This window comes from Anomaloglossus baeobatrachus, chromosome 1 (assembly GCF_048569485.1).
Source record: "Anomaloglossus baeobatrachus isolate aAnoBae1 chromosome 1, aAnoBae1.hap1, whole genome shotgun sequence".
NCBI classification, from domain to species: domain Eukaryota; kingdom Metazoa; phylum Chordata; class Amphibia; order Anura; family Aromobatidae; genus Anomaloglossus; species Anomaloglossus baeobatrachus.
In genome coordinates this window covers 203,569,021-203,713,199 of record NC_134353.1, presented here as the reverse complement: position 1 = coordinate 203,713,199, position 144,179 = coordinate 203,569,021, and the positions used below count along the sequence as shown (strand labels likewise).

General features: G+C 43.6%; 2 protein-coding genes across 7 annotated transcripts in view; both read left to right on the top strand.

Annotated features, from left to right (window-relative positions):
- ARFIP1 (ARF interacting protein 1) overlaps positions 1-5,384 on the top strand; it is a 189,705-nt gene extending 184,321 nt beyond the window's left edge. For all 5 annotated transcript variants that reach the window (XM_075347794.1, XM_075347817.1, XM_075347811.1 and 2 more), the window contains one exon: positions 443-5,384. In XM_075347794.1, the coding sequence (XP_075203909.1) occupies positions 443-598 (156 nt within the window). In that variant the 3' untranslated portion in view covers positions 599-5,384. The remainder of the gene's footprint in view (positions 1-442) is intronic.
- Positions 5,385-33,702: 28,318 nt separating this feature from the next.
- On the top strand, positions 33,703-109,677 carry FHDC1 (FH2 domain containing 1). 2 transcript variants are annotated; one of them, XM_075347785.1, is made up of 12 exons: positions 33,703-33,808; positions 51,421-52,024; positions 67,662-67,723; positions 71,183-71,285; positions 81,560-81,645; positions 83,891-83,991; positions 96,140-96,210; positions 96,358-96,465; positions 99,136-99,206; positions 104,927-105,044; positions 105,180-105,344; positions 105,540-109,677. In XM_075347785.1, the coding sequence occupies exons 2-12, from the start codon at positions 51,536-51,538 to the stop codon at positions 107,544-107,546; spliced, it is 3,381 nt and encodes a 1,126-aa protein (XP_075203900.1). In that variant the 5' UTR covers positions 33,703-33,808; positions 51,421-51,535; the 3' UTR covers positions 107,547-109,677. The 2 variants fall into 2 exon arrangements, with proteins under 2 accessions (XP_075203900.1, XP_075203892.1); XM_075347777.1 differs by lacking the exon at positions 33,703-33,808 and adding an exon at positions 35,982-36,147.
- The last annotated feature ends 34,502 nt before the right edge of the window (positions 109,678-144,179 follow it).

The following is a 144,179-nucleotide window of genomic DNA, read 5'->3' as shown; positions in this document are numbered from 1 at the left end:
TATGCTTTAAGAAAGACCTTTAATCCTTTTCTTTTTACAAAGTCAAGCACAACTTAGATCATATCCAATAATCTGCCCTCTACAGTAAAAAAAAAATCGCCTGGAAGTGTAAGCGCTTTTGGCAAATTGGAAATTCTCAATGTAGACGTTACATTATTACGGTATATCTATTTCTGGGAAGTATGGGTGATCTTACATATGGTTTGGCATTTCTAGACTGGAGACTAGCAGATCCTTGTTGCGGCACAATATTTGGGAAGGGGGGTGCTGCAGTAAAGCACATATTTCTTAATAAGCTAAAAAATCTAAGCAGTTTTTCGTATGTTATCAGGAGAGAGCCTATGAATATCTTGAATAAGTTGTCATTTCTGAATGATAGTGTTATCTTTATTAATTTTTTAAGTGACCGCTTCCATCTCACACATTGTCATGTTACTTTTAGGTTAAAGTTCTTCACAACCAGCTTGTCTTATTCCACAATGCAATTGCTGCCTACTTTGCCGGAAACCAGAAGCAGCTTGAACAAACTTTGAAGCAATTCCATGTTAAATTGAAAACCCCGGGAGTGGACGCCCCATCCTGGCTCGAGGAGCAGTAAATTATCCAGAAAGGCAATCTCTGATCAGGACCAATGCATTAATTTGATGAAAAAGTGGGATGGGATTAAACAATTGTTAATGATTTCTATAAACAGACCAATGTCAATTTTTAATTCTCTGTCAGATTGTTAATGGTGATACAAGACGTTATGTAAATGTCTCTTCTGTAACTTGTGTTTCTTCCTCTACGGGGACGGAAGGCTCTTGTACTAGGATAAAATAGAAATGTATTTTTGCACTGTTGGATTGGGACTACATACCATATATTTCATTTTTTTTTTTTTTCCTCCTCCATGTGCATCTGCATTCCAGTGGAAAACGCAACGTATCAACATTTACATGGGACTGCGGCATACGTTTTTCTAATTGCACCCTAATGGGATTTTTTGCAATTTAAAGTGATAGATTTTTTTTTTTTTTGTAAGAAAACATCACTATTTCTAATAATGAATAATGTATGAAGAAAAAAAAAAAAGACACAAGTCGCATGATCTTAACAAAGTGAGACTTGTATTGACCACAACGAGCCATGGTAAGTTGTGTATACAGCCCAAGCCTTGAGGAGCGAGGCAGCACAGGTTGTGCTCGACTGAGGGGTGAATGTAGCACTTCTAAGGTGTGGTTTTCATTGTTTCTATTGATCGCCACTGATTTTATACTTCCTTCTATTAATCACCTTCAGAAGAGTCACTTTAATATAAAAATTGTTTTCAAGAGAATTACTGATGTATTACAAAGTGAGCCTTTTAACCTATGTAAAGTCTGTATAGAGCGTAACCGTTCAGGCTGCTTAGATTATTCTATTAACAGTATGTAAATAGTGAAATAAATGGAAATCACTTTGCCCGACAGAGTAGCTTCATCTCCATATCTGTATGGAATATAGTGTAATTAGGAGGATAGTCGGCTGCGTATTGACGCCATCTGCTTGAGATGTCGCCCTGTCACCGGCTGTGCAGTGGAGTATATGGATCTCTTCTCTTTTCGATGAGGAAAGGATTGTTTACATTACTTCCATATTCTAAATCTCTTCCAATGACCAATACATCCAAAAGTATCAAGTTATGTGGTCATATTAAAGGGAATCTTTTACCAGGTTTTTGACCCCGATTCTAGCGATGTCACTTACTGGGCTGCTTGCTGTCATTTTGATAAAAATCAGTTTTCTGCTGCAGATTGACCAGTTCTCTGAATGCTGATCTCTGTATAACCACGCCCACAGCACTAATTGACAGCTTTGTGTACACTGTGCATAGGCAGAAAGCTGCCAATCAATGGGTTATTCAGAGTTCATGAATATGAAGGACTACATGCCAGTATATATACTAGTCAACTAGTGATATTTTGCTGATAAAAATCAGACCCCGCTGGAATTTGAGTTTCTGCCCCTACATCATCCTGCTCTCAGGTTAGTTGGCTAAACATGAGTTTCCCTTTAAACTGTTAAGTAATTATGTCCTACAGATAAAAATACATTAATTGCATCCTATTAAAAATCTAAATATGACCCAATGCTCCTTACCTGGCCTGCCACTGGAGACCGGGAGCTCTAGACGTTACAAAATGCTATCACCGCACTGCACTGCCCACTCCATCGGCTAGATTGTGCTCACTTATTACATGCGTCAGTGCGTTTACGAGAAATGGTCTAGACCAGCACTTCTCCTATTGCCATGGCACATAAGAGCGATCTTGAAGTTAGGACATTGCTGTCTTCTATAATGCCAGGGCTGATTTGATGGAGTTGTAGATTTTCTATCTTTTCATCTATACTAGGTGCTTTTTTTTTTTTTCTCCCCTAATTCCTTCAATCTTGTAGCCAGAGACCAGAGATTTTTTGCTAGTAATCTTTCTGTCAAGATATTACTTGATCCTTTAAAGGGGTTGTCCACTAAAAGACAAAAGCCTTTGTTTTCTACTAGAGATAACATGCAATAACAAGAGAGCCCATAAGCAAAAATAATATAGTTTCTAGGGGAAAAAAAGGACCTTTTTCATCATGACAATACTCTTAAAGGGAATTTTTTTCACCAGGTTTTTTGCTCTCCCCCCCCCCCCCCCCAATCTGAGAGCAGTAAAATGTAAAGGCAGAACCCTTGATTCCAGCGATGTGTCACTTAAGGCCACTTCACACATAACGAGATCGTAAACGAGATCGTTACTACGTCACAGTTTCTGTGACGCAAGAACGACTTCAATTGCGATCTCGTCACGTTTGACACGTACCAACGATTCACCCCCTGCTGCGAAATCGCTGATCGATGCCGAACAGCTTGGGCCATTTCTGGCTCGTTGGAGTCCTGCTGGGCTGCATGAATCTGTATGTTTGACACCCTATTAACGATTTCGTTGACGACCTAGATGAGATGCACGAAGGCGTGTTGTTGCGTCCCCGTTTCCGCGCCCCTCTCTGCACCGATTGGTTAGCTCCAGGTGCAGGTGCGGCTTCGATCCGAAAAACACACCAACAAAGCGACCGGGTACAATGGACGAAGGAATCAGGGTGGAGACGCAGGTTCTATCTCAAAGCAAAGCGCAAAAGAAGTGACAAAGGGTGACGCGATCCAAAATTTAACCGCTAGATACGCCCCCAATCAGAACGCAGTATTGGCCGCCAATGAAAGCGGAGGGGGGGTATGGAAAAGGCGACGCAAATGCACGCCTACGTGACTCACTGCATTTTACTACGCCCCTAATGGGATTAGAATCGTTAACATAGTTGCTGTGTGACAGGGTCCCAGCGATTTGAAAGATCGTTATACGGGACGCATGCTCGTTCATAAACTCGTTATGTGTGACACCCAACATGCGATTTTAACAACGACTCATAAACGATCCAGAAAGTGTGACGTAGTAGCGATCTCGTTCACGATCTCGTTATGTGTGACTGGACCTTTACTGAGCTGTTTGCTGTCATTTTGATAAAATCAAGGTTTTCTCTGCTGCAGATCTAGTAGTTATACAAAGCTCATGAATATGCTGGGCTACCTGGCAGCAGGCCAAGTATTCCTCTAATGATAATCTACTGCTGATTAAATAGTGATTTTATTAAAACTACAGCCCAGTAAGTGACACATCGCTGGAATCAGGATCTCTGTCTCTACATTATGCTGCTCTCAGATTAGGTGGCAAAAACCTGGACATATTCCCTTTAACATCTTACCTAGTTTATCACATGTAGAATTGAAGGTTACTGAGCACTCCAAATTTACATAGTTACCTTTTAATTCTCGCCTGATCATGGTCAGGGCTGTAAAATCATTAGTACATAGTTGTCACAACTTGCCATACTTTTCTCTTAACGTTAATGGGGCAGTAGTGATTATTTAATGGGGACAGTTTAACCAGTCTTACAGTAAAGTTAAAAACCCACTTTCCAAGGGATCCACATACATACGCAATTCCTACTTCTGTAGATTTCCAAGGGATCAATATGCAGGTCCCAGGCCCTGTGTCTGCTGTACCCTACATCATTACTAGTCTTGGTGAACTGGGGCTTCCTCCTTAGTACTGTCACGTTTACGATAAAATTGCCTGTCTGAGCCTTGACCTAAAGATTGGAGCCACAGGTATTTTTAAATGATGACCTGTGGTGTTTCCTGAGGGTGGAGAATCGCTTAATATTCCAGGCAAAGCTGAATTTTCTTTTTGCCCTGTGTCTATCAATATTTTATAAAATGAAAGTAAACCTACACATAGTTACATAAGGTATCAGCGCATGAAATGTCATAGAATGTACGTTACAATATAGGAGACTTTGCTACAGAAAGTGATGTTAAATAAGAGGACAGTTTACTTTGTAAAACACTAATGAATCCATCCTATCAATAGAGCTTATATTGGGATGAGTCTTTAAAGGGATTATTCCTTGTCAGTAAATGAATGTCCCCGACTGCATGTTATTATATAAAACAAACCATGCTGTACCTTAGTTCCCCAGATCCTCTGGTGAGTCTACGTCAGTGCTGCCGGTTTCCGGCATTCAAAGTCTCTGCCATACAGTTGCTGTGACGTCAGCGCCGCAGCCAATGCCCGAAACTGGGAGCGCTGGTGGAGCCTCGTGGACCCAGCGAAGTACTGCGCCATGTTTGTTTCTTTATAACATGCAGCCTAGGACAATCATTTTACTGAAAGGGAACAACCACTTTAGGGCTCCAAAGAGCACTTCATTAGCACTACATACAGCAGCAACAAGAACCAGAATCTGTGCCTGACTTACAAAGATGAAGACTTGTCAGGGTTATGGGGATGTTTTCTATAAAACCATGATGGCCTTATGTCACATATATGTGCCTTTCGCAACATATGACCAGGTTGTTTCTCAACTGGATTCTTAAGATGTCTTTTTCCGCTTACTTTCCTCTTTAATTATGGAACAATCTATAAGTGCACTATTAATGCTTTTTCCAGGCCCAGATTGCTAGCTGCAAATCTTGGAGAAGACGGTCATTCACTCCTTCACGCTTGTTTGTTTTTTTTGTTTTTTTTTTTACTAGTCTTCCCTTGTACCAGCTCCATTCCTTTGTGTTATATTCTGAGTATATCTTACACAAATTTACTTTATTTACAGTATTTACTCTATTAAATATATTGTGTGATTTGTGTATCATATGTTGAATAGTCCTACAATTAATTAGTTCCAATGGTTATTAGTGCCTATTTACATCATGTATGTGTATTTTTTCATTGTCTGATACATTTTCTATTCCTGAATACTCTTCTTGAAATAATAACTATCAACCCTGAATTTGCCTCTGTGTGAACTTTATGACCGTAGCAATTGTGCCGCTATTTTCACATAGTAAACATGTTGGGTAAATGTGTCCGTTTCGCTTTTCTCACTCATTTCAAATGCAGACCTTTATTAAATGGCTGAATGTAGTTCCCTACATAGCTGGGTGACAGGAGATTGGAGAGGAAAGCCTACCAATCATACAGTGATGGCATAATTTATAGATTTGCCAGCATTTTAGAAGATAGAACATTCATTTAAGGCACAAATAGGAGTCTGGAAACCGTCAGACCTGATGTTTTTGCCATAGAAAATGATTGGAGCCCCCACATTCCATTGAAGATGGGCTCTGCAAAGCTCCGTCCTCTGGGATCGCAGGGGCTCCAGTGGTCTGATCCCCGAAATTGGCAAATTGACCTCTGCGGATGGGTAATAACTTGCTGTCTTAGATTAACCGTTTTAAATATATATTATGTATTGACTAATTCTGAGATCTTTGCTTACAGTTACATCAAACTGACTAAGCCTACCAGTCATTACATCGCAACCTCTTCAAAAGAGTTTCTACCCTAAAATGCCTATAAAAAGTATGCCTAAGCAGAGTTATAACATGCAGAAAAAGTATTCATACGCCATGAATTTTGCCACTTTTTCTTTTTTTCACATTACACCCACAAACGTAAATGCATTTTATTGGGATTTCATGTGATATACCAACACTAAGAAGAAAGTATTTGTGAAGTGTTAAGGAAATGATATATGGTTTTTAAATATTTTAAAAATATAAATCCGAAATTTGTGATGTGTATTTGTACTAAGCCCCCTTAAATCAATATGTGGTAGAATCCTCTTTCATTGCAATTACTGCTGCAAGTCTTTTTGTAGTATGTCTATCACCTTTGCAGATCTAGAGGCTGACATTATTCGCCTATTCGGCCGGGGCCACACGGGGCACTAGTGCGATGCTCACATGACACTCGGCTTGCGCTGGCAGCACAGCAGGAGCCGAGTGTCATGCTAGTATCCCTGCGTCTGAGGTCCGACTGTGCGAGCGGACCTCAGCTGCGGGGGATGGGCTGGCACTGAGGAGGGGTGGGCCGGCACGGAGGAGAGGAGGGAGGGATTTCTCTCCCTCTCTCCTCCGTAGCCGGCTATTGCAATTCTCGCTCTGCACGCGCGGTACACCATTGTACCACGAGTGCAGTGCGATTTTTTTTTTTTTTTTTTTTTTTTTTTTTTTATATATATATTTGTTTTTTTTTTTTTTTTTCTCTCTCGCCCCATTCACTTGAATGGGTGCGAGAGAAAAGTCTCGCATTGCAGTCCCAGCATGCTGCGATTGTTTTCTCGGTCCGATTAGGGCTGAGAAAATAATCGCTCATGTGCGGTAACACACAGGCTAGAATTGGTCCGAGTGGAATGTGATGTTTTATCGCACACCACTCGCACCGATTTTCTCGATGTGTGGCTTAGGCCTTCCTTGCAAAACGGCTCTAGTTCAGTGAGACTGCATGGAGGCATCTGTGAGCAGCAATTTTAAAGTCTTGCCATAGATTCTCAATGGGATATAGGTCTGGCCCATTTGCACACATGAATATGCTTTGATATAAACCATCCATATGAATGTGCTTTGATATAAACCATCCATTATAGCTCTGGAAGTATGTTTAGCGTCATTGTCCTGGTGGAAGGTGAAGCGTCTGTTGGAGGTCTTTTGCAACCTCTAAAGCCACGTTCACACTTTCAGCATTTGTAAGCCAAAACCAGTAGTGGGTAAAAAATGTAGAAGTGGTATACATGTTATTATATTTTTCCTCTGATTGTTCCACTCCTGGTTTTGGCTACAAATACTGAGGGGAAAACCACACCAAATACTAATGTGCATGCATGGCCTAACAGGTTTTTTCCATGATTACCCTGTATTTAGCCGTATGTATCTTTCCATCAACTTCCTTGTTCATGCTGAAGAAAAGCATCCCCACATCATGATGCTGCCACCGCTATGTTTGACCATCCATGTTGGGGTTGGTTTTTCAGGGTAATGTGCAATGCAAAAGTTGAACTTTGGTCTCATCTGACCTTTCTTCCAAATGCTAGATGTGTCTCCGACCATGGCTTTTTGCAAACTGAAGAACTGACTACTTATAGCTTTCTTTCAAAAATGGCATTCTTCTTGCCACACTTGCATAAAGGCCAGATTTGTGTAGTATATGACTAGGCGCAGTGATGGCGAACCTGTGGCACTCCAGCTGTTGCAAAACTACAATTCCCATCATGCCTGGCCATTCAAAGCAAAAGCTTTGGCTGTGAAGACATGATGGGAATTGTAGTTTTGCAACAGCTGGAGTGCCACAGGTTCGCCATCACTGGGGCTCAATCACAGCTTTAGAACGAGGATCACATTGCAATGATTGGACTGGGCCATCCGCTCTCCTGACTAGTGATGAATGAGCACTATCATACTCGGTTGCTTGGTGGTTCGTTAAGAGCAGTCTGATGCTTGGATGAGCGCGACTCAAGCACTTGAGTATAATGGAAGTCAATGGGAGATTCGACCATTTTTCTGCAACATTTCCTGGAAAAATGCTGATCCAGGTGTGACAGCAGGTATTTTATGCAGCTGTCATGCTTGGGCCGACGGCCAGTTCGAGATTTGCAATGCGATCCTCTGACAAGTTATACGGCCATGTGACTGTGCCCTAATAGTTGTCCTGTGGACAGATTCTCCCAGCTGAGCTGCGTATCTCTTCAGCTCCTCCAAAGTGACCATGGGTGTCTTGGTCGCTTCTCTAATTAGATCTTTCTTTGCTTGGCATGTCCGTTTAGGTGGACAGGCATGTCTTGGTAGGTTTACAATTGCGCCATAACCCTTCCATTCCTGGATGATGGGTTGAACATTGCTCTGTGATATGTTCAGAGCTTGTACAATTGTTTTTTCTATAACCTAACCCTACTTTACTAATCTCCACAACTTTTTTTTTTTCCTGACCTCTCGGGTGTGTTCCTTAGTGTTACTAATGCTGTTTGATTCCTAATGTTCTCAAGCAAAGGTCTGTGATCTGTAGTTATACTAAGAATAAATTACATATAAGTGGACTCAATTTACGAATTAGGTGACTTCTGGAGGCAATTGCTCACTGAGGCCCTTAAGGGTATCAGACTACAGAGCCTGAATACAAATTCACATCACAATGTTCCGATTTACCGTATTTTTCGGACTATAAGATGCACATTTTTCCCCCCAAATGTTGGGGGAAAGTGGGGGGTGCGTCTTATAGTCTTAATGTAAGGTATGGCTGCGGGGAATGAGCGTGCTGCGTTGGAGCAGGTCATCGGCGTCATGCGCAGGCTGTAGCAGCGCCTGCCGTGACTATGTGCGCCCGCTCATTTCATATGCATCCTCCCGCCCATCATTTCTCAGTGCTGAAGCCGGCACTGACAGGTGGATGGGATGATGGGCATGGGATGCGCACATAGTAAGGAGCCGGCCCGCGTGATCACCCCTGGAAGCTACAGCTTGGAGTGATCATGTGTGTCTGTATTCACTGCTTCCCGCGCATCATCAGCATGGGGCGCAGTGACTAAGTATACTCACCCGTCACAGTTGAATGCAGCATCGCAATGTCTTCATGTCTGCCGGCCAGCTGATGTGTGTGGAGAGCAGTGAGCACAGGGATGACGTCACCGCTCTCTACACATATCAGTGGGACAACAGACAGCAGGACATCGCGATGCTGCAGGGGAACGGCGACTGCTCCATACTGGTCAGCGGCGCTGCTGCTGGCTCACAGGAAGACGAGCGGTGCTACAGGAGTGAGGAAAGGTGAGTATAAACGTTTATTTTTTTTTTTTTGTGTGTGCCACAGGATGCAGGCCATTTACCAGGATGGGGGTATATTGCAGGATGAGGGCATATACCAGAATGGGGGTATATACCAGGATGGCGCTATGTAGCAGGGTGGGGGTATATACCAGGATGAGGGCATATACCATGATGGGGCTATATAGCAGGATGGCAGTGTATAGCAAGATGGCGGTATATAGCAGGAAGAGGGCATATACCAGTGTTAGGGTGAACCCTTAACCAGAGATCACTAGTTGCCTACTGCCTGGCCTAATTGGTGTGGATCGAGTGCATGCTTGAAAAATGAGATCAGACACACAGTAGGATATACATCTTTCCTCGACAAAAGTCGTCCCAGACTCTGCCTGATTTATTCAAGAGCATGCCTTAATATAACCTAGGAAAGGGGCATGGTCAGTGGGCATACTTGGGTGTGTCTATTGGTCAGTGGGTTGAACAATGTATTAGTCCATGAGCTGATTGGTGGGCGTCATCGTAGGCGTGTCTATGATGTCATTGGATGGATCCATGGTGATGGTGATGGGAGGGATGTCACCTGGTGGATCCATGCTGATGGTAGGGTCTGTGATGTAATCGGGGGCCATCTTGGGTTCCTCTGAAGACTGACTGGCTTATGTATAGAGAATTGACTTCATTGAACACACTTCTCACACTTCTCCAGAGGTTAATTAAGTATTTCATCTTCTGGCTCTCCTCAACACCAGGATGGCAGTATATACCACGATGGGGGTATATAGCAGAATGAGGGCATATACCAGGATGACAGTTTATAGTAGCATGGTAGTATATAGCAGGAGGAGAGCATATACCAGGATGGCGCTATATAGCAAGATGGGGGCTATACCAGGATGGCAGTATATAGCAGGATGGGTTATTTATCAGGATGAGGGACATGTATACCAGGATGGGGATTATATACAAGACAGGAGGATCATTACCAGGAATGCGGCACCTTAGTAGAGAATTTGGGGACATTACCCCCATAACAGTGTCAGCAGCAGATCCTTGCCCCACAACAATGTCATGACCACAATTTTTGCTTAAAATTTTATTTTCCATCTCTAAAACCAGGGTGCGTCTTATGATTCGAAAAATACGGTATATTTTTCCAATATCTAGAAAACCATGTATTTCCTATATACTTCACAAATACTCCGTACTTATTGTTGGTATATCGCATAAAATCCCAATCAAAAAAATGTTAGTTTGGATGTAATGAGAAAAAAAAATGTGTAAAACTTCATGGGGTGTGAATACTTTTTCAAGGCACTGTACCTAGTGATTTGCTAGAAAAAAAAAAAAACATGCCATGTTGCTGCATTTTATTTTATCATGCTTTCTTATATAGCATCAAGATATTCAGAGATTTACAGACATTGCCTCACTGTCCCCACCTATCATTATTTCTCTGCCTTTTTGCTTTCTTTTCATTTTAGGTAAATCTCCTAGACTCTTGTATCTTTAGGAATATACACTGTTCATTAAACCTTTAAATCACGATCCAAAGGTCGATTTGACTAGGACTTTCCATATTTCTTGAGGTTTTTGTCATACTGTATCAAAGCCACACCTATGTCTTCTCAGTGACTTGGTGTGCTTCACGTGCTCCGATGACAGTGCATAAACTGCCTGCTGCTGACGTATTGCACACAGAGGAGCGGGCACCATGAAGCACAGCTACAAAGCTGACATTCAACATTTGAAAGTACTTTGATACAGACTGCGCATGTTTTCAATCAACTTTTTATTTTCTTACATTGATATTGGGGATGAGTCTTAAAGGTGGTATTCCTTGTCAGTAAATGAATGTCCCCGGCTGCATGTTATTATATAAAACAAACCATGCTGTACCTTAGTTCCCCAGATCCTCTGGTGAGTCTGTTTCAGTGCTGCCGGTTTCTGGCAAAGTCGCTGCTATACAGTTGCTGTGACGTCAGCGCCGCAGCCAATTGCCGAAACTGGGAGCACTGGTGGAGCCGTTTCGCTACGTTTGTTAATGGTTATATCAATTACATGCAGCTTCTGGATCACTAGTACAATGCATGGTCATGAAAAAGAAAGATGGGGAAATGGTGGAATTTTTTTATTTTTTTTTTGTCCCCCCACTCCCCAGTAACATTTCCATTGTCATTTTACAAATGGATATTGCAATTTAAAGACCCGACTACACTCCAAATCTACTGCCCTCATTAATCCAAAGTATTTTACATCCTAGAAGCGTTTTGTCAGCAATTAACAGGCTTCTTGTAACTGGTGCTTTATAGTGGTGACAATTGCTGTCTGGTGTATATACAACACAGTACACGGTCTGCTGAAACTAGTTGTGATCGGACCGTGTCTGGAAGAGCTGCTTTCATACCTTGAGATATGCAAATAGCCTTTATGTGTGAAAATTTACATGAAATAAGCCAGTTCTAAGCTAAATGGTAATTTCTCCTACTACAACCCAGATATGGTCTTGTTAATTCAACTAGGTATGTACAAAAGCTGCATTCAGACATTGTAGTCACATTGATTATAGGAAAATCAAAGCAAAAAACAGTATTGCCATGTAAATTTATTTAGGAAAAACCAATCTAGTATTGATTACATCCAGACTGATAGCTTAAAGCCCATAGACTGGAAATTGCACCTGTATTTACCTCTCAAGAACAATAATAATGATTACAATGGGCACCACTGAATGAAAAAACCACAACAAATGGAAATAGAGGTACTGCCAGAGGCCCTTAACACTATCCCAAATGTATCCAGACCACACTGCCTAGTGGTAAAATTACTCCACTTCTTCCAACTGGCTTACACTATATTGTCCACTATAATATATAACACAATGGTTCCACCCTATTTTTTTTAGGGTTGCACCTGTTAAGTTATACCATTAAATTGTGTCATCTACTTAGGTTTATGTAAAATATTTCCACTCACATAGAAGTATTCATGCCATAGTTATTGCAATATAATATAATATTTATTCATTTATATAGCGCTATTCCACACCACTTTATAATAATAATAATCATTTATATAGCACTATTAATTCTACAGCGCTTTACATACATTGTGAGCCCCAATGGGGACAGTATTACCAATCAGTATGTTTTTGGAGTGTGGGAGGAAACCGGAGAAAACCCACGCAAACACGGGGAGAACATACAAACTCCTTTCAGATGTTGTCCTTAGTGGGACTAGAACCCAGGACCCCAGCGCTGCAAGACTGCAGTGCTAACCACTGAGCTACCGTGCCGCCCACCTTACATACATTGACAATACTGTCCCCATTGGGGCTCACAATCTAAATGACGCTCATGCAAAATTGGCAGCCATAGTGCTCATAAGCTGCATTCGTTGAATGTCTCACTGAGTTATTGGACGTCTGGTGGGGCAGATGGAAGCCAAATGAAAAGGTCTCATGAGTTGTGTGGTTCCTCAGCCATTTTGTGCCTCCCCTTGAATGTGTTATCAGGTTGAAGGTGGGGAAGGGGGGGGGGGGGTACTGTTTGGGTATATTATGTCTCATGAGTAGGGATGGGCAAACCCGGACTGTAAAGTCTGGATCAACGTAGTTTCAAAGTTGCTCAGGTGCTAGGCCTGGGATTCCGGGCGTTTGATCCGGATACAGTACTCGAGAAATTAAAAAAAAAAAAATAATAATAAAGGAAAAATAAAATAAGTGACGTGAGTGCTTCATACTTACCGAGGCTCCGGTCCATCTCCCGCACTGCTGTACACTGCTCCTGGGCCACTCATCATCGTGCATTTCATATGCACTGCTTTCCCCACCCACCAGCTTGCCTGGCCTCTGGTTGCAGTCAGACACGCCCCCAGCCTGTGTGACGGCGTCTGCCTGCAGTCATCGCTGCTAATTCATTCTCTGGAGCTCACAGCTAGCAGCTATGTTCTATGTCTACTCACTGTGAGTGAGATGTAGCAGAGCTGGAATTGTCGTGGGACCTCGTGTGGATTACGTTGGACCTGCAGGCGTGTGTTGGGGTTAATAAAGTGGTGACAGAGGGTGCTTTTTGTATTGTATTTCAAATAAAGGATTTTTTTTCGGTGTTTGAGTTTATTTACTTTCCCTAGCAGATTAGTGATGCAGGTATCTCATATACACCTTAGCCAGCATTAATCTAGGGTTTAGTAGCAGCTGTGCGCTGTTATTAACCCATTATTACCCCGATTGCCACCGCACCAGGGCAATGGGAAGAGCTTGGTAAAGCACTGTGCTTGTTACATCTAATGGATGCGACAATTCCTGGCAGCTGGAAGCTGATATTTTTAGGCTGAGTCTCTCCAGCCTGAGAATTCCTGCTGTGGGGAACCACACGTCTTTTTTTTTTTTTTTTTTAAACCTGCGGCCGTACCTGTGGATATATCCGCAGATGCGAGCTCCCATGGGCACATAGCATAAGGGCGGCTTTGCACGTTGCGATATTGCACGTGCGATGTCGATGGGGTCAAATCGAAAGTGACGCACATCTGGCGTCGCAGTCGATATCGCAACGTGTAAAACCTTTTTGATACGATGAACGAGCGCAAAAGCGTCGTTATCGTATCATCGCTGCAGCCTCCGACATTTCCATAATGCCGGTGCAGTGACAGGTACGATGTTGTTCCTCGCTCCTGCGGCAGCACACATTGCTGTGTGTGAAGCCGCAGGAGCGAGGAACTTCACCTTACCTGCCGCCGGCTGCAATGAGAAGGACGGAGGTGGGCGGGATGTTTACATCCTGCTCATCTCCGCCCCTCCGCTTCAATTGGACGCCTGCCGTGTGACGTCACTGTGACGCCGCACGACCCGCCCCCTAAGGAAGGAGGCGGGTCGCCGGCCAGAGGGACGTCGCTCGGCAGGTATGTGCGTGTAAAGCTGCCGTAGCAATAATAATCGCTACGGCAGCTTTCACTAGATATCGCACGTGCGACGGGGGCGGGACTATCGCTGCAGCATCGGTAACACATTGTTACCGATGTCGCAACGTGCAAAGCCCGCCTTAGTCTCCGGATTCTGGTCCCCATAGACTTATTTGGGTACCGGATTCTGGTTACAGATTATTTTTATTTTTTTTTTAATTTAGCAGGGACCCGCCGGTCCCGGTTTTCTGCGAGCCTGCCCAGCTCTACTCATGAGAAATTTGCAAAGGAGAATATAATGTGACCTGATCATAAATGGCCAATGCAACCTACTGATGCCTAAACCTGACTTGTATCACCTTGGAATCGTTGCTATGTTTTAGTGTGTGTGTTTGATTGGCACATTGATTTACTTCAAAGCAAGTTTTTATCACAATAACTGTAGACCTGGACGGTGTAACTGATAGCTGGTTGTGTAAGAGCCGTGTCCAGCTGCAGTCCTCATGACTTTGCTCACAGGCATTGTTGCACTGACAACCTGCGTCTGTTTACTCAATCACAGTGTACGCTTTGCATGGCGTCTTTCTATCGTAAGAAGTCAAGTACCTTTCTGGCAAAGCTGTTTGTTGAAGGTAAAAAATGATGTGTGCTAGGTGAAAAGTATATAGACAAAGTAATTAGTGTTTTTAAAATAACAAAAAGTTTTAGCAAAAATCTTTTTTCAGACCTGACAGGCGCCATAATATCAAACATTCTGGTTTATTTGATGGTCATAGAAAAATATATAATATTTAAAATAGATAAAGTTTACCTGTGAGTGGATGGAATCTCCAGAAAGTCGTCTTACAAATTATTTTCAGTGGTCTGCGAAATTCTGTATAGGGGTACGTGCACGTAATCGGTAGACACTGCATCCTAGACCTAATGTCAGCCCTACTGCGGAGACGTAAATATTCTCCACAGGAGAACTCAGTGTTCCTGCCTACAATCAGGGTTCTGGGTGCAGCAGATTTTCACTGAGAACACTCGCGTCTCCATAGGCATACATTGACATGCTACGGCTTGGGATGCCCAGCTACATGTCTGTTTACACTGCAGAAAAAAGAAGCACAGTGGGCATGGGATTTCTATAAAGTGAAAACATGCTGCATCCAAAACACTGATTCTGTGCACATACCGTTAGGCTATGTGCACACACTGCGTTTTTCGGTGCAGTTTTGCCACAGAACTGCATGCTAATCCTTATGCCAACAAAGTCAATGAGAATTCTGAAGTGTTGTGCACATGTTGCTTATTTTTCCCTTGCAGATTTGGTGCACAAAATAATTCGCAGCATGTGAATTCTTTCAGTGTTGTTGCCCATGTTTTTCCACCCCAAATGCATGAAAAACGCATGGGAAAAACACTTGTTTTGCCAGATTCTGCAGCAAATACTCAGCGCACAGATAGGCTATGTGCGCACGTTGCGTAAATACATGCTGTTACGCTGCGCTTTGTAGCGCAGCGTAACTGCATGCGTCCTGCTTCCCCTGCATAATCTATGGAGATTGTGCAGGGGCCGTGCGCACGTGGCGTTTTAGAGCGCAGCGCTTCGGCTACTGCCGAAGCGCTGCGTTCTAAGAAGTGACATGTCACTTCTTCCGTGCGCTTTGCCGGCAGCTCCTGCTCTGTCTATGGGAGGAGCTGCAGGCAGAGCGCATGGAATCGGCTTTTTTTTTTTTTTCACTACAGACATTTCTGCAGCGATTTAAAGCGCACATGTGCTCTTCAGATCGCTGCAGAAATTTCTGCAGTGACTGTACGCAACGTGCGCACATAGCCATATATGCTTAAATTGCAGTTTCGCTCAGATGCAAACACTGGATTCTCATAATATTGGGATAATAAAATGTGCATGTTATAATATGAATAAAAAGATGAGTGCTGTGTCCTGATAAAATATGTAGGAAATTGCTAAAACAATACATTCACGTGACACTGGCCTATATGTTTGGGGAATTGATGATACTTTAAAAACTTATCACTATTGAGCCTATCAAACTACACCAAATACCTGCTTAAACTGCCTCAAAGGAGTATTCTCAAGCTTAGAAGCTATCGCTTACACTGGGACCCCTCTGATATTGATAACTGGATCAGTAAAGAGCCATGTGTGCATGGAGCAGTGGCAGACCATACACACTGCCGCTCCATTCATTATTATGGAAGTGGTGAAGACCAACCGAGCACAGTCCAATCGCTGGTGGTCCCATTAAGAATAACTGGGCATGATCAACTTACACTCCATGCATAGGGGGTCCCCTATCCCTTACATAGGGAATAACTCCCAAACATGAGAATATCAATTTAATTTTTTTAAGTCCAAGGATGACAGAAGGAAGCAGCACAATATCGGATCCTGACAACTGTAAACTCTAGGCAACCTTTCTGCACTTTTAAACACTGAAACATGCCCAGAGGCTTCCATGTGGGTGTAACACTTAGGGGTACTTCTCACATAGCGAGATCGCTGCTGAGTGACAGGTTTTGTGACGCACCAGTGATCTCATCAGCGATCTCGCTGTGTGTGTGACACTAAGCAGCGACCTGGCCCCTGCTGTGAAATCGCTGATCGTTACACACTGCTCTGGCTCAATTTTTGCTCGTAGCTCTCCCACTGTGAAGCACACATCGCTGTGTTTGACAGCGAGAGAGCAACGATCTGAATGTGCAAGGAGCAGGGAGCCAGCTTCTGACAGCTGCGGACGCTGGTAACCAAGGTACACATCGGGTAACTAAGCAAAGCGCTTTGCTTGGTTACCTGATATTTACATTGGTTACTAGCGTACGCCGCTCTCAGGCTGCCAGTACTGGCTCCCTGCACACGTAGCCAGAGTACACATCGGGTAACTAAGCGAAGCGCTTTGCTTAGTAACCCAATGTGTACCCTGGCTACGAGTGCAGGGAGCCAGTACTGGTAGCCTGAGAGCGGCGTACGCTAGTAACCAAGGTAAATATCGGGTAACCAAGCAAAGCATTTTGCTTAGTTTCCCGATATTTATCTTGGTTACCAAGCGCAGCATCGTTTCCACGAGTGGCTGGTCACTGGTGTCTGGTGAGATCTGCCTGATTGACAGCTCACCAGCGACCATGTAGCGACGCACCAGCGATCCTGACCAGGTCATATCATGGTCGGAATCGCTGGTACGTCGTTTAGGGAGACTGTACCCTTAGTTGGAGAAAGGAAATGTGGGTTAAAGCCATTGGCCCGTTGTAAAATTAGTAGAGAAAATAATCAACTTTGTGTGCGTAAAATAAAAGGCACACAGAGGTATAATATGAACCCATAGATTTCCACAGGGAGATATATTGTAAATGTTCAACTAGCATTCAGGAAATAATTTTTTTTGTTGGTATTGACATTACTACTGCTTTTGTTTGTGGGGCTTTTTAATAAATGATCCTCACTGATGACACAAATGGAACAAGATCTAAACTTATTCGAATTATTCAAATATGTTCCATGTAACTTGTATTGTAATGAGACTGCTTGTAGACAGTGACTAAGCCTATCAGGGAAAGTAGATGGTAATTTGGCAGTAGTTCTGCAAATGTTCATCTAACCTGTATGGCTCGTGGCTGCTTTCACTACCTTATACCCTATAACACTGGCCTTCTCTTTCATACTATCACCAGGTCCTAATCTTGGTGAAAAGACATTTACCTTTTAGCTGGGAATAAAGCTGGGTTCACACTAAACGACAGCGACAACGACGTCGCTGTTACGTCACCATTTTCGGTGACGTAACAGCGACCTTGTAAGTCGCTGTTATGATCTCTGCTTAGCTGTCAAACACAGCAGAAGCAGCGATCATAACGTCGCTGTGCTACATGTTCAGAGAGCAGGGAACCGCGCTTAGCGCTGGCTCCTTGCTCTCCTACAGTACACATCGGGTTAATTAACCCGATGTGTGCTGCAGCTACATGTCACAGTTCAGAGAGCAGGGAGCCGCGCACACTGCTTAGCGCTGGCTCCTTGCTCTCCTTGCTACAGTATACATCGGGTTAATTACCCGATGCGTACTGCAGCCACATGTCACAGTGCAGAAGCCGGCACTGGCAGCAAGAGCGGAGGCTGGTAACCAGCGTAAACATCGGGTAACCAGGGAAAGGTCTTCCCTTGGTTACCCGATGTTTACGCTGGTTACAGCTTACCGCAGCTGCCAGACGCCGACTCCTGCTCGCTTCATTTCGTCGCTCTCTCGCTGTCACACACAGCGATGTGTGTGTCACAGCGGGAGAGTGACGACCAAAAAATGAAGCTGGACATTCAGCAACGACCGGCGACCTCACAGCAGGGGCCAGGTTGTTGCTGGATGTCACACACAGCGACAGCGACGGGACGTCGCTGCAACGTCACAGAAAATGGTGACGTAGCAGCGACGTCGTTGTCGCTGTGTGTGACACCAGCTTAAGATTTGGCACTCAGGGCAATAAAGTGGTTGATTTATTGAAAGAACTGAAGTACTAGCACAGACGTTTCAGTCATAACAGTTTAAATTTTAAGTGTAACGGTCACTTTAGAAAAGTTTTTGTTACTACAGGATACAGTTGCTGCTCTGTCGAGGTCCGGAGACCCCACCGATTGGTCAAAACACCACTGTAAGGCCCTGTCACACACAGAGATAAATCTGCGGCAGATCTGTGGTTGCAGTGAAATTGTGGACAATCAGTGCCAGGATTGTGGCTGTGTACAAATGGAACAATATGTCCATGATTTCACTGCAACCACAGATCTGCCAAAGCTTTATTTCGGTGTGTGACGGGGCCTTTAATCCGCAACTCATAAATGAGTTGCACTCACACAATGGTGTACAAGTTCAATAGCAAGTGTATGGATCCATACATTCATCGTCACATGTACAGTCTTATAGACTTACTATTAGATCCCATACACTACTGTGCGCAGCAGCTGTGTACTTCAGAGCAGTGTTTTAAGTGACCATGGGGGGGGGGGGTGTCTAAGGACTTTTATAAAATTACAGTGGCATGTTAGGTTACCTGATTTTCCTCAAATGCAAATGGAAAAATCTATCAAATAACATTACTATAGCCTTTTGATCTAATCATCCAAACTAGTAAAATATAAAAATATTTATCCCATGGTGGATGCCATATTGGAGGGAAAAAAAAAAATCACAAAACACAAGCTCTCATAGAACTCCATTAACAAAAAAAAATTGGGGCTCTCAAAACTGAAATCAATTAAAATTAAAAAAAAAAGTTTTTTTTCCAGTAGTAAAACCTATATAAATTTGGTATCCCCGTAACCGTACTGACCTGCGGAACACAGATATTGGGTCAATTTTACCGCAAAATGAATTTTCTACCAAACTTTATGTTCAATCTATTTTTATTGTAAATATATTATATTGTACAGATACAGCATGTAAAACTGAATAACTGACATGTCAAACTTTTTATAAATTGCATAGTAAAGAAATCAGGTTTTCTCAATTTGACCGAATAATGAACACTTTTCATCGATAAACCTCAATAAACCTCTTCAGATTGGATTCCAACGAGAGCCCAGGAAGTTCTACCAAACTTTAAATTTTTTTCCATAAGATTATTTGGCAAAATAAATTGTGTTATGCAAAACTACAACTTGTCCTGCAAAAAAAAAAGTTTCATAAGTCAATGATAACAGAAATATATAAGTTATAGCTCTTGGAAGATGGAAACAAAAATTAATGCTGCTTCAAGGGGTTCAGTCTCCTCAATAATTTGTTCCGCTTCTCCAAAATTATGTTAATCATAGTCTAAGTGACCAGGCTCATCTGTGGAAGCCATCAGCAGAACTGTGAATGCTGTAGGTATAATGGAGACATTGCTACCATCATCCGGCTAAACAAAACATTCTTGTTTTCATTCCAGAGGATCTCATCGCAGCCTGGCCCTGGTGGTACCCCATGTGTCTTGCTATAACATTTATTGTGCAGTGTGTCAACTTTGTTTATTGCCTAAACTACTACCTTATGAGTTCACGGCTGTTTAGAGACGATCATGGCACACAAAACAGGCCCATTGTCCTCTACATCTGTGTACGCTCCTTTGTAACACACTACAGGTCAGTAAAATATTTACAGAACAAACACAGGGATCCACAGCACCATTGAATATCAGACTAATTCTCAGGAAATCCTGTGTAGCGATACCAAATAAATCACTGATAGTGAAAAAACCTAAATCCTCCCTCCCTTATCCCCTTTCCCCATTGTCAAATGCCCTTGGTTACATCCCACAGACATATTGGAAACCATTCACTAGTCCTTACATATGTGTGTATATTAACTTGATAGTATGCAATATGAAATATTTTTTTATTAATTAACATTTGTAAACAATTTCACTGACTTTACAAATTGTCACCAGAATCCTATAAAAATCTATGGCTTATCCAAATGTATAATCCCAATAATATACATGTAGAATACACCACATAGTAGTAAGTGAATCAAATCTGCAACAAACATGACTTGTTTCACAGTTTATGCTGCTCAAAAACATATAAAAGGAGACCAATTCTCACCAGGTCCTCCATTCATAGAAGAAAAGATACACACAACGAAAACAAACCAAGGAGAGAAAACAGCATCTGCTCTGCCAAGAGACCAGGACAAATATATGTATATGTATTTATTAATACTATTTACTCAGTATTTGTAAATATTGAAGGGAGGGCATTATCCCTCGTAGTCTTCACTATTGTTGCCTGATCACCAGGATGGTTTGGATATCCTCTATGCCCGTTCCATTTTCATTTGTCAGTCCTGTGCAATGATTTATTAGCTCCAATCTTCATATCTAGTCTGTGGGTATTCATAATTGAGATATGCCATTCTTTAGGGTTCAAAACATTAATTTTCGCTAGTGCAAAAATAACATTTGGGGTAAAAATATGTATTGTGTGTAAAATACAGTTTGTAGCACTGTATGAATAAGATTTACCATAGTCCACAGTAAATCTACACAAGCCACCATATACGTTTGTGAAGAAAAAAAAAATACATTACAGCTTATTCATTAAGAGTGCTACTTATCCATTTGATTACTTTAGGCTGTAAGGCAGACACTGTGCATCACACGTACCTGTGTGACTAGCGCCCTATGCAAGTCCTAACTGTGTGCATGTTTAATAAGAAGCCACCTCCTCAATGAATTGTTAGGTTGTGAGTAGTGGTTTCTTCAGTATTTTTGCACCTGTATAATGGGGGCCTGCTGCATCTTGCTAGTGCATTGGTAATCTGACCTTGAGTTGGTAACAGCTCTTTCTATGTCTGTCAATTTTTTTTCATTTATGTCATTCCTGTGAGCCATACACATTTATGGTATATTGACTAGACTGACGAACACCCAAACTTGACCCCAAAAGAAGCTCAGAATGAGAGGACCTTGGAACACATACATATTGGTGAGCTGCTGAAAGAGGGCTGCGACAAGAGAAGAAATAAATCTTCTCACTGGCTGACTGAATACACAGGATTTTTTTCTCTAACCTCAATCCACCCTGCGCAGTCATTGAGTGCACTCTTTTCACTCTCCTTGCACCTTGACTGGCAGCGCAACGTATGTGTGCATCATATGTGTGCAGAGTAGGCTGTCAACTAAAGGGCAGGGGGCTGGTTACAGGACTCTCACTGTAGATAGCAATGGGACTGTAACAGCTTTCTGCACCTCTCTAATGAATGGAAGCAAGCGTCTGCAGAGAGCAAAAAACCCTTCATTTTCCCCATGTAGCCTAATATTATTTAAATACTATATACTGATACTTGCTGAATACTATTATATACATTAGGATGGTTTCAGACGTCCGTGCTTAATCAGGTACAAGTCACACGCATGGTTATGGTCATACGTGTGTCATGCGTGTGTCACGTGTATGTCACATGTGACATCTGTGTTTGCATACATATGACATACCGGAGAAAACACGGGTCTTTGAAATGAAAATATTTTCTATATTTACCTGTATCCAGCGCTGTTTTCTTTGGCTCTGCTGCCTCCTGCTTCTGACCACCACTCATTATATTCATTGATTATTCATTGCACTGAGGAGCTGTAAGCTGGAGCAATGCGCTGACAGCATCAGGGACAGCACCGCCGAGAATAGCATGGCCTCATTGACGGTGACAGGTGAGTATCCAGCAAGCAGTGTGTATGCCGTGTCGTCCAGGAGGTCATTGGAGTTCCCAATGAGCTCCGATGACATTCTGATAACACACCTGCAACACCCGCGCTGCAGTGGGTGTCAGGACGGTGACTTCACGGGTTCCTCAGTGTTCACTGGGAACTCTGATGACCTCCTGGACGTCACTGCACAGACACTGCTTGCTAAATACTCACCTCTCCCTGTGATGCTGTCCCCAGCGATGTGATCCCTAATGCTGTCCCCGGTGATGCTCCGGCTTCCAGCTCCTCAGTGCAGTGAATAATCAATGAGTATAATGAGTGGGGGTCAGAAGCAGGAGGCAGCATAGCCAAAGAAAACAGCGCTGGATACAGGTGAATATAGAAAATCAAAGACCCGTGTTTTCTCTCGTACGTGTCACACTGATGTCACACGGATCACATCAGTGTGCAGGCCGTGAGATACCTGTGCTGCCAGAAAAAAAACAGACGTGTGTGTGTGTGTGTGTGTGTGTGGCCATACGGGGTCACACGGTCCGTGTGAGTAACAGCATAGAATAACATAGGTACGTGTGGCATACGTGTTAAAAACAGATGTCACATGTACCTGAAACACGGACATCTGAAACCGGCCTTAAATGGAGTTTTTGTAGCTGACAGATTTCCTTTCAGGCAAGAGCAGTGCTGTTTTGAAGCAAACACATCAGTATTCCCACCTGGTTCTAGGTATTAGTGGAAGTCCCAATCATACACTGATGGTGGATATACATAAGATGCCTTCAATGTTTAATAGAGAAAATCCTCTTTAATCCATTCTTGTTAAGATAATTTGCTCCCTATCTAACAACCGTTATAATATATTTATTTTGTTTGTTTTTACAGTTAACCAGGATCTATTGTAAGGCTGTGTCCGCACTTTGCGTTTTTACCTGTGTTTCAGCTGCGTTTTGAACTGCAGCGTTTTCATGCAAAAAGGCATGTGTTTTGATTTTACAGCAAAGTCTATGGGAAATGGGGATTTCTTGTGCGCACTTTGCAGTTCAAAACGCTGCGTTTAATTTGCATAATTTTGGGCAAAAACTCAACATTCAAAGAAGCAGCATGTCAACTGTTTTTGCCATTTGGGTGCGTTTTGCTAACAATGAAGTCAATGAGAAGTTGCAAAAAGCAACAAACATCAAAATTCCAGCGTTTTACCTGCTTTTTAGGTGCAGAAAACATGCGTTTATGACATCAAAATAATGGAATGATATGTCCCTTTACACACACACATAGTCCGACAATTAAATTAATGAAAATTATTAATTTATTGATATTTTAGCCATAAATACTCTATAATTATATTTTCTTTATGATGTAAATAATTACATATGTTTTCATTTTTTTTTACCTTTTATCATAGTGTTTGTATGTTTAAACTTTATTTAGAAGTGTCTTTGTATTCAAAACGCATCTGTCTTTATGCAATGGAAAAGCATATAAAAAGCGCTAAAAACACGGCTAAAACGTGGTAAAAACGCACGCGTATTTATCGCGTTTCTGTGACCAAAAGCAACTTTGGCAAAAGCAATTTCTGCCAGAGGATGCGTTTAGAACTGCAACTACCTCAACCCAAAGTGCGGACATAGCCTTAGGGGCACTTTGCACACTACGATATCGCAAGCCGATGGTTGCGATGCCGAGCGCGATAGTCCCCGTCCCCATCGCAGCTGCAATATCTTGTGATAGCTGCCATAGCGAACATTATCGCTACGCCAGCTTCACATGCACTCACCTGCCCTGCGACGTCGCTCTGGCCGGCGACCCGCCTCCTTATTAAGGGGGCGGGTCGTGCGGCGTCATAGCGACGTCACACGGCAGGCGGCCAATAGAAGTGGAGGGGCGGAGATGAGTGGGACGTAAACATCCCGCCCACCTCCTTCCTTCCACATAGCTGGCGTGAGCCGCAGGACGCAGGTAGAAGATGTTCCTCGCTCCTGCGGCTTCACACACAGCGATGTGTGCTGCCGCTGGAACGAGGAACAACATCGTAACATCGGTCATTTCCAAATTATGGAAATGACCGACGCTATACAGATGATACGATTACGACGCTTTTGCGCTCGTTAATCGTATCAAAAAGGCTTTACACACTACAATATCGCCTGCGACGCCGAATGTGCGTCACTTTCAATTTGACCCCACCGACATCGCACCTGTGATCTCGTAGTGTTCAAAGTGCCCCTTAGAGTTGTACACTCCTATTATCCCTTTCTCAGTCAACATGTTTGCCCACGGTAAAAAAACAACACTTATACACCCCTCAGGTGTAGACACAGCAGTGTAAGCACTCCTCACATTGATACGTCACGTGAGCCCTGCGCCCAATTAGCACTGACATCACTCTCTCTGCTTTCGGGAGTATAAAACATCAACAAGAAGTGGATGGCCAGATGCAACTCAGACTTCCTCTTGAGGTTCAATTTAACTGAAGCTGGGAGAATGAAGTCAGCTCTAATTGAACCCAGGGCTCACATGACGTATTAATGTAACGTGAGCCCCAGGAGAGTGACTGCTGATCTCTGGACCGTCATCCTGAAGGGGACGTGAAACTTTTTTTACCTTGCATTTTTTGGCACAAGTAGGTGTAGGCTGATGCTTTCAGAAGTTTTTTGTATAAATAATTATCTATATAAGTTTATAGTTAGTATTAATAAAACAGATGCCAACAAATTCAAACATTTGATATTCACTCTAAGTTGGAACTATGATGTCCAGACTGGCTGTGACTCTACAGACCCAATCTTATCTTTGTTTCATAAAAAAACATACAGACCACCCACTGGCTTTAGTACTTTACCAAAGCACTTTACACTTGAAAGCTATTCTCAACCCCCAAAATGGTCTTCTCTAAATAAATGACATGACTCTATAAATCAGAGTAGCCAAAACATAGGGTAAAACCATTGTTAAATTTCATGCTGTTCATATGCAGCGTTTTTTGTTTTCGCTGCATTTCTTTATATAAATTAAAAGCTGATTCTTACAGTACCAGCAATAGCTATGATATTCAGAGATCCCATGCACACTCTTGGGTTTTTTTCTCTTTCAAACTGAATTTGAGAACTGCAGCATTTTTCTAATTTGCAGCAATGTCCATTCTGCTTTTTTTGCAGTGTTTTTCACCCATAGGAAGCAATGAGAAAATGTAACAAATGCTTAAGCGACATTTTTGGTGGATAAAACTAACTTTATTAAACAAAAAAGCACATGTAATCTGCACCCAAAAGCCTCTGCAAAAAAATGCAGAAATACAGACATTTTGAACAGTGTTTTTACGTTTTGAATTAACCTTCTGGCTGTACATAAAAAACGCAGCAAAACATTGCGTGTGAACATTGACTCACATATTGAGAGCAACCATCAAATTTAAGCCTGACCGATGACATATCTACGACTTCGGCTGTGTCCCTGCCTTTGATGTGGGCTCACACGCTTTGCCCACATCTTTCCTGGGACTTGACAGCTGATTTAATCAGCCATCAAGTGCCTCTAATGCTGGGTTCACACATAGCGACGCAGCAGCGATCACGACGGGCAACCTGACCTTATCAGAATCGCTGCTGCGTCGTTACATGGTCGCTGGTGAGCTGTCAAACAGGCAGATCTCACCAGCGACCAGTGACCAGCCGCCAGCCAGCAGCGACGCGTGGAAGCGTTGCTGCGCTTGGTAACTAAGGTAAATATCGGGTACCCAAGGGTTGGTTACCTGATATTTACATTGGTTACCAGCACACACCTTTTAGCGCTGGCTCCCTGCACACCAGAGTACACATCGGGTTAATAAGCAAACCCTTGCTTATTTACCCGATGTGTACTCTGGCGTGCAGGGAGCAGGGAGCCGGCAGCACAGGCAGCGTGAGAGCGGCGGACGCTGGTAACGAAGGTAAATATCGGGTAACCAAGGAAAAGGCTTCCCTTGGTTACCCGATGTTTACCTTTGTTACAGCTTACTGCAGGCTGCCAGACGCTGGCTCCCTGCTCGCTTCAGTTCATCGCTCTCTCACTGTCACACACAGCGATTTGTGCTTCACAGCAGGAGAGCAACGAGCAAAAAATGAAGTAGGACATTCAGCAACGAGCGGCGACCTCACAGCAGGGGCCACCTTGTTGCTGGATGTTACACACAGCGACAGCGACGGGACGTCGCTGCTACATCACAGAAAATGGTGACGTAGCAGCGACGTCGTCGTCGCCGTCGTCGCTGTGTGTGACACCACCTTAAGGGCTCATGCGCACGTAACTGCTGATTATTCTGCAGCGATTTGACAGCACATGTGCGCTTCAAATCGCTGCAGAAACACTGCATAATGAATGCAGGTTTTTTTATCAAAAAAAGCCAATTTCATGCGCTATGGCTGCTGCCCCACCATAGACAGAGTGGGAGCTGCATCCAGAACGCACAAATTAATTGACATGCTCATTTTATGAACGCACGGATTTGGGTCAAAATTTTAGCACCTAAATCGTAAATGCATGTAATTACACAACGTGCACAGGAGCCCTAACAGCAGCGGGTGGATTATAGATCCACCAACGGCTGTTAACCAGTCAAATGCCAAAGTCAATCACTGACAGCAGCATTTAACACGCTCTGACAGGGAGTGCGTCATTGGTGTGCCTGTCACATGATTGTGGGGTGCCAACGAGTTGCCATGATGGCAAGAGATCAGCTGATGACCCCCATGCCTGTCATCACTATTTTCCAGTGTACACCGGCTGCGAACCAGCATTCATGGCAGATTGCACTGCCCTGTATAGCACAAGCGATCGGACTATTTAACACAGTAAGAAGTGAAGACTTTTTTTTAAAAAAATTAAAAAAAACTTCAAATCACCCCCCTTTTGCCCCATTTAAAATAAAACAAATAAAAAAATACACATATTTGGTATCACCGCTTTCAGAAATGTCCGATTTATCAAAATATAAAACAAATTACTTTAATTGTTAAACGATGTAATGAAGAAATAACATTTTTTTTGGTTGCCATAACACTGCAATGCATGCAATAAAAGGCGATTAAAATATCATATCTACCCAAAAATAGTATGATTAAAAACATCAGCTGAGGATGCAAAAAGTAAGCCATCACAGAGTCATATATCCTGGAAAAAAAAGAGAACATTACGGGTCTCAGAAAATGCCGACTAAAGAAAAAAAAAACTTTTTACAAATTTCTGACATTTTTTTCAACACTTAAATAAGAAAAATGCATGTTTGGTATCTACCATATTTGTTGGACTATAAGACGCACCGGACCATAAGACGCACCCTGGTTTTAGAGCAGGAAAATAGGAAAACAAAATTTTAAGCAAAAAATGTGGTCATGACACACTGTTATGGGGCGAGGATCTGCTGCTGACACTGTTATGGGGGTAATGTCCCCAAATTCTCTACTAAGGTACCCCATCCTGGTAATGATCCTCCTGCCTTGTATATGATCCCCATCCTTGTATATATGTCACTCATGCTAGTATAGCCCCCATCCTGTTATATAGCCCCATCCTGATAAATACCCCCATCCTGCTATATAGCCCCATTCTGCTATATACCCCTATCCTGCTCATAATATACTCCTATCCTACTATATACCGCCATCCTGCTCATAATATACCCCCATCCTGCTCATAATATACCCCCATCCTGCTCATAATATACCCCTATCCTGGTACAGTTAGGTCCAGAAATATTTGGACAGTGACACAATTTTCGCGAGTTGGGCTCTGCATGCCACCACATTGGATTTGAAATGAAACCTCTACAACAGAATTCAAGTGCAGATTGTAACGTTTAATTTGAAGGTTTGAACAAAAATATCTGATAGAAATTGTAGGAATTGTACACATTTCTTTACAAACACTCCACATTTTAGGAGGTCAAAAGTAATTGGACAAATAAACCAAACCCAAACAAAATATTAATATTTTGTTGCGAATCCTTTGGAGGCAATCACTGCCTTAAGTCTGGAACCCATGGACATCACCAAACGCTGGGTTTCCTCCTTCTTAATGCTTTGCCAGGCCTTTACAGCCGCAGCCTTCAGGTCTTGCTTGTTTGTGGGTCTTTCCGTCTTAAGTCTGGATTTGAGCAAGTGAAATGCATGCTCAATTGGGTTAAGATCTGGTGATTGACTTGGCCATTGCAGAATGTTCCACTTTTTTGCACTCATGAACTCCTGGGTAGCTTTGGCTGTATTCTTGGGGTCATTGTCCATCTGTACTATGAAGCGCCGTCCAATCAACTTTGCGGCATTTGGCTGAATCTGGGCTGAAAGTATATCCCGGTACACTTCAGAATTCATCCGGCTACTCTTGTCTGCTGTTATGTCATCAATAAACACAAGTGACCCAGTGCCATTGAAAGCCATGCATGCCCATGCCATCACGTTGCCTCCACCATGTTTTACAGAGGATGTGGTGTGCCTTGGATCATGTGCCGTTCCCTTTCTTCTCCAAACTTTTTTCTTCCCATCATTCTGGTACAGGTTGATCTTTGTCTCATCTGTCCATAGAATACTTTTCCAGAACTGAGCTGGCTTCATGAGGTGTTTTTCAGCAAATTTAACTCTGGCCTGTCTATTTTTGGAATTGATGAATGGTTTGCATCTAGATGTGAACCCTTTGTATTTACTTTCATGGAGTCTTCTCTTTACTGTTGACTTAGAGACAGATACACCTACTTCACTGAGAGTGTTCTGGACTTCAGTTGATGTTGTGAACGGGTTCTTCTTCACCAAAGAAAGTATGCGGCGATCATCCACCACTGTTGTCATCCGTGGACGCCCAGGCCTTTTTGAGTTCCCAAGCTCACCAGTCAATTCCTTTTTTTCTCAGAATGTACCCGACTGTTGATTTTTCTACTCCAAGCATGTCTGCTATCTCTCTGATGGATTTTTTTCTTTTTTTTCAGCCTCAGGATGTTCTGCTTCACCTCAATTGAGAGTTCCTTAGACCGCATGTTGTCTGGTCACAGCAACAGCTTCCAAATGCAAAACCACACACCTGTAATCAACCCCAGACCTTTTAACTACTTCATTGATTACAGGTTAATGAGGGAGACGCCTTCAGAGTTAATTGCAGCCCTTAGAGTCCCTTGTCCAATTACTTTTGGTCCCTTGAAAAAGAGGAGGCTATGCATTACAGAGCTATGATTCCTAAACCCTTTCTCCGATTTGGATGTGAAAACTCTCATATTGCAACTGGGAGTGTGCACTTTCAGCCCATATTATATATATAATTGTATTTCTGAACATGTTTTTGTAAACAGCTAAAATAACAAAACTTGTGTCACTGTCCAAATATTTCTGGACCTAACTGTATATACCCCCATCCTGCTATATGGCCTGTATCCTATGGCACAGAAAACAATAAACGTTTATACTCCCCTTTCCTCACTCCCTGCAGCATCGATCATCTTCCTCTCTGTGTCAGCAGCAGCGCCGCTGACCTGTGTGGAGCCGTTCCCCTGTAGCATTGCGATGTCCTCCTTTCTGCCTGCCTGCCGATGTGTGTGGAGAGTGGTGCGCACAGCGATGACGTCATCCCTGTGCTCACCGTTCTCTACACAGATCAGCTGGCCGGCAGACAGGAATACATCATGATGCTGCAGGGAACAGTGACCGGTGAGTATACCTTACTTATTCACTGCCCCCCGCGCTGATGATGATGTGTGGGGGGCAGTGAATATAGCTGCTCATGATCACTCCAGGCTGTAGTTGCCAGGGGTGATCACGCGGGTCCGGTTCCCCCGCACATCCTCCCACTCACCTGTCAGCGCTGGCTTCAGCGCTGAGAGATGATGGGCAGGAGGATGCATCCATATGTAATGAGCGGGCGCACGTGGTCACAGTAGGCGCTGCTGCAGCCTGCTCGTGCTGCCGATGACCCACTCCACAGCAGCACCCTCATTCCCCGCAGCCCTACATTCAAGCTATAAAATGCACCCCCCACTTTCCCCCAACATTTGGGGGGGAAAAAGTGTGTCTTGTAGTCCGAAAAATACGGTACGTATTCGTACTGATCTGGGGAATCATATTGCCTGGTCAGTTTTACCATGTATTGAACATGGTAAATACAAAAACCATTGTTTGTACTTTCACCGTACCTAGATTTTTTCCCTTTTTTCAGTACACTATGTGAGAGAATGAATGGTCTCATTCAAAAGTACAAGTCGTCCTGCAGAAAACAAGCCCTCATATGGCTACATTGAAATTAAAATAAAAACAATTATGGCTCTTGGAAGAAGGGGAGGAAAAAACGAATAAAAAAAAAAAAAAATCACCCGGGGGTGAAGGGGTTAAAGCCATAATCTATCCTTATTCCTCATGGTGAGACGAACTGCCTGGGTAACGTATTAATACAAAAGCTGGTGATCTGTGCGTTTTTTTTTATGACTTTGAAAGTATATTTTTTGTCTATTGCGGAGTTCTTTGTAAACTTTAAGTTCCTCCAAAGGACAGGCTCAGTGGAAAAGATGATGAAGCAAAATTATACTGTATGTGCAAGTTTTGGGACTTTTTAATGTAGTTTTGTAAAAATTTTCAACCATTTTTTTTTATTTTGCTCTGATTATTTTATAATTAGAAAAGAAAGAATGCAAAAAAATGTGCCTGATGTCTTTCCACTGCTTTCTAAATATGAGCCCTAATCCTGTAATAAGCACAGATGACATGCATACCTGTGGACAGCACATCCTTAGGATCCATCACCTCTCGTGCTAAAGTTGTATCTATTAATAAGAATTGGTGACTATCTTTAGCATCGGTTGCTGTTACTAGTCATTTCCTAGTCCAGCTTTGCTCTTGACTGTCAAAATTTAGCTTTAATCCACAAGGCAAATCCTTTGAAGTTGGTGGGGTTTCTCTTGTGAATGCCGTAATAGCCGAATGTGTTGTAATTATAGTTGATGTTGGAGCTATTGTAATAGATTATATCCCAGGCCAATATAGAAGGGTTTTACCATCTCTGGTAATATAGCTGCGTCATAGAATAATCTGTCTGTGATCTACAGAAGAATAACTGTAGCAAGTAGTGATGAGCGAGCACCAGTACTCGTAACGAGCAGTCGGACGCTTGCACTGAATATAATGGAAGTCAATAGGAAACTCAAGCATTTTTCTGGAAGATCTTCCGGAAAACAGCTCGGTACACGAGTTGAGCCCATCAGACTGTCCTACCGCTCATTATGAGTACCGAACATTCGAACATGGTAGTGCTCGCTCATCACTGCTTCTCAATAAATTAGAATATTATCAAAAAGTTATTTTTTTTTCAGTAATTCAATACAAAAAGTGAAACACGTATTATATAGAGTCATTACACGCAGAGTGATCTATTTCAAGTGTTTATTTCTGTTATTGTTGATGATTATGGCCTACAGCAAATGAAAACCCAAAAGTCATTATCTCAGAAAATTAGAATAATTACCACAAAACACCTGCAAAGGCTTCCCAAATGTTTAAAATGGTCCCTTAGTCTGGTTCAATAGGCTACACAATTATGGGGAAGACTGCTGACTTGACAGATGTCCAGAAGGCAGTCATTGACACACTCCACAAGGAGTTAAGCCGCAAAAGGTCATTGCTAAAGAATCTGGCTGTTCACAGAGTGCTGGGTCCAAGCATATTAATGGAAAGTTGAGTGGAAGGAAGAAGTGTGGCAGAAAAAGGTGCACAAGCATCCGGGATAACCGTAGCCTTGATAGGATTGTTAAGAAAAGGCCATTGAAATATTTGGGTGAGATTCACAAGGAGTGGACTGCTGCTGGAGTCAGTGCTTCAAGAGCCACCACACACACCGACGTATCCAGGACATGGGCTACAACTGTCACACTCCTTGTGTCAAGCCTCATGACCAATAGACAACGCCAGAAGCATCTTACCTGGACCAAGGAGAAAAAGAACTGGACTGTTGCTCGGTGGGCCATTGTGTTGTTTTCAGATGAAAGTAAATTTTGCATTTCATTTGGAAAGCAAGATTCCAGAGTCTGGAGGAAGAGTGGAGAGGCCACAATCCAAGCTGCTTGAGGTCTAGTGTGAAGTTTCCACAATCAGTGCTGGTTTGGGGAGCCATGTCATCTGCTGGTGTAGGTCCACTGTGTTTTATCAAGACCAAAGTCAGCGCAGTCGTCTACCAGGAAATGTTAGCGCACTTCAAGCTTCCCTCTGCCGACAAGCTTTTTGGAGATGAAAATTTCATTTTCCAGCAGGATTTGGCACCTGTCCACACTGTCAAAAGTACCATTACATGGTTTAATAACCACAGTATCAATGTGCTTGATTGGCTAGCAAACTCGCCTGACCTAAACCCCATAGAGAATCTATGGGGAATTGTCAAGAGGAAGAGGAGAGACACCAGACCCCACAATGGATTCTACACGTCGGGGTGTACCAGTAAGCTGGCTGGGAAGATTACTTTTGTAGACCCAACAATGCAGACGAGCTGAAGGCTGCTATCAAAGCTACCTGGGCTTCCATAACTCCTCAGCAGTGCCACAGGCTGATCGCCTCCATGCCACGCTGCATTGATGCAGTAATTCTTGCAAAAGGAGCCGCAACCAAGTATTGAGGGCATTTACTGTACAGACTTTTCTGAGTTTAAATCATTTTCTCAGTTGGTCTTATATAATATTCTAATTTTCTGAGATAATGACTTTTGGGTTTGCATTGGCTGTAAGCCATAATCATCAATATTAACAGAAATAAACACTAGAAATAGATCCCTCTGTGTGTAATGACTCTATATAATGTGTGTTCTCCTCTTTGTATTGAATTATTGAAATAATGTAACTTTTTGGTGATAATGTAATTGATGGCTGCCCCTGTGGGTTTGGGCTGGCGGGGATGGTACCGGCCGGCAGAGGCAGATTGCCAGCTCATTTTTACCACAGATAAAGCAGCATATAAACAAAACCTAAAAGTCAATGAACTGTGTTTTCTTCACCATTTTACGTCAATTGGATTTTTTTTCCCCATTTTTCTGTACATTATATAGTAAAATATTGTGCTGAAAAACAACTTGTTACAGTAACAAACCCCCCTCATATAGTGAATGCAAAGGGGTAAATAAAAGCTGTGGCTCTTGGAGGAAAGGAAAAAATAATGCACAAATACAAACTATGGACCTGTCATTGGGGGATTAAACCTGCAATACCATCACTACCAGTAATAATAATGCGCTGGTTCCAATAGTGACACCAGAGAACAATAGCTGCTGGTTCTGTCATGGACACAGGCTGGGGGTTTGTCCCGTGTGGTACAATCAGTGCAGCCCCCGGCGCTGTCCTCATGTACAGGTAATACACCAGTCACGTGACCGGGAGCAGGTAATGTCACCGCCGACCCTGCCAGTTCTGGAGGGGCGGGGCAGACCGCTCTACCTGCTGCGGCCCCGCCCTTGTATTAGCCTACTGCGCATGTGCGCATCTCCACACTCCGCGAGCAGCTTTGTATAGTGCACAGACCGGCGAATGCCGGCAGAGTACAGCAGAGGCTGCAGGAGACGGAGGCAGCTATACGGCACTGCTGGAGCACACCCCGGACCCCGCGCTGACAGGTAGAGTCCTCCAGGGGAGTGGGGTCAGGTGCATCTTCTGCAGGGGTTGCTAAATCTGGAGATGTAGCAGAGCGGAGCTTGTCATAGAGGGTAAATGATCCCTTCTTTGGAGAGTGGTCCCTCCTGTGCAAAGATTATTGGAGTGGACTCCCCCATTATCAGCATCAGAGCTAATAGATATCAGGGGTTATTTGTGCTAGACCTGTAAGTGACAACTTCGGCTCTGCTCCATCTGTAGAGGTGTATTTGTGTTACTTCTGGCTGTAATGAAATATTAATGTCAAGTGATGTCGTGGGTCATATTCCATGTATGTTCTTTATTCTGCCTGTATGTAGTGCTGCCATGTAGTGTCGGTGCATTGTGGCACTCATCTGATGTAATCCATTCAGCTGGTGAGCGCACGTTTCACTGATCGTACGTGTAGTGCGCTCCTTGGTCGTCTCGTACGTGGCTCGTATGTGTAGTGCGCTCCTTGGTCGTCACGTACGTGGCTCGTATGTGTAGTGCGCTCCTTGGTCGTCACGTACGTGGCTCGTATGTGTAGTGCGCTCCTTGGTCGTCTCGTACGTGGCTCGTACGTGTAGTGCGCTCCTTGGTCGTCTCGTACGTGGCTTGTATGTGTAGTGCGCTCCTTGGTCGTCTCGTACGTGGCTCGTACGTGTAGTGCGCTCCTTGGTCGTCTCGTACGTGGCTCGTACGTGTAGTGCGCTCCTTGGTCGTCTCGTACGTGTAGTGCGCTCCTCGGTCGTCTCGTACGTGGTTCGTACGTGTAGTGCGCTCCTCGGTCGTCTCGTACGTGTAGTGCGCTCCTTGGTCGTCACGTACGTGGCTCGTACGTGTAGTGCGCTCCTTGGTCGTCTCGTACGTGGCTCGTACGTGTAGTGCGCTCATTGGTCGTCTCGTACGTGGCTCGTACGTGTAGTGCGCTCCTTGGTCGGCTCGTACGTGTAGTGTGCTCCTTGGTCGTCTCGTACGTGGCTCGTATGTGTGGCGTGCTCTTTGCTCATCATAAACCGGTGCTGGTTTTCGTTGGTTTCACTCCTGTCTGGGGCATTGAACGGTTCCCTCCACAGCTTTTCTTGACTCCCCTGGTGAATCCACAAATACTATTCCGCAGCAGCATTAGACAGTACATGGAAAGCGACTGTGGAAATCTTATGCACACAATTTGACCAACTGAATGGATTACAAATTCCAGCTCATGTCAATTCTTTTGATTGATTTTCCCCTTGGCCTGTAAGGCTATGTTCACACATGATGTATATGAATTTTGGTGCAGAAAGTTCTGCATTCGACACATTTATCATAAATCCCACCATTCAATAAAGTGGAATTGATTTTTCTTCAGCGTGGACCAGGCTAATGATGGAGCAGGAATCCGCGCTCTCCAGGACGATTGCGCATTGTAAAGGCAGTTACCTTTTTTTTTTTTTTTTTTTTTTTTTTTTTTTTTTTTTTTTTTAAGCTTCAATATGATTGTGTGGAGTTTTCTGGCAGAAATAGTGCACTAATGTCTTTGGTTTACATTTCCTTGTAGCAGATCAGTGACTATTCCTTCCATCGGGTTTATGACCAATCTATGGGCGTGTCGTGGACACCGGTGTATTTATTATTTATAATATACGTAACACGGCGCTGTCGTCACTTTTGGTATTTTTATGTCAGTGATGTTAATATTACTGAATTTTATACCACATCTTGCATTGCGTTTTGTGGGCAATTTTATATCCAGTAAATCCATTGTTCTGTGCAGACCTCGCAATATAGACTGTGTCCACCATGTCATTGTGTATGTGTGTTGTGGTATTGTCCCTGGAGTTCACACACTCTGTGGTCAGTGATTGATACCCTTTGCATGCTGGAGCTTTGGAGTCCTGGAGCCATGGTTGCAAGTCTTTATTCCCCATTGAGTCCAAGTATGAGCTATAAACTCCCATTATAACTCCCAGCCTTGGAGACTGAGTGGCTTTGGAGGGGGAGGGACGCCAGATAGAAACCGCCACCCAGGATCATTCAATGGGAGCGCTGGCAAGTGACATCAAATAAGGTTTGCATTGTAAAATAGGGAGGGGACAGTGGAGACTGTCCTGGGTGGGGGAGGAGGAGGGCTGGGGAGGCTGATCTCATCCCAGCACGATCACAAGCATTACTAATTGCTTTTCCCAGGGAAGCTGTCGAGCAACCTGTTGTGTTGCCTGTGTCTGTGCAAAGGTGACTTTTCCATCTCAATAGTGTGGAACAAAATAATTGGGGAGCCACTGGGCCAGCCACGTCTACAGATGGAATGGGTGTAGAAGTGAGGAGACGCTTACCTGTGCCCACGTAACCCATCAGTGAGGTATGTATGGCTCTTCTAGGGTTATTAATAATGGTTACGGTCTCTGTTCTCGTGTAGGATCCTGTATAATCATTCATACATCTTCCGTGTCCAGTTTGTAGCCACTCGTGGCACAGATTCTGAATGGTAAGATGCCTTGTACTATTCTCATTGTTATACCTTTTGGGTAGGGGGAATTACAAAGTGGCTACAAACAGATCTGTCCTATATGATAAACTGTACATATGTAATAAACCTGAGCAGCTGGAAATGAGGTGTTTGACTTGCTGGTAAGGTGTCCCTCGTGTCTATAGGTGAAAAGGTTTTGGTACCGTGTTAGCCAGTTGAAAAATTATTGAATGTTCTCAGTGAGAGGAACAAAATTAAATAAAATAATTATTTTAGTTAGCCATTTAAAGGTATCAGAAGATTATAATTTTGTTCCTCTCACTGAGAACATTCAATAATATTTCATATGTCTATGTTGCACCATTTTTTCACAGAGCATATACCCATTATAATCTATGGTGCTATTTCCATGGACCGTGTGTACATGCAAAACACGTTCGTTTTTTTATTCTGGCAGTACGGATGAAAAGGTCCAATGCTAGTCTATGGGTCCATGAGAAAGCTTTACAGCACCCGGATGGCGTTGTCTGCTGTCCGTATTTAACATTGCAAACGATAGATTTGTAACTTATTTGTCCATCTGTGAAAATACTGACAACAAACGGATTCATAGACCGTACACTGATCCAAAACACTGATTACATGGGTACCATTTTTTCACGTGCCTGTTTAAACCCGATGTGTGAACGAGACCCTAATTTTTGTATTTACCCTTATTATATAATCTGCATTTATATTGTGGAAGCCTCAGTGTTAATTTACTATGCAAAGATATTGGTCATGTGATTTGTCTAGATCAGTGGTTCTCAACCTTTCTGACCTTGGGAGACAGTCTAACTCTGAAAGGGGGGCTCGCGAGCCACAGTCTAACTCTGAAAGGGGGGCTCGCGAGCCACAGTCTAGCTCTGGGAGGGGGGGCTCGCGAGCCACAGTCTAGCTCTGGGAAGGGGGGGCTCGCGAGCCACAGTCTAGCTCTGGGAAGGGGGGGCTCGCGAGCCACAGTCTAGCTCTGGGAAGGGGGGGCTCGCGAGCCACAGTCTAGCTTTAGAAGGAGGGGCTCGCGAGCCACAATTTAGCTCTGGGAGGGGGGGCTCGCGAGCCACAGTCTAGCTCTGGGAGGGGGGGGCTCGCGAGCCACAGTCTAGCTTTCTCACCTCACAGTAATGACAGCCAAAGCTTTTCCATAGATTCACCACCCCCAGGCTGTATACCAGTATCCAGGGGTTCCTATCTCCATTCAGATCTGCTCTTCTGTGTGGGGCTACTCACTAATGTTACCATCTGGAGACCTGCTCTATTTAGCTGTGTGCAAGACCTGGTGCAAATACACCAAGCTGGGAGACAACCGTGAGCCTCACACCATGGGCCCAAAAGCCACAGGTTGGGACCTCTGGTCTAGATAATCATTTGTAGACTTTTTAGCATCGTTAGATGAAAATTCTGAAACCTTGAAATACTTATGTGAAAGACTTAACAGGTGAAAGGTAGCAAGTATCCTCCTGTCTTGCAGGTAAAGGGAAAGTCTGGTAGGAATGCCGTGTTTATATGTAGAGTAGACACATGGTGGTATCAGTGCATTCATCAGGGGTGGGCTTTTATATCACATTTGTGTTATTTTCAGATTGGATATAATTGATTGCTCTCAGGACAAGTCTGTCACACGCACAGCCTGCTTATCCACGACCTGACAGCATAGTTATGTCATTAGACCGTTTTCCATGTTGTGGTCATGTTTGGGAAGCTTTCAGTCTGCTGTGTTTACAGTCTTTATCACACATCTTTTACATTTTTCGCTGGGCTCTGGTGCACGCGATTGTTGCACTGATGCCGTTGCATTAGATTGCATGTTATCATGTTGAATTTATTCCTTGGGTTGTGTGATTCTATGCGTAAATAAATTTGTAATATTTTAATGACCATGATATATTTCCAGTGCTCAAGAATTGCTTATTCCTTACAGCAAATCATAGTGTTATATTTGTTATTTCTTCAGAAGGAAGGCTCCACTGTTCAATTGCAATTAAAATCGCATGCAGTTTGGGTTGTGTGACATTGCGAAATAACTGCACCCGGTGTTTTGTCATTCTTTGGGAGAAAATCTAATTGTGGAGACATTTAATTAGCTCCTATAAGAGGAGCTGAGCTGCAGTGCTAAGAGCTGTCACTACACTGTGGATGGAGCTGTGTGCCCGGGCATTCTACATTATGCGGAAATTTGACGTAATTAAACAGCTGATCGAAATGTTTGCCGCTTATCAAACTGTCAATAATCAGATATTTATGACCTACCAATAAGAGAGGTCACCAATATTGCAAGGCTGTATACACTTTAGATAAGCTGGCCAAACCTGCAGGAAATCTGCCAACTACCTAATTTATAGGATGACCTCCCGACTCTTCTCTGAAAAATGTCTGGAGAGAGAAAGATCTGACTTCAACTTTCAATGGTTGATCCTTTTATTTAGTGTGGAGATAAGCCGCTGTCACGTATTTTTGGCAGTGGCTCTCTCACAGAAAACATACACACTTAGCGGGTCCAGGAGAGATTGCTGTGTGCCAAATGATCATTCAGTCGACAACTCTCTAGAGTATATGGCCAAACTCTGTACAAAGGCAATGCCTTGAAAGTCATTTGTAAATTATGGAATACAGTACAAACACGGTTTCTGGGGTTTTTTTTCTTTTCCATGCAGTTCCCCATTAGCTCTCCTATAAGGGAATAGGAGGATAAAAAGCCACAACAATTTTTTTTACAACACATATGCTGCAAAAAAGAAAAATGGTGAAGGGAACCGAATGCAAATATATAAGCAAAGTAGAAAGGCTTGCCGTGAGTTACCGGTACATGTGTTGGAAGTCTTTTAGGTATTTTTCATGTATTTCCAGTCTCTCCTTCTGTAAATCACCTCTATCAAGGTAGAGGACAGGAACTCTATTGCAACACATTGGAAGTAGCAATCCTAAAAGTCAATATTGACCATATGACTTGGGATAAGAAGCAAAACCAGAAACTCCATTTGCTAATATGTTTCAGCATGTTTGCTCCTTTATTAGTGGAAGGCGGAAGAGCTGGTTTGGCTGATAGGGGTTCTGAAGGTAAGTATCTCCTTGTAGAGAGCGCTAAGTTGACATAGAGACTTCTTTCTAGACTATTCAATACCCTCCTGGAAATTTAAATATGAAAACCCCTCTTTAGAGAAGAAGACAGGAATTCTGGTACCACATATTGAATGTTGCAAACCTAATTGTTAATAGCAAACCAAATGACTAGCCAGACCAGAAAATATATTTGCATATTTAAATTCGCAGAGGATCATTGCATAGCCTAAAAGTCTGCACTTTCCACCTTACCCCTTAGATCTACTGTCAGTGGCTGCTCACCCAGAAGAAAAACCAAAAAAAACGATCTCCTGCTTTGTACTGATGAGAGGCAAACGCCACAAAACACATCTGCAAATGATGTTTCTGCTTTGGATTCTTATCCTAAGTCATGTGGGGTGGCCCTTTTTAAAGTTCGATATTGACTTTTAGGGTTGCTATCTCTAATAGGTGGTTCTACATTAGAGTTCCTATTTTCCTCTTCACTGAAGAGGCTGTCTCCCCCACATTCCCCCTTCAGACCAAATAAGTTAATCATAATCAAAAGGAAGTGAGCACTTCGGCTGCGCTCACTTCCTGTTGAAGCCGTCGCCAATTGGATGCGGGGTCGTGTGACCTCACAACCCCACGTAGCCACGGCACCGCTGGAATGGCGCTGGCACGGGAGGTAAGTATAGGCTTTATCATTTTACCTGGGAAAAATGTGGAATCAGAAGGGGTTGTCCTAGTATTGGACAAGCCTTTTAACTCTCATGTGCACATTACTTATTTTTTCCTTGCAGATATTGAGCAGATTCAGATCTGTAGCATGTAATTTCTTTCACTGCTTTTCACCCATTTTAATGACTGGGAAAAAATGTATAAAAAAAAGTACACACTAACTTGCAGTTTTTATGAACTGTTTTTCCTGCCAAGAGACATGTTTTTCATGCAGAAATGTCTGCAGCAGATACTTTCGTGTGCACTTACCCTTAGTCTCCCTATTCCAACTTGGCTCTAGCCACAAGGAGAAACTTTCCCCCTGAGGTTTGCCTCTGACATTCTGCTAAAAAAAAAATGAGTAATCGGATGATCAACTGCCCAAAATATAAATTGAGGGATGCAGAATATTTTACATGGGCTCTGGGAATGTGCGTCAGTGAGGAGACTATGGGACAGCGTGAGACGAATGATGAACAAATTTTGGAAGAGGGTTTTACCCCTGAACGCCTTGCTATACCTATTTCACTATGTAGAAGAGGAAGAAGAAAGGCGGTTAGAGGTAGAAGGGCCCATTCCAATCTTGTTTTACTCCATATGTATCATGGTTAAAAGGAGTATATTGAGACATTGGCTTCCTGGAGTAGGCTAGATTGGAACTCAATTTAAGGCAATGCTTAACCTGGATTGGCTAGAATAAGAACGAAATAAGGATAAGGGAATAAAGCCATTTATAATGAAATGGAAAACATTTCTGTTGTGCTACCACACTGACTTGGAAATAGTGAATTACATGAGACCTTTCATACTAAGGCTGCTTTCACACTTGCGTTGTTTTGCATTTGTCACAATCAGTTGTGTGACTGATGCAACAGATGCGTTGCAAATAGTGGCACAACTGATGTGACTGATGCTGCAAAAAAATTCCATTGTTTTTTTTGTCTGTTTTACCGGCGGCCAGCTTTTGTGAACAATCATTTGCAAAAGGCGTCCGCCGGCTAATCAGCTGATCGTTCCTGCCTCTGGAACTGAATTTACATTAGATCATGGTTTTTTACTGCGCACATGCTCACAGTAAAAAAACGATCCGTCGCACACAAAAAACGTTACATTTGGCTCCCGCCTGATGGTCAGTCAGTAAACGACTGATCCGTCACGCAGCGGATGCAACGCAAGGCCATCAGTCACAATCTGTCGCTAATAGAAGGCTATGGGGAAAAAACTGATTCCTGCAAAATATTTTGCAGGATACCGTAATTCCTCAAGGCGACGGATTGTGACTGATGCAAAGCAACACAAGTGTGAAAGCAGCCTAACAGAGTGGTATCTGTTAGAGGATATAAGCGGTAAACTTGGTTTTGCTATCTTTTAGTGACCCACCACCACTTTCAATTTCCCGCTTGTAGTATGAAAGAAGTGGAAGCCTTAGGCTGTTTTCACACTGCAGTCTTTTTCCATCAGTCACAATTCGTTTTGTGACTGATGTGATGGATACGTTGTAGATTGTGGTACAACTGATGGGATGAATCGGACGGACACCGCACACTGTTTTTTTTTTTTTTTTGTTTTTTTTTTTTCTTGTTTATTTTACTGAGATATAGACCCGCCCATCGGTGGCTGTGATAGGTTGCAGTGAGACAGCTGTCACTCAGCGTGGGGGCTCGTCTGACTGCAACCAATCATAGGCGCGGGTGGAAGAAGTGAATACGAGATGGAATAATGAGCGGCCGGCATTTTCAAAAGCAGGAGAAGCCACCAGAGTAGTGTGACAGCCGTGCCGCAGCGGTGATTTGTGAGAGAGACCGACAAACAGAGAGAAGACCGCGAGGCAGAGAGAGAGATTTCTAACCAGAAAGGAATTTACACATCTGAGCATGCTCAGTTAGTAAAAGACTGAACTGTCACCGAAATACATCATTTGACGAATTCTGCCGCCCATAGGCTTCCATTATAACAGGCGCAGACACATTTGTCGCGGTCAGTTTTTTTCGCTGCACAGAAAAGTTACATTCTGCGTTACTTCCGCACGACGGTCAGTCACTCCACTACTGATCCGTCGAAGGCGGATGCAATCCAAGGCCATCAGTCGCAATCCGTCGTTAATAGAAGTCTATGAGGAAAAACGGAATCCTGCAAAATATTTTGCAGGATACCGTATTTACTCACGACGACGGATTGTGACTGATACAAAAAGACAGAAGTGTGAAAGCAGCCTTATGGATTGTGTCTTTGAAGTTTAGGATCTGCATCACTGCGATATAGGAACAATAATGATTATGCGGGTGGGGGAGAGGGAGGGGGTAGTCTTTAGATTTTGTATACACTATAATTGAGTTAAAAAGTTTGGAACTGTAACGATATGTGCACTCAAAATGTCTTTTTGAGGTTACAAATCGAGCTCATAACAAAATGTTTTGCTATAAAATGAATAAAAATTTATTGGGGAAAAAAAAACAAACTGGGTCCCATGTGATAAAATTTCTTTATCATTGAGGGTAACCAATTTTTGTAGTCAATCTTCAAAAATCTTGAAACTGTCCAATGTGGAAAGAAAATTGTTCTCTCTAGTAGGCTACATGTTTGTATAATCAATGATGAGCTTTAATTTATTGTAAAGCTTGTCTTGCATAGTACACGGAAGACAAGGTAAAGGTGCCTAGAAGGGTTTCTAGCTCTGGCATGCTGCGATTACCATGCTCTTCATGTGATAGTACAGGTACTCTTATGTAACCCACGCTAAATTAACATTGAGGTGTCAGTTATTAAAGGGCAGGGAGATTATAAAATGTGCTGAAATATCAAAACAAAACCTCAGAAGCCCCTCAGGCCAGAACATGTGGCTCTATTTTATGAGCGTCTGTGTGCTTTTCCAATGGTTTGCTTTTTTAATTTCTCATTAGCCGATTGTGGCATTGTTCTTTCTTCACAACTTCATAGCCATGTAATCGCAGAAGGCTTTAAAGACTAGCATTTGTTTTTCAAGTGTCTTCTTGATGATGGGTTTTTCCATTGTTTGCTCCACTCCCTGAATCAGCACTTGTCCCTTATCTGAAGGCAGGATGTTATATAATTGATTTGGGGACCTGGATGAGAGGTTTTTCTATACCTATGCAATCACTTTTCCTCAGGATGTTTCTGTGATTGCAGAAGTGCCACAATGCCTCATTATAAAGTGCGTGCGTTAGTTAAACATTGCCCTATGCATCAGTATTGTCTAATGTTTGACGTTCATTGGAGAGAAAAGATATCAATGACCCTCTAGAGCTGTAATGATTATAGATTAACACTGAAAATCCACAGATAGGTGGTCAACCCATTGCTTGTATGTAAATATGGCTTCTGCAGGGGCAGATTTTGTAACTTTTGCCAACCACTGCAAATGTTTTGGACTCTGGAACGATAGAGAAGAAGCATGTGTTTTTCTGTTATTACATTAATATATAATGCTTGAAGTTCCGAGTATATAATCCACGAAGACTATAAAATCAGCAAGGGCTAAAGATTATTTTATATAGACAAATTTTTGCTCATACATTGAGCAACTTGATGGTATTTAATCCCGATCAATGTGCTCTTAAAAGGTGTTGTTACATCCATGTATGTTTTACCCTGGAACTTTGCTGTTTCAGAGAAAACATACTTTGAAGAGGTGGCTTCGAACTAGGAATCTCAGTTGACTAGTCCGAGGATGGTCCTTGGTGGCTTCTCCCCTAAACTGACAGGTCTGTGTTTGTTGAAGGAGAGACTTGTCAGTTATGGGAAACAAGCTGTGAGAAACCACCTAGGATAAGCCTTGGATAAGTCATTGGAGACATAATGATAACACCTGAAAACATCAACAAAAGTTAGTTTAATATGGTGTAGGTCCACTTTTTGCGGCGATTACAGCCTCAATTCTCCGAGGTATGGATTCATACAAGGTATTTATTGTTTCCAAAGGAATTTTAGCCCATTCTGCAGTTAAAACACCCTCCAGTTCTTTGAGTGACGATGGTGGTGGAAATCGACGTCTAACTTGAATCTCTAAAATCGACCATAAATGCTCAATAATGTTGAGGTCTGGGGATTGTGGGGGCCAGATGAGATGCTCAACTTCATTAGAATGTTCCTCGTGCCATGCTTTAATGATTCAAGCTGTATGAATTGGTGCATTATCATCCTGAAAGATGGCGTTCCCCGTCCGGGAACAGTGTTTGAACCATGGGATGCACTTGGTCACCCAAAATGCCTAAATAATCTCGGCTGTTAATTCTTCTATGAAGGGATATCATTGGCCTGGCGGATCTCCACGAAATAGCACCCCAGATCATCACAGAACCTCCGCCGTGTTTTACGGTTGGGAGAAGGCAGTCTGGATGGAATGCTTCTTTCGGCTTTCTCCAAACGTACACTCGGCCGGAGGTCGGAAATGGGGTAAACGATGATTCGTCTGAGAATATCACATGTTTCCACTGCTTGAGGGACCAATTCTGGAGGTTTCTACACCACTCTAAATGCTTGGACACATTTGTCATTGAGAGCAACGTTTTTCTAATTGCAGCTCTTCCGTGGAATCCAGATTTGTGCAGCTCCCGACGAACCGTTTTCGTGGAAACTGGGTTCTGTAGGTGTTCATTGAGCTTAGCAGTGATTTCCGGAGCCGTGGTCTTGCGATGCTCTCACAATTCGCTTTAGAGTCCGACAGTCTCTCTCAGTCAACTTTGACTTTTGGCCGGACCTGTGCTTTGCTGCGGATGTTTTTCCTTCTCTTTCAAGCGCAGTCATTACTTTGGAGACAGTACCTCTTGACACGCCAAGCATTCGGGCACTTTCTGTTACACTAGCGCCTGCCATATGAGCAACAACAATTTGGCCTCTTTGAAAATCTGAGAGGTCTGCCATTGGTATCAGGTTCTCATCAATGTTCTTACAATTCTGCAAAACAAACAGTTAATTTACATACACATCACATAACTCAAATAATCAACTACAAAACATTAACATATGTCACGGTTTACATGTTTGAAGATTATGATGCGAAAACGTTTGGTGTTTCCAATATTTTGTCCAACCCCTGTAGTTCCCAGCTTTTACCTTTAAAGTATTGTTCTCTAAAGCATTGCAGTGTTTCAGAGTAAATAAATATAGCTGCAATAATGGAGTTGGGGTTGCTTTATACTGCTCGTGGTTCAGGATGTATCTCCTTCGAGGCTCCCTTTTTAAGGGAATAAAATCATTATTACTACGACTCTGTGCCCGTACAGCTTGCATTTTGTAGGCGGCACATCCCCTATTTATATTTGGGGATATGGTTGTAATGACAATGATTTTTTTTTTTTTTTGCCATATAAATAATTAGATCAGCCTAAGAAGTGTTTTGCTCACTCATTGGCTAACCTTTGTTTGTCATGTATTTATGGCTCGATGATCACAGCATTTGTTTGAATTTGTCTACATCCCATCCACTTTGCAAATACTGTAATCCACTGCAGATTTTCTGCCTGAGAATCCAAATGGAAAATCCACCACATTTCTGTATCGGGTGTATTTTTATTTAAATTTTTCAATATAATATTGTACTATATACTATAAGGGGGAAAAGAGAGGAAATATAGCTTAGATCCACCACATTTCTGACCCAAGTGGATGCAGCCGAATAGTCTATTTACTGGCAGCATGATACGGTGTTGTCTGTTACTGAAATACATTATGGAGTTTCAGCATGAGAGGATTCTTGCCTAAGTTGTCCATACATGATAACTTGAACGTTTCTCTCCTCCCAAAACCACCGCCCCGCCCCTCCCCCCCCCAATCTTCAGAATCCCACATACACATGGCCGCCAGGAATGGATAGATCATTAATGCTGCCGCACAGGGGTCCAAGAGGTAAGGGGGGCATTTCTACCCCCGAAACAGGTGATATTGCGCATTTTGATGAGCTCTTGGGCTCCTAAGGGCCCATGTAATGTATTGTTCTTACACAGGGGCCTTTTTCTGTCTAGGTCCGCTAGTGATAACCGCTGGTCATGTATATTCAGTGGAGGTAGAAGAAAGACGTGAGTAGGCTAAAGAAAGACGTGAGTAGGCTATTGACTGCGTCCTATCGCCCCTGAAAACAAAATGTTCAGCCATTGAAATTCTGACTGCCTATGCCTGATAATTCTCTTCCCCATGAGTTGGGAGGTCATCTTACACCTCAGATGGCTACCTGGTCCTGTTGAAATTGGCTGAATTTGTAGGAGTCTTTAGCATGTATGTTGAATCTGATGTTGATCATAATGCTTAAGGACCGACATGAGGTTCACCATCTGGACAGTACTAGATTTGTGGTGATGGCTGCTTGTCATTCTTAAGTATAGTCTACTCTTGGTTAATGATGACAGTTTGTACTAGATCCACTCCTATAGGTGCTGGTGTAGAAGGGATGTTATTGTTTTACCTAGTTATTATGATGAAACCTTATTACAGATCAGGCTTCACATAACCTGACAGGATCACAAGGACGTGCTATATAATGTTGGTCTTCTAGTAGCTCTAACGTTGGCTATCTAGGTGACCTGATTGCCAGTTACTTTAATAGTAATGTAAATATTTATCAGGGCTGAAATAACATATAGGCCTCATTTTATCAAATCTGTCTAAAAGAAATCTTTGTTGCTCATAGCAACCAATCAGAGCTCCGCTTTCATTTTTTTTAAACAGCTTTGATATAATGAAAGCTGCTATATGATTGGTCATTATGGGCAACAAAGACAGTGTTCCTTTTAGACAGCTCTACTTAACCCCAGGACCTCTGGCTTTTATTCTAGTAGTAGGGCTGGGCGAACCCGGACTGTAGAAGTCCGGATCCGCGCGGTTTCACAGTTGTCCAGCTGTTTGATCCAGATCTCGAAAAATGAAGAAAAAAAAAAAATGAAGTGAGCACTTAATACTTACCGAGGCTCCGGCCCGGCTGTTCGCTGCTACCCCGCTGCTGTACGCTGTTCCTGCTGCCTCCTTGTGCCGCTCATTTGAGATGCACCGGATGGCCTGGCGTCTGTGATTGGTTGCAGTCATACGTGCCCCCAGCCTGTATGACGCATCTCCCTGCATCCAGTAATCGCTTATCGCGGCTCATTCATTCTGAACTCACAGCGGGCAGTCATGCTGCTGTATAGCCGCTCGCTGTGATATTCAGATGTAGCAGAGCTGAATCGCCGTGGGACCTCGTGTGGGTTACGTTGGACCTGCAGGGTGTGATGGGGTTAATAAAGTGGTGAAAGAGGATGTTGTTTTTTGTTTTTTTTTTTCTTTTATTCCAAATAAAGGATTTTTACTGTGTATTTATTTGTCACTTACAGATTGGTGATGCGCCATCACTAACCTAGGGTTAAGTAGCAGCTGTGGGCTTTTATTAATCCCTCATTACCCCGATTGCCACCACAGTAGGGCATTCGGGAAGAGCCTGTAAAGCTCCGGGCTTGTCACATCTAATGGATGCAGCTATTCCAATTACGTGATACCGGTGTGTTCAAAATGCCGTCCGATGTTTCCAGTCAGAATAAACTTTATTGTTCCAAGTCCACGTGGGCATGGAGGTGGTAATAATAGAAGCGGAAGTCTGGGGGTGAGACCCCCCAGATAGAAGTGAAGCTTGCGTGATTATGGTGGACGAGAGGAAACATCACCATGTCCACCAAGCAAGCCAGTCACGCCCACTAACCTGGAATGAGCCCATACATTCTAAACTCACAGTAGATGCTAGAGTGTATGGCATCCTTTCAGTTACACTGCTTTCCCCGCCCACCGGCCGTCCTGGCGCCTGTGATTGGATACAGTCAGCTGAGACTAAGGGTGGGGGCATGTCTGACTGCGCGTCTGACTGTGATTAGCGGCCCAGGAAGTGAATGCGAGTCCCAGGAGCAGAGTACAATCATACCAGAGCCTTGGTAAGTACACCGCATGCACTCCCATATGTCTATCCCTTCTACCACCGTTTTTAATCTCCGGATTCTGATCCCCATAGACGTAAATGGGGGCTGGAATAAAGAGCGCATCTGGTTTTTTTTTTTTTTTTTAAAAGTGAGCAGGGATCCACCGATCCCGTTTTTTTGCGAGTCCGCCCAGCTCTCTCTAGTAGTAATTGCATGCTTGTCTGGCTTCAGAAATGCAGCATATCTTTATAGGAAGTCTGATTGCTGTGGATGTAATCCTAGAACGTTGTGCTGTAATATATTGTACAATTTGTGTGCACAGGCCAGCAGTCATGAAGTATGAGTTGTATTTACCATTGTATGCTACATGAAATCTCTAAATATGGGGATAACTTTTATCATATCTTACATAAGCTACGGTTTCCAATAGTGGACTGTAGTCAGGATATAAAATGTTTTTTTATGTGTAGGGAAGTTATGGGTTTTTAGTTATTAATATCAGGTGGTAAAGGGGTAAAATTAGCCATACCTGTATGCTTCCTGGATGAGGGGTCGTTTTGGGAAAATCCTCTTCTATCTTCTGGGCTGTGGGACATGTGTTGCCGGCCTTCAGTCTTCCTCATCCCCAATTTCTCCTCCTACTCTTTAGTTTGTGCCTGTGATGTCAGCAGTGCACCCGGAAATCCTGCGCCTTCTGCGTGCCGTCCCTCCCCCTGCACTTCTCCGGCCTTCCGTAGGCTCAGTCTTTAATTTTGATTTGCGCCGTGGAGTCACTGTGAAGTAGCAGTGACTAATTGTACATTAATAACTAAAGAACTGTTGAGGAGAGTCATTAGATCAAATACTTGATTAACCTCTTGACAGGGGATTGTGGGAAATGTATCGATTTGCCTTATATGAACCAAATTTTCAGAGATAACTAAGATAGCCACCGATGACATCATAGACCCTCCCATCAGCATGGATCCACCAGATGACGTCCCTCCTATCAGCATCACCACGGATCCGTCCAATGACGTCATAGACTCACCTACGATGAAGCCCACCAATCAGCTCGTGGACTAACAGATTGTTCAACCCAGTGACCAATGGACACATCCAAGTATGCCCACTCTAAGGCTGACCATGTCCCGTTTTTATAAGGGCATGTTAAATAAATCAGGCAGTTTCTGGGCCGACCTTGGTCGAAGAAAGATTAATATCCGACTGTGTGTCTGATCTCATTTTTCAAGCATGCACTCGATCCGCACCAATTACAATCAGGCAGTAGGCAACTTGTGGAACTTTGTAAGAGTTCACCTTCACAGAACCACATAAGTCCAATGTGATATACAGCTCAGCCCTATTCATTGGAAAGGTCATATTTTCTAGAAAATAGTCATGCTTCTTTAACTTCATAGCTAATAATCCGCACATTTTTGTGTATTTTCTTAAAAAGTCTCTGCCAGCAGCTGATCTGCAGGAAAACTAGGCAATCGGCACTCCGAAATCGGACTTGCTCAATGGACCTCTTCCCTGACAAGACAAGAGGCCAACACTCCCATATACTGTACATTAAACTCTCGGCCAAACCCATTGCGATCTGCCACTGCAGCCAACATTTATCTATGGTTTATAGAGGGGCTTTAGTGAAATAGGCATAGGTGAGTGTTCTGGTTTCTGTTACTTGAATTGTTTGTCTTTGTGTCTATACAATAATTACTCCATTATTGGGTAAATAGATACCCATCACTAATTGGGATATCTAAAAGGGACAAAGGGAGTCTATTTGTTGGATACAAGTAATCAGGATTATTGCTGATAAGATACCTTTTTAAAGAAGTTCTACATAGATTTAAAGGTTTGTATGTGTAGAAAGTCTTTTTTTTTTTTTCATCCAAGCACATTTAAAAGCTCCGTTTTCTGCAGGCAACTGATATGTAATGGATACTTCTAGAAAATGTACTTCCATTATTGCCTTGCTATATGAATGTGATGGGTCAGGTGTGACCACACATGAAGTTGTAGGGGAGATGGGAAAGGAGGTTTTACAAAGAATGCATGACAAGACTAAATGTAAGGCATCCACTGGATGAAAGTGCCAGTAACCAGATGTTTCTGGGTATTTACTTACTATCTAAGAGTAGAAACTTCCCACCTATAATACTAAGCTGTCATCATGGAGCCGTCATAGATCAAGAAATGGCTGACACATGATCACACATCATATTTACATGTCGGAACAGCTATGGTCTGAGTAAACATGTTCAAAGCACTGAAATGATGATCGCATGGTGTTCGACCCAAGCATTTATAAGGCTCTGATCACACTTGAGTTTGGGAGTTGTTGTGCTTTTTGTATTTTTGATCGCACTTATATTCTCTGCAAAACCTCTGACTGATTATTTTAGATCAAATTGGGCCATGAGCATTTGCCACGATCTGTTCAGCATAGGTGTTGCAGTCTGAAGAAGTGTGAATGAAACCTTAAGATACACTTGGACAGGTGGAGCAATTGTACTAACGGTCATTCCCAATGATTCGAGCCAGCGATCACATGATTGAATGATCGAAAAGCTACAGCAAAGTATTTATTGGCTAACACCTTGTGTAAACCGGGGTCAAAATTGGCAGTTGGACTTTTTTTTTTTTGTTTGTTTTTTTTTTTCCACTCTTTTGTCCATTCTTATATTTGTAGGGATGTGTGTTCTTAGAATGCAAACCTGTAGAATGGGCCATAGCAGGCAATCCTCTTTTTATATAGCTTGACATCAAATTTGACTTTTGTCCTAGAATTTTGAAACACGACAGTATATAATTTAAACACTTCTGTCCAATAAAAGAGTGACTATAATAGCTGAAATTATGGAGCATTCTCCCTAGATGACATATCGTACTGTACATTATAATTACTGCTCTGTTGTCCGGTTCTACTTGTTCATTCTTTTTAAAAAAAAAAAAAAGAGCTAAAATGGATAAGGCATTTTCAGACAAAACCTCAGCATAGACTAGAAGTCTAGAAATGTCTGCACGACTATGAGTGATACTTTGGAGCTATACTGTTTGCTGTCATAGCTCCACACTGGGAAACATGGCAGCAAGTACATTTCCAGGATGTGTATATGTTTGTCTATAAATAAGCCAAGTAAATAGATTCTCTACATTGTGGAAAAACTATAGCGGGTGGAGTAATTTTACATCACTGCAGCCTTTGTGCCCAATATCCTTTATCCTGCTGGAAAGTCAACATGTAGGTGAATGGTGAAACCTAAGAAGCCTTAAGGTTAATGAAGGTAACAGTTTTCATTGACGTCTTTTCTTACCTTCTTTATGATAGTGGAAACTCGTAAAATCTTTTGCGCTTTACCAGCTGGGGGAGAAACCTATATCAAAACTATCACGAGTATTAGTCTACAGCAATGATTAGCTGGATCTTAAACTCCTAGTGCTTACTACTGTTTTACAACATAAAACTAACTTTGTCACTTCATTTCAGGTCTTGAACAAATAACATGCATGGATTGGCTGTGACATTTTGGACTAGAATGCTTTTCGACGACCCCGTGGTCCAACATTAGTGATGCCCCATTTGGCGACAGGTCTACATCAAGATGCATGTTATGAACTGCGTATCCCTGGTCAATGATAAAGAAAATGGAGACTGCAATGTGGTTATTAGTGCCTCAATGCTTGATGACCAATTAACAGAAGCATCAGAACCACCACCACCACCGCCTCCTCCCCCGCCTCCTCCTCCACCACCACTTGCCTTTCAGACTCATGGTTCTCACCCAGGGCCACCACCACCACCTCCTCCACCTGGGGCTCCTCCACCACTTCCTTTTCTACAAAATGGTATCTATGGACATGGCAGCAGTAACAACAAGAAGAAGAAAATTAGGAATTTTTTCTGGAAAACCATCCCTGAAGAGCAGGTAAAGGGTAAAACCAACATCTGGACTATAGCTGCTAGACAACATCCGTACCAGATTGACTCAAAGACAATTGAGGAATTGTTTGGGCAACAAGAGGATACAAAGTCAGGAGGGCTCAAGAGAATGGGGAGTTCGAGGTCATCTTTCCGTGAGCCGAAGGATGAGGTAACTGTCTAATTAAACTATATAAAGGATTAATAGTTTGTCGTGTATTAGTTTAACCTGGAGAGGCCATAATTAGTATGGAATGAATCGGCTGTGATCATATAATATGCCATCGTAGAGATTCTTTCACTCATGTCCCTCACATGCACTTTTCCAATCTGGACACTTTTGGTTGTTAGCCCAGGAAAAAGTTTGATGCATATTTATATATGTTACACTATTTTTCGGTATAATTTCTTGCGATTTTTGAGCTCTCCGTAAGAATCTTTATTGTTCACTGGCAGTGGATACAATTCTGTGCTGGTCTTGTCATGGACACCCAGGTCCATGGATTGTTACATGACACTTTCACCTGTGTCCATTACGTGACCAGTGCAGAGGTGTAGCCGCTCAGATCCTGAAAACTGATTAAATGTTACAGGAAATACAATTCTGTAAGGTTTTCTTGTACAAAGAGTAACATTTGCTGGAACCTTTTACACTCCTACTGAAAACAAAAAATAAAATGTTGTTTGTAAAGGTGTAAGATGCAGTGAGATACAAATTCCTAACTTTGTATCTGGTTACAAGAAACCGTATTAACTCATCCCATGTCCTGAAAAGAAGTAGAACAAGTATACGCTTGTGGTGATGATTAATACATGGAATAAATGTTGAAATTGTTAGATATTACATGCACATGTGTTTGTTGGCCGGGTGTCAATCTGTTTATTCAGAAGAGTGTAGAAATTTAGTGGCGTACGGTTATCTGTGCCACGATTACTCAGATAGGTGTATATGGTATGTATTTTATTTTTCTTTTTTTGGGGGTGCTGGGGGTTGGAGTGCAATAATTTTTCCCATCCTTGGCTATGCAGCCAGGAACCCAAACTCTTCACCCCTCTTTCTCCAAACTAAGGTAAAATTCTTAATATGTATATGAGTATTTCTACCGACTACACCTGCGTACAAAAGTGTCTCCGAGCTCACAGCTATAATTAACAATGGAGATACTAAATATTCTCTCTCCGCACTGTAAAAAAAGTCACTATCTGGTGTCATCCATACTTAAAGGTAAAAGGATCACAATCAAACTTGGTCAGATTTAGGCCATATTTCCACATTATAATTGTTACGTTTTTTCCCTGCTGCATTTTTTATTTTTAATGTGCAGAAAATCCACTGCAGTTAAGTGTTCAAAGATGGATGTGATTTAGTGCTATCCATGGTTTTCACGGATAGCCCTCGAACGCATGCTATTCTATGGGGCAGTGAACATGTCCGATTTCTTATTTTTTTTTTATTTTTTTTTTCTTTCTGTGGAAAAATCAGACATGTCAGATTTTCATCCGAAGGTCGGAACTGTTTTTCTTATATGTGGACTAATCAGACCTGTGAATGAAGCTTTAGTAAACACATGTCCACTGTTGAATTGTGTGTTCTTTGGTGCATTTTTTTCCCCCTATAGGCTGTTAGGGAGCCTAAAAAAAAAAAAAAAAGGTAGAAACTCTATTGCATTTGCAATCCCAGTATTTCTATACTAAAAACACTTGAAAAAAAACCTTACTGTATCGAATTCGGACCAAAACTGCATAGAAAGGGAAAACTCATGAACAGTCAAAAAAACAATAATCACTGCAGACTGTATTTTTTTTTTTTTTTGCATGGGCATCTGCAGTGTTTTCTAATGTCGGAACATGACTTAGAGGGAACCTGTCAAGAGTAATATGCACACAGAACCATGAGCAGTTTTGGTTGAATATTGCTAATCCCTGCCTAACCATCCCTGTAGTAGCATACATAAAGAGATCATTAGTATTTCTAAAGATCCCATATGATATGCTAATGAAGCCAGCGACTAGCCCTGGCTAGTGAGCCCCCTTAGCATGTTAGTACGCCCCCGTCTTTTGTGCTAACATGCTAATGAATGTGCAGCATCAGAGAATGGTCGTGCTCACCTTTTCTGCTGCCATTGCGTCAGAGTCCTGGATTTCTGCTCAATGCGCTTGATCCCGGACTTCCGGTCATGCACACTACATGGGTTTGAAGCCAGGACTCGTACACCTGGCTTCATAGTGCGCATAACCACCAGGTGTACGAGTTCTGGCTTTAAACTAGTGTGCATGACCGAAAGTCTGGGATCAAGTGCACGGAGACGAAATCCAGGACTCTGACGCGATGGCAGCAGAGAGGTGAGCGCGAACATCCTCTGATGCTGCACATTCGTTGGCATGTTAGCACACCCACAGGCCCACATGCTAAGGGGGCCAACTACCCAGGGGAAGTGACTCCCTCACAACTTGTCACTAGCCTCATTAGCATATGATAAGAGCTTTAGAAATACTTTCTAAAGATCCCTTTATCTATGCTAGTGTATACAGGGACAGTTAGGCAGGGATTAGAGATATGCACCCAGAACTGCTTATGGTTCTGGGTGCATATTACACCTGACAGGTTCCCTTTAAGTTGCGAGTGTGAAACTGTGTAGTCAGACATGTTTAGTGGCATCCCTTGGATGTCATGAGCAACGCTCACATCTCTGCATTTCGTGTGTTTTTATATAAGCTGCTCTTTTGTCATGTAGGACATTAGTCTTTTGCTCCTGTCATCAGGGACATGACCTTCAATGTCCCCTTTTGTTCACCCATTTTTCAGTTTGTAAGGTATGTAGAATATTTTTCTGCATTACAAAATCAAATTATAACTGTTATGATGATAAAGCCAGCAAATGGGAATATTAGAGATTTTGTAAGGGAAGAGTCTCTTTTCACTGTGTGTGATCAATAGAAAACCACACTCTTAAAAGGCTGTGAACCCAGATCTTATCTAAGTAGCCCTCATGGCAATTGGAAGGATGGGTCAATTTTCACACAGCCCGGGGACAGGTAAATAAACAAATCCTGGGTTTAAGCTGGCCATTGTAAAGGTTGTTGTCATGCACAACAATGCCGAAAGGTAAAGGGACAATTGGTAAATCAGTCTCTGCAGTGATCTTTGGCCTGGTCTGGAAGATCAATGATGGGATGCAGATCTTTCAGCATGAATAACTTTACAACTAAATTATACAAAAATAACTAAAAAAATCCATCACTGCAGATCAACGTTGCAATAAATAGATGCCATTGCTTGGCATATATCTAGCTCCTCATGAAAATGCACTAGTAGTCTTTAGAAAATGGAATAAGTATAATCATACTCTGTATGATTTTTTTTTTTTTTTCCCATCCATGACAGCAGCATAGAGAGCGGGATTCGCCCTTAAAGACAGGAAACCTACAGGATATTAGGGCGGTACCTCTCCCATATATCAGTTGGTTTCCTATTCTTGACTGGGGAACTTTCGTGGAAGACGGTGGTACCTAACACAGCTCATCCAGGCCTCGCCAGTCGATGCAGGCTGCATCTGGTGCAGGAGTCCTGGAAGCACCACATTGAGGCCAGAGGGACTTGACTGGCATGTGGACCAAGTGTTGCACTTCCCGGGACTGCTCATGCACATTCATGCACCTCAGAGATGCTTCTTGATGATGAGCATGCCAGCGACATCTTTGACCCGGAAGTGATATTTCACTTCTGGCATGGGAGCGGAGGAAGTGGATTCGGAGGGCGTGGCTGTGCCTGGCAGGTCCCACTTTAAAAATGCAATTAGACCTCCAGTGGAGCAGCTTTCTAGCTACAGCTTAATGCCTCCAGCATGATGGAAGAGGAGCAGCTACAGGTTTTTCCCCCCCTTTCTTTTGTTACTTAATTCCCCCCAGTTCTCCAAAATCACGTGGCAATATATGTGGAACAAATAAATTTCTTCAGGGTAGGCTTAACCTTAGAAGGGAGGATCAGGCACTTTGGGTTGGTAGAAGCTCCATGGATCTTCATGAAAATAGTGGAAGTGATGGCTCACCTTCGGGGGGGAAAAAGAGGTGCTGGTAGTCCCATACCTGGGCGACTTACTGATCATTGGCAGTTCAGCTAATCACTGCAACAGTCAACTACAAGAAGTATGTGCTACCTTAAATAAATTAAGGCTCTTAAATCTAAAAAAAAAAATCGAGGATAGAGCCCCCTCACAGTACAAATTTTTTTGGGTTTAGGCCTCATGCGGGCTCCCAGAATGCAGGACTGCCACCTTCCATAAGTCAAAATAGGAAAAATATACAGTCAGATTTTAGAGGCAGTAAAAGCTCCCGAAATGTCCCTCAGCAGGCCTATGTCACTATTGGGATCTCTGATAACAACATGCATACTGGCAGTATTGTGGGCTCTGTTTCACCACCAATGTGAGTGCCAAGGGATGGGGAGCTCCTTTTCGGGATCACCTGATCAAGAGAATATGGTCTAGAGACTAAGAAGCAGCTTATTCAAGTAAAAGTTACTAGCAATAGAGTATGCCATGAAAGACCTCCTATCCTCCATGGAAGTTTATTATGTAAGAATCCTCTCTGACAATCAAGTAAGAGTGGCTTATCTAAGTAATCAAGGAGGGACTCTGATCAGGGTCTTGATGGAAGTGATGGGCTGGATATTTTGGGTAACAGATGAGCCCCCTTCTTTCCTTGACAGTCTTGTATATGAAGGGAAAAGAAAAATACAAGGTGGACTTCTTAAAGGGAAGGTATCGTCAAAAAAAATAATAATAACTGAAAAAAATGTAAAGTAATGTTTAAATGTTTTGTTTAAAAATTATTTATTTTTTTTTAATTGTGCAAAATATAAAAAAAAATTAAAAAATTTGACATTTTCCACTGTTAAACACTAGGGGGAGCAGCTTCTGAAATCCTACTGAATTTCCACTGTATAAAAAGCTCAGATTACAGCCTGCCGTAAAGTGGGAGGAGTCTGCTCTCCTGTGTGTGATGTCGCCTCCCCCCTCCTAATCTGAGTGTTTACAACAGATAACAGAGAATGACATGTAGGGACACAGTGCACAGCCATTTTCATGGTGACCAGAAATGCCTAAAGCTGGTTTCACACTAAGCGACAGCGACAACGACGTCGCTGTTACGTCACCATTTTCGGTGACGTAACAGCGACCTTGTAAGTCGCTGTTATGATCGCTGCTTAGCTGTCAAACACAGCCGAAGCAGCGATCATAACGTCACTGTACTACATGTGCAGAGAGCAGGGAGCCGCGCTTAGTGCTGGCTCCTTGCTCTCCTTGCTACAGTATACATCGGGTTAATTACCCGATGCGTACTGCAGCCACATGGGCACAGCAGGAGCCGGCGCTGGCAGCAAGAGCGGAGGCTGGTAACGAATGTAAATATCGGGTAACCAGGGAAAGGTCTTCCCTTGGTTACCCGATGTTTACACTGGTTACTGCTTACCGCAGCTGCCAGTGCCGGCTCCTGCTCCCTGCTCGCTTCATTTCGTCGCTCTCTCGCTGTCACACACAGCGATGTGTGTGTCACAGCGGGAGAGTGACGACCAAAAAATGAAGCTGGACATTCAGCAACGACCGGCGACCTCACAGCAGGGGCCAGGTCGTTGCTGGATGTCACACACAGCGACAGCGACGGGACGTCGCTGCAACGTCACAGAAAATGGTGACGTAGCAGCGACGTCGTTGTCGCTGTGTGTGACACCAGCTTAAGGCTATGTGTCCACGGTAGAATGTTGCTGCGGATTTTTCTGCATGAAAATCCGACTTTCGCGGCAAATCTGCACCTTTTTTTGCCGCGGATTTTGATGCGGATTTTTTTATTTTTTTTCCCCATTCTATAGCCAAAATCCGGATCAAAATCCGCAACAATAATTGACATGCTGCAGATTTTTCCATGCTCAGCAGACAGTATCACACAGGATAGGATTAGATACACGGCTCAGCAGACAGTATCACACAGGAGAGGATTAGATACACAGCTCAGCAGACAGTATCACACAGGATAGGATTAGATACACGGCTCAGCAGACAGTATCACACAGGAGAGGATTAGATACACGGCTCAGCAGACAGTATCACACAGGAGAGGATTAGATACACGGCTCAGCAGACAGTATCACACAGGAGAGGATTAGATACACGGCTCAGCAGACAGTATCACACAGGAGAGGATTAGATACACAACCCTGCAGACAGTATCACCGGTACACACACAGGTACTCACATGCAGTGGCGCGCGCGTGCACACACACAATCAACCCTGATGGGGACCACACACACACACACACACACACACACACACACACACACACACACACACACACACACACACACCTTTCACATCATTCCTCCCTGTGACCTCCGGTGGGCGCTCCAGGCAGCATGCCATCCTCCCCTGCGTCCGGCCGACATTTCACACATCCGATCGCATACACTCACACATCCGATCGCATACACTCTCACACACTCACGATATCGCACATACCTGTACAATCGCACACACCCAGCAGCGGCGGGCAGAGCGGGGACTTGGGAGAACGGAGGGAGGGGGGTGTCATTGGAGACGGTAACGGCGGCGGCAGTAGCTGGGGCAGAGCAGGGGCTGGGGAGAACGGAAGGATGGGATGTCATCGGAGACAGTAAGGAGGGGAGGGGAGGGGAGGCGGCCCGTACTCTCACATCCCGGCGGTTGACAGGGGTAAAGTGGAGCAAACGGCACACGCTGTGAGCTCCACAATAATGGCGCTGAACTCCTCCCTCTTGTGTTCTGGACAGCCCAGGGGGCGCGTCCACGTCACAGCAGACGCCCACTGTAACGTATGGCAAGGGGTCAGAGCCCGACTATCAGAGTCTATGCACTGGGGCTGCCATAAAGGAAGGAGTTACTGTCGTTACACACACGCCAAATCCAGCATGGCAGCCCCCAGTGCCTCCAGTAAGATAAGAATTACATAAAAACTAAATAAGCTGCGATTTTCATTTTGTATTAGAAATACTTGATTTCATAATCACTATTTTTAATACAAAAATAAAAAACCGCGATACCTTCCCTTTAAAGGCAAGCTATCACCAGTTTTGGGGCCTATAAGCTGCAGCCACCACCAGTGGGCTCTTATATACAGCATTCTAACATGCTGTGTATAAGAGCCCAGGCCGCTGTGTAGAAGAAACACTTTATAATGCTTAAACTGGTCGCTGCGATGGAATTGAGTCAGAGAGGCGTCTGTTCTCCGGTGCCGGCGCCTCCTCTTTCGGATATCTTCATCCTCCTTCGGAAGCCTGTGTGCATGATGCATCCTATGTCATACACACTCTCTGGTACCGTGCAAGAGCACTACAATACTTTGATCTTCCCTGCTCAGGGCAGGTCAAAGTGCGCCTGTGCATGACCTCAGTGCTGGCAATTGTGTATGATGTAGGACGCGTCATGCACGCCGACTTCAGAAAAAGGAGAACAAAGATGGCCGAAAGAGGAGGCGCCAGTCCCAGTGAGCGGAGGCACCCATCCGACCGATCTGCATCGAAGCGACCTCTTAGGTGAGTATTATAAAGTGTTTTTTTTTTTTATGTTCTACACAGCGGCCTGGGCTCATATACAGCATGTTAGAATGCTGTATATGAGCCCACTGGTGGTGGCTTCAGCTTATAGGCCCCAAAAATAGGGACAGGTTCCCTTTTAAGCTGCAGCGTGCTAAAGTAGGGAGAATGGGTCTTAAGCTAATCCATTTTCAATCACATTGTGGACATGTGGGGACTACCGAAGATGGATCATTTTGTGAACAGGCAAAACAGAAAACTGAAAAGGTTTTGTTCTCCAAATCCCAGAGAATATCCTCCATTGGTAATTCTCAGTCCAGCAGTCCTGAGGAAAATCGGGGGAAGACCGGGCAAGGGTCATGCTGATTGCACAATTCTGGCCAAAAAGACTATAAGGCTTTCTTGGTTAAGAATGAGGTCCATATTAGCCTTTTATCCTGTAGATTTCTTGTCCTTGACGGCTGGATCCCTCTTTATCTCCGTGGTGCTGACATGGGTTTTGAAAAATCACATTAACGGTAATTTACTTTTTTTTTTTTTTCCATTTTTTTGTTTTTGTAACTAAAATTTTACAAAACCCATGAGAATTTAATAACAGGAGCTTTGGTTGGAGAGCTTCTACTCCAAAAACTATTGTGGGGGGGGGGGGGGTGTAAGGGGGAAACTCTGTGTGAACATATCCAAAATCAGTTGTAAAAAAAATCTCTAGTGTGTTGCCAGCTTTAATGTAATTTTTAGCAGATGGTGTGCTGGTTTGGACTGACAGGTGATACTTGGTACTAATTGTACAATTTGGAAGACTATAAAGAGCCCCGGGGCTTCCTAAGATGAGCTGTTTTTTTCTTCTGGTTATTTTGGTGCAGAGTGTGGTCTTAGGCGTGATCATGTTTGAAGGTGGAGACAATAACAGGCGTTGCACATGTTGGAGAGCGTACAGGGTGTAAGAACAATTTATTCTGGCTTGTGCTGCTCTAAGATGATTCATGCTTTTTCTTTGCATTTCCCAGATCCACCGGTTACACTATCAAATGGTTTTGTATCCTGGAAAGGATGTAATATTGAATCTATCAGATGTCGTATTTAGCATTGATGTATCTCCACACAGATTTCCAGATATTCTGCAGACCTCATATAACAAGGCTGCCCTTGGGTGCCCTACACTGATGACTCTACATTCATTGAAATCTTATTGTGGCTACGAGCCATTTTAGTGTTTCAGATTTCTGGTATCTCTTCCTTGTCCATTGCCATGCCATAAATGTGCAATAAAGCTTTTTTTTCCATGTGGAAATATGGTAGAATAACAGTGGGTGTAGACCTCCATGGGTGTTCAGCAGTCTATGTAACATGCCTTTGTTAGTTTTATTCATGCGGCAGACCCTTGTTTTAGTAAGAGACGGCTATAACTCAGTGGAATGTCACCAGACTCCCATTAAGTCGCCTGCTGACGTATGTGTCCGAAATGTCTTCCTCTGTCCTTTTATTAAACCATCACACTGAAGGGCAGTGGGTTTGTATAGTTGAGTTAGTCAAGTTAGAACGTCGTTTATATCAGATTTGCTGCACTATTTTTGTAGTAATCCAATGAGTAAAATGTCTTCATCAACAATCATCTGATTGTAATGGGGAAATTTAGGAACTGGTGATGAAACTAGTGTGTTTACTACATACACACAACCTGGCTGCTCACCTAAACTGCTCGGATTCTAGATAAGGGGCATCAGAGATTATTAGAAGCTACTCAGTCCCTTCCCTTTATAGAAACAAGGAGCCGTCTTATTCATGTAAGTGGCCGCTGGCTGTATTCCAAACTCAGCCAATTTCTGTTTGTACACTTCTTCATTTTTTTTCCCCTCCTTTTTCCGAAAAGAGTCGTAATGTTTCTTGTGTTTTTGTTTTTTTTTTGTCTGTCAACAAATCAATACAAGGTCTTGTTTGTGGGATGAGATGTAGCTCCATTCAATTTCTCTATACAATCTACCTAAAAAGGAGGCAAAAAAAAAAAAATCTAAGTGCAATTAAATAGTGAAAAAAGCAGTTCAGCCATTTTTTGTTAGGTTTTGTTTTTACAGAGTTCGATGTGCAGTAAAAATGTCAGCGTGAGTATTCGGGTCAGTATGATTGAGATACCAACTGTATGGGCGCTTCATATCTTTATTGTTAGAATTTTGGAGCACATTTGATGTTTGGTAGCTTTTTGGTGCATTTTTTTTTTTTTTTCTCCTGATATACAACTTGAAATAAATGTAGAAATATATTGTTCAGTCATAGCAACAAATTAGTCTTTCAAAGTAAGTCCCCCTCGTGCAATAAAAGCTGTTCTTACATGTCAAGGTATGGACTCCACAAGACGTACGAAGGTGTTCTACAATTTTCAACACAGAGACGTGAGTCCGATCCTGGACATTGTGTGATGGGGTCTCCGTGGATCACACTTGTTCTTACAATTGTTGGACAAGCGATTCATTAGGTCACCTTCTTTCATTGCTTCATGGTCCAGTTTTGATAATAATGTACCCATTGTAAGCATTTTGCGCCCTGGGGTGGGTTAAGCAAGGGTATACTGACCAATCTGCAGATACAAAGCCGTAAGCTAGGGTCACACGTAGCGACGCAGCAGCGACCATGACTGACGACCTGACCTTATCAGGATCGCTGCTGCGTCGTTACATGGTCGCTGGTGAGCTGTCAAACATGCAGATCTCACCAGCGACCAGCCCCCAGCCAGCAGCGACGCGAAGAGGCGATGCTGCGCTTGGTAACTAAGGTAAATATCTGGTAAGCCTTCGCTGGTTACCCGATATTTACCTTGGTTACAGCGCACACCGCTTAGCGCTGGCTCCATGCACTCCTAGCCAGAGTACCCGATGTGTACTCTGGCTACGCATGCAGGGAGCCGGCACTGGCATCCTGAGAGCGGCGGATGCTAGTAACTAAGGTAAATATCGGGTAACCAGAGAAGTACTTTGCTTGGTTACAGCTTACCTCAGGCTGCCAGAAGCCGTCTGCTCGCTTCAGTTCGTCGCTCTCTCGCTGTCACACACAGCGGGAGAGCAACGTCCAAAAAATGAAGCAGGACATTCAGCAACGACCGGCGACCTCATAGCAGGGGCCAGGTTGTTGCTGGATGTCACACATAGCGACAGCGATGGGATGTCGCTGCTACGTCACAGAAAATGGTGACTTAGCAGCAACGTCGTTGTCACTGTGTGTGACACCACCTTTGTGTAAAGCTTCATGTGTTGAACTGTCTAATCTATCAATGCTAGGCTATTCCAGCAGTTACAGTAGTTCTTCTTTAGTATTGGACCAGATGGGCTAGCTTTCGAGTTCCACATGCATTGATGAGCCTTGCCTTTGGTTCACAAGTTGTCCTTCCTTGGAGCACCTTTGCTTGGTGGTAACCCCTGTATAGTTGGAACAACCTTCATGATATTGCATTTGGAGGTGCTTTGATAGAGTTGTCACAATGTAATCTTTGTCCGAGTCACTAATGCCCTTCTGCTTGCCCATTTTTCAATTTGCAACATGTTGACATTAGTAAATGGCTGTTCACACTCGCTGCCTAATATATCCTACCCGTTAACCCTTGTGCCTTTTCAATAAGTTAACGTTGTGTTATGGCTGACCTGTGTGTGTAACATCGGTCAGCGATAGTGTAACCTTAGCCCATTGTAGCGGCACCTGTAGCGATAGAGATGTATGCAGACTAGGTTTCCCTGCTACTTCACACTGCTTGTATGGTAATGTTGGCTTAATTAACGAAGAATCATTCCCATTATTTTGTACAGTTAATTGATATTTACAGATGCATATAACTGGCCATAGCGGAACTTTATGTGGAAATTATATTTTCATGTTGGTGTACTGTTCATGGGTACACTGTGGGACTTTCCTTGGGAACATTACTCACGCCAGACACATTAGTTAGTAAAACAAGTACAAATCAATAGATAATTACTGTCTCTTGCCTTTGTTATCAGAAAAGGCCAGCTTTACATCCCGGCACGGAGTCTGGGCAGGTACTTTCTCCAGATTTATAATGGGTTAATGAGCGGCACAGTGTGTACCCATTGTGAAGCAGCAGCTCCTGATCTTGGGTGCAATACGCGGATGTTCTCCTGAGTATTTATTTACTGTTTATTGTGTTATCCTTGGCATCCGTTGCCTACACGTGACTCCACCACAAAGCTTTGTTACTGTAAGCCTAAAGCCAGCCCCGTGATGTACGAGTTTTACAAGGAGAGCCCTGATTACTTCATATGTTTTTATCAGTAAGAGAAGTCGACCTCTACGCCGGTCATCGGCACATGAAATCGGGAGTAGAACTGATCTCACATGGCCGTGATGTCAGGTTACATGGGCTCTACTCCAAAATGCAGGGTACAAAGGAACTGAAATATGTTCTCCAAACAGTAAACATTCTCATTTCTCACCGGGGACTTATGGATCTAAGATAGAAAATGTAAAATGGCACTTGGTTGCTATTTGTGGCCGCCCGGTGTTTGTTGCACCTTGTTGCACTGTGCCTATGGGTCAAGGCAAACCCAAGGTAAAACTTGTATTACGCCCTTATCGCGTTTGCATGGATTTCTTTTTCTGCATGCTTTAGTTTCCTTACATTTATTAAGATCTTTAAAAGCCAAGTAATGTGTAGGGCTTGCCTCATTCTCCACCATCCCTGGATATATCTTACGTTATTCGGAATAAAATAAGATTTGTTTTCATCAGGACTAGTTTTCTATAGAGAGCGCACATCCTGTGCTTTGTCCTGCTGCCCCAGATAAAGACCTGTTTTCATAGACTATAGATAGACGGAGCTAGAAAGTGATGATGGCACAGCAGGAAGATAATGCAGGAGGGGTACTGACTCTTATTTTACGTGCTACAAGGCCCAGCCATTACGTGATGGCTCCTATAACTGATAGCTGCTGGGTGATGTTATTTAATACATGCACTATTCTAATTATACTGTACATATCGTCACTTTTCCAGAGTTGTTTGCTGACTCCTGTAGGACATATAATGGGTTAGGACATGTAGAAGGCACAAATTGTGCCAGGGAAAATGGGCACAACCAAAGATTAATGAAAAAGACAAGGACCACCCACAGATCTCATTTTCAACAAATGGGCAACAACTCCCAAAAACATACATTAGAAACTCTGGAAGAAAGGAGTCTTTAAATTTTGCCAAGAGTAGACATAGTATCCTAATAAGCAACACCATATTATTATTATTATTATTATTATTATTATTATTATTATTATTATTATTATTATTATTATATTTTTGCTCCAGAATGCAAATAATTAAACAAATTAGGGATGAGGTATAATGCAAAAGGGGAAAGAACCCCACGTGCCCCCGGAATAAAAGGACCAGTAAATATGATGTATATATTCAATAATGGGATACACTGAGAACGAACATTAGATGGTGCCAAACAATTGTGACTAACAGGATTATATCATAATGATTGTAGCTCACTACCATCCATGAATAATCACACATAAGGGCAACCAATCACTCACCCATAAACTAGATGCTCAATAACCGTCTGGTACCGGGGTTACACGTGGGGACCGACGTCCCATTATAATGAGTAATTTTTGTTATTTCACTGGTGGTTTCTGGAGTTTTTCTTTTTTAAATTATTTCTCTGAATCTGAAGTGCAGTGTAAAGCATGGAGGACTGACAGTGCAATAGACAAAGCCTCTGACAGGTGTTGATTTTTGAACTAATATTTGTAGCCAGTGATGCTATGTGCATCCTGTGTGGTACACAGGCAAGAAACTGGGAATACTGAAGAAGCTAAATAGCAGTTACTGGAGTTTTTCCATTACCTAAAATGCATTTAAGTCCTTTTCTAAAAATTAATTTTAATGTTTCAAGTCCATGGTGTAAAATTGAGTAAATGCTTCCACAGCCAGGATGAGCAGCTCTTGATGTCTTCTCAGTACGTTTTCCCGTCTTGCCTCCTCCTAGACTTCATTTGATGGGTTCTATTGAGGTTGGTTTAGCCCATAGAAGTCTTTGGCCTGAATATGTGCTGTAACTGCTTGTTGTTGCCAATTCTCAGCTTCTCAAAGACGTTTGTAGGATCCATTGACGTTGATGAGATCCTTAGAAGAGTATGTGAAGCCGATCTGCAAATCTCCGTAGGGAAGCTTGTACTGCTAAGACTGGAGCAGGTGCAAGGCTGTATAAATGCATCCTAATTGCCAAATCATCTGTTTCTTACAAACCGTACAATATTTTTAATTGAAGCAAATTCCAAACTAGTTTTATTTTAATAAATTGACCAACTCTTTGAAGGGAATATGACAGGGTGTCTGTGCTGCCCGAACCACGTGATTCGGATACTAGCTGTTCTAGTGTAGCTGTGGGTTAAGCCCTGAAATGGTGGGTACGGTAGTTTCAGAGAAAATCTACTTTGAAAAGCCGGCTGACGACTCTGCCTCAGACAATTTCTCGGAGACCGGTCCCCGGCATCTTCTCCCCACCCCTCTCCAATAGACTGACAGTTCTGTGTGTGTAAACAGCTGTAAGGCCGGTGTCACACTTGCGAGTGCCTCGCGTGTATCTCTCGCGAATTTCGCGGTGTATCACCCTGCACGGACTCATACTCTGCTCACAGGAGCGGGTCGGTTGCATGCATCTCTGTGCAGCTAAGACGCTCCTGTCCGGAAAGTGTGAGTCCGTGACGGGTGATGCGCCACGAAACTCGCGAGAGATACACGTGAGGCACTCGCAAGTGTGGCACCTGCCTAATAAGGCAAAAAGTGTCTGAAGCATATTTCTTGTAGTTCGGGCAGCATGAATCTCCTGTCACATTCTTCTTGCTGAATACTACTTTAAAAAGGGAATTTATCATCTATGCAAGAAAAAGGTGATAAATACCACTATACCTTGTCACTGCCATGGACAATGAATGGACTAGTGCGGAGTGCATGATGCCAATTTTCATTAACGATGCTCCAAGATTGTGGCTGGTTGAATAGACTTGTAGGTCTCCCTGTTCTGGTGATGAGATTGGAAATGAATGCTTCATATTTCAGTTAAAAGGAATCAGTCACCAGGTTTTTGCTACATCTGAGAGCAGTGTTGTATAAGGACTGAGACCCTGATTCCAGTGATGTGTCAGTTATTGGGCTGCATGCTGTCGTTTTGATAAAATTACTGATTTATCTGCTGCAGATCTACCAGTTATCTGATTGCTGAGCTCTATATAACCCTGCCCACATCATTGCTTGGCAGCTTTGGTGTGGGTGGGGTTATACAAATCTCATGAATATGGAGGACTACATGACTGCAGGCCTGTTAGCCCTCTAATGTTGATCTCCTGCTGATAAAACAGTGATTTTATCAAATTTACATTAAGCACAGTAAAGGTGGCTTTACACACTGCAACATCGCAAACGACATCGCTGTAACGTCACCGGTTTTGTGACGTAATAGCGACCTCCCCAGCGACATTGCAGTGTGTGAAACACATCAGCGACCTGGCCCCTGCTGTGAAGTTGCTGATCGCTACAAATCGTTCAAAACCATTCTTTGGTCCTTTGTTTCCCGCTGTGCAGCATGATCGCTAGAAAGTCTCAGTGTGTAAAGGGGACTTTACAGCGACTTCGTTAGCGACTTCGCTTTCAAAAAGCTGCTTTACAACGTCCCCAATGACTAGCTAGGTCGTTCTGCAGGTCCGGATCGCTGTTGCATCGTTGGCCAGGTCTGCCTGTTTGACAGCTCACCAGAGACTCACCAGAGACATTGTAGCGATCCCGGCCAGGTTGGGATCGCTGGTGGGATCACTAGAAAGTCTGTGTGTAAAGGGGCCTTAAGTGACACATCACTGGAATTAGGATCTCTGCTTCTATTGTTATACTGCTCTTAGATTAGGTGATGATAAGCTGGTGATGGATCCAGTTTAAGAAACCCGTTTTATAGATTCCCAAAATTTCCGCTCAGAAAAAAATGTAATTGGGGTTTTAAGTAAAGGTGTCCAGTGGCTAAAGCTCATCAATAAGAGGCGTTTGTTCATTACAGGTTTATCATGGAAGGGGAAATCTGGTGTGTTACCTGTATCTATTACAGGACCGTCTGCTGCTGGATGATTAATTCATGCGTCCGTCAGACACCGTTCTACAATGGACACATCGACTTCTGCTTTCTATCAAATGTAAGATGTATATTGTGCATGTTAATTTCTAAACATAAACATACTTTGCTTTTTATTTTTCTAGGTTTCTCTTCTGGATTCCAAGCGAAGCATGAATATTGGGATCTTCCTGAAACAGTTTAAAAAGTGAGTTCTGCCGTAGTTATTTCTGCACCAAGGAAACTATTCTATTTATGACGTTGTCTTAATAGTTTTCATTAAAAGAAATGCGATTATTAAAAAAATAATGGATGAGCTGGCAAAGTGTTTTTTTTTTTTTTTTTTGTTTTTACGTATATAAAAAAAATCTCAATTTCAAGCTGTTTTTTTTGTTTTTTTTTTTTATAAAAAGGCGGCAAGTGGATATAAAGGTGTTTTGTATATAACATTCATCATGCATCGCCAAACGTATTAAAGGGAATCGGTCACCAGAATTGTCCCCTATAAGCTGTGGCCACCACTAGTAAGCTATTATATACAGTATTCTAGAATACTGTACATAAGTGCCCAGGCTGCTCTGTAGAACATAAGAGCTTTTAGTATACTCACCTGGGGCGCGGTTGGGTTTGATGGGCGTCGCTGGTCTGTCTCGCCCCTCCTTTCTTCCTTTCATCACCATCCTGCTTCCTAGTCCCATGTGGATGACGCGTTCTATGTCATCCACATGTGGCGCCCCTGACCTGGCCAGGCACCACTGAGTACTGCACCCATGCTGGGGGCAGTGCAATACAGGTAATCCAGAAGGCTGACCGAGGTTTGACTACACAGGCGCATAGTAATCAGGTCTCACACATCTACCTTTGATAGGGACCCCTGGGGAATCCAGGAGGGGGCGTGGCCTCCATGTCCACTCAAGGTGTGTGGTAGAGAGCCTGGTTGCTAGGTTGCGTAGGCAAACAGAGTAGGAAGGAGTGAGTGGAGTCTGAAGTGGAGCTCAGGGAGAGCAGACGCAAAGAGAAGACCTGAAGCTGCCACTAGTCAGACAACGTACGCGCAGTGACTACCGACGGGGGAGATCGTCACCTGGTGGTGCCACCCAAAATCCACCCTAGGCTAGAGAGAGCAAAGGGGCGGCAGAGTAAGGGGACTGCCAGGGAGGTACCAGGTCCGCAAGGGTAACAGGTCCCAGTCCAGAGATTTATCCAATTTTCTTCTGCCAAACCTGCCGGTGGGGGCACTTCAGACCCACACCATACCACCACAGAATCCGGAGCCACGTAGCAAAGTGAGGGCCCATAGTTCACAGGAGGCAAGCAGCCGGAGTGACCTGGTCCAGGCTACAAGCAAACGGGCCAAAAGAAGGGGAGAGGGGCATCAGCAACTTCCCTGGGCAACCCCAGCAGAACTTCAAGTAGGGGTCATTCCAAAACACACAGGGCTAGGAAGGCGAGTTGGTAGTCACCCTCATCAGTCAGCCGGAAGGATACCTGGTTCCAGCCTGGTTCATCCCAGCTACGCCCGGGTTACTCACCCTACCATCAACAGTGAGTAAAAACCCTGAAAGACTGCCTGGACTGTGTTTGAGTCATTCTGCGCCTTGTGGTTCCACACACTTACACAGGGCCCTGGGGCTTGCCTCACTCTCGGGAGGCCACTACAACTGACTGCACCCACCATCAGCCCCAGGCACCCCTTAATCTGCAGTGGCGGTCACCCTGACCGCAATACCGAGAGTGGCGTCACGAAAATCCTAAAGAGAAGGTTCCCTACCTGTGAGCAGACTGACCATCCCACGTGGAGTCCCTGAAGGTAATGCACCGACAACACCTGTGGGGCTTCACACACACAGAGGCACGCACACTTTTCTCTGTCCTTCTGAGGACAGAACAAAGTAGTGTAATGTGTTGGGGAAAGGTCAAAGGCTGCCCGTGCATGCACACTAAAATTCTTTGATCTGCCCTTAGCGGGGCAGGGAGAAGTACGGGTCCGCAGGAGAGCAATGAAGGCCTCTGTGTGGATGACGTAAGACACGTCATCCACAGCAGGGAAGGAGAACGGCGATGGAAGGAGGAGAGAAGGTGCCAGACTGTGACCAGCGACACCCATTGGACCCAATTGCCTCTCAGGTGTGCATAATGTTTTTTTACATTGTAAAGATAGACCTGAGCACTTACGCAGCGTTCTAGAATGCTGTATATATAAGAGCTCACTGGTGGTCACAGTTTATTATGGCCAAATCTGGTGATAGATTCCATTTAATACCAAGAGCTATCAAGTGTACTTAAGTTTGATCACACTATATTGAGCAATAGAACTGACTCTTCCACAACGAAGACATCACATCTAATTTATATATAATGGATATAGAGGCAACACGCTAGTCCTAATGAAAGTGAATTTATTCTCCAAATATGCAACGTTTAAGCTTTTAATGCAGCATAAATCAAATTAGCAATGCTTAATGAAGGTTGCAATCAGAGCTGAAACATTGCAGATTTGGTGACTAAATTCACTTTCATTGGGACCTTCTGAGTACTGCCTGTTTTTCCATTTTTTTTAATTTCATTGGCTTTTTTTCCTGGAGGGATATTTCTGCATCCGCCACGGAAGGCTGTGCTGCTAAACCTCATCATAGATACAGTGGAACTTTGGTTAACAAGAACAATCCTTCTAGGAGTGTGCTTGTAAACCAATTTACTCGTCTGGCAAAGCAAAATTTCCCGTAGGAAATCATTGGAATGCAGACTATTTGTTCCACAACTTGTAGTAATATCCCATCCTGGTCCCCTATTGTGCCATTGCGCACACACGCACACGTGCACATTATGCTCACTTATCCTCCGTTCCCTCGCCGTCCTGGTTCTTGCAGTCTGCCAGTAACCATGGTGGCCGATTTTCAAGGGCTGCCGCTGTCAGGCCTTCAGCGGCTGTCGTCATTGCCATGAGCTGCTTGCCTCTGTGATTGGCCAGCGCGCTGACCTGAGAGGCATAAGCCACTTGCCTCTGATTGGCCAGGGCGCTGACGTCAGTGGCTCTGATTGGTTAGCGTGCTGCCATTGGAAAGCACAGCGGCAGCTCCTGTATCGGTCATGCTGGTTACCGGATCCACATACCGGCGAACTAAAAGAACCAGGTAGGAGGCCGGCGAGGGAATGAAGTGTGTGTGTGTGTGTGTGTGTGTGTGTGTTATTTTGCTCGTATAGCAAAGCTTGCTTGTAAACTGTTACAAATTTACAGCAAGCTTTGCTCGTATAGCAAAATACTCGCACACCAAGTTACTCATAAACCGAGGTTCCACTGTATTTTGATCTATCTAGCTATCTACCTATGTGTATTATAGAGATGGTTGTATAAAAAGTGTTCAGTAGTTATGAGTGGGCACTACCGTGCTCAGTACTCTTGAAGAGTAGGTTGGACCCTCGAACTGGCTCAACTCAAATACCGAATATAATGGAAGTCAAAGGGGAACTTGAGCATTTCTTCAGAAGATCTTCCAGAAAAATGCTCAAGTTTCCCATTGTTTTTCATTATATTTGATACTTGAGTCCGTCCGAGCATACAACCTGCTTGTTTTGAGTACTGAGCACCCGATCATGGTAGTGGTCCTTCATCACTAGCGTTCAGTCTTTAAAGTTTTTATGTAATTATTTTTTTACTTGCCATTAGATCTGCTGAACATATTATTGAAGATATCCGAAATGGAAAGTGTGATTTGTATGACTCCGAAGCCCTTCAGGAACTTCTAAAGATGTCTCCAGAGGCAGAAGAGGTAAGATTTATCCATATACAGTAGACTGAGAATCTGGATTCATGCTAAGCTTTTTTTGCACAAATCTTCCATTTGGCGTTGACGTGATATGCTGTGGCTTTGAAGCTACAGCAGTAGAATAGTTGACATGTAAAGGGTTACTACTTCTCCTGCACAGAAGGTAATGGTGATAAAGACTTTGTGATCTCATTAGTGACGTGACTTTTTCCATTGATAGATTGTCCAGCACTCTTGGCTGTTATTCAGTGAACTTGGGAACCGTATATACAGTTACAGAGGACGATAGTGGATCACATGTATTATTCAAGCTTTTATCCACTTGGTTAATTTTTCAATAATGACAATTTTAGGAGTGGATTTCTTTTTTGATACCGAATGATGCACCAATTGGTGAGATCCTTCAGTACCTTCAAGGGATTTTTTTATGATTTAGTCCTTTCAAAAATAATTTAGTATTTTCTTCATTATACAAACGACCCCATTATTTTTTTTCTTTCATCCCTCTTCCCCAGTGCTCTGTTTTAAAGCATGAAATAACATAAAATGAATATTTAAGTTGGAAAAATGATATCCTGCTACGTCACGACATTCCACTGCCACTGTTTCCATTAGCTGCTGACACCCTTCCTGTCTAGGACTAGATAATTTTTGTCAGCCACACCGAAGCTAATCATAAAGGGCCATCCTTTTCTGCTATTACATAATGTGTTTACATACGTTGTATTTCAAAGTGTTAAAGGAGCGCTAAAATACTGCAGAATATGATGTCAATTCTTGGATACCTGTTTGCACTCATTGGAGTGTTGATAATCTGTGAGAGCACTTAAAGGGGCTTGTCCACTACTAGGACAACCCCTACTCATTCCCATATTTGCCTCTGTTAAACTAAAGCTAATACTTCCTGTGCCAGCACCATGATTAAGAGGAAGTGAGAGCTGCGGCTGGCCAATCACTTCTGTTGATTATTTGTACGTCCGAAGGCGGGGAGAGAGAAACCGGCAATGATTGAGCGGGTTTGCATGACTTGAGCCTGCGAAAGAGCATGCTGACGATCGCTGGAGCCGCACCAGCACAGGACGAGCGTATAAGCTTTTTTATTTTAATAGGGTCAAACATGGGGCATGAGACGGAGTTGTCCAAGTAGTAGACTATCTTTTAAGGCCCCCCCGTATATATTAAACTTGTTTGCCGAACCTGCCAATATTGTGCTCGGTTGCAAGTCTGATGTGAGTAGAGAGCCTCCTGACTCTACTCCAACAGATAGTGTTGGAAAGAGGATTTCTGACTGTCATTTTTGTTCTTCATGGCATAGGCCATCACCAAAGGAGCTAGGCAGTGTTTCCCTCATAGAGAACATAGGAGCTCTTTCCAAATGAGCTGGAAGAGATCACCATCTGCCCACCATAGTTTGTCTGACAGCTATTTATCGTGTATGTGGGGGGCTTTTGCAGCCATTGAAGTCTCTGCTATAGGCAAACCCTTAATATTAATGATTCCCTACTGATTATTTACGTGCACTCCAGGCACCAGCCAAATGGTGCACAACACCTGGTCACGGTACTGATGTTCAGGAGTAGGACTATTCAACAGGGGGTCTTACCTGACTATGTTCTTGCATTTCTGCACCAGAACCATTGTGTAACAGAGTGAGGCCTCTTTCTTCTGCTCCTAGCAGCTCCTATTGGGCTGTTTACTGTAACACAACTGATAGGATTTTCCTACCACAGAAAGATAACATCTGATGACCTGCTCTCTCCCCAGTAGACACACAACAATTATGTAAGAAAGCAAGGGAAGTGGGAGCACAATAAGCCAATCACTTGGTCATGTAATTAATTTCTGACAATCTTTAGAGCATTTAAGTGAGTAGAAACCATCCTGCAGTACCTGGCACTGTCCACTACATATTGAATGGACTTGCACATTACAGCTCTGTACAATGTGTTTGTTCCGGTGGCGGCCACACCAGTCTGATATTTTAATGAATTATCCTTAGGATAAAGGTGGTGTCACACACAGCGACGACGACGACAACGACGTCGCTGCTACGTCACCATTTTCTGTGACGTTGCAGCGACGTCCCGTCGCTGTCGCTGTGTGTGACATCCAGCAACGAGCTGGCCCCTGCTGTGAGGTCGTTGCTCGTTGCTGAATGTCCTGCTTCATTTTTTCGTCGTCGCTCTCCCGCTGTGATGCACACATCGCTGTGTGTGACAGCGAGAGAGCGACGAAATGAAGCGAGCAGGAGCCGGCGTCTGGCAGCTGCGGAAAGCTGTAACCACTGTAAACATCGGGTAACCAAGGGAAGACCTTTCCCTGGTTACCCGATATTTACCTTCGTTACCAGCCTCCGCCGCTCTTGCTGCTAGTGCCGGCTCCTGCTCTGTGCACATGTAGCTGCAGTACACATCGGGTTAATTAACCCGATGTGTACTGTAGCTAGGAGAGCAAGGAGCCAGCGCTCAGTGTGCGCGGCTCCCTGCTCTCTGCACATGTTGCAGCACTGTCGTTATGATCGCTTCTTCGGCTGCTGTGTTTGACAGCTAAGCAGCGATCATAACCGACTTACAAGGTCGCTGCTACGTCACAGAAAATGGTGACGTAACAGCGACGTCGTTGTCGCTGTCGTTTAGTGTGACCCCCAGCTTTAGTCATCAGTATCTTTTGACAGAACGTCCTCCTTAATTTCTCACTTATATGTACGTAGTGTTCTGTGTTCCTGTTCTTGTGTTCTACAGGGAAATCCTATTAGAAGGTAATCTGTAATCAAAAAGATACATATATCTCGGAGATCTTAGTTGTTGTTTTTTTTTTGTTTTTTTTTTACTGTGGCCACAAACACAATAGGCTGTCACTTCAGATTTCTCATGATCACAGGAAGAGTTCCACCTATATTGAGATACCCCAGGATCTACCATTTACAATACGTAATGGTTACAGCTCACCTTCTCCCCTCCCTTCAGAGCATGCCCACAACACTCTCCCATTGAAGGCAATAAACGTCTCCTGTATATTATTATTATTATTATTATTATTATTATTATTATTATTATTTATTATTATTACGCCATCAACTCCATGGCGTTTTACATGTGAAAGGGGTATACATAATAGGGACAAGTACAATAATCATAAACCATACAAGGCACAGACTGGTACAGGAGGATAGAGGTCCCTGCCCGCGAGGACGCAGTCTACAAGTTGTTTCCGATGTCCACTTGCTGCTTCAAGTAAAGCGTATATCTCACTGCTTTTAATTTAAACTCTGACAAGAAGTTGTCCTCCATACCCCTGTACGGAAAATAGAATAAAAAGAATCTAGAACAGATTATATTAAAAAAAAACAAAAACCAATATGTATTTGCCTATAAGAAGCGTAAAAAAAAAAACGAAATTGCAGTAGGGGGTCAATTTAGACATGATCTAGGCCTGGTGTAATGTGACTACACCTAAACTAATACTTGGTATTACTACTAATGAGGGCTGTAAGATGAGCAGAGGCATATTGTGGGATTTCTATCTGTAGTGTGTAATCCTTATACAATGGCTGTTATTTAGCTTGGATATACGTGCAGGCAGCAGCCTTGCCCCGCAGCTTCATCTGTTATCACTCTCCTGACAAACGTGTTCCATAACTGCACACGCAGCGCTCTGCCCGCCATTGTGCTCGTGTGATGCCAAATGCTTCAACAAGCTTTTAATATGAGCATGAATTATGAGCACATCCCACTATTCATTTTCAGAGCTTTTCTTTGAAAAACCTATAAATTTTTAAGGACATTTATAGTCTGTCTATCTTTAAAAGAGTTGTTAAAGTGGTTCTACATATTTTATTAAATGGGCATTAAATTATAATGTGGTTTAATTTCCAGCTGTATACTATGAGCGTCTAAGAGTCAGCTGCAGGGGAAGCCTTAATGCACCCATTCTGTAGACTCTTGGACACCATGCAAGAACTTATCCAACATTATATCACACAGAAGACAAAAACGTGGCTTCACATTGTAAGCGTAGCCTAAACATGCCAGCTATCACCTGATAAATGAGCGAAATGGTTGCTTATTGGGTGAACGGATCAGTTATGCTAAGAAAAAAAACATTTTGGGCAACATGTCATCCCCTGTGAACAAGTGATGCTGCTGATAACATGGTATTATATGGAGTTATAAAATTAAAATTGTAGAAGAAAATCCATCTCCAATATATAAAATCTTCAGCCCTATTTTATCATTGTATTTTTTCCAAGTCCCTTTTCCTTTTTTTTTTACGTCTTGAGGTATTCATTGACGTTCACTGCGCCAAATTCAACAAACTGGCGCATACAGTTAATTTGGTGCAAAGTTAAAGGTTTTTTTCTTTCCCGTCATAAACCATTTTTGCGACTTTTTGAGCAAAAAGTTGCATCTGTTTCAAAGTGTCACATAAGATACAGATTTTTGTGACTTTCTAAAAAATTGCAATTGATTGGATGAAAACATCTGGAATCACTAAATTCAACAAACAAAGCAGAAAGCAAAAATAAGGGAGCAATAATGAAAAATACTTCAAAATGGGTACAAAGAGAATGATGAGTTGGGTGTAGACAAAAAATGGCATTAAGGCAATGATAAATCCAGGCCTTAATCTTTGTAAGAATATTAAAGCATTTTTACATCCATGTCTTGGTCCATCAGTGAAAACTCGTTTTTGGTGCACATAGCACCTTTACTCATGGTGTATTAACAATGTTAACAGTATGCTTAAATTCTTTTCCATTTTGATGAGCACACCATTGAAATAAGGAAAGTGGACAAGAGCATATAGAAAAGATCATTACAAAAGAGTTGATTAGGTTGTGGTTTTCCAACAGAAGCAAAATGCCTAATATGATGTGATATCACTTGACTGGACGCATAAAAGGTTGGAAAAGTGTGTGTGTGTGTGTGTGTGTGTGTGTGTGTGTGTGTGTGTGTGTAAGAGGCACTAAACATGCATATGAAAATAAATGCAGGAGAAACACCGGACACTGCTGTAAATCCTCAGCTGTCGCTATTTTTGTACCTTTTGGAATAGACAAAGGCTATACGGGTGCACATGCACAATCCTTATAAGTTAAGTCCATCTGGACAATTCATCCGGAAGAAAGAAAGGCAGCAACCACCGTACTTCAGTGTTCACGATTTAATCTTGAACACCGCTCAGATACATCAGGAGTGGGGAGAGGCAGTGGGATGAGGACAATGGCATGCCGTTTCGCACAAATGTGCTTCGGCAGGTTCTGTGGGTGCTTCGGCAGGTCCGAAGCACGTTTGTGCGAAATGGCGTGCCGTCATCTTCATCCCACTGCCTCTCCCCACGCCTGATGTATCTGAACTGCGTTCAAGATTAAATGGTGAACACTGAAGTACAGTGGTTGGTGCCTTTCTTTCTTCCGGATGGATTATACACATGAAAATGATGCACTTTAAAGTTAAAGCAAAAAAAAATAGCTCTTATGTAAAAGGAGTAGAAACGTATAACTTATTTATGACTCCTAATTGAAAAAAGGTGAGGGGTGTTTTATCAAACAATTCCTTATTGTCACAGCTTGTGTTGAAGTAATAAATTTAATGCAAAGTAATAACATGACTCAGACGTATTCGGTACAGTCAGAAGCATAGATAATAAAATGGCCAAAACCTGTTTTTCTCATCGTAATTAAACAAAGTTAGACATTTAATATGGGGCTGTATTAATTGTTCCCATCATTCTGCATCTGCATAAAAGGAATACCAAACAAACTGTAAGCAGTTGCTCACACGACCTCTTTTTCCGCAAAAATGTTTGTTTCCCATTGGCTTCCATTATACTCTGTACTTGAGTTGAGCCTGTCTGATAGTCCGACCTGCTCCATTAAAGTATCGAGCACATGTGCATGGGAGTGCTCGCTCCTCACTAGTACATACCCATAAACTCTATTAACACATTTTGTGTTCTGTGCTCTTCAAAGACAGAAGATGAACCCAGTATAATTTATGGGCGCATGCTCGTGTCAGTTTGCTTTTCTTGCACAAACCTGCTCTTTTTGAGTAGCGAGTACCTGAGCATGGCGGTGCTCTCTCATCACTTACAGTGCCTTGCGAAAGTATTCGGCCCTATTGAATTTTTCGACCATCTCCCACATTTCAGGCTTCAAACCTAAAGATAAAAATGTTAATGTTATGGTGAAGAATCAACAACAAGTGGGACACAATTGTGAAGTTGAACGAAATTTATTGTTTATTTTAAACGTTTTTAAAAAATAACTAAAAAGTGGTCGTGCAATATTATTCGTCCCCTTTAAGTTACTACTTTGTAGTGCCACCTTTTGCTGTGATTACAGCTGCAAGTCGCTTGGGGTATGTGTCTATCAGTTTTGCACATCGAGAGACTGAAATTCTTGCCCATTTTTCCTTTGCAAATAGGTTTGAGGTTGGATGGAGAGCGTTTGTGAACAGCAGTTTTCAGCTTTTTCCACAGATTGGATTTAGGTCTGGACTTTGGCTTGGCCATTCTAACACCTGGATACATTTTATTTGTGAACCATTCCATTGTAGATTTTGCTTTGTTTGGGATCATTGTCTTGTTGGAAGACAAATTTCCGTCCCAGTCTCAGGTCTTTTGCAGACTCCAACAGGTTTTCTTCAAGAATGGTCCTATATTTGGCTCTATCCATGTTCACATCAATTTTAACAATCTTCCCTGTCCCTGCTGAAGAAAAGCAGGCCCAAACCATGATGCTGCCACCACGTTTGACAGTGGGGATGGTGTGTTCAGGGTGATGAGCTGTGTTGCTTTTACGCCAAACATATCATTTGGCATTGTGCCCAAATAGTTTGATTTTGGTTTCATCTGACCAGAGCACCTTCTTACACATGTTTGGTGTGTCTCCCAGGTGGCTTGTGGCAAATTTTAAACAACACTTTTTATAGATATCTTTGAGAAATGGCTTTTCTCCTTGCCACTCTTCCATAAATGCCAAATTTGTGCAGTGTACGACTGTTTGTTGTTCTATGGACAGACTCTCCAACCTCAGCTGTAGATCTCTGCAGTTCATCCAGAGTGATCATGGGTCTCTTGGCTGCATCTCTGATCAGTCTTCTCCTTGTTTCAGATGAAAGCTTGGAGGGACGGCTGGGTCTTGGTAGTTTTGCAGTTGTATGATACTCCTTCCATTTCAATATGATCGCTTGCACAGTTTTCCTTGGGATGTTTAAAGTTTTGGAAATCTTTTTGTAACAAAATCCGGCTTTAAACTTCTCCACAACAGTATCATGGACCTGCCTATTGTGTTCTTTGGTCTTCATGATGCTCTTTTTGCTTTAGGCTATGTGCACACAGTGCGTTTTCCGCGGCGTTTTTGCGCGTTTTTCGGGTGCGTTTTTGGCCTCAAAACTGCATGACTTTGCTTCCCCAGCAAAGTCTGAGTTTTCATTTTTCTGTGCGGACAGCAACTTTTTTTTTTAAGCTGCGTTTTTGAGCTTGAAAAAAAAAATGGACATGTCAATTCTTTCCTGCCTTTTTTCTGCGTTTTCCCCCCATGCAATGCATTGGAAAAACGCAGCAAAACACAGAGATCAAAAACGCAGCTAAAAAGACACCAAATCGCGGTAAAAAGCATGCGTTTTTTTACGCGTTTTTTCGACGCGGGTGCGTTTTTGTGCGTTTTTAGCGCCCAAAAACGCAGCGTCAAAAAAACGCAGCGTGTGCACATAGCCTTAAACAGAACACTGAGACTATCACAGAGCAGGTGCATTTATACAGAGACTTGATTACACACAGGTGGCTTAAATTTATCATTAGCCATTTAGGACAATATTGGATCATTGAGATCCTCAATGAAGTTCTGGAGTGAGTTTGCTGCACTGAAAGTAAAGGGGACAAATAATATTGCACACCCCACTTTTCAGTTATTTATTTTTTTAAAAAAGTTTAAATTAAGCAATAAATTTCGTTCAACTTCATAATTGTGTCCCACTTGTTGTTTCTTCGCCATAACATTAAAATTTTTATCTTTTATGTTTAAAACCTGAAATGTGGGAAAAGGTTCAAAAATTCAAGGGGGCCAAATACTTTCACAAGGCACTGTATATTTAGATATTACAAATGTTGCATCTTTGCTTCACATTTCCATGTATAAAATCCTCTATGCACTACACTATCAGCTGAGTAGATAAGTGATTTGCGTCGTCATGTCATCCACACGTTGTAGGAAATTCCTCTGCTGAAAATCAGCAGTATGTAAATATTTTTTATGGACTTTATTGCAGATTTTACTCTGTGCAATCCAAAGGGTGAAAACTGCAGCAAATCCTCCGTAGGAACCACTGTAAAATCTGAATGGAACACATATTTTTAGTTGCACACAGCGGAAAACTTAGAAGCAAATTTTCTACATTTGAATATAACTTGGGCCTTGTGCACATGCTGCGGTTTTTGACTTTTTTTTTCTTTTCTCAGAATATGCACCAAAATCTGCATACGTCTTCTGAATCCAGCAATGTCTTAGATTTCCAAACTGCTCTGCCAACGTAGTGTTTTTTTTCCTTGCAGATTTATTGCATATTTATATGCAGAAGAAAAGCTGCAGCACGTCAATTCTTGGCCATTTTTTTGCTACGTTTTTCTTAGCCCTTCCAGTCATTGACTTAACTAAAAAAAAAACAAAACAAAAAAAAACACAAGGAAAAAGGCGCACTAAAACCGGTTGCATTCTTTGGTGTGTTTTTCTGCCAAAAGGTGCAGATTTGATGCAGAAAACTACTGCACGAAATCTGCAGCGTGTGCGCATAGCCTTAGTGCGAAAAGTTTTTAGTAAGCTGAGGAAAATTATTCCAAAGGTTGTAAGCAGCTTTGGAGAAATTGTGTATTATAATACATGGGTGCTACTTTGTGATCACTTCTCTTAAAGGGAACCTGTCAGGTCCCATATGCATTCTGAGCTAGAAGCAGGGTGTTTTGTGGCCTAATAACCCCTTCCTACACATCCCTGTGTTGTAATATTGTGGAATATGAAAGTAATAAAAAAACTTTTATTACTTAAATATTCCGTATGTAAATAAGCGGGTCTCTAGCCCCATGGGTGTCACATCGCCCTGTGGGCATTTGCATGTTTTCCATGGTATCACGCCCCGGTGGGCGTGATACCATGGATTTACATGTGCGACATCACAATCAGCGTCTTCAGATCCCACGCGTGCATACTTACCATTCCCGCAGCCGTTATCTGTGTGCTCGCTTCAGACGCGCAATGCCTATGACCGGAACCGCAAGAGTCTTCTGAGCATGTGCAGTGCACGTCTGAAGCAGAGAAGCGAGCAATTCTGCGGGAATGGTAAGCACGCACGGGAACTGAAGACGCTGACTGTGACGTCGCACATGTAAATACATGGCATCACGCCCACAGGGGCGTGATACCATGGAAAACCTGAAAACGCCCACATGGCGATGTGACGCCCAGGGGGCTAGAGCCACTGCTTATTTACATAGGGAATATGTAAGTAATAAAACATTTTTTAGCTTAGAATGCATATGGCACCTGACAGGTTCCCTTTAATGTATTACTTAAAACCATTTGCTGCAGTAAATTAAAAATAAAAGTGAAAAAAAAATCCCACCGAAGTTCATTCTTCTTTGTCCAGAATCCTGCGATATGAATCTATTGGCAGGAAACGTACATTTACTTTTTCATTTTTAAGAATGTCCTGTTCCACTTTACCTCTTCGTACTTTTTTCTGTTTTTTACGTTGCGTGCAGTATGTCTGAATTTGTTCATAGATTTATAAAAGATTTGCATGTCAAATATGACATACTCCTGTATAGATAATTCTTTAATAATACACTGTGCACAAATCCTATTATTGCAACCCATTGTGTTTTTGTACACTATGTGGGGGATTATGTACAATTATAGTGTATATGTTTTGTTTCTGCTTTTATATTTTATCTTGTCTTAACATGCTGCGTTGACTACATATGGCATTACAAATAACCTTACAGGGCTGTCTTTATATAGAAATAAAACAATTTTAGAGTTATGTGAGGGGAAAAAAAAAAGAATTTGGAAGAACCATTATCGGCTTAGCGTCCTGTACGATCTGGGAGTGTCTTTTCAGATCAGGGACAATTGAGCTATCTTGTTTCGATGGAATAAAATAAACCACCTGGAATTGATAGCTTTTAGTCTGGATACCTTCTATCCTTGTGCTTATTCTGTCTGCTTTTCCTCTATTGGTGCGCATGTGATATAATCCTGTCTAAATGTTGTTTCTTTATAGGTGAAAAAGTTGAAGGCCTTCAATGGTGAAATCACAAAACTGTCACTGGCGGATTCATTCATGTACATGCTGATTCAAGTGCCAAAGTAAGTTGAAAGCAAAATATCATGGTGTGAATGCATCGGATTCTGAGTCATTTATCTCCTGTACTTCTATGTATCTTATCATTGGAAAATAGATTTTCAAAAACTCTTGAGGAGGCTGAGCTATTAAAGTTGACTTTTTTAGAACATTTCTGTACTAGCCATAATTATTTTTTTGTGTGTGGAGCACTCTTCACATGGAAGGCCTATCGATTTCAATAAAAATATGTAATACCTGTGTTGGCGATGTAATCAAATACAAAACTTCCTCTCTGGCTCCCCAACAGCTCACAGCTGGTCACTGGGGATGCTGGGAGTTTGGCTATAGTTGCTTCTAAGGCTATGTTCACACAGGGCGTTTTTTTGCTCAGGTTTGGGTTTTTGTTTTTTTGTTTTGTTTTTTTTTTTTTTTGCAGCAAAACTTCAAGTTTTGCCAGGAAAGAACTTGCAGTTTTGCCATGGTTTTTTTATTTCCTCATAGATTTGCATGGGTAAAAAATGCAGTAAAAACACTGAAAAGAATTGACATGTTCATTCTTTCAAAAATGCAGCAAAAATCAAGCTAGTTGACAAGTCAGGAAAACGTCTGTCTCTGTCTGTCTGTCTGTCTGTCTGTCTGTCTGTCTGTCTGTCTGTCTGTCTGTCTGTCTGTCTGTCTGTCTGTCTGTCTGTCTGTCTGTCTGTCTGTCTGTCTGTCTGTCTGTCTGTCTGTCTGTGTCTTTTCATGAATCTCATAGACTTTCCTGGGACTGTGAAGGCAGCAATTTGTTAATTTTTTTTTTTGGTATGGCTTTTCATAACACCAAGGCAAAACCATGCTAAAAAAATGTCTGGTGTGAACATAGCCTAAGGGAACGTGCCCAGGATCAGCGTTCTGGACGCAGTGTGTTTCCCTGCGTCCAAAACGCTGCATTGTACCAGTGGATGGAATTTGTAGAAATCCCATGGCCACTGTGCTTTTTTCCGTAGCATAAAGTGACCTGCGGTGCAGCTTTCGGAGCCACAGCATGTCAATTTATTGCTGCAGAGACGCGAGCGTTCTCTACAGGAGAAGACAGCGAAAATCCGCTGAGCCCAGAACGGTCTCCGCAAGAGAAGGCATGCTGTGTCTAGAACATGGCTTGTCCATATCATGGCCACATACCCTAACAAGTTTGACTTATCGAAGTTAAACTGAAGCTGTTTTATTGTATTTTTTTTAAGACAACCTTCTACTGGATTTTTAAGTTTGAGTGCATCCTCCAATAGCCACTATTCCACTGATTCTGGAGCAGTTTCTTTTTCTTTTCCGGCCATGCCTCTCCGTTCCAAAGTTATGTCACCAGAAATAAAGGTGCCAATGTTCCCAGGGCATATCCCATAACTTATGAATAAATTGACAATTGGGCATTGCCATCCCTCTTGTTAATTGGGTGTGTCATTACAGAAACACCAGTGATTGGTCAATGTCAGATGATACAGGGACATATCCGCTGACTGGTAACACCCAGCTGTCAGTTTATGCATACGTTTCCAGGAGACTTAGTAGAGGAACAGTACAATGCAGGGTCACAAGAAAAGATGTTCTAGAACTGGTATTTAATTGGGAATTAACTAAAACTGACATGTCAGGAGTGGTGACGAGCCCTCTTTAAGTTGGGCAAGATCCTGCAGTTCCGGCTAGATCAGTCTGATGGTTGGGTTATCTCTGTCTTCAATACATTTTTGTTTAGACCTGAGACAGCAGTGACATACATGTTGACAGTCCCTGTCCGGGTACATCAGATTATGGTGCTGTCGGAGACTTGCCAAGTATTCCATTATGATTTTGTGCAATATTCAGAACAATACAGTCCTATGCTCTTTTCTGTGATTGACATTCTGACATATTGTGTTATCAACCTTCTTGCATCAGTTTTCCTATACTTTGTGTTCAGGGCTGTACAAGGCGTTGGTCGCTGACTCAGTCAGGGGTGGCTTGGGTTGCTGATGGATACGCTGGCATTTCCAGAGGCCCTGAGATGCTTGTGCTTGTGTGAATCAGCTAAGCTCTTAAAGTACAAAGAAAGTGTTGGAGTTACTATTAACATTTCACCATCCAGATATGAGGCTCCTGTCCAAGTGACTAAGAAGCATTGTTATGTAAAATACCGGTGTGTTAATGTCTCATTGTGCTCGCCATGTTTGCTAGTAATGCAAATATTTCACTATGCAAAACCAAAGCTTTAACACAAATGAGCCTTGAACAAAGATGTTTATTTTTTTCCAGTTATTCCTTGCGGATAGAAGCAATGGTGCTGAAGAAAGAATTTTCACCTTCGTACTCCTCTCTGAATCAGGATATGATGATAATCCGATTAGCTACAAAAGGTAAGTGATGAGAAGCACATTATTTTTTATTTTTTTTTAATGCATAAAGAACTACAACTATTTTCCCAAAGTGAGCCATGCAATGTACAGCAGATGAAATAAGTATTGAACACGTCACCAGGTTTCTCAGTAAATCTATTTCTACAGGTGCTATTGACATGAATTTCTCAGCAGATGTCTGTAACAACCCATCCAATCCACACAGGCAAAGGAAGCAAACCATAGATGTCCATACATTATGTGCAATAATGACACATGACAGAGGAAAAAAGTATTGAACATGCTTACTGATATTTAATTATTACTTTGTACCAAATCCTTTGTTGGTGACAGCTTCAAGACTCCTCCTGTATGGAGAAACTAGTCACATGCATTGCTCAGGTGTGATTTTGGCCAATTCTTAACACAAACACTGTTCAAATCCTGAAGGTTGTGTTAGCTTCTTCTATGAACTGAGCTTTAGTTCTTTCCATACATTTTCTATAGGGTTCAGGTCAGGTCAGGCTGGGCTATTCCAGCAGCTTTATTTTCTCTTTCTGAAACCAATTAAGGGTTTCCCTGGCTGTGTGTTTTGGGATCATTATCCTGCTAAAATGTCCACCCTTCTTTCATCTTCATCATCCTGATAGATGGCAGCAGATTTTTATCAAGAATGTTTCAGTACATTTGTCTATTTATCGTTCCTTCAATGATATGAAGCTTGCCAGAGCCATATGCTTAAAAACAACCCCACATCATGATGTTCCTACCTCCAAACTTCACTGTTGGTATGGTGTTTTTGGGGCGATATGCAGTGCCTTTTGTCCTCTAATCATGGTGTGCTATGACATCCAAAGAGTTCAATTTTGGTCTTATCTGACCAGACTATAGTCTCCCAGTATTTCACAGACTTGTCTAAATGTAGTTGAGCAAACTTAAAACGCACTTGAACATTCTTTTTGTTCACCAATGGAGTCTGGCGTGGTGAGCCTTTCATAGAGGCCATTAAGATTGAGTGAGTGCATTACTTATTGTTTTCTTTGAAACAATTGATTCCAGGTCTTTCTGTAGCTCTCCACACGTGGTTCTTAGCTCTTGGGCATCTCTTCTGATTATTTTTTATTTTTTTATTTTTTATTTTTTTTACTCCTCTGACTGAAATTTTGCGCAGAGCAGGTGCTGGTCATTTCCAGTTTATAGCAAAATTATGTTCTCTCCACTTGCAGATTATGGCCCCAACAATGCTCAATGGAATCTTCAGTAGAGATTTGGAGACCGCTCACTGGTATTACCCATCATGAGATGCTTCTTGTGTGGCACCTTGCTAATGAAACAACTTTTTATAGGCCATCAGTTGAACTAGGTTATTTTTCACTAAGTGACAGGATTGCTTACTAATTGATAGATTTCAGCTGGTGTCATGACTTTCCATGGCTTTTTACACCTTTCTTTGTGATCAATACTTTTTCCTTTTCATTTCGTATTATTACACATAGCTAAATTTATGGACGTTTATGGTTTGATTTCTTTGCATGTGTGGATTGGATGGGTTGTTACCAACATTTAGTGAGAATTCATGTCAATATCACCTTTTTAGAAATATATTTACTTAGAAAGTTCTTGACGTCTTCAATACTTTTCACCCGCTGTTTGTATATTTTTATAAATTCCTTATTATTTTACTTGCATATGGAAAAAATGTCCATCAAATAGGTTGAGCTAGAGATTGGTATAATGGTTTCTCTCTTGTATAAAATTCCAGAAACTACTGCGCACCGTATGTGATTTATCTTTGCTGGGGCTTCCTATAACAATCTAACTGTTCATGACTGCACACTAGATGCAGAATTAAGTCCTTTGATTCAAAGTGATACAAGAGAGACAATCCCTTCCATTAGTTGAGAGATTATGATGGATGTTTGTCTATCTGTAAATTTGGATGTACAATGTCGGGGCTCCACTTATTCTTTAAACAGATTTTCCATTAGAGAGGTTTTCTCAAAATTTCACGTAATCTCCAAACCTTATGAAACCAATACCTTCAGAAATCTTCCTCTGACCTACACATACTGTCTTAACTTGGCATGCATGGTAATTTTAATGTGAGACTTAATTACAGACTATGCGACCCCACCATAATTCATCTGATGTGTACGGGCAGCTTTAGTGCCATCCGAGCCTGAATTATTTACTAAAGGCTGCTTTACACACAACAATCTCGTTAATCATCTCGATGTGACACGCCCAGATCATTGTTACGATTTGACGAGATCGCTCATAGGTCGTTTTGTAGCGGTCACACGTACACATTTCATAAACGACGCTACATCGTTCAGTTATATATTGTTTGACCAAGGCGGTCGTGTGGATGTTGTTCGTCGTTGGCAGGGTGTCAAACGTAGCAATATGTCTGCTGCGTTCCAAACGACTAACAATATTTTGAAGCTGAACGAAGTGTTAACGATCAACGATTTTTACTCTATTTGCGATCGTTCGGAGTCGCACGTAGGTGTCACACGCAACGACGTCGCTAACTATGATGGAAGTGCATCACGAAAACTGTGACCAAGACGACATATCGTCAGATAAATCGTAGCGTGTAAAGCGGGCTTAAGTGTCATCAGATTGCACTATCCAAGCTGTAGGCATTATCTATTTGATCTGTTATGACTGATAAGGCTAATATACATACTTTGACAATCAATGACTAATCTACTGTATATTCTGTTTTGAAAGTTTTTCTGTCTGAGATTAAAATGAGAATTTTATGAGGTTAGATCTCACTAAAAGAAAAAAAAAAATGTTCATTTTTAAGATCAATATTATACAGTCACTCTAACATGGAGTTTCAAAGTATGTATGAGTCTCATTAGGTCTACGAAACATATTTATTAATGTTTTAAGTTTTTGTTTTTATGAAATCTGAGGACAGGTAAAGACCTGATTTAAAAAAAAAAAAAAAAGCAGTGTAGCTTTCAGCCTAACTTTTTTTTTTTTTTTTTAACTTTTTGTGATTAAATATTTAAAAATGTTAAGGATACCAATCAACAAATCGCATATTGTCTGATTTGCTTTGTATACAGATCATTATGCCTTGTATACAAAACAAAAGCCATCGTTCCTATGGAAGCCTGTTTTCCCTAGACTATGGCACTGTGTGTTCAGCTTAATGTGTCCTAGAATACAGCTGCTTCAATCACAGAGGCAGCCACGTGTAAGGGCTCATCAGGTAAAGGGGCTGCGTCCTCAAAAGGTGACTTATTTAATTTTTTATGTTCTAGTCATTAAAACATTTTGTCATGATTGTGCAATTATCACATTGGCCCTTGTGGCATTTTTAGGCTCACTCACACTTCCTGTCCTTTCAGGAACCGTTTTCAGCAAGGCTCTTTATCAGAGGCAAGATTACACCTCTATTAAGGCACCACGTCTCACTAAGCAACATCGCTAGTAACATCGCTGCTGAGGCACGACTTTTGTGACGTAACAGCGATGTTGCTAGCGATGTTGCTGTGTGTGACATCCAGCAACAACCCGGCCCCTGCTGTGAGGTCGTTGGTTGTTGCTGAATGTCCTGGACCGTTTTTTAGTTGTTGCTCTCCCGCTGTGAAGCGCGCATCGCTGTGTGTGACAGCGAGAGAGCAGCAACTGAATGTGCAGTGAGCAGGGAGCCGGCTTCTGCGGACGCTGGTAACCAATGTAAATATCGGGTAACCAAGAAGCTCTTTCCTTGGTTACCCGATATTTACCTTCGTTACCAGCGTCCGCCGCTCTCACGCTGTCAGTGCCGGCTCCCTGCTCCCTGCACACATAGCCAGACTACACATCGGGTAATTAACCCGATGTGTACTCTGGCTAGGAGTGCAGGGTGCCAGCGCTAAGCGGTGGTCGCTGGTAACCAAGATAAATATCGGGTTGGTTACCCGATATTTACCTTAGTTACCAAATGCAGCATCGCTTCCACGCGTCGCTGCTGGCTGGGGGCTGGTAACTGGTAGCTGGTGAGATCTTCCTGTGTGACCGCTCACCAGCAACCCATGTAGCGATGCTCCAGCGATCCCTGCCAGGTCAGGTTGCTGGTGGGATCGCTGGAGCGTCGCTTAGTGTGATGTACCTTTTAGGCAGGGGCAGATGGCCATGGAGTTTCACTACTGAGAGAATCGTGCAAATGAAACTCGGATTAGACTCTGATCAGAGTGTCTGTATAGTGTGAATGTTTCCATCTTCTCCATTCTGCGAGTCATCAGAAATCAGACCGCACCCAGATGTAATCCGAGTGCAGCCCGATGATTTCTACGCACCCATTGACTTGTATTTCTGAATGCGCTCCAAATATATCAAACTTTGATATGCAGTAATTTTGACGTGTGCTCAGCTCCATAGGCTAACATTGGACCAAGGACAATCCGATCGCACTAAGACAAAAATATACGGTAGTCTTCCACTGCCCTTAGGATTATAACAAAAGATCCACCAATTGCGATTGTGTCGTCATAATCACGGACCATTACCTGCTTCAATATAAATGAAAGGATCGGAGCCTGATCATTGCAGCTAATGTAAATGCAGATTTCCCTTAAACGGGAAGCATGAGGTTAAAATATTCCAGTGTTCAGTGTGTATGTATGTATATGCGTGTGTGTGTGTATGTATGTGTGTATGTATGTATATACACACACACACACACACACACACACACACACACACACACACACACACACACACAGTGTGTCCACCCATATCCTGTCCACCGCCATTAACTTGAGAACAGCGGCAGCTATAGGCATAGAAGTGGTGTCTAGGTATAGTAAAGTATCCATGCGCTACGCAATGAAACCACCTATTGCGCCACCTTGTGGAAAACAACAGAGTTAGCATTTTTATCTCGAAAACAGAACGAGAGGCCGGGTACACATATCCGGCTTTTCGCCGGTTTGACGGATGCGGCGCACGCCAGTACTATATACTGTATATAGTACACTGGCTATAGGCATAGAAGACACCATGCCTATAGCTGCCGCTGTTCTCATGTTAATGGCAGTGGACAGGATATGGGAGGACACACTGTAGATAGGTAGGTATATATGGATGGATGGATGGATATACTGTATATTTATTTTTTAAATAGCGATTGTAATATGTGGGAAAAAAAAATAAAACTTCATATAAATGGGTCATTTTTCTGATGATCTGCTTCCTATTACATCAACCATAGGCATGCAGTGGTCAGCTTTATTGCCTACTAATTTGTTGTGCTCATCAATTAAAAGAAAGATAGATGGTTCCAGTTACCTATGGAAGCAGCTCATGTCCTAGATAGAACAAACGGAGTGCTCACGATTACATTTTAACATATCCTTTCCCAATTTTCTCTGATGTTACTCAATATAAGAGGCCAACAGACGTATAAAATGATTGGCTGTCCTCATGGATTTTTGTTCTCTGTATGTTTGGCAGATTTACCTGTGTTCCTATATAGCCCCCTCCTGCCATGTCTATGCTGGGAATGGAGCTGCTTGGTAGTAAGAGCAGTATACACCAAGACCATGAATACACATTTATATACAGGGGAATGTGTAGTATAAAATTCCTTTTTTTAATAGTGAGGCAGAGCGATTTACAGAAGTTGCAGCACACCCATATGTGCACATTAATTACTATGGCGAGTAGCACTTGCTATTGCAAGAGATAATTTTGGATTATATTACGGGTTTGACCCACATTTTGTTAGGGTGTGTATATTGAATGTGGGAGGGTAGAAAAAACTGAATCACACTAAATTAAAAACATTCAAGCTACTTATTGTATACTAGAAGGTGGCCCAATTCTACGGGTATTCTAGAATTTATGTTATATAGATATAGATATAGATATATATAGATGTTGTTGTCTGTAGTTAACAAGTGTTTGTGTAGGGGCTGTACATGTTCTGGGTGTTGTCTGGGTGTTGCGGGGGGTGAGAGCGTTGTTGTATGTGTGTTGCGTGTGTTGCGTTGTTTGTGGAGCGCTGTGTGTCTGTAGCGTTGTGTGTGTTGCGCGGTTTGTGTGGGTGTGGTGTGTTTTGGGGGGAGATATGTTTTGTGCAATGTGTGTGTGTGTGTTGTGTGGTATGTGCGTATATTTATGTATGCCGTGGTGTTTGTGTGTTGGGTGTTGTGTGTGTGCAGCGTTGTCTGTGTGTGTGGGTGTCTGTGTAGGGCGGTGTTTGTGGTTCCCAGTGTGTGTGTGGTGTGTGTGTGGTGTGTGTGTGGTGTGTGTGTGGTGTGTGTGTGGTGTGTGTGTGGTGTGTGTGTGGTGTGTGTGTGTGTGTGTGGTGTGTGTGTGGTGTGTGTGGTGTGTGTGTGGTGTGTGTGTGGTGTGTGTGTGGTGTGTGTGTGGTGTGTGTGTTGAGGGGAGGTGTGCACCTCCCATTGTGCTCCATCCCCCATGCTGCACCAGCATCAGCCTCTCTCTCCTCCCAGCATCAGCCTCTCTCTCCTCCCAGCATCAGCCTCTCTCTCCTCCCAGCATCAGCCTCTCTCTCCTCCCAGCATCAGCCTCTCTCTCCTCCCAGCATCAGCCTCTCTCTCCTCCCAGCATCAGCCTCTCTCTCCTCCCAGCATCAGCCTCTCTCTCCTCCCAGCATCAGCCTCTCTCTCCTCCCAGCATCAGCCTCTCTCTCCTCCCAGCATCAGCCTCTCTCTCCTCCCAGCATCAGCCTCTCTCTCCTCCCAGCATCAGCCTCTCTCTCCTCCCAGCATCAGCCTCTCTCTCCTCCCAGCATCAGCCTCTCTCTCCTCCCAGCATCAGCCTCTCTCTCCTCCCAGCATCAGCCTCTCTCTCCTCCCAGCATCAGCCTCTCTCTCCTCCCAGCATCAGCCTCTCTCTCCTCCCAGCATCAGCCTCTCTCTCCTCCCAGCATCAGCCTCTCTCTCCTCCCAGCATCAGCCTCTCTCTCCTCCCAGCATCAGCCTCTCTCTCCTCCCAGCATCAGCCTCTCTCTCCTCCCAGCATCAGCCTCTCTCTCCTCCCAGCATCAGCCTCTCTCTCCTCCCAGCATCAGCCTCTCTCTCCTCCCAGCATCAGCCTCTCTCTCCTCCCAGCATCAGCCTCTCTCTCCTCCCAGCATCAGCCTCTCTCTCCTCCCAGCATCAGCCTCTCTCTCCTCCCAGCATCAGCCTCTCTCTCCTCCCAGCATCAGCCTCTCTCTCCTCCCAGCATCAGCCTCTCTCTCTTCCCAGCATCAGCCTCTCTCTCCTCCCAGCCTCCCCCAGCACGCCGTGCTCCTCTGCCGACACTCACAGATCCGATCGCATTCACTCACACACACACAAACACTGAAGATATCGCACATACGCGCTCACACTCACAACATCCGGAGATACCACATGCTTCTGGCCATGTGATTCTCCGGCAGGTCCTGGAAGGTCACTCCACAGTATCGCCGTCGAGAAGCAAGCGATATCCCAGGATGTTGTGAGTGTGTGGATGCGATGTGTGTGCGTGTGTATGTTCCGCCGCTGCAGGACCTTGATGCGCTGGTAACTATGCTACCATGGTTACCAGCGTGTCCCGTCCCCCGCTCGCATGGGAGCCCACACCAGCATACGGCGGCAACCCCAGCAATGCGAGGGTATGTGTCGGCGGCGTACGCTGATGTGGGCTCCCGGGGGTACAGTACTCACCTGGGAGTCGTGGCTCCCTGTCGGTTCGGGGAATGCGTGGGGGGGCGGGGCCAGAGCGAGCGTGCATTGCGTGAGGGGGGGCGGGGCGTGGCCGAGTTGCCAATGCTGCAGGGTGCCGGGGCGAGAGGCCAATCCGTGTGGGGGCGGAGACTGGGCGAGCGGGCAATCCGTGCGGGGGGGGCGGGGCCATGGCGAGCCCAGCGGCCAATCAGCTTTGTGTCACCGTAAGGACACAATTTTGGAGACAGACAGACAGACAGACAGACAGACAGAATAAGGCAATTATATATATATAGATATAGATATAGATATAGATATATATAGATATAGATATATATATAGATATAGATATAGATATAGATATAGATATATATATATATATATATATATATATATATAGATATAGATATATATAGATATAGATATAGATATATATATGGATAACTTGTGGAACATTAAATACTGAGTTCATGAGCAAAATTGGGGCTTTTCAAACTTACTATTGAGTCCTCAAAAAAACAAACCAAAATGAGGACTCTGCCTCACCATCTGTGATCAAAAGCCGTAAAAAATAAAAATAATTGCTTAATTTACCTTTTCATTTGCCTCCTGAACACCCCTATAACACTAAAATAAGCCCAAAATTAGTCCATTATGTTACATAGGCTAGAGTCACACTGGCGTATGACTCGCACAAGTGCAAGAAAATCTTGCATTGCACTCGGCCCCATGTGAGACAATGCTGCAGCTCAGATCAGTGAGTTTTTCCTCAGGCCTAATTGGATTGAGGAAAAAAAATTGCAGCATGCTGCGATTGTCTGTGAGTCTCATCACTAGCACCCATACAAGTCTATGGGTGCGAGTGAAACATCGGATTGCATTTGCATTCAGTTGAACTCCAAGTTCAGAGCGACGTACCCACAGGCAGACAATGGAGGAGATGGGGAGATTAATGCCTCCCTCTCCTCTGCAGCTGTGATCAGATCGCAGGATCGGGTCAGAGTTGCAAGATACTCTGTTCACGCTCGCAGCAGAGCAAGAACCGAGGGTCTTTGGCATATTGCATCCGATCCTCTCTCATCAGATGCCATACGCTAGTTTGATTCCAGCCTAATCCAGAGCTTGATGCAGCTATTTTAAAACTGTATGATTTATATTCTCTTTTTTAAGGCACTACTCCTACATGTTTTTGGGGGTTTCTTCAGCACTGGAGTGGTGCTATAAGTCTCACTTTAAAGCATTTTTCAGCTCTTTTGTCTGTGCCACTCTGGTCCCGTGACGCCATCTGGAGCCCTTAAATTCTGACTGGCCGGAAATCAGAAGTTATGTCACAAGGTCTCAATGCAACTCTGAGAGCCAGTACGAGGCTCTCATGGAGTTATTGATTTGCGACCTCCGGCACGCTCCATGAAACACTGGAGCTATCGGGAGGTCACAAATTGCCTGAGACTGACCAGAGCACCTCTGGAAACAGATGAAGACAGATGAGCATAAACACTAAAGTTAAAAAAAAAAAAAAAACAACAAAAACACTGGAGTAGTACTTTAAGTATTTCCTCTTCATCTGGGCCTTGCCATTATCTAATGGGTACCTCACTGTGGCCGGGACACAATTTAAGAAGCACTGAGGTATAGGATGAATGTTGTGCACCTTCTATTAATTGTAACATTTAAAAAATGTACTATTCATTAACCTTACAGATTAATGTGCATAGGCCCGTGTTCACACAGCCGTACTAAAGCTCGGGCCTGCTACATCTACAACTCCATGTGCTCATCCGCTCATCTGCATACTGTTAAGAGGCGCTAGTCGTGTCCTTTTTTTTTTTTTTCAGTCCGTTTTTATATAGAGGGAAAAAATGCTAGTGTCCTGTCATTAAAGACTGAAAATTGAACAGTACACTATACACAGTCGTATTTGAAGATTTTTCTAAAAAAGAAAAAAATGATTGGAGAGGTTAAAAGCGTTTTTTTTTTAATATTTAAATTCATATTGTATTTAATGAAAAATAGGAAATGCGTATCTGTTTGCCACTTTTTTTTTTAACCGCCGACTACCATATTGGGGTGCTAAAAAAGTTTTAAATTGCTTTCCCCCTTTTTTTTTTTTTTTTTTTAATTATATAATGATCATATCATCTTTGATGAAAAAGGTACTAGAAACTGATTCAGACATGTAGTTTTTTTTTTTTTGTTTTTTTTTCTTTACTTTGAATTATTTTCACATTTATTTCAAATACTGCCCCCGCACCATTGGGGGGGAGGGCATTTTAACATATTTAATATATATATTTTTTTTATTAAATTTGATTTCCCCTGCAACTGAGGTTGGTCTATTCACTTTCTGCCTGCTTGGTAGAGCAGATTTATCGTCTTGTGGTGATGTAGCTCCTGTTCTCCACCTATATTCACCAATCACATCCTCGCTGCAACTGGAGGAGGCAGCCCCACCTGTGCTTCCTATTCTGTATACTCCAGCACTGGATTAGCTTGTGCATACAGCAATCAAAACGATAAATTGTGGTGTGGATATAGTCTTCCTTCCCCTACAGCTGCCCAATCTTGTGCAAGCTAATTACTCTACATTTTAGTATGTTCGTGCAGAATAAAGTGCGGGCCGCCCCATGAGGTTTAAATGCTGTGAGCAGTCCACAAGTGTGTGTGTGTGTGTGTGTGTGTGTGTTACTGTAAGAAAATATTTCAGCTAAGATAATTTTAACCAAATTTAGCATGTATTAGAAACTGGCTTTATGATTTCACCCAGGTATGTTTGACATATACTTTTTGAAGCCACCAGTGTCTGAGCTGCATAGGAGACTAGATGGAGAAGGCAGGTCCTCGGTGCAGTCCCCCTCCCTGCTCCCTAAGGCTGCTTTCATACATCCGGTTTTAGCAGAGCCGGCCAATCCGGCTCTAAAACCTATGCAACGGATGCGGCGACAATACCGCATCCTTTGCATAAGTTTTTGACATGCGGCCCGTCCAGTTTTTGCCGCTTGCGGCACGCTACTGAGCATGTGCAGTGGAAAAAACCGCATGCGGCGGCTGGATGCGGTGTTTGGCGCAGGATGCCGCATGCGACGTCCATAAGCATGCATTGCAAATCGCGCCGCATCGGCCGTATGCGTCGCGATGCGTTTTTTTTTTTTTTGCCTGACAAAGAAATGTGCCAGGCACGCCGCACTTCCGGCCGCCGCATCAGCTAAATCTGCCACATGCGGCAAAAACCGGACCGAACGCAAGCCCATGCGGCACAATCCAGCACTAATGAAAGTCTATGGAAAAAAAACGCAACCGGCGGCAAAAAAAAAAACGGTTGCGGTTTTTCTGCAAAGCGCTGGATTGTGCCGCACAGGAAAAAACGGATGTGTGAACGCAGCCTTAGAGTAACAGGTCTCTCCCTATACATACTTTTACTGAGAAAGCTATCAGTCAGTGGATGGGGAGACACCTCTGATAATCCGTCTGTCCAACTAGTCGCCATGCGGCCATGTCCCTGACTTACTTTTAAAGTATAGTTTTCACCAACATACCCGGCTATAATAATGTAGCCAGTGTTGGATACATGCTGCCCATAGATCAATATATCAGCTATCCAATTCCCTTTTTAGGATAGGGCTCCACAGAGTTTTGAGTTGCTGTAATGTCAAAAAGTTAGCAAATGGTAGAATTGTTTGAGATACCCTTAGACTTGTATATTCTATAGGAATGTGTTCAATGCTGAGCATTCATAAAGAAAATGTGTATTATGCATGTGGCTTCAGTAATCTGTAATTATCGGCTTGGTTTGGTGAGTAATATTTTTAACTCTTAAGGACATCATCCAACCGCAATAGTGAAATGAGACAAATTGTGTAGGGAAATTATAAGATTACACCTACAACCATTCTAATGGTGCACAAAGGACGAGTCTTCCTGATTTCAGCTGCCAATTACCGGATAATCAGATGGCAGTGCACAATAGATGACGCAGTGATGCATAACTTAGTCATGCTGACTATATGGAGACCATCGAGCAATGATATATTTGATTTTGCAGCTCCATTTTCTAGTGTAACTTTGGAAACTGCTTTTGTCAGTTCTGCACTATTGTTTTTCCCCCTATTTGAACTAGAAATATGAGAGGCGATGATGCCATTGTAAGTAATGCCAACCACAGCCGTGTTTACTACAGCGTTAGCGCATCCTATATCAAAAAGCATTGTGCTGTCATGAAACCCGTGACTAATGAGCTGGGGATGAATTACAGTTGCCACAGCAGAGCGGAGCGTTGTGTTACACCGGCCCCTACAGAAGTGGGACATGGATATCACAAAAGCATGTGTTGCCTCCAGCGTGATTTTTTTATTCTATTTCTTGCACTATTCTTCTATGATAAGTTTTAGGTGGAGTCAAGTTGCCACAAAGTACACTCACTTTACTATGGTTTCAATTCATAAAAAAAGATATCACTCAGCTCCTTCTTAAGCATTCCTTAGTGATTTGATTTTCTTTTCCTCTCTTAGAACTTATGTCGTGCGAGCAGCTACACTCCATCTTGTACTTGGTTTTACAAGCAGGAAACATAATGAATGCAGTAAGTGTGAAGCCTCCTGATCTTACCATTGTCATGGTCTTGCATAATCCGGCTTGTACCTCCCCAGTCCCCTGTACAATTCCCATTTGACATGGTTTCTGAGACTTTCTATCTCCAGTCCTTACATTGCCTGTGTTTTCTCTCCAGGGTGGATATGCTGGCAACGCTGTTGGTTTTAAGTTGTCATCACTGCTCAGGCTGGCGGACACCAAGGCAAATAAACCAGGAATGAATCTGTTACATTTTGTGGCTCTGGTAAGTGTTGTCCAGTTCTGGATATTTTTTAGTTTCAAATATTATATTGATATTTCAACAATACAATATAAACAATGCAAATAATACTTTCCCCTATCCGGGGTTACTATAAGTGAAAGCACTTATTATGAGAAAAATAAACCAGAAGGAAAAAAAAAGTGAGAAAAAGACAAAGAATCTAGTACAAGCTACTGAGAACAGAGAGCGGTATAAAGAGAATAGACTGAGAGAGTATAGGGAAAGAGGGAGAGGGGGGAGAGTTGACCTGCACCTATTCCGTTTCATCGTCAAGGCTACATATCCATGGGCCTCTTAAGGAGGGAGTGGCTCATGGGGATAGGCGCAGTACTTGAGAAAGATCGCTGCCACTATCCTGATGGGAATCTACCCAGGTAGTCCATACGGCCAAAAATATTCCACGTTGTCTGACCGTGTTGCATCTATACGCTCATATAACATTATCTTATCAAGCCGATCCCTTACTGCCTGAATCGATAAATGAGAGGTTTTCCATCTAGAGGAACGGTGAATTTTTTTTTGCTGCCATAGTAATGTAGCAAAGGAGACTATGATTTGTTGGATAGTGCCACTGGCTTATCTCCTAATGAAAGGGTGGGTGGGCCCAGATGTACATTGCTTCCCAAGGTATTGTGGATTAGCTGCTTTAGGCCCCCTTCACACACGTGTCTCCGGAGACATGTGCTGGAGACACGGGCACATGTAAACCCATTAAAATCAATGGGTTTATGTGCACGCACGTGTGCAGCCATTGGCCCGTCCCTCCGTGTGGAGCAGTCGTGAGCCCGTGTGCTCCACACGGATGCATGTCCGTTTTTCTCCGGCAGCACGGGTGTCACACGGCCCGCATACGGACCATATGGATGTAGTGTGGATGCGGTCCCGTGTGACACGCCGGAGAAAACTCACGTGTCAGAGAAAAAAATAACAAATCTTTACTCACCTTCTCCTGCCTGCAGTCTCTGCCGCTGCTGTCCCTTGCTTATAACCGCCGCTAATTATGCTCATTTAATATTCACTTCACTGCGGCTGGAAGCAGCAGCAGCGGGGAGTCGGCAGGACCGGAGACCGAAGATCAGCACCACGGACAGCGACTCCAGGGACAGGTGAGTTGAAAGTTCTCGTTCTCTGTGTGTTATCACTGAGAACACACGTAGGCAAAAAAGTGTTGTCAGCTCACCCCTCTTCACTCCTGGACTCCACACTGATGCACAGAATGCCCTGGCCCGGGCGGAAGGCACATTCAGGAAAGACGAAGATCCAGCATCATGGAGAGTGAAAAAATAAAACTTGCATTTTATTGGAATTATTAAAAACAGATATTCATCCAGTGGGCATAGAGGCACAAGTAATATAGCAGCTTATCCGACGCGTTTCGACCAGAGTGTCTTATTCATGGTATGCCATGAATAAGACTCTCTGGTCGAAACGCATCGGATAAGCTGCTATATTACTTGTGCCTCTATGCCCACTGGATGAATATCTGTTTTTAATAATTCCAATAAAATGCAAGTTTTATTTTTTCACTCTCTATGATGCTGGATCTTCGTCTTTTCTGAGAGAACACACGTAGTGCCATAAACACGGCTCACGGAGGCGAAAAAGCACCTTTGACACGTCCGTGAAACACGTGCGTGATTTTCACGGACGTGTGAGGGGGCCTTACATTGTTCAGAAGGCTTGAGCTCTTGGGCAGTCCCACCATACGTGTTTTATTTCTCCAATCATGCCACAGCCCCTGAAGCATTGATCTGAAACATGTGGGTAAAGAAATCTAAGCCTAGCTGTGACAGAATATGCTCTATGGAGCAGCAGTTTTGGATATTTTTTAAGTACACAATTAATACTCATTACATGGATCTACTGCAACATGTTGGAGAGTTTTAAATCAAGTGATAACTCGGTGTGTAAAAAAAAAAAAAAAAAACAGCAAACAAAAAATTTGTATGAGTTGCCATGTCAGCTTTCATGAATTGGTCAATTTGTGTGCTAAGGCTACTTTCACACATCCGGTTTGAGCCGTGCGGCTCAATCCGGCTGTGAAACCTATGCAACGGATACGGTGAAAACACCACATCCTTTGCATACGTTTTTACATGCGGCCGGTCTGTTTTTTTCCGGTTGCGACACGCTACTGAGCATGCACAGTGGAAGAAACCACATGCGGCGGCCGGATGCGGTTTTTTCCGCATCGCGCCGCATCCGGCGTCCATAGGCATGCATTGAAAAATGCGCCGCAGCGGCCGGATGCGGCGCGATGCGGTTTTTTTGCTGGAGCAAAAAACGTTGCAGGCAACGTTCCATCTGGCCGCAGCATCGGCTAAATCTGCCGCATACGGCAAAAACTGGACCGAACGCAAGCCCATGCGGCACAATACGGCACTAATGTAAGTCTATGCAAAAAAAACCGCAACCGGCGGCAAAAAAAACTGTTGCGGTTTTTCTGCAGAGCGCCGTATTGTGCCGCAGAGCAAAAACCGGATGTGTGAAAGCAGCCTAAGTAACCCAATTTTCCAAGACACCAAAGGTATAATGTCATGCCAATGTTTTTTTTTTTTTATGAATATTTATATAGAGAATCTTGTTTAGGATGTACATTGACAGTAATTTTTATAATGGATTTATACATTATGATCATTATTATTTCTTTAGGAAGCCCAGAAGAAAGATGCTGCATTACTTACATTTTCTGAGAATTTGCATCATGTAAATGAAGCTGCCAGGTAATTAGAATTGTCTTGTGGACGTTCACACATTGCCCTTACTGTCCTTAGTTTATCTATTTATCTTAATGCACTACCTTTGAAAAGTAGAATTTTATTCATTCACTCATTGAACACGAGAAGAATTTCCAATTTATGCTTGGGATAACTGCATATCACTTGAAAAGTGTATATGCATGATATATATTTTATATCTGTGTATGTGTTACCTGTCCCCTACATTAGGCAAATTCAGATGATCGGTTGGGTTGGAGAAATAAAATGGCACAGCAGATATATTTAGTATATTAAGATACAAACCCATCTTGTTGGCTTGGTGTTCTAATATTTGTTTTTCTGACGTGTTTTAAGAGGAATATGTAAAGAAGTAGAACTTATGTTCTATAATACGAGTGTATTTTTTGCAGCTTGTTTACGAAGGCCATGTGCACTACTAAGACTGATTGTAAGGAGGAGCGTGGTACGATAATGTAAAACAGGGTTAGATCTCTACTTTGTTGTATTGGTGCGGACACTGCTTGTATCACTGGACTATACTCTAGAGTGTAACTAATACAGACCATATCGATTAAAGGCGTCTGGCTGTCACTTCTACTGTGCAAACAATAGCCTTTTTGCCCATTCCCTGCTTTCATGCCATGTTGGTGGTAACCTGGTGATTACACCACATGATCTTGTCATCAGTTGCCCCTACAAATGCTGGGTGTGTTCGGGGACTTTGTTGAAGTGGGGGTGGTCACTTGGTGTAGTTACAGGTCTATCACCATCCTTATCGCACGCACATGAGCATCGTGTTCATCTATAGTTTACACAGCAAAAAGATAAGCAGCTGGGTCTTTTATTGGCACGAATCAGGTAATTTATGCTTTTCTCAGCCCTAAATCCAAGTTTTATACATTTTCAGAAACCTCTTTAGGTATAATTGGGGTTTGCTTTGGGGGTTAATAACTTTGTATCCAAGATATGGCAACATTTTTTCACATGAATTCTATTAGTTCTCATGGAATGAGCAATATGTTTTTTTTAATATTTTATATATTCTCATTTATTTTTTTAAGAACAATCATTTCTTATTTGAAACTGGCTGTACCCTGCCAGGCTTCGCTGTGGCACATTCTCGTTTAACGGATAAGAAATGAAACAGAAGATACGTTTCCAGCAAGAGTTTGTCAACGCTTGTTGGTATACAATATTTTTGGTTTTACCATCGGCTGCGCAGATAGATTTTCTGGTTTGCCAACCCTAGAGTATGTAACATACAATTGTCCATGGCTGAAGCAATCCGTATGTGAATATAGACCACACAATTCTAAAGATTGACCCTGAGCTTTGTTGATAGTAGTTGCAAACGACAATCGAACAGGGAATTGCACTCTCTTGAATTGAAACGGTATATCGGATGGAATAATGGGAATTTGAGGAATTAGGACATCTTTACCTTTGTAAGGTTCCGTCAAAATCGTTGTTTCTATTATGTTGCTTATCAATGTTTTGACTGCAAGCAGTGTGCCGTTGAAGAGTTTTGATCGCTCCCAGCATATAACATTTTTTTCCATTCCGGTCACAGAAACAAAATCTGTGAAGGGACGGTCATGTTTTGGACAATCATCTGTCAATTGTGTGCGTGAGAAAATGACCGTCATTTTGCATCTCTATACTGTTGGCGTTGTTCAGCTGTAGCGAGATTTCCCCTCAGTTCCAAACATAGAGCGCGGTTGTTAGTCTAGTTAGTGAACAGTTAAAATATTCTGCGGTTGCGCGCATGCGTGGATCGCGATGACCCAGCATATAGAGCAGTTAGTGTACTGTGAACAGTTGAATTTTTCCGCGGTTGCACGCATCCATGGATTGCGATAAGTGGACCAAAACACTTGCGGGGCTCGGGGGGACATTGTATCCAAATTTGACAACAATTGGTCAGGAACTTTCTGAGATAAGCGGATCTTTACAAACGCACGTAAGATTTTTATTTATATAGATTCTTTGTTACATTTTTACTAGCAGGTTTTGTTTTTTTTCTGATAACATTATGAATGCAAAACTAATCACTTAAGGTGCTGGTAAAGAATCCAATGCATTCACTGTTTTATTAACTAAAACCCAGGTTTATTTTCTACTGTACAGTCATGGCTTGCCAGTGGGATTGTGTTTTAGATTCTATGCCCAAAGCAGAACTACAGAACATGAAAAAGAGCAAGAATTTAACCTTCTTGTGTCAGGTGCTTGGCTTTCCCACATTGCTACTGGGGTTCCCTTTCACTGTTACTATGACAGAGAAAGTCGGGTCAAAAGGCTGATTCATGCACAAAAGCTTAGCTTGTACTTCAGTTCTGAGTAAACTAAAGTCTTCAGAAAAGCAGTACCATGTAAACTGGCATGATGAAAAGCATCAGTCGCCTTTCTTCCATACATCTGCTGTGTATCCGCACTTACCCAGTGCCGAGAACTTGTGTGGTTTTGTCAGTGGTGAGATTGTTCGCCTTTACAGTCTCATGGAAGGTTCACGATAAGTGTTGGATCCATTTCTGCTTATAAATCCTAACTACAATTTGATAATTTTTGTCTGTTTTTACATTTTAGTTTTATCTTTTGCATACCATAAGAAACTGTAACATGGATTACACATCTTCATACACTGTAGGTTAGCTTTAATAACCTGTATGAAATACTTGCATCAATGTGTTAGAGATCAGGTTCAAAATGGTGCAGCATACATTCATTTTTTTTCTGGTTAAAATAAGCGATATAGTATCAGCTTTTCATGCTAATTACTAATACTAGAGCTGAGCAGTTTGATTTGTGTTGCACTGGTCCAGAGTCCAGTCCCCTGGGGCAGCCAGACTTCACTTCTGTGCCTGTCAACTTTACCCCAGCACCCTGGGGGCCTCTGGCTGTGCCCCATGACAGTAGAAATAAAGATCGACCACCATGAATGCCTGGACTGGATACCAGACCAGTGCGGAATGGTTCAAATTGATCCTCTCTGACGAGTGTCCAAAATAGACTACTTTTAGTCTTAAAAATATTGTTTTCATTATGTACTAAGTATTCTATTTATAGGTTTGATATTGAAAATTTTCTGAAAAGGTTATTCCCATCTCCAAGATCTTATCCCATTATGTAATAGGCGTAATATCAGCAAATCCCTCCAATTAGTATATGTAGTATACAGTAGTTGTCCTAATATAGACATGTCTCTTACCTCATGTGCAGGGCATTACAGCTTAGGCATCCATGTTTACGACCACAAGCAACTAACTTAGGCTACTTTCACACTTGCGTTGTGCGGCATCCGTCACAATGCGTTGTGTGACACATGTGACGGATGCATTGTAAATAGTGTGATTAATAAAGGCCACGGATTCCTGTGAAATAACGTGTTGCGTTCTTTCAGTTTTCTTTAGCCGAGAGAGACAGAGCCCCATCATCACCGCACTCCCCGGCACTACTGCCCTCATCATCACTGCACACACGCAGGCACTACAGCCCCCATCATCACCGCATACACGCAGGCACTACAGCCCCCATGATCACCGCACACATCGGCACTACCGTCCCCATCATCACTGTGCACACGCAGGCACTACAGCCCCCATCATCACTGCACACACACACACAGGTACTACAACCCCCATCATCCCCACACACACCGGCTCTACCGTCCCCATCATCACCGCACACATGCAGGCACAACCGTCCCCATCATCACCGCACACATGCAGGCACAACCGCCCCCATCATCACCGCATACACGCAGGCACTACCTCACCCATCACCTCCGCACACACATTGGCACTACCTCAGTGATTTCACCGCTGACAGCGCGATTCACTTCAGTTGCTGCGTGGAGCTCACAGGAGCGGCTGTGTTCTACGGCCGCTTCTGTCAGCTTCATCTAGCAGAGCTGAAAGCGTCGTGGGACCTCTGTGGATTACGTCGGACCTGGAGGGGTAATTGGGAATTTTAATTAAGTGGTGAAAGAGGGTTTTTTTTTTTTCTTCTCTTACACCCGAAAAAAAATCCTTTATTTGGAATATGTGTTTACTTTCACTTACAGGTTAATCATTGGGGGTGTCTCATAAACTCCTGCCATGATTAACCTAGGACTTAGTGGCAGCTATGGGCTGCCATTAACTCCTTATTACCCCGATTGCCACCGCACCAGGGCAATTCGGGCTGAGCCGTGTAGAGTCCCGGGACTGTCGTATCTAATGGATGCGGCAATTCCGGGCAGCTGCTAGCTGATATTTTTAGGCTGGGCATAACGTGGGCCTCCCCATCCTGAGAATACCAGCCTTCAGCCGTGTGGCTTTACCTTGGCTGGTATCAAAATTAGGGGGGGCGCACACAGTTTTTTTTTTTTTTTTTTTTCTTTATTGTACTACACGATATAGACCCGTCCACCAGCGGCTGTGATTGATTGGTTGCAGTGAGACAGCTATTACTCATTGTGGGGGCAGGCCTGACTGCAACCAATCATAGGCGCCGGTGGGCGGGGGAAGCAGTGAATACAAGATGGAGTAATGAGTGGCCGGCATTTTCAAAACCAGCAGAAGCAGCCGGACAGCTGTGCAGTGCCACGCCGCTGATTGGTGAGTATGAGGGGGGGGAGAGAGACAGACATTGACAGAGAGAGACCAGGAGTGCCTTTAAACGATTTACAGTAGAACGTTCTGCTGGACATGCTGAGCATGCTTAGTAGAACATGACGGGAATCCTGCACTGGAATCAATCGCCAAATGCATGGCGACGGAATCCAGCACCATAGACATTCATTATGCCTCTTAACAGAACTGAATCCTGCGGAGTGCGTTTTTTTTTTATTACAGCAACAAAAAACGCTACATGCTGCGTTCCATCCGCCCGACGCTCAGTCCAAATAACGACTCGGCATCGGCCGGCGGATGCAACGCAGACACTTGCGTCGCAGTGCGTCGTCAATACAAGTCTATGGGAAACAGCTATTTTCCATGTGAAAGTAGCCTTACTGTCACTATACGAGTGGACATAACCATGGATACTTAAGCTGCAAAGCCCTGCAGATGAGGTAAGAGACATGTCTATTATGTCAGGAGAACTATACTACATTTCTAATTGGAGATGTTTTCTAATTTTATTACTACGCCTGCTACATAATGGGATAGGATCTTTGAGATGGGAATAACCCTTTTAAGCTCATGGTAGCCATCTTTGCACGTACTGTACTTGGCGACCTTCATTTGACTTTTGTTTTTTTTTCTATTTTATGCCAAGGCAGTAACTTGGTTTACACTGTCCACATCACATTTTGTAAAGAAGGTTTTTGCCTGCAGCCTAAAAGGTTACTGCTGTATTGAACATATGCAGTGATATGCAGTGAATACTCAAGCACAATTTGAACAAAGCATTAGAAATCTATAATAAATGTAACCATTTGTAGCATAGATTAACAAGTGGCTCACGTCAGCATGACTTTACTAACAGTACCACAAGCGTCGGTGACCTCAGAACATATAGCGTTGGTGTATTCTGTGAGAAATTAGTCATTGATAATCCCGTAACAAGCCTTCTTTTTCTGTGAGATAACTCTCTTCCACCCAATTTATCCGCTTTGTGAATTTGACAACCAGGCATGGCTGTGTTTGACATTGAGGTGTTTGGTGAACTGTTCAAACATTACAGGATGATGCCTCAACACAGACTTTTAACATGTTATGCAATTGTGTTTCTTGACCTTACAGGTTGTCTGCAGAAAATATAGAGGCAGAGTTTCGTGCACTATTAACAAAAACAAAAACCCTCAAAGACCAGATCAAGAAGGACACGGAGTTGTCTCAGCAAATGGAACACTTTCTTCAGGTACGTATTGTAGAAACGTGCGTGTAGCGAAGAGAGACCCATTGCTTTTAAGGAAGGTTCACTAGATGAACATAAACCGTATGCTATAGTGCTATAATCGTGACCAATGTTGTGCTTCAATCTTTTGGATCGTAGAATGCAGTGAAAGATGTAAAAGAGTTGGAAAAACAGAAAGTCGAGTTACAAAAGGAGGGGAACACTCTGATTGACTTCTTCTGTGAAGACAAAGAAACCATGAAACTTGATGAGTGTTTTCAAATATTTCGAGATTTTTGTGAAAAGTTTAATAAAGCTGTAAAGGTAACACCCTCATATGTAACTTTAATCATAATAAATTGCTGAATTATTTTATTATTTTTAACTTGCGTTTTGGATACAAAATATATCAATATGGGTTGTTTTAATCATATTTACAAAAATCCTGTTAGGCAAGACAGGCTTATGGGTATATACTGTATATTTTAATTTTGTAATGTTCTTCTCTTATTTGGATAGGAAAATAAAGAGCGGGAAGTTCAAGATCTTCGGCTGCAGAAGAAACAAAAGGAAATGGAACTTAAAAGACGCTCCTGTGTCTTTGGCGAGAATGGAGGATTTGGAAGGAGTAGCAGTGAAAATGATGTGGAGTTGTTAACAAAAAAAGGACTTGAAAATGTTTTGCCATTTTTGCAGCAAAGACCACAAAGTCCATTAAGCAGAAATTCTAGCTCAAGACGATCCCGGCTATCCCTAGGAGTTGCAGCAGATCGAGAACTGCAGATGTACTTGGAAGCACCACAGGATGATAAAACCAACAAATTTAACAGTTTGCCCCGATCTCACTCACACCAGCCAAGACCCACAGTGGCATGGATAGAAACTAGGGAGGTAAAGGACCAGAACATTAATATTATGGACTTGAATCGGACTGAAACCACTCAAAGTACACATCTATTGCCTACTGTACTTATTAGTTTGGAAGATGAGCTACCTGACCCCACTGCCATTTCTAACTTGCATTATAAACAGGAAAAAACAGACAGAAATAACAACCAGCAGCAACTAAACTGTCAGAATATGGTGGAAAGCAAGCACAATAAGACACCATTAAGTCCTCTAACAGTCACTGTAGAGGAACGAGAGCTGGTTAAAAAGCTGCAAAAATTTGATCTACAAGGATCTGGGAACAAAAACACTGATACATGTATCACAGATTTAGAATTTGATGAGCTGAACTTGGGTTCCTTTAGATGTATAGATGATGATAATGATGATGACATGCCATTAAGTAAAACTACCAAAGACAATTCATTTATTTCATTAAGTAATTCAGACAAAACAACGGACTCTCCTGTACACAGCGTTGGTAGTCGGACGTCAGAACACACACATATCTCTGATAAGCAAGAGCATAGGCCATTGTTTTTTGTTGAAGATGGTACAGATAATTCTTTAATGCTAGACTGTTGTGAAAGACAAGATGTGTATGAAAAAGAAAATGTGCAAATTGATGAATCTGATGGTGGAATAGGATCAAATACATCTGTTTCTGATCAGTCTGAATCCTCAGAACGTGGTTCTAGAAAGAATAGTATTTCCAAGGAGCATGCCATGACAAATAAAGATCCCATAGACCTCAAGAGGCATAACTCCTTGAAAGAAAGAATCCCAAGCAACAGTAAGGCAACTGCTACTCGCCCAAGTAACACTGGCACTACAAAACCCGTTCGTATGCTGAATGAGTCTGAGCATATCACAATGAGAAAAGTTGTGCCTATTTCTAAATCCAACAGACCTGGAAGTATAAAACGTACAGAACTCAGGAGTTCATTTCGGGATGAAGCAAAAGCAGATGAGCTCAAACAGATACAACGTCATTCTCTACGAGCAAAATCTGATAATACTCAAAAGTCTTCACCCAGATCTAGTATCACTACTGAGGAACCTAAGTTTCAAAGAGGAGCCAGTTTTACTTCCAACAATGAACGCTTTCAGAGAGATCAGATTCAGAGAAAAAGTTCTATCAAAAAACCAGCTGCAAAGCCAGTTAGAAATATTAGTAAGCCGAAACTTGATGAAACCAAGATCTGTCGGACAACTCAAAAACCAAATCCACCTACTCCAGAAGTAAGAAAAACTCCACCAACCAATACCTTGAGAACTTCATCATCTACTCCAAGTTTTGCCAGAAACACTGTTGCCTCATCTTCTCGTCGTGCAAAGCCAGAACCTCCTGCTCCTTCTCCAATAAAATCTTCAACAATAACAAGGTCAACATCCTTGCGCCAATCTAAAGGAAAGTCTGAACCAATAATAAGGGACTCTACCCCCCAAGAAAATGGAAGTATTGGTACCTTCAGAAGGACCAGTAGCATAAGGTCAAATGGGAAAGTGACAGAGGCTAATAATGGCAAATCTGAGACTACCCAAAAAGAAAAGAGTATTGTTGAAAGATCTTCTTTGAAACTCAAGGATACGGGCAAAGTGACACTAGGTAAAATACTGAAGCCTTTGTTAAAGTAGGTGTTTATTTAAAGAGGCTGCACAATTCGACAAGCCCCGATTTGGGTGAATTAAATCTTCTGACAAGCTGTGCTCAGGCAGTGCAGATTTTTTTTTTTTGTCTATAGACTATGATGACTATTGAGACCACTAATTACTCTTTTCCCGGCAAGTGCATTATGCGGCCTCATGAAGGAATTTGTGTTGATAGTCTTTGAGCTGGCCTAAAAGAGTGCTTAACTGAGATACTGTATCTGCAGTCGCCATTTCCTGAAAACAAATATTTTTGGAGGAACTGTTCAGGACTCTTGTTAGAATATTTTTCACTTTCCAAAGGTAATAAATTAATCGCTAACTTAATGTGGCTGGCTGTATCTTGCTAATAAAGTACTTGATCATGCTGCCATTGGTTTAATGGTGGGGACTCTGCTGGGTGGAGTCTCCTGAATTGATGGCTTTAATAGCCTCGACTGGCACTGGTGTTTCTCTACACTACGAGGAAAGACAAGAGGACAGATCTGCCATGCTGTTACTTACAGAACTATCTATTTTGATTAACACAGAAGTGCCATGTATTTATGAAGTCTATGAATGGGGTCACCTTTCTATATATTTTAAAGATTGAACCTTTGTTGACGGCACTTCATCCATTCATTATGTGCTCACTGTGAGTCTTGCCTTTACTGTTCACACGGGAATTCTGCTGCTAGGCTTCTAACATGTAAGCTTCTAAATGAAAGTCTATACATTTTCCACAACCTGATGGGCAAACATAGTGGAACAGATCATGAATATTGATGTTATTCTGATAATGTTATCTTCTAAGTTGATGTCCATTTCATGTTAGAAATAATGAGGAGAATTAGATCAAAGCCTCTGGAAATGTATAGACAATATGGTTACACTATAATGGTTTGACAGACCTTTTACAGTTTGTTTTCATCTATTTGGCCATTTTACTATCTTAGGAAGTCTTTAAAATCCCAAAGAAATTAAAACTTTTTTTTTTTTACGAAAGCAATTAAAACCTTTATTTACAGAGGAAAAAACCCTCACAAAAACTACCGTCCGAATCTCAAATAGCGAGTGCCAAAAGTATGCAAGTCGCTTAACTTCCAAACTTGATAATATGCCTTTATCACCGATCAATGGGATATGGGATAACTTCCTGATCACTTGAGGATTCTGAACTCTGGGACCCTCAATGATCTCAAGAACTGAGTATCCTGAGAAATAGCCCCATGTAAGTGGTGTGGCAGTTAATCATGCGCACTGCTGCTCTACTCATTTACATGGGAGTGCTGAAGACTAGCTGCTCACGGGTTTCTACTATCTACTATCCAGACACACCTGGTACCTTGATAATGATGGGTTTTCCTCCAGGGTGAAGCCGTAGGGATTTAAACATCTATGTTTTGATGTCTTTTTGCGGTTGAGTATTTTGGATTGCATCCTTTTTTTATGCCCAGAAAGAAAACTTTAGTATTGACTAGGAACATCTCATCAATGGTATATTTAAAGAGAACCTGTCACATAGAATATGGCTACTGATCTGCCAGTAGAATATTCTAGAGCAGAAAAAAATGAATGGACTGATTGTATAGGTGTCTGGAAACAGATTCTGTGTAACTTGTATTTTAATCATTGAAATGTCTGCTCCCTCTGGGCTTATCTGTCAGTGTGGGTTGTTCCCAATAGGGTCTCTGTATGCATACTTACACAGGAAAGGCTGTCCCTAATTTGGACCACCACCTTGACTGCTAAACCCAGAGTGAGCAGGTGTTTAAATTAATAAAATACAAGATATACTGAATTTCATTTAAATATGTATCAATCTGTTCAGCCCCTCCTGCTCTGTAACAAGACGTCCTTATACTGCACAATATTTTCATGCTGACCGGTTCCCTTTAATTATAAATTGGTAGCTCAGACTTTCAACAACCGCATAGGAGACTATAAAACTGAAAAGACAAAAGGCGCAAATGGGGTTTTACCCTAGATAATGGACAAGAAGGTATGAAGGAACTACTCACCTGGCTGGGTTTTAAGTTCATAACCACTATAAAGGCTTGTACACAACTGCCACAGTCCCCATGTGAAGCAAACCGCAGAGAGGTGGAAGGGGTTAACACCGCACTGCCGTGAAGAAAAATAGGGATCACACACAAGTCCTGGACAGCGATCTTTATTCTACATGTTTTGAAGATTTCATGTACATCTGTGATCCTATTCCTTAAGAAGATCATCAAATCTCGAAACACGTAGAATAAAGATCACTGTCCAGGACTTGTGTGTGATCCCCGTTTTTGTTCACGGCAGCGCGGTGTTAACCCCTTCCTCCTTCTCTCTGCAGTAACCACTTGATATACAACTCTGGGATCTTGCTTGGTTGATGTGGAGGCCCATATAATATGCATTTCATTCAACAATAGATTATACATATATTTGAATATACTCTTTACCTGCTAATACAACATACTATGGTTAGAGTTGCGCCAGTATCTAACTATTCGTACGCGCTATACTCCTAACAAGTGCGGTCTAATACTTTCGTTTTCGTTCCAAATAACATGTTCAATGCAAGTCAATGGGGAATACTCACAAAGTAACCCGAATGAAGTACTATTTGTGCGAGTAGCGAATAGCGCGGCATTCGGGTTACATTGAGGTTTTCCCCATTGACTTGCATTGCACCTGATATTCTGAATGCATACACGAGTATTAGATAGTATTCATTATGAGTATAGCGAGTACGAATAGTGAGGTACTCGCTCAACTCTAATTATGGTAATTCAGATATTCATTTTGCCAAAGTGGATAACGAGAACACCTTTTATAAAGTGTACTTTGTCTTTGCACATAAGATCATGATAATTGAGAATATGACACAAATAACTGTCTTTTTTTTAATTAAAGTTGACCCCCCTGTATCATGTTAGAGTATACAGGTCAGGTTTTCTGCCTTGTGGAGGTATCAGAAATACAATGTATATAAAAGCAGATATTCAGGAACAGGATTCAGTGGTAGGCTGTTTGTGTTTTCTTATGTCTGTATATTTACTACCATTTTCTGATGGAGATTTATTTAAGTATGTTTAATAATGTAAATTTGTATACTAGAAGGTACAATGTACATAGCCAATATGTATTTAAAGGATCTTTACATATTTCAGAATAGTTTGCTAATAAATTTCTCAACTGAAGTAGTGTTTTGTCTTTTTTTGTATAGTTCTAGTGGTACTAGCAACAGCCAAATTGCAAAAAAGTAAAAGAATACAGATCATAAGTTAAAGGTTAGACATTTTTCCAATTCAGTTGAAAAAAATTAACTCAAGAAATTGACTGTATTAACACATCTCAAACAATTTGAGCTAGGGCCTTATGTACCATTGTATAGCAACCCCATAGTCTGGGAAGTGAGGAGACTAGAGTTGAGTGAATACCTAACTAATCATACTCGCTATACTCAACGAGTACTGTCACTTATTCATTCCGAATAGCATGTGCAATGCAAGTCAATGGTGAATACTCGCAATGTAACGAGTAACCCGAATTCCATACTATTTGCTACTCGCATAAATAGTACAGCATTTGGCTTACTCATTACTTTGCGAGTTTTTCCCCTTTGACTTACATTGCACACGCTATTCGGAATCAATATGCGAGTAGCAGACAGTACTCGTTAGGACTATAGCGAGTACGAATAGTTAAGTACTCACTCAACTCTAGAGGAGACCCAATTGCTGGAATTTTGGGAGAGTAATGTTGTACCATTCTTGAACAATTAGAAATGTGCTACAACGGTCTTGGGTTCAACATTCCAAATTTTATAATTTCATAATTCACCAAAGGTTTTCTATTGCTGAAAAGTCTGGACTGCAGGCTGCAAATTCATCATCCAAACTGTTCTTCTCTGACGCCATGCTGCTGTGATGGATGCACAATGTGGTTTAGCATATTCTTCCTGAAATATACGCGGCCTTCCCTGATATAGACATAGGTTGGATGGAAGTGTATGTTCTGAAACTCTATATAATGCTTAGCGTCTAGGCTGCTTTTCAAGATGTGTAAACTGACCGTACCGGAGACAGTAATGCATCCTCATACAATCAAAACTGTAGGCTTCTGTGTGAAGATGAGAAGGACCGTCTAACTTTTTGAGTTCGCTGGACATGTTCATGGTTTCTATAAAGGATTTCAAATTTTGATTAATCCGATTTATAGAACGGTTTTCCATTTTGCCTCAGTCCATTTTAAATGAGCTTTGGCCCAGAGAAAAACACATTTTCTGGATTGTATTGATAAATAGCTTCTCTGTATGATAGAGCATTAACTTGCATTTGTGAACTGAACAGTGGCCTGTGTTCAGACATTAATAATTTATAAAAGCCAATAATTCAAAGGGGACATATTCAGACAATATCAGACCATTACAGAATAACACAATTCAATAGAAACCAAGAGGAGTGAGGTTCCTGCTCGCAAGCTAACAATCTATAAGGAAATAGGGGGAAATACAAAAAGTAGATGGTAAAAAGTGCTTGAATCGTATGGTCCAGCAATCAAAGTAATAAAAGGGGATTCATATATCGCTGCATGAACCGGTCACCACCAAGTAGGTATATAAGTACAGGTACAGAGTGCTATTAAGTGCATAGAGGCAGGGTAAACAGATTTTGAAGAAAATATTGTAAGGGCAAGATGAGAATTTCTCAGTGAGGTGAGGTGATATACTAGTCTAGAGAAATGTGTTTTTAGGGAATACTTAAGGCCTGCTTCACACGTCAGTGAAAAACAGACGTTTTTCACTGACATGTTTAAAAATGCAAATTTTGCTCCATGTGTCGTGAATCACGGCACATGTGGGTTATCCATGTGCTATCTATGATCTGTCATCCATGATAGCACATGAAGATAAATACACGTGTTTCCGCTCCTGCTGTCCGTGGTGCTGAACTTTTCAGCTTTCCTGTGTTTTCGGTTGCCACTGACCCCCACTGCAGCTACTTCTGGGTCACTGTGTCGTGAATAAATGCATATGCATGACCATAATCGGCCGGCTTGGAAGCAGCAGCCGAACACAGCATTGTTGGAGAAGGGGAGTATAAAAAGCTTTTTATTTTCAATGTACGTGTTTTTCTGGTATGTGTTTCATGGATCACACCATAGTGTGGTCCGTGGAACATCAGTGATGCCAGAAAAAAACGGACATGTCTCTGTGCGGAAATCACGGACACGCGTGTACGTCGCACTGAGACGGTCAGTGAAAAATCACTGATGTGTGTGCAGACACATTGATTTTTAATGGGTCTGCATATGTCCGTGATTCTAGTACGAGTAAAATCTATCTCATATATACCAGAATCACTTGACATGTGAAAGACGCCTAAAACTGGGTATTGTGAATTAAGCAAATTGTTCTGGGTTCCAAAGACTTGGCGCAGCTTGTGATAAGTCTTGGAGACGGGAGTGGGAAATTCAGATTGTAGAGGTGTACAGGCTTAGGTTATTAGCGGAACGGAGGGTATGAGTAGGGTGATAGACCCAAATGAGAGAGGAAGTATAGGGTGGTGCAGAACTGTGGAAAGCTTTGTTGGTGAAAGAGAGAAGTTTATATTGTACAATGTAGCAGATGGGCAACCAGTGCATTGACTGGCAAAAGGTGGACCCATTGGTGTAGCAGTTGGAGAGGAATATGATCCTGGCTGCTGCATTCAGAATGGTTTGGAGAGGGGAAAGTTTAAGGGGGAGGCAGATTAGTAGAGAATTGCTATAGTCCAGACGTGAATGAATAAGAGCGACAGAGTTTTGTAAAGTCAAAGGTAAACAAAAAAGTAATTCTAGACATGTTTTTGAAGAGATGTATGGAGTGAGGGAAAGATCTGAGTCAAATATGACCACCCCCGAAGACAGCAGGCGTGCTGCTGGGGAGTAATCGAACCACAAACCGAAATGGTAATATTGGGTTTAAAAAGGTTAGTCGAAGATGGAAAATGAAGTTCAGTTTTAGATAAAAGGAGGACATGATGTTGGAGACAGCAGACAATCGCTATTATTTTGTAAAAATGCAGGGGTGATATCAGGAGATGTGTACAATTAGGTGTCATCAGCATACAGCTAGTACTGGAAATCGAATCTACTGATGGTTTGTCCAATTGGGGATGTGCATAGAGCGAATAGGGGGGCCTAGGACTGAACCTTTAAGAGCCCTGTCCGAGAGGGGAAAAGGTGCCTGTAAAAGATAGTGAAGGAACTGCCAGAGAGGTAGGAGGAGAGCCAAGAGAGAACAGTGTCCTTGAGCCCAATAGAGCGGAGCATGGTGAGGAGCATCTTTTGATCCACAGTGTTGAAAGCACCAGAGAGATCCCAGAGACTCAGCAGGGAGTTGTTAGATTTAGCTGTTAGCAGATCATTCGAGACTTTAGTGAGGGCAGGAGCGGAAACTGGATTGTAAAATGTCAAAAAAAAAAAAGTTACAGTGGAACCTTGGTTAACAATCCGTTCTGGGGGAATGCTTGTTAACAAAGTTACTCGTTCAGCAAAGCAAGATTTCCCATAGGAAATCATTGCAATGCAGACAATTCGTTCCACAACTTGTTAAATGTCCCATCCTGGTCCCCTATTGTGTCATTCCACACATGCATAAACACACACAAACTCACAAGCACACACACATATATTATGCTCACCTTACCTTCCATCGCCGATCTCCTGGGACTTGCTGTTCTCCGGTACGGGCTGTGTATCGGGTTACCATAACGATGAGGGAGGAACTTCCGCTGCCAGAGCGCTGACGTCAAAGGAAGGAGACACTTGCCTCTGATTGGCCAGCGCGCTGCCTTTGAGTAGCGTCTGACAGGGTAAGTTCCTGCTTCGTTGCTATGGTTGCCGATGCACAGCCTGGAGTGGAGTGGCGAACAACAGGACCCAGGAGGCCGGCGATGGAACTGATGGTACACATTATGCTCACCTTACCTTCCGTTCCATTGCCGGCCTCCTGGGTCTTGTAGTTCGCCGTGAGGACGTCTCGATGTAACGGCGGACTACAAGAACCATGAGGCCGGCGGTGGAACGGGAGGTAAGGTGAACATAATACTGTGAGTGTGTGTGTGTGCGCGCGCGTGCGTGTGTGTGTGGACTGCAAGTGTGGGTCAGAGCGCGGTGGATGTACGGAACCAGAAGTGTGTGCGGTGAGTATTTTGCTCGTACAGCAAAGCTTTCTTGTAAACAGAGTTACAAATTTGCAGAAAGCTTTGCTTGTTAAGCGAAATTCTCGTTAAGTGGATTACTCGTTAAGCGAGGTTTCACTGTATCTGAAAGATAGTGGACTAGACTGGACAAAGTGTTCCAGAAGTTGAGATAAAGGGAAGATTAGAGACCGGTCTGTAATTGGCAGCACAGTTTTTGTCCAGTGAAGGGTTTTGTTTTTGTATTTTTAAATAGTGGGTGTATGCTGACATGTTTTAAAAGAGGAGTGAAAGGCACCAGATTAGGCCCCTTTCACACGTCAGTGATTCTGGGACGTTTGTGCTTTTTTTTTTAAACGTACCAGAATCACTGACATATGCAGACCCATTATAATGAATGGGTCTGCTCACACGTCAGTGATTTTTCACTGCACGTGTCTCCGTGCAGCGTACCCGCGTGTGCGTGATTGCTGCATGGAGACATGTCCATTTTTTTCTGGCATCACTAATGTTCCACGGACCACGCAGTGGTGTGGTCCGTGAAACACGTGCCAGAAAAAAACGTGCATTTAAAATAATAAACATTTTTACTCACCCGGCGTCCAGCGATGTCCTCTGCAGCCCATCCTCCCTGCTGCTTCTAAGCCGGCTGATTACTATCGCGCATATTCATTATGCGCGACACAGCCGACCCGGAAGCAGCTGTTGCAGGGGTCACCGCCGGCCGGATGCTGCACAGCGGGAGGATTCAGCAACATGGAGAGCGGGAGCGCGCACAGGTGAGTTGATTTCTAAGTGCAATCACGGGCCACGGATAACGGAGCCCGGATTGCACTTAGACAACCCACGTGTGCCGTGATTCACGGCACACGAAGGGACATGTGCGTGTTTTACACGCCAGTGAAAAACGTCAGTGAAAAACAGACGTTTTTCACTGGCGTGTAAAACACGCACATGTCCCTGCGTGTGCCGAAAATCACGGCACACGTGGGTTGTCTAAGTGCAATCCGGGCTCCGTGATCCGTGGCCCGTGATTGCACTTAGAGATTCACTCACCTGCGCCCGCTCCTGCTGTCCATGGTGCTGATCGCTCCCGCGACGCAGCATCCGGCCGGCGGTGACCCCTGCAGCAGCTGCTTCCGGGTCGGCTGTGTCGCGCATAATGAATATGCGCGACAGTAATCAGCCGGCACAGAAGGAGCAGGGAGAACGGGCTGCAGAGGACATCGCTGGACGCCGGGTGAGTTAAAATGTTTTTTATTTTAAAAGCACGTTTTTTTTCTGGCACGTGTTTCACGGACCACACCACTGCGTGGTCCGTGGAACATCAGTGATGCCAGAAAAAAATGGACATGTCTCCGTGCGGCAATCACGCACACGCGGGTACGCTGCACGGAGACACGTGCAGTGACAAATCACTGACGTGTGAGCAGACCCATTCATTATAATGGGTCTGCGTATGTCAGTGATTCTGAAAGGGGCCTAAAGGCCCCGTCACACTAAGCAACATCGCTGCTAACGAACAACTTTTGTGACGTTGCTAGCGATGTTGCTGTGTGTGACATCCAGCAACAACCTGGCCCCTGCTGTGAGGTCGTTGGTTGTTGCTGAATGTCCTGGGCCATTTTTTAGTTGTTGCTGTCCTGCTGTGCAGCACAGATCGCTGTGTGTGACAGCGAGACAGCAACAACTAAATGTGCAGGCAGCAGGAGCCGGCTTCTGCGGAGGCTGGTAACCAATGTAAACATCGGGTAACCAAGAAGCCCAGTCCTTGGTTACCCGATATTTACCTTTGTTACCAGTCACCGCCGCTCTCACTGTCAGTGCCGGCTCCTGCTCTGTGCACATGTAGCTGCAGCACACATCAGGTAATTAACCCAATGTGTGCTGTAACTAGGAGAGCAGGGAGCCAGCGCTAAGCATTGTGCGCTGCTCCCTGCTCTGTGCACATGTAGCTGCAGCACACATCAGGTAATTAACCCGATGTGTGCTGTAACTAGGAGAGCAGGGAGCCAGCGCTCAGTGTGCGCTGCTCCCTGTTCTCTGCATGTGTAGCTCCGTGCACTGGTAACCAAGGTAAATATCGGGTTGGTTACCCGATATTTACCTTAGTTACCAAGCGCAGCATCTTCCACGCGGCGCTGGGGGCTGGTCGCTGGTTGCTGGTGAGCTCACCAGCAACTCGTGTAGCGACGCTCCAGCGATCCCTGCCAGGTCAGGTTGCTGGTGGGATCGCTGGAGCGTTGCTGTGTGACATCTCACCAGCAACCTCCTAGCAACTTACCAGCGATCCCTATCGTTGTTGGGATCGCTGGTAAGTTGCTTAGTGTGACTGGACCTTTAGAGAGAGAAGCTAATTATTTTAGTTAGGTGAGTGGTGACAGCCGTGCAAGAGAATAGGTTCACTGGTGTAGGTAGTGGGGTGAGAAGATGCAAGGAGAAACTTCATCTAGCTGATTTTCTGTTTTTGAACCGGTCACAGAATTGCAGTAGGGAGGAGATAATGATTTGTGGAAATATTCCTGAATCCAGGAAATGATTTCCATGACGGAACAATGCCTGGTTTTAAAGGAGTTGTCCGACATTAGCTTAAAAAAAATGTTTATCTATGTTGTATTGTCATATAAAACATCCCAACATTTTTCTAACTTTTGCTCCTCTTCAATTATCCCTTTATTCTCTGCAGACACTTTACCTGCAGCTCAACTAAACCTGAAATCTTCATATGCTGAACATCACAGTCAGAGCTGGCACTGCCCAGCCTCAGTGCACAGACCCGCCCTCTGCACATTCATTGGCTCTCAGTATTCTGCCCAGCACTGACCTTTCACCACTACAGAATTAGGAGTAACAGCCCCACATGGCGCTCTGCACCCTCTCCTACTCAGTGCTCAGCACCCCCCCCAGCACTCCATTATAGCATTATACGCCCCCACCGTGTAGGAAATAAATACATACCTTTCCTCGGTCCCCGCCGCTGCTCCTCATTCGCCCGCTGTCTGGGCTCTGCCCATATCAGCACAGTAGTGATGTCACCGCTGTACTGAACTGTCAGAGCACAGACAGCGAGACAATGATGAGAACCAGCGCAGTGCTCCCTCTAATAAATGCTTTGAAATGTATTGGCATCTGGGATGCCGATACACTTGAACGTGTGATCCTATGCAGGGGGCCCAGTGCTGGCGCTGACACTGCGGGCAGCCACCACCAGACCCCTCCCCCCCCAGCTTACGGGTTCCACAGCAGTGGTGTGGGAGGGTGTGGGGGAAAGGGGGAAAATGCAATGGAAAAATGTCTTTCAACTTCTGATGTGTTTTTATATTGTTGTGAATAAAATATGGCCATAGGAGATTTCCAAATCATTCCATTCTTGTTTTAATCTTCATTATTCCACAGCATTCAAACTTTTTTGCAATTTGGATTGTAGAATAAATGGAAAATAAATAAATGCCTTGCCTCTAATTCTGGAATTACGCTGTTAAACACTATTACCTCTTTGTTAGGGGATCTCAAAACACGGCCCATGGGCCTACATGCTGCTTCATGCACTTTATGCAGCTTGTAGCCACCATAGATCCCCATGACAATCGCGGCCCGGTCCAGGGGGCTACCGACGTCTGTGCTTTTATTCCAGAAGAATTGGAATGGAGTGCCGCACAAAGACCGGCGCTCTGCAATGCCAGTCGCTGGCCAATCAGAGGCCAGGAGCTGACGTCTGCTTGCTGGTGAATGGTAATAACATCATACGCCGCCATGCTGATGTCAGCTGCTGGTTTCTCATTGGCCGGCGGCAGTACCGGACTGCGCTGCGATCATTGGGGGTCTATGGTGCCTGCAGGCCACGTCTAGAAAAGAGGACACCAAAGGAATGGAGGAAAGATGAAGTGTTTTTTTTTTTTTGAAAAATGACACAATAGGGGACATTACAACACGATGGGACATCAGAATAATAGACCAGGTTGGAGCATTACTACAAGATGCCCACATTACTACAAGAAGGGGATAAGGATGGGGACGTTACCACAGGATGGAGCACATTATGACAAGATAGGGACCAGTATGGGGCATTACTACAAGGGGACCAGGTTCAGGACATTAATATAAGGGGACCAGGATGGAGACATTCCTACAAGATGAGGACATTACTGCAATATGGGGACTAGGATGGGGCACATTACTACAAGAAGGGGACCAGATTCAGAATATTATTACAAGGGGACCAAGATGGATACATTTCTACTGTTGAGGACATTACTGTAATATGGGGACCAGGATGGGGCACATCACTACAAGGAGGGAACAGGATGGGGCACATTACAATAAGATGGGGACCAGGGGACTTCCTGCGTTCGCATGGAAGGCAGCGTGTGAGGAGAGCTCCTGCTTCATTATGAAGACCCCTGCAGTTCCAGCACACATACCAGCTGATAAGAGGTTGGAAAGAGGAGATAAGATAGTGTGCATGCCCCTCAGACATGATGGAGAGGTATGTGCACAAAAACGGGACTGCAGGAGGGAGATTTCCTAACCCCCCCCAACCCCCCGCTTCCTAGCCCAGAGAAGCAGCTGTGCTACAATGGCTCCGGAGGTGACCAGGCCCAGGAAAAGCAATGACCCTGGTGATCAGCTTACCCAGCAGGAGGGAAGGGTGAGGAGGTGATAAGCACTGCAGGTCTCAGCATTTCTTACAAACCCCTAGCAGATGAGGTGGTTAAGATGTTAACCCCCCCCCCCCCAAAATTCAGGAGATGCTGGAGCAAACTGTGTCTGATGCCCTGAAGCAAATGCAGGAAGCCATCTCACAGCAATCAGAAAGACTGGTTACAGTGGAGGACAGAATCAGCACTGTGGAGGATGAGTTGGGGGAGGTGCAGGCTGACCTGTAAAGAGTCACCAGGCTGAACCAGCAGCTTGCAGATAAAATTGAGGATCTGGAGAATCGCTCTAGATGAAATAACTTAAGAATCATTGGGCTCCCAGAAACTATCACTCCTCACCAGTTAATGGGGATATGCATGGAGGACATACGCTCTGGGGATAGCTGATACACTCAAGGCTGAAAGGGCACACAGAGTGGGACCCCCAGCCCAGCATGCAAGTGCAAACACACCTCCAAGACCCAGGCCAGTGATTGTCAGATATTTGAATTTTGTAGATAAAACTAACATCTTACAAGCATTTCGGAAGAAAACATCCCCCACGGTGGTAAGGGAACATAAGATTCTGATATTCAGTGACTATTTGGTAGAGGTCACAAAGAAAAGAAGAGCCTTCAGCGATGTCTCCACAGAGCTTTTCAAAAAGAAGATAAAATTTGCTTTTCAGTTTCCGGCCGTCCTTAAAATCTTTGCCCCAGGAGGGGTACAGAGACATTCACGGCCCTGATCAGGCAAAAAGTTATGTGGACAAGACTTTTACAAAATCGTCGCCCCTGGCGAAGAACGGAGATGCTACTCCCCAGAGGGGGTGAGGACATAAAATAGCCGATACAGGGGCAAAATTGCTGATGATTAATGCGGAGTGTTCATGCTGTTAGTAAAGGAGCCATGGGGGAGATGGATTCGTATGGGGGTCTGGAGTTCATGAAGTGGGCCTGAAAGCGTTAACTCTACCATAACCCAGACACTCTCAGTCCCTCTCCATACCCCCTCTTTTCACTTTTTTTTTCTTCTTCTTTCCCTGTCTTGCCCAACCCCCTTATTATCCCATCACCCAAACACACCCTCTCCCTCACATAACTGCCCCCCCCTCCTCCCCCCAAAATCACATCTCACTCCCCTCCCACTCCCCCCAACTACACTCCCCCACTCTCAAACTACTTTCCACACCCTTCCACCCACACCTCCTTTGCCACCCACAAAAACCATCTGCTTCCTCCCCCGACTACACACTTTCTCCCACCAACAAACTACCTCCCACCCCATCCGTCCCACTCAACTCCCCCATCCCATTCACACCTCCCCCTTGTTTACGCCCCCTCTCCTTCCCACAACCCTCCTCCGGACCCCTCCTCCATTCTTCCCTCCTTTCTTCCTCTTGTTTCTTTCTTTCTTTCTTTTCTTTTCTTTATTACTTTTCTTTCTTTCATCTCTCCTGGGAATGAGCCTCTCTATACTGGGTTGAGGTTCAACCTACTTTAGGTCCTCAGGGCTTGGGGATACTTGTATATATTTCTGAAGCTATGTTTAGCACGCCTATAAGTGAAGTGTGGAAGCTCAAGAAAGCGAAAATATTTTAAAGGAGCGAAAGAGGGATCAGTAGAAGTCCCTACATCCATGCGGGGAAAAAAGTGAAGTCGGCAACTGTGTTTTCCTACAAAGGGAATTGTATAGCGGTGTTATTTTGCTGGTTTAATTGACTTTTTTTTTTTTTTTTTTTTTTGCACCACCAGAGAGAGACTCGGTGGACAGCTTTTAGGAAAGTTTTAGTTAAGACAGGATAAGAAGTAAGATTTCAAGTAGTATATAAGGATGCGATTGTGTCATGGAACGTGAAAGGCCTGCAGTCGCCACACAAAAGACGTATGATATTGAGGCACTTAAAGAAGCTTTAAGTAGACATTGCCCTACTTCCCTACTTCAGGAGACTCATTTGAAAATTCAGGATTTCACTAGAATGTGCAAAATATTGGTGGGAGAAGTGATGGGATCCTCAGCCCAAAATAATAAAGCAGGTGTATTAATACTACTCCATAAGCAGGCAAATTGTAAGGTAATAACACAGGAAAATGATTGAGATGGGAGAATACAAAAAGCTTTGCTTGATACTCCATGTGGACAACTCAAAATCTATTATGTATATGCATCAAATGAGAGTAATAAGATTTTCTTCCAGGAGTTGGAGAGGCAGGTTTTGGAAGACCCTGAGAGGAACATAATAATAGGAGGGGATCTTAATTTGGTAATGGACGTAAAAGAAGATAGGTCGGGCACAGGACACAAACATATGGTAGCCAGGACAGATGACAGGGTGCTGGATGCATTCATAGAACATACTAGCGTAATAGATACTTGGCGAAACTCACACCCAGCAGACCGATAGGACACTCATTTCTACCACGTCCATATCACATGGTCCAGGATAGATTATTTTCTACTAACAAAGGGTCTACTCAACAAAATGAGGAGGATCGACATACAAGATCTGGTGATATCAGATCACGCCCCGTTACTCCTAGACCTAGAAGAAACCTACCCCAAGGGAACAGACATACTGTGGAGATTCCCTTCACACTTACGCAAGACGAGAATTTCCAAAAACTGGTGAAAATTTGGAGGCAGGAATACACATGGGACAAAAAGGAGCATGAGGAGAAGTCACATTTATACTGGGACGTAGCTAAGGCAGTACTAAGGGGAAGAATAATGGGATATGTGAAAGCATTGCGAAACAAAACAACTAAAGCATACACTCAAGCCAGCAGAAGGACCAGAGAAGCATACACAAACTACATTAATAATCCATCTATTGGTAATAGGAACAAGTGGATAAAAGAGAAAGCAGAATTTGACTTGTGTGTGGACAGGGCAGAGAGGATGAGGAGCCAGAGAATTGCATCACATTATTTTAGATTCGGGAACAAGGCAGGTTCGCTTCTGGTACGAATGACAAAGGGAATAACTCCTTTAACATCTATAACTTATTTGAGGGACCCATCTGGGGCTAGTCACAATGACCCGAAGAAAGTCAATGACGGATTTGGAGAATTCTACAAAAAACTGTATGAACAAGGGTCAGCAAATAATACAGAAGGAGGCAACTTCCTAAACAATCTGTCATTACCCACAATTACGGAATCGGACAGGGAGATGTTAAATGCCCCAATAAAAGAGGAGGAAGTGAGAACAGTTGTGAAAAACCTTAAAAATAACAAGGCCCCAGGCCCCGATGGAATGACGGGGGAATTTTATAAAATACTACAGGAAGATGTTATGCCCACTTTAGTAAAAGTTTACAACTACACCCTCCAAAATAAAATCCTACTACAGTCTGGCCATATGGCGTATATAAAGGTGAGACACAAACAAGGAAAAGACCCCTCGGACCCTTCGTCATACAGGCCCATATCACTAAAAAATCAAGACATTAAAATAACCTCTGGCAGACCAGCTAGCATTGATCCTCCCATCGATAGTGGGACCACATCAAGTGGGGTTTGTTAGAAATAGGTCAGCAGTATTCAACATTCGCAGAGTATTGGCGGTACTAGATGGAACAAAAAGACCGGGCCTGATAAAAGGGAACCCTGCGTTGTTGGCCTCAGACACGGAAAAGGCCTTTGGCAATGGTTAGGGCTAGTATTGGATAAATTTGGTATAATGGGTACTTTTCGGAACTATATGGAGACACTTTACGCTACGCCTGAAGCTAGAATTTCGTCAATGGGCTTTCTGTCAAAATCCTTTCAGCTACAGAAGGGGACTAGGCAGGGGTGCCCCCTGTCCCCTATTCTCTTTGACTTGGCCATTGAACCACTAGCCCAATACTTAATAAAAATCAGAAGATTTCTCACGAATCAAGGTTGGGAATAGAGAGATAAAACTAACCTGCTTTGCAGAAGATTTGCTTTTAGTTATGTCAGAAACAGAAAACCAACTAAAGAACATAATAGACAAACTGGCGTACTTTGGTTCCTTCTCAGGCTACAGGATAAACATTAGTAAATGTCAGATTCTATATTTGACACTCCTGGGAAATAGGCAAGGTGAGGGAATAGAAGTAGTCATAGCCCCCCACTACATCACTTACTTAGGAATAAAAATAGGCAGAGACTCAATGTCATTATATAGGCTTAACTATCCACATCTAATTGAATAAATAACTAAAGAGCTAGATAGGTGGAAAAATCTTTAACTGTCCCTGTTTGGCAGAGCACATCTGATAAAGATGATCAGCTTCTCCCGTTTGCTCTATCCTCCACAAACTATTCCCTTACTGCTGAAACACACCAATATCAACAAGTTGCAAAAAGCGTTTGTGAAATTTTTATGGCAGGGAAAGAGACCGAGAGTAGCCTACTCAAAGCTGTCTCTACAGAAAAAAGATGGAGGGATACAAATGCCCATGATTAGATTGTACAACTTAGCGGCGCTTGCCAGACATATAAAAGACTGGATCAATGGGACAACCTTCTTTTCTATCATTCAGCTGGAGAGGGAGCTAACAAGCCCTTTTAACTTGGTAGCGGTATTACATATGAAGCTAGATCAAATGTCAACATACGTGAAACAGAGCTGTTTAATAAAGGACTCGGTGGGGGCCTGGAGAGCACTGAGAAAACTGTATAGACTCCCTTATTGTCTTTCAAAATTTACCGTGCTGTGGGAGGATCCAAATTTTATTCAAGGGTCTCAAAACAAATTATTTCAAAAATGTAAAGCAGGGGGTGATATGGCAGGAGGTTGGGCGATTTACTGAAAACGGAGGAGGGGAGAGTTCTGAGCTGGGCGGAGGTATCGGGAAAATTTAACATGGAAAATCACCATTACCTACAATATTTACAAATAACAAGACTTTACACATCAGTGGTAAAAGAGGTCGGGAAGGCTGAGAAGAAGGGGCGTTTTGATGTATTGATTGGTCAGGGAGCGGGACATGAATCCCTTTCGATCATATACCAACGATTGAGAGATCAAGTACAGGGCCCATGGAAAGAGCAAATATTAAAAACCTGGGAGACTGCTATAGGCCCCTTTACAGACTGAGACTTTCTAGCGATCCCACCAGCGATCCCCACCAGCGATCCCCACCTGGCCGGGATCGTTGGAAAGTCTCTAAACAGTCACTGGTGAGCTGTCAAATAGGCAGATCTGGCCAACAACACAGCAGCGATACGGACCTGCAGAACAACCTCGCTGGTCATTGGGGACATGTCACACAGCAGCTATTTGACGATTCACACCTATGTTAGGGGCGTGGGGTTTGGCGCTGAAGCCACCTAGGTGTCCTTTTTACACGCCCTCCTCAGCTCCAATTGGTGATCGCTAGTGCGTTCTTATTGGCGACCCCAAGCTTGGAAAGATTGGCAAAAGTCACGCTTGTATATCCTTTGTTCCTGAGCTTCTGTTGCTTAGCGGATCTTTGTAGAGTTCTCTGTGCGGCGACTCCACACTGGTTTATCTATACAGCATCAATACAGCTTCAATCAAATGATGCTTACCGTATAGGCTTTATAGTATTGCAGACTGGAGAACTTTCTAATGATCCGCAAACCAGCACGCTCAGGAACAAGGTAGCTTTGAAACAAAGGACGGAAGCGCTAAATTTGCCATCTTTTCAGTGAAAGCCGCCCAATCAGAACGCAACAGCGACCACCTATCGGAGGTAAGGGGGCGGGAAAGGGAACACTATAGCAAGTCGCTAACGATGTCGTTGTAACGGTGTGAAACACACCAATGCATGCTGCACAGCGGGAAACAAAGGACCAAAAAATGGTCCTGAACAATTTGTAGCAATCAGCGACCTCACAGCGGGGGCCAGGTCGCTGATGCATGTTACACACTGCAATGTCACTGGGGAGGTCGCTATTACGTCACAAAACCGGTGATGTTACAGCGATAACGCTAGTGATGTTGCAGTGTGTAAAGGGGCCTTATGATAACATTCTAAGGGGGTTGGAATTTGTTAAGAAAGTAATGATAAATGAACAATGCAATTCAAGCTAGTACACAATGCAATTTACGCCTTTAATATACCACATAGCAGCTCACCAGTGCATTTCTTGGACCATTGCCCTAAGGCGGGCTTTGCACACTACGACATTGCAGGTGCGATGTCAAAAGTGATGCACATCCGGCGTCACAGTCGATATCGTAGTGTGCAAATCCTTTTTGATATGATTAATGAGCGCAAAAGCGTCGTTATCGTATCATCGGTGTAGGGTCCGACATTTCCATAATGCCGGTGCAGCGACAGGTACGATGTTGTTCCTCGCTCCTGCGGCAGCACACATCGCTGTTTATGAAGCCGCAGGAGAGAGGAACATCTCCTACCTGCGTCCCGGCTGCTATGCGGAAGGAAGGAGGTGGGCAGGATGTTCACGTCCTGCTCATCTCCGCCCCTCTTCTGCTATTGGCCGCCAGGTGAGTGCATGTGAAGCTGGCATAGCGAAACTGTTCGCTACGGCAGCTATCACAAGATATCGCTGCTGCGACGGGGGCGGGGACTATCGCGCTCGACATCGCAGCATCGGCTTGAGATGTCGCAGCGTTCAAAGTACCCCTAAGTGTGGACTCCATAAAGCAAAACTGTTTCACTGCTTATGGGAATGCCCACAGGTGAGGGGGGGGTATGGGAGGAAGCAGTGGCATACATAGAGGATTTGGAAAGTAGTTATACCTCAGGCCTGTTTGTTTCACTGTATAGAAGCCCCTACGGAAATTGACAAAGCAAGTGCTCACATTCCAGATGTAGTACACATAGTATTGCTTGTAGTCAAGAAATGCTTACTTAGGAATTGGCAGATAAGACAGACTCCGAGAAATACAGAAATACAAAAACTTGTGAACGAGGGGGGGGATTTACCATGTTTTTTTGGAGTAAGAACTACTGCACCCCAATTGTGAAAAAAGTATACAGTTTTTATTATTACAAAAAATACAAAATACTGGAAATCACATGTGATTGCAGTTAGTGGTTAGACATACATAGTTAAAATCCGGGTCCACATGTCAGGCTGACAGACTCCCCTCCTTGGGTGCTATACATGCCACAGGTAGGTCCTTCAGGTGCCAATCTCCACCATTGTATGATTTTTATTTTTTTTTTCTTTATTTGAGATAATGGTATGTACTCGCTGGTGGTGTTACATACTATTGTGTTCAGGCCCTGATTTGGACCTTATCCTGATGGTTACTTTTCATGTATAAGCACTCCATTACTCTACTATCTTAGGGGATATACCTATGTTTCTCTGGTTATTTATATGGCCATCTGGGATATAATCAAACTATCCTGTTCCCCGTACAGAAATTAAGAGGTAGCCTGTCTCCCTCCCTGTGACCTTCCTTTCTCTGTCTCATTTAATTGGATTTTAACTATGTATGTCTAACCACTAACTGCAATCACATGTGATTTGCAGTATTTTGTATTTTTTGTAATAATAAAAACTGTATACTTTTTTCACAATCGTGGTGCAGTAGTTCTCACTCCAAAAAAACATGGTAAATACCCCCCCTCGTTCACAAGGTTTTTGTATGTATTCTATGGGGTTCATGTACACTACCATCATTATGAGGTTCGCTGTACTTGGTCTTTGTTTTTCTGAAATACAGAAATAGTTGATACCCTAAAAGCAATAATGATGTACGACAAACTAGATTCGGAGAAACATAAGGAGAAGTCCACTAAAAGATTCTTCAAAAAGTGGAGAACATTTATTGAGCAAAGCTTCACACAAACGGTAATAACCCAGTTAATTAAATCATTTGTATACTTTATTAAATTTTCAGGGGTTTACAATAACAGAGGAGGGGGTAATTGAAGCATTTAAAATGCATTCTTAAAAATATTGTTGAAAGAACAAAGAAGGGGAAGAAGAAGGGAAGAAAGAGTAAGCTAAAAGTGGATGGGGAAGGGGTATTGGAGGGGAGGTGGGAATGGAAGGAGTTAGGGAATATAAAGGGGGAAGGGAAAGGGAGGGAGGAAGACGTTGAGGCAATTCGTTAAGTTTCAAAGTCAAGTAAGATTATAAACTCATTCATTTAGCACAGTATATAAACACATTCGGAAATAACATATTACATTTATATTATTTAGAGAATGTCAAGGAACTAAAGGCCCCGTCACACAGAGATAAATCTTTGGCAGATCTGTGGTTGCAGTGAAATCATGGACATATTGTTCCATTTGTACACAGCCACAAACCTGGCACTGATTGTCCACAATTTCACTGCAACCACAGATCTGCCGCAGAGTTATCTCTGTTTGTGACAAGGCCTTGTCAAAACAAGGTTTGGCATGTATTTCTGGGACCAAAGAGACCATCTTATTTTATATCTTTGTTAGTTTTTTTCTTTTAACGCAATATTATACTCATATAAATTATGAGCTGAAACCCTGTCCGTAACTTCTGAAATAGATGGGATTCTTTCTTCTCTCCAGTTGGCTGCTAATAAATTCTTAATAACTAAGAAAATGTGACAGACAATGTATCTATATTTTTTCTCGGATTCTTCTAACCCTATGGAAAGAATAACCAATTCTGGAGTAAGATTTATATCTTTTATAGTTAATTGCTTTAAGAGGTCTCTGACTTCCTTCCATAAGGGTTTAAGTCAGGGGTGGGGAACCTTTTTACTGCCGGGGGCCATTTGGAAATTTCTACCAACCTTCGGGGGCCGCACAAAATTATCAATGTGAAAATGACCCTGCTATATTTGGTCAAACAATTAATAAACTCACCCCTACTGTGGCGGCCGGAGCAGCTTCTCTTTGGTGTGGCTGTGATGTTTGGTGATACGAATCATGTTGCTTCTCACAATTGCTTTTCTAGGTTTGTCTCGGTCTGAAGCGCAGTCAACTATTTGTCATAATAATATTTGGTAAATCATATACATCACATAGGAGACGCTTTATATACATCACAGGAGACGCTGGAGGCACATATAACACATAGGAGACACTGGGACTGCTCTATATATATTACAGGAGTCACTGAAGGCACATACATCACTGGAGTGGCTGGGGGCATATACATCACATTGAAAATGCTGGGACTGACGTATACACAACAGGAAACGCTGGGACTGCTGTATATACACATCACAGGAGACACTGGAGGCACATACCTCACATGAGGAGCTGGGGACATATATATGCTCCCAGCCCCTCCTGTGTTGTGTATTTCCCCAGTGTCTCCTGTGATCTATATGCCCCCAGCATCTCTAATGTGATGTATAAGTCACAGGAGACGCTGAAGGCAAACAATACAAGAGGGGCTGGGTGGCATACACAACGCAAGAGGTGCTGGGGGGCATACACAACGCAAGAGGGGCTGGGGGCACACACATCACAAGAGGGGCTGGGGGCACAAACATCACAAGAGGGGCTGGGGGCAAAGACATCACTGAGGGGGGCACAGACATCACTGGGGGAACACAACACTGGGGGTGATACATAGCATTGGGAGGGCACACAGCACTGCCCCCCTGTAATGTCAGGGCTCTGCACACAACACCTGCAGAGCCCTGACATTACTGTGGAGACACAAACCTGAGGTGATACACAGCATAGGGCGAGGAAAACAGCACTGATCGTTGCACACAACTCTGGGGGAATGGTACACAAAGTACTGGACGGGGAGCCGAGTGCAGGCGCACGCACACACAGCGCCAGAGACAGTACAGGCCAGAGGGAAGAGGGGCGGGCACACTGCTCCGGAGGACAGAGGGGCGGGCACACCTCACGAGAGGACAGAGGGGCAGGCAGATCGCTTCGGAGTTCAAAGGTGCGGTCACACCACACAAGAAGACATAGGGGCGGGCACATCGCTCCGAAGGGGGCAGAGGGGCAGACTGCTCCGGAGGGCAGAGGGGCGGGCACACCGCACGAGAGGAAAGAGGGGCGGGCAGATCGCTCCGGAGGGCAGAGGGGCGGGCACACCTCACGAGAGGACAGAGGGGCAGGCAGATCGCTTCGGAGTTCAAAGGTGCGGTCTCACCAAACGAGAAGACATAGGGGCGGGCACATCGCTCCGAAGGGGGCAGAGGGGGCAGACTGCTCTGGAGGGCAGAGGGGCGGGCAGACCGCATGAGAGGAAAGAGGGGCGGGCAGATCGCTCCGAAGAGCAGAGGGACGGGCACACACCGCTGATCACGCTAAAACTGGACAGCGGGAGAGCCCATTGGTTCGCCCAAACAGTGCATGTGGTCATTTAAAGGGCCGGCGACCCCAACACTGCAGCCCCCGGGAATCTGCCCGGGGCCGCATAAAAGATCATGGGGGGCCACATGCGGCCCGCGGGCCAGAGGTTCCCCACCCATGGTTTAAGTAAAGGACATCCCCAGAAAATGTGGATAAAAGATCAATTTTTCCCGCAACCTCTCCAACATAGTGGTGAGTTTTTAGCAGAAAACTTGCAGAACTTTAGAGGGGTATAGTACCATCTGGAATACACTTTATAATATGTCTCCTGAAGAGAAGCACAGGTTGCAGTTGCATAAGTTGTTTCCAGAGCTTGTTATATGTACTTATAGGGAATTCCTTGTGTAAATCTTTCTCCCAATTATTTAGGTTTAGCTTTTAATTAAATCATTTGAACACATGGCTTGGTATAGTTCGGAAGACATTGCAGGGACACTAGGGACACTGAAGATAGGGAGTATCCAAAGGACCAATTGAATTGAACAAATATGTTAGTTTGTTAAGTTAAAGGAAATTATTGTTAAGATAATTCTATAGAGATGAAATTGTTGTGCCAATGAAAAAGAAAATGATGTAACAGAAGCATTGTACAATCCGGAGAAATTTTATGGAATGTAACAACATGTTCTCTTGTTGATGATATGTGCTTGCTGACATCAAATAAAATATGTTTAAAAAAAAAAAGATGGGGACCAGGATGGGGACATTACTAACAGATGAATACCAGGATGGGTACATGACTACAAGGAGACCCAGTTGGGTCATTACTACAAGATGGAGACAAGGACGGGCACATTATTACAACATGAGGACTAGGATCAAGGCATTACTACAAGATGGGTACATTACTACAAAAGGCCCAATATTATTATTATTATTTATTATTATAGCGCCATTTATTCCATGGCGCTTTACAAGTGAAAGAGGGTATACATACAACAATTATTAACAGTACAAAACAGACTGGTATAGGAGGAAAGAGGACTCTGCCCGCGAGGGCTCACAGTCTACAGGGACTGGGTGATGGTACAATAGGCGAGGACAGAGCTGGTTGCGCAGTGGTCTACTGGACTGAGGGCTATTGTAGGTTGTAGTCTTGGTGGAAGAGGTGGGTCTTGAGGTTCCTCTTGAAGCTTTCCACGGTAGGTGAGAGTCTGATGTGCTGAGGTAGAGCATTCCAGAGAATGGGGGATGCACGGGAGAAATCTTGTACACGATTGTGGGAAGAGGAGATAAGAGAGGAGCAGAGAAGGAGATCTTGTGAGGATCTGAGGTTGCGTGCAGGTAGGTACCGGGAGACTAGGTCACAGATGTAGGGGGGAGACAGATTGTGCATGGCTTTGTATGTCATTGTTAATGTTTTGAACTGGAGTCGTTGGGTGATGGGAAGCCAGTAAAGGGATTGGCAGAGTGGGGAGGCTGGGGAGTAGCGAGGGGAGAGGTGGATTAGGCGAGCCGCAGAGTTTAGGATAGATTGGAGGGGTGCAAGAGTGTTGGAAGGGAGGCCAGAGAGCAGGAGGTTGCAGTAGTCGAGGCGGGAGATGATGAGGGCATGCACTAATGTTTTTGCTGATTCCTGGTTAAGGAAAGCATGGATCCGGGAGATATTTTTGAGTTGTAATCGGCATGAGTTGAAGAGGGCTTGGATGTGTGGCTTGAAGGATAGAGCAGAGTCGAGGGTTACTCCAAGGCAACGTGCTTGTGAGACTGGGGAGAGTGAGCAACCATCAAGTTTAATGGAAAGGCTTGTTGGAGGAGATGAGTGAGGAGGGGGAAAGACAATGAACTCTGTTTTGTCCATGTTAAGTTTTAGGAATTGCGCAGAGAAGAAGGATGAAATAGCAGACAGACATTGTGAGATTTTGGTTAGTAGAGAGGTAATGTCAGGTCCAGAGAGGTAGATCTGTGTGTCATCGGCATAGAGATGATACTGGAAGCCGTGGGACTCTATGAGCTGTCCAAGGCCGAAGGTGTAGATGGAGAACAGCAGGGGTCCAAGAACTGAGCCTTGGGGGACACCGACAGATAGGGGGTGAGATGAGGAAGTGGTGTGAGAATGGGAGACGCTTAAAGTTCGGTCGGTTAGGTAAGAAGAAATCCAAGATAGGGCCAAGTCTGTGATGCCCAGAGATGAGAGAATCTGTAGTAGGAGGGATTGGTCTACTGTGTCGAAGGCAGAGGACAGGTCCAGTAGGAGCAGGATAGAGTAGTGTCGCTTGGCTTTGGTGGTTAGTAGTTCATTAGTGACTTTAGTTAGGGCAGTTTCAGTGGAATGATGCGGTCGGAAGCCAGATTGTAGTTGGTCAAAGAGGGAGCAGGATGAGAGGTATGAGGATAGTTCAAGATGGACATGCTGTTCTAGTAGTTTTGAGGCATAGGGGAGATGGGATATGGGGCGATAGTTTGACACAGAGGATGGGTCAAGGGAGGGCTTTTTGAGGATGGGTGTAACAGAGGCATGTTTAAAGCATGAAGGGAATACACCAGTTGTTAGTGATAGGTTGAAGAGATGGGTTAGGGCTGGGATGAGAACTATGGTGATGTTGGGGATGAGGTGGGATGGGAGTGGGTCCAGTGCACAGGTTGTTAGATGTGATCTTGGGAGTAGCGTGGAAAGATTGTTTTCTGTCATGGCGGAGAAGCTGGATTTGGAGGAAGAAGGCTGAGTAGTTGTGAGAAGTGGCTGTAGTGATTGTGGGCCAAAGCTTGCTCTGGTGTTGTCAATCTTCTGCTTGAAGAAAGAGGCAAAGTCTTCAGCTGAGAGGAGAGGAGAGGGAGGTGGTGCTGGAGGACGGAGGAGAGAATTGAAAGTGTTGAATAGCTGTTTAGGGTTGTGAGAGAGAGAAGATATGAGGGATGAGAAGTAGGTTTGTTTTGCAGCAGTGAGTGTGGACTTGAAAGTGGTCAGGGACTCTTTATATGCAATGAAGTGCTCAGTGGAATGAGACCTTTTCCATCTGCGCTCAGCAATTCTGGAAGCCCGTCTAAAGGCTACTTTACACACTGCGATATCGGTCCCGATATCGCTAGTGTGGGTACCCGCCCCCATCTGTTGCGCGACACGGGCAAATCGCTGCCCGTGCCGCACAACATCGCCCAGACCCGTCACACATACATACCTGTCCGGCGACGTCGCTGTGACGGGTGAACCGCCTCCTTTCTAAGGGGGCGGTCCGTGCGGCGTCACAGCGACGTCACTGAACCGCCGCCCAATAGCAGCGGAGGGGCGGAGCTGAGCGGGACGTAACATCCTGCCCACCTCCTTCCTTCCGCATAGCGGCCGGGAGGCAGGTAAGGAGAGCTTCCTCGTTCCTGCGGCGTCACACGCAGCGATGTGTGCTGCCGCAGGAACGAGGAACAACCTCGTTACTGCTGCAGTAACGAGATTTGAGAATGGACCCCCATGTCGCCGATTAGCGATTTTGCACGTTTTTGCAACGATGCAAAATCGCTTATCGGTGTCACACGCAACGGCATCGCTAATGCGGCCGGATGTGCGTCACGAATTCCGTGACCCCAACGACTCCGCATTAGCGATGTCGCAGCGTGTAAAGCCCGCTTTAGTTCTTTAGTCTGCCTCGTGTGCCAGGGTTCCCTGTTGTTTGTGCGGGTTTTGGTGTGTGTGTGAGGGGGGCAGCTGATTCGAGAGCTGCAGAGATTGTAGTGTTGTATAAAGTTGCAGCAGCATCTGCATCATGTAAAAATGCAATATCTGTGAGAGGGAGAAGGGACTGAGAAAGTGCGTGTAAATCAATGTGTTTGATATTTCTGCGAGGGTGTGAAAGTTTGTGGAGGGGGGGTTGCGTAGTTGGAGAAGAGAGGGAAGAGAATGTGAGTATTGGCATTACTACAAGATGAGGACATCGCTACAATATGGGGACAAGGATGGGCACATTTCTACAAGATGGGTATCAGAATGTGAACATCAGTACAAATATGAGGACATTGCTACAATATGGGGACCAGTATGGGCATATTATTATAAGATGAGGACCAGAATGAGGCATTACTACAAGATGAGGATCGGGACTAAGCATATCACATACCCATGACTGCCATTCCCGGCTCTGACCCTGGTGCATCCTCACAGTGCACACTGCGTGCACTGATGATTCACAAGGCTCACAGAGTTATTTCAGACTTTGTGGATTCTAACCATACACCCCCAGTAATTAAAAAAATTAAATAAATAAATACATTGCAAACCATTTTCTTTGTACATCTACACCTGTAAAAGATGGAGCATATATTACCTGCTCAATATAGTTTCCGATGGCGTCATTAGTGGCTGCCTATATCATCACTAATTAAGAAATAAAAACAAGTTAATTGCAAATTTCTGTTTAGCTGCAATTGGAAGTAACCTTGTAACACTATGCTATTTATGAAACAACTGTTTAGGTCTGATTAATTTCTTAACATTACTTTATAAAACTGAATGCATCTACTAAGAGGGAGAGGTTAGTAGTTCACGGCATCCTAATTTTACACTTAGAAATGTATCACTTTGACAATAGTGTCCTCAGATAAGTCATCTGCAGTATAATAATAATAATTAGTAACAATATTTATTCACTTATATAGCGCCTTTATTACCATAGCACTGTATATACATCAGTATCATTTTATTAAAACTATGCCATACAAACAGTTGATGAATTGCCTCTGACAACCAATCGGATGACTTCATTCATGTTTTTGATTTCCCCAGTGCTTGGTATTGCTATTTGCACAATTTCCAAACAGAATTATGCGGATTGGCTATTTTGACATTTGGCTATACACTTGGCTGCACACTGAGCCTCTCTTAAAGGGGTACATAGCATATTATTATTTATTTTTTAGAGCATCATTGATTCCATGGTGCTGTGCATGTAAAAAAAAAAAAAAATTGTTACATACAAAATATAAGTATAGATTAAACAAACTAATAATGACAGACTGGTACAAGTGGAAGAGGGCCCTGCTCCTCTTGCAGGTTTACAGTCTACATCAGAAGTGGGGAACCTCCGACCCACAGGCCATATGCAGCCCACGATTACATTTTCTGTGGCCCCATAGGAACAACGCGGTGGCAGGCCTTTTAAACCCCCATGTGCGCTGCACAGATGCGCATTCAGCATTTACTACTGAACTCTGCATACCATTGGGTCCTCACGCTGGTCAGTGCCAGTGTGCTTAGGACTTAAGGGGGCTTTACACGCTACGATATCGTTAATGTTTGGTCACCAGGGTCAAGTTGTTAGTGACGCACATCCGGCGTCATTAACGATATCGCAGCGTGTAATACTTACCAGCGACCTTAGGCGACCTCAAAAATGGTGAAAATCGTTCACCATGGAGAGGTTGTCCCAAAGTCAAAAATCGGTAAGGGTTGTTTAGCGTTGTGGTTCATCGCTCATGCGGCAGCACACATCGCTATGTGTGACACCGCATGAGCGAGGAACGTCTCCTTACCTGCCGCCGGCCGCAATGAGGAAGGAAGGAGGTGGGCGGGATGTTACGTCCTGCTCATCTCCGCCCCTCTGCTTTGATTGGCCGGCCGCTTAGTGACGTTGCGGTGACGTCTCTGTGATGCCGAACGTCCCTCCCCCTTGAAGGAGGGATTGTTCGGCAGTCACAGCGACGACGCCGACCAGGTAAGTATGTGTGACGCTGCGTAGCGATAATGTTCGCTACGGCAGCGATCACAAACAATCGCATGCGCGATGGGGGCGGGTACTTACACGGTTACTATCGCTAGAAATTGCTAGCGATATCGCTACCGTGTAAAGCCCCCTTTACTTTATGGGTGGGGTTAGTGTGCTGTGGTCCCATCCCATAGAAGAAGAGCAGCAACAGCTTCACGGCTTTCAGCCCTGTGTACCCACCCTCCGATGCTGTGTGCCCCCCCCCCCAGTGCTGTGTGCCTCCTTTTTGCTGTGCCACCCCCAGTGCTGTGTGCCACCTTATTGTTGTGCCACCTACAGTGCTGTGTGCCACCTTATTGCTGTGCTACCCCCCCATGATATGTAAGCCGCCTTAGTCATCTAGAAACATGCAAGTTTTCTGGCTCTCACAGACCTGTAACTTCTTCTTTAAGAGGCTCCTCTGTCCTCCACTCATTACCTGTATTAATAGCACCATGATAACTGTGGTGGCACAGACTAATCGTGGATCTAGTGGAACCTCAGCAGATGACACTGATATTCCCGCTATATGGTGACTATATAGTGGTAGATATCGGTGTTGCAGCACATACAAGAGATTACAGTACAGTTATAGATGGTGACTTACAGCTGACGTTCTTTCTGATGGAATTGTTCACCTTTTCCGTCTTTTCCGTGTAGCCCAGACTGACATGGCAACTTCTTCCAGTCACAACTCGTCTACAGAGAGTACAACAAAGACGCATTTGACTTCACACACTTCTGGCACCATCCCCACCAGCCCAAACTTCTCCTCCTACCCCAAATACAGAGCCGCTGCTGTTACATGTGTCCCCATTACTGCACCTGCTGTGTGTCACAAAAGCCGTGCTCCTCTTACTGCCCCACATAGTAATGCCACCATTGTGCCCCCATAGGTTAGTAATGCAACCACTGTGTCCCCACATACTAATGCCACTACTGTGCCCCCTACATATTAATGCCACCACTGTGCCGTTTACATAGTAAAATGCCTCCTTTGTGCCCTATATATGGTAGAATTGCCCCTAGAAAATATTAACGCCCTGTATAAATTCCCTAGAAAAGTGCTCACATTTTGCACCTAGAAAGTAATAACGCCCCCTGTGTGCCTGTGATGGTCACAATATCCTGAGTGCTCCTATAACAATAATGGTTCTTAAGATTCCACTTAACAGTTAATCATGTCCCCCCATGTATAGCTTTTCTACACACAGTATGAAGCCCTTATACACAGTATGATGTTCCCATAGCTCCTCCTAAACACAGTATGATACCTCTACATCTCCCCTATGGTGCCTATACACCTCCCCTATACACAGTATGATGGGCCTATAGCTCCCCAAAACCATGGTCCACACACTGTATAATGGCAACCACAATAGCCGACACACTGATCAATTGTCCCCACAGTAGCCCCCACATTGTATAATGGCTTCAATAGTAGCCCCCCACACTGTGAGGGCCCCCAAAGTAGTCCCCACAGTATATAACAGCCCCCACTTTTGCTCCCATACTGTAGAGGCCCCCCATTAGCTCCCACACTGTATATTGACCCCTACATTAGCTCCCACACTGTATAAAGGCTCCTCACATTGTATAAGTGCCCCCACACCAGTGGTATAACTAGGGTCCGATAGATCCTGATGCAACATTGACATGTGTTATGAACTGGTAACCATGGACGATCACAAAAAATCCCATTAATCAGGAAAAAACAAAACCACAAGAGTAGTTGGAAACTAAGCTGACAGCAATCCCCTATCTAGCAGACAACACTAGAAGTAGCAGTGGGATGTTCCAAATTGCCTTGGAGCAGTCCCCAAATAAATAGCCCCCAAAGCCCCCAACATGCAACAACGGTGATATAAGAAAACACAATACACAGAAAATATAGATTAGCAACAGTGAGGCCCGACTTACTAGATACAATATGACAGTTCAGATAACTGATTGTGGCCAGCAAAAAAAATACCAAACTCCGGATAGGAAAAAAATACTAAGACCACTGGGTCTTCCCCCACTATATCAGGTACTCTTGTGCCAGACACTTTAAAGAGAACTGCAAATATAAAGAGAAGAAACAAAATCACAGAACAAAAAATATTCTAATGTGCAAATAATCCAAACATCCCTTTCTTGCTGGAGGAATTGCCCAGCTCAGAAAAGCAGAGAGACAGATTCTCACATACAAGAAATCAAACACAGAACCAAATGGAATAAGCAGAGACAACCTTAAGGATATGTGCGCCCGTCTGCGTTCTATTCCGCAGCGTTTAAGTCACGGCATGTGCATTTCAAAACGCAGCCAAAAAGCTGCGTTTTGAATGCATTGTGAATGCAGAATTCTTGCAGAATTCATGCATTCTGGATGCTTGCTCTGCCATAGACAGAGTGGGAAAAGCATCCAAAACGCACAAAAGAGGTGACATGTTGCTTTTTAGAACGCAGCATTTTGGCAAAATATTTCAGCATGCAAAACACTGCGTTCTAAAATGCAACGTGCGGATGGAATTTGCACAATCTTCATAGATTGTGCTGGGGACGCAGAACGCATGCTTTTATGCTGCAGTTCTAAACGCAGCATAAAAGCATGCAACACGCAGACGTGCGCACACAGCCTAAGTGCAATTTCAGCAATTAAGCACAAAAACTAGCAAACTTATCTGGAGTAGATTCAGGCACAGAAGAAATAGGAGAAACTGAAGGGAAAACTCCCAGCCATCTTCAGAAACAGCAGGAAAACACCAGTCAGAAAGTGCTCTCCTAAATACACTAGGCTGATTTGCAATAGGATTTCCTGGATTCCCAATTAACTCCAACACCTGTCTGAGTCACAGATTCAGACTCAGCTTCATTACCATTCCTGGCCACCAGAGGGAGCTCCACACCAGCACCCATTTGGATGACATTCACAACAGACATTGTTTATGTCACATGTACGGGCCCTTGCAGCTTTCTAAATGCTATATAGACATGTGTTGCACCCCCTTCATTATGTACTAATGTCACCCATCCTGGTATATATAGTATATACACATCCTGGTGTATATGGGCCCCCAGCCTGGTGTATATGGGCCCCCAAAATTCTCACTCTGCTGTATATGGACCCCCAATCTGGGAACCATGCTAGTATATATGGGCCCCCACCCTAAGACCCATGCTGACCTATATGGGCCCTCCTGCTGGTATATATGAGCCTCCAGCCTGGGTCCAATCCTGGTGTATATGTGCCCTCAGCCTGATGTATATGGGTCTCCAGCCTGGGTCCTGTGCTGGTATATATTGGCCGCCATCTGGTATATATGGGCTCCCAGCCTGGACCCCATGTTGGTATATATGGGCCCCATTCTGCATTTAAAAAAAAAAAATCATATACTCACCTTCTCTAGCAGGTCTTGATTGGTGCAGCGCGGGTAGGACATCGCACGCACAAGAGATCCGAGTCCCACCGCTTTGCGATGACGACGCCACCATGCTGGGACTCTGATGTCCTGTGTGTGCGCTGTCATTAGCAGCAGTGCAGGGAGATCATGTCCCCTCAGCACTGGCCGCAGAGGCGAAGTATGTCGGCGCGCTGTGCATGCCAATATGGTTAACGGTAGTACTTCTCCAGGTGGGACCCCCTATGAGCCCGGGCGGCCGCACCCTCTACCCCCACCGGTAGCTATACTACTGGTTCCACTATCAATGCAAAGTATTACATTGAACTTTTGGACCAATTGAAGGCAGCTCTAAAAGACAAAAGGCACGGCAAGCTGTCCAAAGGAATCTTGTTCTTGCAAGACAACACTTCCGCTCACACTGCACAAGCGATCACGCCAAAACTGACAGAGCTGGGCTTCCAGCTGGTTGACCACCCACCTTATTCATCAGATCTAGCTCCATCTGATTATCATCTTTTTCCAAACCTGAAGAAACACCTCAAGAGTACCAAATTTCACACCATTTCTGATGCCATGGCTGCTACAGATGCCTGGTTTGAGCCACAACCAAAATCCTTCTTTTTTCTAGGCTTACAGAACTTGGAATACTGATGTAAGAAGTGTGCTGACATCAGTGGAGAGTATGTGGAATATATGTAATGTTTCATCATCCTATCTTGTTCCTTTCTGGGTAAGTGCTTTACACGCTGCGACATCGCTTGCGATCTCATTAGCGATGTGACACGCCAGATCGCAGATAAGATTTGCCAAGATCGCACATAGGTCATTTTTTATTTTTTTTATTTTTTTTTTTAGCGCCGGTCACATGTGCGACCTCGGCAAATCGTATGTGCGATCTAGCACATCACTAACGAGATCGCTAGCGATGTCGCAGTGTGTAAAGTACCCTTAAAGCCAAAGACTTATCAGCAGCCCCTCATATTCACTAAACCCAGGCTCGTCCAGTGGACTTGCAAATAGTGAAAAGTTATTAATCACTTCCCAGAACACCTTTCACTGCTCTAGATGCGTACTTAACAGCTCTACATCTGCGCATGGAGTTGTACTTACTAATGTAAAGGTTGCATATAGCTGATGAGTCATCTAAACTTATGTCAAGAAGCTTTCACAATTTTTGTAGTGATGTTAATAGATTGTCCAGTCTAAGAAGCAAAGTTTGCAGTCACTCTATGTGTGCCGCCCCGTGCCAGCAGCCGCTGCTGCTCGGGTCTTGACCTTCTGGGGGGGTGGCTCGAGGGTCTCCGGACCCGGGGGTCTCGCGGACACGCCGAATAAAAGGGGGGCATAGATGTACGGGCTAGGCCGTATTAAGTTCGTGACGCCACCCACGGTGTGTGGTGAGGTGGGACACCACCGCTGCTGTTGTGGGGCACCCGGGGGAGATGTAGTGGCAGGTGGATGTTAACCCCTCCGTGGGTAGGGGTGGTTGCCCCGGGACCCAGGTGTCTTTGTGCAGGGTATGGCGATGGCAAGGGCCGGCACGCCTGAGCAAGCAGGGGGATGTTTGGTTACTCACAGTAAATGAATCACACGAGTCTTTTGGTAAACCAAGGTGCTGATGGCCGGCCGCCGCGGCTGGTTGCATTCAGGTCCCCCACCCAGTCTGGTGGTCACTGTCCTTTTCCTCTGCACTTGTTTTGTGTATGGTGGGGTGAACTGCCTGGTCTGGAACTCAGGAGTCTGCTCCCGGCTGGATGTGGCCTAAGGAGCCGTGCCCGCAGACACTGGCCCGTGGGATCTATGGGCCCTGGTGGTGGCCTACTATCCCTATTGGTGGGCTGTTGTCTTCTCTTAGGGACTTTGGGTGGGACAGGACCTATAATCCTGGCCTCAATCGGTTAATTAGCTAGGCCGCTGGTTTCGGTCCTGGCTTCAGGGTCCGAGTACCCCTCTGTGCTACGGTTTCCGGGTCGGTTCCCCGTGTCGGTACCGGCGGGCTACAACCCTGTCCCGGTCCACCTCGGTTCTGCCGAACCGTCTTCCCGTCTCCTGCTGACGGAGACCACGGTCTGCCACCTAGCCAAAGCCACCAGGGCTCCAACCCTGGCACCGTTCAACTTGAGCTTCTCCTCCTGCTGGGACTACACCTAGCCGCAGCTTCCATTCCTCTCAACTTGAACTCTGAGCTTAAACTGTTTGTTTTCCTAACCCGGGCTGTCTAGACCCCTGGGTGGGCGTGTCCAACCGCCTGGTCCCGCCCAATGGTGTGCTTATCTTTCCCTAAGGGGGGGTGACTAGGGTTTCAGGTCGGCTATGTGTCACCTAAGTGAGGGATGGTGTTATGCGGGGGCCTATCTGTGACTTCCTGGTTTTGCCAGGGCGTCACATATGCAACTACAGAATTGTGATAGAGTGCGATCTGCACACTGTCACGATTTTCCAGTATGGGCAGTATATGCATATATATGTATATGTGTCGCCCCAGGGATGTCGCTCCAGCTTCAGGGACGCCACAGGGTCTTCTTGAATTTGGCAACAGGTACTGTTAATTTTTGTAAATGTGTCGTGACGCCACTCACGACTTGCGGTCAGGGATATGGGTGACCGCCACTGCAGATTTTATGAGCGTCTGAGGCTGATGGGGTCTGCAGTCAGATGGTGTGGCCACCCGTGAGTGAGGCAGGCCCCAGGGGCTCAGGTGTGTAGAATAACGGGTCCCAGAATAACTCAGGCAGAGTAATTTAACTGATTTTTACTCACTCAGGTGTTGCTGTGAGCTGACCCGGGCGTTGCTGTGATCAACCAGGTAGGACCAGGGGTTCCTTTGGGCCAGTCTGAGGGTAACTTGCCTTCCTAGCACTTCTGTGTTCGGATAACCCCCTGACCTGAAGTACCGTGGGGGTCTATCCAGGGAGTCGCAACTGCCTTTTCTCCCCTTTTTGGACTGTTTGCCGGCAGCGTGGACCAGGTGAGATGGCTTCTGGCTCTGTCTCCTTATGGGTCCCTGCGTTGCTGCTGAGGCTCGGACTCTGTGTGGTTGGTGAGGAACTTGTAGTTCCCCTCACCGGCAGGTTTAGCAGATCGTTAAAACGGGGTCTGCTCTAGGGACCTGTTCCCCGTACGTGCCTAGTCACCCCAGACACTTCTCTCTGACTGACCAGGTGACCGTTCTCCCCCGCCAACTGTCACTACACCGCGCAGGGTCTGACTAGCGGCCACGTGCGTGTCCCTTAGCAACCGCCGCTCACCACCACCAGACTGGCTCGCTCCACTCCTTTCCTGACAACCTCTGCACTTTAGCTCCTAGCCCCTCCACTACACCTCTTGAAAAGAATTGAAGGCTAGCCCTCTCTGGATACTACCTAAGGGTCCCCTCTAAAGGTGTGGGAGACCTAGTTGCTATGTGTCTGTGTGTACACACCTCGTTCTGGCCCTTAGGATTACCTGGAAGTACTGTCCCAGCATGGGTGCAGTACTCAGTGGTGCCTGATCGGGTCAGGGGCGCCACATATATATATATATATATATATATATATATATATATATATATATTGTACGCAATATATAGTTGTATAAAAATAAATAATTTTAAAAAATGACATAACGCTCCGCGGTATTTTTGATTCTCAGCGCACATAAAGCAGACGGCTATCTGTCTGGCTTTACCTTGGCTGGCAATCAAAATACAGGGAAGCCCATTTTTATTTTTTTTTAGTTATTTAAAAAATAATAAAAAAAAAAAAATGCGTGGTCTCCTACTGCATTTTCTATTGCTAGCTAAGGGTAATCCAAGCAGCTACTGGCTGCTAACCCCCACTGCTTGGTGTTCAATTCACTGGCAATGGAAAATCCAGGAAAGCCCTTTTTTTTAAGTATTTTGCCAAAAAAATAAAAAAAAAATTATGTGGGCTTCACCAGGTACAGCAGGCGGGTACGGGCTGCCCCCAACCCCCAGCTGCCTATTTATACCCGGCTGGAAACCAAATATATAGGGAAGCCCTTTTTATTAATTATTTCATGAATTTCATGAAATAATTAAGAAAAAAAACCTGACGTGGGCGTCACCCAATTTTTGTGTCCAGCCAGTTACAACTAGGCAGCTGGGTATTGGAATCCACAGCGCAGGGTGGCCCAAGCTTTCTGCCTCCCCCCCCTGCTGTGAATTGCAGTCTGGAGCCGTCTCTGGAGATGTTTGTTTTGTTTTACCATCTGGTATTAAGCCCGAGATTCCTAATGTCAGGCCAAGTTTGACCCGGCCATTAAGAATCTCCAATTAAGGGTTAAAAAAAACACCATACAGAGAAAAAATACTTTATTAGAAATAAATACACATACACACTTAGGAACTCTATCTTTATTACTCCCTCTCACCCCTCCATGATACTGGTCTTCTGTCACTGTCTCTGCTATGTCAGAAAGCACTGGGGGAGGAAGACACTTCTGCTCCCTGTGCTGTTCAATCACTCAATGAATGAGCAGAGACTGTGGGTTGGTAAGCGATGACGTCACCACTGCCCCCATTGCCATAGTAACCTAATAAGCGGGTTACTGTTGCAATGGTGATCTCCGATCACCTGATTCCCTGCGCCGCTATTCACCTGCTGTGGCATTACAGTGTGTGGCAGCTAATCCTTTCTGTCTTCTGTCACCGATCCAGCTCTGCTATATCAGAAAGCATGGGGGGAGGAAGACGCTTCTGCTCCCCGTGCTGTCTAATCACTCAATGAGTGAGCAGAGACTGCGGGTTGGTAAGCGGTGATGTCACCACTGCCACCATTGCCATAGTAACCTAACGAGTGGGTTACTATTCTAATGGTGATCTCCGATCACCTGATTCTTGGTGCCACTATTCACTGGCTGTTGCATTACAGTGTGTGGCAGCTAATCCCTGCATGTGGGCTGACTCTGTAAAGAGCGCCAACATGCAGGAAGGATGAGCCGAGCATGAGCTCGAGCATCTCGCCGGTACTTGGCGCTCGCCAAGTATCTGGAGTACTGAGATGCTCGGGCGAGCACCGAGTATCGGCGCGCATGCTCACCCATCCCTATCCGCTGACAGTACAGGATCTTGCATGACATCATAGCCATGTATCCAGTCCATAACCAATGAGGTAATACAAAATTCACACCTGACTGGTCACATGGCTATGACATCATGGAAGGTCCTTTAGTCAGTGCTGGTTACCGGGAGGGCACAGCGATGATCGGACTCGGAAGCAGAAGCGTCGGGAGACAGAGTCTGCGGGACGCATTGCGGGACCTGTAAGTATGATGACAATGCTTATTATTAACTATATTCTTTATTTTACAGCCCCCCTGCCCCATCCCATAAATGTAAAGTCCAAGATCGGTGATCGGATGCAAGATCATGTTATCTCGATCCGATCTCGATCTTCACAAAATGATCAGGTGAGTCCCGACCATCGGGGGGATCGCCCATCACTACTATTGAGAACATTGGCATCTTTTATGCACTATGTACCTCAGAAGTTTGCAACTCCTTCTAGAACTTTGTCAAGGTTGCTGTGGTTCAGTTTAGTAATACCACTCATA

Coding starts and splice junctions, on each gene's coding strand:
- FHDC1 (XM_075347785.1), top strand. CDS start 51,536: ATGCATGTTATGAACTGCGTATCCCTGGTCAATGATAAAGAAAATGGA. Junction 67,724..71,182: donor TTCCTGAAACAGTTTAAAAA/GTGAGTTCTGCC, acceptor ACTTGCCATTAG/ATCTGCTGAACATATTATTG. Junction 96,466..99,135: donor TGTTACATTTTGTGGCTCTG/GTAAGTGTTGTC, acceptor TTATTTCTTTAG/GAAGCCCAGAAGAAAGATGC.